Source organism: Dryas octopetala, chromosome 7, assembly GCF_963921425.1.
Source record: "Dryas octopetala chromosome 7, drDryOcto1.1, whole genome shotgun sequence".
NCBI classification, from domain to species: Eukaryota; Viridiplantae; Streptophyta; class Magnoliopsida; order Rosales; family Rosaceae; genus Dryas; species Dryas octopetala.
In genome coordinates this window covers 20,792,412-20,934,016 of record NC_141372.1, presented here as the reverse complement: position 1 = coordinate 20,934,016, position 141,605 = coordinate 20,792,412, and the positions used below count along the sequence as shown (strand labels likewise).

Genomic DNA, 141,605 nt, shown 5'->3' with positions numbered 1-141,605 from the left:
CCTTGCTATTATTTTTTAGCTTCTTTTACATTTTTTGCATACATATTGTACCATTATTTTTTCTTTGAATTTATTTTTCTCTCTAATTAATTTTCTGCTGAGACGTATCTGGTGAATAACTTGATGTTTGTTCAATACCTAGCAGTATGTTATGAATCTTAATCTGATATTATCTCACTTGTATAGACTTGTTCAGATTAATGTCGAATGTTGGCCCAAAATTGCTATTTGTTTTCCACGTGGAAATAATCACATTTGCTTTCCGCTGCGGGAGATGCAAGAAGAGGACAGCAAACAATCGTATGTATTTTTCATTCAACCTAGCAAAGTTCTTTAAAAAGTACATTGGAGCCAATGGCAACTGTTTGATTCTATCCTCCCAACAGGTGGTTTTGCTCATTCTTTTGGTCTTGATCGAGGCTGCAATCCAAGCTCTCATTGTCACTGGTCATGAAGATATCAAAACTTTTGAAAAGAAAAAAGCCATAAGTATAAAGTAGAACCAAAAAGTATTTTAAGCATCAACTGCCTTCCAACTTTTGTTGTTTATACTGCAATCAGTAATACTAAGTTACTAAAATGGTTGAGCAGGTAAAAATGAAAAAAATAAAACAATTATGACTTTGTGGTTGGTCCACAGTTTTGATGTTAGTCAAGAATTGTAATTCAAATGTGCATCCCACATGCATAAGCTTTCTTCCACCAATTGATGACAAAAGAAAACAAAGAAATTGTTTTGATTTAAGGATATGGTGTTTTCCCAATTGATTTAAGGATATGGTGTTTTCCCAATTGAATATGCTCAAAGCTTGATTGCTCATAGTGTATCAGCCAGAATAGTTTCATTCTTCCAATTGAGAATGAGATGGAGTTAAACAAAGAAAACAGGAAGCGTGCTTTGCCAGACTCCCTTTTATAGCAGAGCGAATGGCAACTGCTCAATTCTAACCTCCCAACTGGTGGTTGTGCTCCTATGGATATAAACAAAGAAAATTAAGAAACGTCCTTCATCAGAGTCCTTTTTACAGTGGAGCCAATGGCAACTGCTCGATTCTATTCTCCCAACAGGTGGTTTTGCTCATTCTTTTGGTCTTGAGGCTGCAATCCAAGCTCGCATTATGGTCCTGAAAATCTCAAAACTTTCATAATCCATTTGTTGGAGAATACTGGCAGCATACTCCTTCCTTTTGTGTATTCTACAACAATATCACCTGATTTGGAAACCAGGTGTAAACTTGACAAAATGTTGGATGCAATGTTAACTAATGAAGTGGGCAGAAAGGCATCGATTACACAAGGGTCCGCATTGATGAGGGTGGTTGCAGCTGTCTATTCAGAAATACCATCTCTTAAATCTATAAGGGAAGCTTCTTTAAGTTCTGGGGTGGCTTCTTTTCACCATGCTCCTATATTTGGGTTTATATGTGGACTGCTTGGGTTAGATAGCAGTACTTCTCAAAGAGCCTACATGTTTATTACAATGAGAGACATTATTTCTGCTGCAACAAGACTCAATTTGGTAGGACCCCTTGGTGCAGCTGTACTGCAGCATCGGATTGCTCCTTTTGCTGAAGCTATACTGAATCAATGGAAGGACCGTTCAATTGAGGAAGCATGCCAAACTGTTGCTTTGCTTGACATTGTGCAGGGTTGTCATTGCTACCTGTTTTCTCGACTGTTCTGTTCTTGAAGTCCCAAATAAATGCATCAACTGTTGGAGCCTGCTTGAACTTTTTATTCTTCATAGGAAGCTGAAAACTTCATCTTATAGGAAACACTGGATGAACTATACGGTTGGCTCTGTTGGTACGCTCTATACCTTATGGGTGGTTGCATTTTGTTTTGGAGTCACTGAATGAAATCCTCCGTTTCTTTCAGAGGTTAGTTAAGATGGTCTAGATGGGGAGGAGAAGAAAATATTCCTAGACATTGCATGTTTCTTTAACACAGAGAACAGAGATCTTGTAATAAAAATACTAACTGCTTGTGATCTTTCTGCAATTATTGGAATAAACATCCTCGTCGAGAGATCTCTCTTAACTATTGAAAGGGTACGGATGCATGATTCTCAGCTACAAGAAATTGTTCGGGAATGGCTATGGATGCATGATTCTCTACAAGAAATGGGTCGGGAAATTATCATCCGAGAATCTCCTAATGAGCTAGGCAGGCGCAGTAGGTTGTGGCTTTGTGAAGATGCAAATTATGTCTTAAGCAAAAATACTGTAAGGGAATTTAAGTACAAGAATAAGTTTATAATTGTTAATATATTATGTAACAAGGTACTGTACTAACCATTTTTCTTGAGTTATGAGGTTCACTATTTTGTATTCTTGTTTAATAGGGTATAGAAATACTAGAAGGCATAATTTTGAAGTCAATGGATGGGCCACGAGTAAATGTGGACGCGAGTGCCTTTTCAATGATGAACAAACTGAGATACCTCAAAATTAATAATGTGAGTCTCTATAATGAGCTTGAATATCTTCCCAATAGTTTAAGGATTCTTGATTGGGTCGGATATCCGTTAAAATCTTTCCCATCACATTTCAACCTTGAGAAGCTGTTGGAGCTTAACTTGCCGTGAGTTGCATTAAAAATTTTCAGATGGGAATAAAGGTACGTATCCTATTACTTATTTAATCTTTTGTTACCCATAAGAGTTTTTAAATCATGGAAGCTAATTTTCTATGCTTTTACTTGACAGCCTTTATACAATTTAAAAAGCATTAACCTCATTCACTCTTTGAATCTTGTGAGCACCCCAAACTTTAAAAGTATGCCAAATCTTGAGCTTCTGATTCTTGAAGGATGTATACAACTGCATGAGGTTGACCAGTCAATTGGAGTGCTTGAAAGACTTACTTTGTTGAACTTGAAAGATTGCAAAAACCTTGTGGGCCTTCTCAACAGTGTATGTGGCTTAAAATCTCTCAAAGTTCTTAATATTTCTGGTTGTTCAAAGATTGAGAAAGTGCCGAATGAGTTGGGCCATGTATGAGTGTTTGGAGAAGCTTGATATGAGTGGAACTGCCATAAGTGAAGTGCCCTCCTCCATGTACAGGCAAAGCCAAACGGAAACCCAAACCTGAATTTGGTAGAGTTGATAGATTTGATTTTCTTGCTCCTGGAAATGAAATTCCAGAGTGGTTCAATTATCAAAATGTGGGATCTTCAGTAGGTGTAGAGCTGCATCCAGGTTGGTTAACTGATAAGTGGATGGGATTTGCGATGTGTACTGTTTATGAAATCCACCAGCCTTTGTCAGAAGACTTAGACGTTCGCCTTGATTCCGTATTGTATGCCAATGGAAACATGGCTGCTGGCTTTATTTTTTCAACAAAACAATTCAGGGGCCAAACAGTGCCTCACCTCTGGTTACATTATCTGCCTTATAATGGGTGTTATGGTCTTGAAAGGGAGTGGCAGGATATCTACTATCAGCTTGAATTTGATTTTGGGTTCGTAGAATTGGATGACGTGGTTGGCACTTGTGTTGTGTCCGGAGAAGGGGAAGTAAAGAAGTGTGGGGTCCGTATGGTATATGAGGCAGAGTCGGAGGCAAAGAGCAATGTCAGCATTTCAGAGGAGGCGTTGGAATTCCCTGATGGTAATGTTGTTGTAGAATGTGTCAATGAACAAGGTACACGTGCTTTCGATGACATTTTTGTATTATGAATATATAATTGTATCTGCCTTGAACTCATAGACCATAATTGGATATTGAGTAATTCTTGCAATCAACAGATGTAAATCATGAAGCCAAAGGCAGGAATACAAACTCCCATTCTGAAACAATATCTCATTCTCAAAAGTGTTGTAATGTGAAATCAACAAGAGCCATAAACAACTTTCTTATTAAGTTCATCAAAGATTCCTACCTGTTTTCCACACAAGGAAAAGACCTTGTCGCGTTTTTTCATGAACTTTTACTCACTTTCATCTTTCTTCCCATTGACTAAAAGCAATATTACTGAAACCTACCTTCGGCAAAAAATCCTTCTACCATTGACCAAAAGCAGAATGCAAAGACCTCTGGCTCCCATCATGTCACACACAATTACTCGAGTGGTGCATGTATGTTCCACCATTAATTCTTTTCATCAGTCACAACAATAACTTGAGTGTTATTCTGTATTGATTAGCTGCTGAACCACAAATTTGAAGGCTAGCTATTGAAACTTGCCCAACTTCGAATTCCCAGGTTAGGATTAATTTTTTAGTTCCTTTTACATTCCTGCATATATACTTAATTTGCCATTATTTTCTCTTTCAATTCGTTTAAATTCTTTATTATCCTTTTCTAATTAATATTTTTCTGATGATATATCTGGTAGACAAATGGATGCTTGTATAATAGCTAGCTATATCTTATATATAATCTTCATTAATATTATAAAACTTGTTTAGACTTGTTCAGTTTAATGTTGAATATTATTGGTAGAAAATTGCTATAATTGTTTTGCAGGCGCAAATAATGATCACTTAAGGAGATGATTCAGAAAAGAATTATAAGCTACTTATTAGTTAATTATCTTAATTATCAAAGGACTCCGGCCAATCTAAGAACTTGAGTATTTAATATCCCTTAAGCTACTGATGATAGTTTTGCTTTCTTCTGCTTACAAGTCATCATCTCAATATATAGTTGACCACACAATAAACTTACAGCTGAGCGCTTGGTGCTTGACGGCTGGAAAAAAAAAAAAAGAAAATTACAACGTGCTACAGAAAAATTTATGTATATATATATTTATATATTTATGTACAGTGTATAATATATATATATATATATGAGAAGCACTCAAAAATTAACTAGTTAGTAATATAATACGATGCTAACCATCATTTTCAGCCCACGACACAAAAATTGATCATTTTTTAAGGCTCAGCCAATTCAGCACAATTAACCAAAATTTGTATGCTGCGTAAATAAAGTCCATCTTCTAAATTACAAAAAAAAAAAAAAAAAAAAAAATTGTATGTTGCAAATATATGAACTAAATTTATCGATAAGATTTGAACTTAATTAGCGAAAAGTATGGAGACTAGACAATGACAATATATGACTACACATGAGTTAAATTTGTATCAACCAAAGTTTGAATCCATAAAACAATTTTGATCATTATTTTAAGGCTCAGCCTATTCAACACAACCAAAGAAAATGTCGTCAGAATTTGATCATAATTAAGAAACTTTCAACATTAGTTGATTGAGAGCTTATGACATGCAAGGAAAGAATTACCCTAAATTATAGATGCATTAAACACCACTAAATATAAAGCAAACTTTATATGAGTTGAACCATAAATGAAAGGTCATATGAATATCAAACCAAATATATGCAAGCTTTTTATGAGCCAAACCAAAAATATGTTGTTGCACTAAACAAAATAAAACATATATGTTATTAGAAAACCTTAACATCCTTTATTTTTTGCCTCCAAGTGTCCTCAAATCCCAATACAAATTGCAAACTTCTCTTAAGACGATCCAATAAGAGAAATAAGTGCCAATGACCATTCATTTGAGCATCAACACAGAGATTCAGAGAGAGATCGATAGAGAGAGGGATGGAGGGTTGCAGCGTTTCACACTTGGCAACAACAGTTTTCTTAATCAGTCCTCTATTTCCTTCTGATATGCTTCCATTGCTTTAACAACTTTTATAATTTCAAACATTCTTTCTTCTTCATTCAATTCCTTCCATTTTAATAATATCAATGCATTAAGGATGTCCAAACTGTGCAGGTGTATAGCTCACGTTTCTCACCTTTGCAATTCACAAATTATAGAATGTTTCTAAACAAAGTAAGGAAAAATTATAGGGTATAACTGATATACTGCCACGTGGTATAACCAATCCAACGTGTAAGGGTATTATTGGACAATGTGTTTATATTAGTAGGGTATAATATTGATAACATTCACCCATATTATAACACATAGACTGGTTATACCATGTGTCAGTATATCGGTTATACAGAATAATTTCTCCAAAGTAAGAAACTAATTTTAAATCCATAGCATAGGTATAGTTTGCAGAAGAGATAGGCAATGGAAAATTTTATGATTTATAAGACTGTCAATCAAAGAAAAAGTGAAAATAATAGAAACTGGGATTTCTTCAAAGCGGTTCAGATATTGAGCTTAAGTGAAAAACAAAACTCATACATGCTCTATCTAGGAATTTTTCTTTTCTAGTTCTCTTTCTTCCATGGTTATGTTTTTTTTTTTTTCCTTGGGATTTTTTCATCCTACAATCTGCTTTCTCTTTGGTTTTTCTGAGTTTGATTGCTTGTCCTCATCAGTGTTTTCAGACGCAAAAGCGTCACGCGAGGCGTTTGCAGTCTCGCAAGGCGAGGCGTAAGCCTTGACGCGTATAGCGTAAGCCTTTCGGGCATAAAAAAATATAATAATAAAACAATTATAAAAACAATTATATAGCTAAAAATAGCATTAATTGTCATTCATAATACTCACAAGTCACAACAATGCACAATACACACAATATTCACAGATCACAAATATAATACCAGCAAAAATTCCCAATATTCATTATTCACAACAATTCACAATATGTGAAATGGCATTGGAGTTGAACAGGGTGGGGGGATAGGATTGTTTGTTGGGGTGGACTAAACCTTCAAACTGAATATATATTTTTATTCAAGAATCTGGTTTTTCAATAATCTAAAATCGTGTGTGCTGTCAATCATCCAAGCTATACAACTCTTCCTTGTGAGTTTACCAGTCATCACTCCCTTTGTTGCCCCAAGGAAAATTGCAATTCTAGCTTAAATAGCTTGCACATAGAGCAATATCAGAGAGTAATAATGCAATTAGCATAGCAAACTAGCACATAAATGAGGTAAGAATTTGACGAATATACAAATTACCCACAATTGTAAACCCATCAAAATTAGTCATCACAGAAAAATTTAGATCTAATTAATCATTTTGAAACCGCTATGCTAGACCAGTGGTTAATATTCTGTTCAAACAGCAAAACAATGTATTGGATCCAAACTGCAATGTTTATAGTCTCATTTCCAAATTGTTGAAATTTAGAGCAACAAAACAACAAATACCTTTTCTTTCTCTGGTAGCAAATCAGCAAAACAAGGGTCCGAGATTGGGACTGAGGGAGTGAGAGAGAGTCGGACAGAGTCACAGTGAGAGATGGAAGAACAACTCTTCACATCTTCATGGATGGGCTGCTGTCAGGCCTGGGTGGGTCATACAGGCTCTGTCGCCGGCTGCGCAGAACAGAGATGACCACCGTCCTTGCTGGCTAGCTGCGCAGAACAGAGATGACCACCCTTGCTTGATCGGCCGTCGTCCGAGACCACCCAGCCGCAGCCGCCTTGTCGTCGTGAAGAGAGAACCCAGAGAAGTTGAGAGAATCGCTGATAGGGCAAGGTCTGAAAACACTGAAGGGGTTTATTAAACTCTCAGCCCAAAACGACATCGTTTTGGGACTGAGTTTTTGAAAAAAAAAATGTCGCAGAGGTGGTCGCTGGGCGTCCGCCTTCAACGCCTTCAACGCTTGCCGTCGCGAGGCGTACGCCTTCAACGCCTTGCCGTCGCCTTTCAGTCCTTTTGCAGATTCCGGCGACGTCGTGCGCAATCGGCCGCCGCCTCGCCATGACTCGCGCCTTGAGGCGCGCCTGAAGAACGCCTTTGAAAACACTGGTCCTCATTCATCCTATGTTTGGTTTTTTTATAAAAGGAGGAAATAAAAAGCTGCCAACTCTTCACAAAAGATTGTAAGAAACATATATTTATACACTTTTTTTTAATAGGTTACTGATTCGTCAAATGGGAAATTTGAAGTCAAATAATGTGTAAGCCACCTACACAGTGATTTGCCAAACTCACATAACTTGAAGTTAGAAGTTAGAGGGTGGTAGAGAGAATTAGAAGATTAAAATGATAAGAACATCGTGACTTGAAGTTGTTCTCAAACCTTTTTCCACCTTAAAATAGAGAGATCCTCATCTGCTCAATTAATCATGTCAAGTACCAATTAGCTCAATAAATAATTCAACATTTTATTTTATTTACCCAAAAATCAAATTAATTCAATCCAATTGATTCACTGATTATATGTACAAACAGTCTTGACAATACCAAAGGAAACAAAAGAAACAAAGGAAAATGAAGTGTCATTGTCAGTTAATAGCCAATACCCCTTTCAGTTGACCATGATCAATTATGAGAACATGGAAGTAAAACCATCAATCACTGGAAACACATTCCTTCCATGTTTTGTTGTGTAGAAGGTTTTCAATTCAAAACCCGACATTTATAGATGCATAGAATTAGCTGCTGCTTACCCCAATAACCCACATATTTCAAGTGCTCTTAGTTCATTGACCAATCTTAGTAACTCTCTCTCTCTCTCTCTCTCTTCCCCCTATAAACCCACAGATTCACAATAATTTAATCCCCAACTGTTATTAGTTCTTAAAATTGAAATCATTAACCAATCTTAGTATCTCTCTCTCTCTCTCTCTCTCTCTCCCCCTTCACAAAACTCATAAAATTGCATCATTCCGGGTTAGCAAAATCGTCCAAAATAAACAAAGTGAACTGAAAGTTAATTAGATAGAGATATTACCCAAACAGAGGTCTATAGTTTGATTTGAATTCTCCTTTGAAAGGAGGCCCTGCTTCTTCTTTGTATCTCTTGATTACCAATGGAATACCAACGAAAAGAAATGCTAATTTAAAACTAACGCTAAAAAACAACTTTGTATTGAGTTTTGCAGCAAAAAAGAACATAGAGAATGAGAATGAGATGCACTACCTTTATACTACGCTTTGCTGCAGAAAAGAACATAGACATACCAGACTAAAGACCTCATATTGACAATCATAATCAGGGGTGAAAAACCATGAAACATATCTTCTGAAAATTTGGAGACTTCCATCTATGGGGAGAGAAATCGAGAAGAAAGTAACGTGGAGGAAAAAAAAAAAACGAATGCTTTGGTAATTGGTGGCGACTATAGGAACGTGGGATGTGTTTTATTTTAACATTTTGATTTTGTTTTTTGTTTTCACCTTATTTTACCAATTTGTCCCTCTAAAATGAAGCAGCCTTGCTTTAATAATTTCTTTTAAGCAGGGGTAGTTTTGGGTTAATTGAAAATTTAACCGTACTCAGTTACTCCCACTTCTCCCTTTATTTATGCCAATGAGTCTCTGATGGCATCTTCATCCTCTCGATTTGCCAACATCCTTTGATCTCGAGGGGTGGCCACACTCCTGCAACTATCCGATCATTCAACATCACAGAATCCTCCACTGTGATTGGACGATCCCCTATGATGAAATTCGGAGTCCAAGTGACGCTGTTTTGCCCTTGCTGGCCAGAAGCGAAAGTGTTCAAGTCCAACTCTAAGTTGACTGGAGTTGTCATTTCAAAGAGAAGGGGAAGTGGAAGATCTGCTGCTTGCTTGACCTGAAAAAATGAAAGAGCATAAAAACAAACTTGAATATGGTTAAACTCATAAATGGTTTGATAGCAGTGAGAAGACTCAATATAAGCAGTGTGTTATAAAGGCAGAAAAGTTATCCTGAAGGTCGAGTCTGTCAGCCAACTTATGGCTCAAGACAACCATTTTTGTCAAAACAGGTAGTTGTCATTTCAAAGAGAAGGGGAAGTGGAAGATCTGCTGCTTGCTTGACCTGAAAAAATGAAAGAGCATAAAAACAAACTTGAATATGGTTAAACTCATAAATGGATTGATAGCAGTGAGAAGACTCAATATAAGCAGTGTGTTATAAAGGCAGAAAAGTTATCCTGAAGGTCGAGTCTGTCAGCCAACTTATGGCTCAAGACAACCATTTTTGTCAAAACAGGTCAGCCTTGCGGCTATTCGAGCTGACATACCTAACTCTAGGTTTTGCCCATTGCCTCTCCATATATATATATATGGAGCTTCAAGTGTGAGATCCCACATTTAGTGTTAAATATGGGATGAGGATGATGGGCCCACTCCATGTAGTTTTTCAACAATCCAAACCATCTATTTTTGAGGACTCTATTAATAGATCAACCTTGCAAAATTTAGTTAAATCGAAAATCATTTGCCTATCTAACTTTGATCAAACAAATAGACAATTTTTTATTTGGCTAATTTTTTGCAAAGAGAATCTATGGATAGAGGCCCAAAAAATAGATGGTTCGGATTGTTGAAAAACTACATAGAGTGGGCCCATCATCCTCATCCCATAGTGTGGGTATATATATCTCTACATTTTGTTTCTTTGTGCATCTAATTAATATTTCATACAAATAACATGCTTAATTTTTGTTCTTATCTATTTTATTGTAGGTACGAGTCAAAGCTCATCAAAGATATTGTTGAAGTTATATGGACAAAATTGCAACCTACATTATTTAGTTCTTTGGAGAATTTGGTAGGAATTGAATCAAGATTGAAACCAATAAATTTGCATTTAGGTGCAGGGGAGACTGATGTTCGTTTTATTGGAATATGGGGGATGGGCGGGATTGGCAAGACAACTACTGCCAGAGTTGTGTACGAGAGAATCTCTAGTAAATTTGAATGTAGTTTCCTTATCACCGATGTTAGAAATATGGTTGAGAAAAGTGGTCTAGTTAACCTACAAAAGCAACTTCTTTCTGGGGTATGGAGGAAAAAGGATGACATATCGGACTTTCATCAAGGAGCCACAATAATAAGCAGGATTTTACGTCACAAAAAGGTTCTTCTCATTCTGGATGATATCAACCATCTGGACCATTTAAAATATTTGGCTGGAAATAAAACGTGGTTTGGTCCTGGGAGTAGAGTAGTCATTACAACTAGAAATGAGCATTTGTTAGTCAGACATGGAGTGGAGAGAAGATTGAAGGTTGAGGGACTAAATTGTGATGATGCACTTAAGCTGTTTAGTTGGAATGCCTTTAACAAAGATTACCCAGAACAAAATTATTTTGATCTGACAAATCGTGTTGTGAGTTATGCCCAAGGTCTTCCATTAACTCTTGAAGTCTTGGGATCTTTTTTGCATGGGAGAGGTCTAAGTGAATGGAATTGTGGATTGAGAAAACTAGGAAAAGTTTGTAACTCGGAAATTTTTGACAGACTTAAGATTAGTTATGATGGTCTAGATGGGGAAGAGAAGAAAATATTCCTTGACATTGCATGTTTCTTTAACGGAGAGAACAGAGATCGAGAATAAAAATACTAAGTGCTTGCGATCTTTCTGCAATTATTGGAATAAACGTCCTTATCGAGAGATCTCTCCTAACTGTTTTGGATGAAAGGCTATGGATGCATGATTCTCTACAAGAAATGGGTCGGGAAATTGTCATTCGAGAATCTCCTAATGAGCTAGGCAGGCGCAGTAGGTTGTGGCTTTGTGAAGATGCCAATTATGTCTTAAGCAAAAATACTGTAAGAGATTTAAGTACAAGAATAAGTTGTTATTTGTTAATATATTATGTAACAATTAAGGTACTATACTAACCCTTTTTCTTGAGTTATGACCTTCACTATTCTATATTCTTGTTTAATAGGGTACAGAAATAGTAGAAGGCATAGTTTTGCAATCAACGGATGAGCCAGGAGTAAATGTGGACGCGAGTGCCTTTTCAATGATGAACAAACTGAGATACCTCAAGATTAAGAATGTGAACCTCTCTAATGAGCTTGAATATCTTCCCAATAGTTTAAGGATTTTTGAATGGGTCGGATATTCTTTAAAATCTTTCCCATCACATTATATCATCTTAACTTGCAGTAGGAAATCAACAAAAATTGTTAGTTCTCCATGCCAGTAGCAAGCAATGAAATAAAAAATCATTTCTTATTCTTATAGTCCTTGGACACAATTTTCAATAAATAGTCACAAACAACAAAGTACTTTCAATTGCGATGAGCACACTTGGAATGTCTACATCGATCTTTCCCTTCTTAAACTCGTCAATGGAAATATGATGTGTTTATGAGTTTTAGAGGTGAAGACACCCGAAAGGGTTTTGTAGACCACTTATACACTGCATTGGAACAACAAGGAATAATCGCTTTCAAGGATGACCCTGAACTTCAAAAAGGGAAAGCTATTTATCCAGAACTTTTGACTGCAATTGAAGAATCGAGATTTGCTCTCATTATTCTCTCTCGAAATTATGCATCGTCAACGTGGTGCTTGGAAGAACTTTCAAAGATTCTTGAATGCATTGAAGCAAGAAAAACAATGATGCCAATTTTCTATGATCGATGTCGATCCCTCTGATGTACGAAAACAAACTGGGAGTTTTGCAGAAGCTTTCGCTAAGCATGAAGAAAGGTTTAGCAATGACACAGAGAAGGTGCGGAGGTGGAGATCAGCTTTAAGACAAGTGGCAAATTTCTCTGGGTGGAATTCAAAGGACTGGTATACATTACTTATTTCTTTCTTTCTTTTGTTTGAAAAGTTTTTAGAAAGTCAGAAACAAAATAGATTTCAATGTATGAGGAATATCAAACATTCAACTCCATTTTGTTTCTAACTTTTAATGGAAATAGATCAGCCAATTTTATTTACACAATTTAGTGGAATCAATATGAAGAGTACTTTCAATATTGCATTACTTAACAAAAGTGGACTTTTGTATTTCTGATTATGTTACAATTTCAAAAGACTAATCTAAAGCTAATTGTCATTAGAATAATAGAAATAATTATTTTATACATTGCAAAGATGTTGACTAGATTTCAGGTCCCATGATAAAAACTAGTAGAAGCATATATATATATATATATATAGGCCCCTTCAGGTGTGGGATGTCAAGTGTGAGACCTGAAAACCAATTGGCAATGGGTGGAGAGGCCCAAGACTTATAAGCACATATGCTAAGCTCTAGTTTTCCGATGTGGGACATTGCTCTACATTACTCTTAATACCATGATAGAATTAGAGCATCCAACCCAAAACCAATTGGCAATGGGTGGAGAAGCCCAAGACTTATAAGCACATATGCTAAGCTCTAGTTTTCCGATGTGGGACATTGCTCCACATTACTCTCAACACGCCCCCGCACATGTGGCGATATTTTGAGCCTTACACGTGAACAAATTGTATTGGGTGACGTGGGAGCACGTGTGACCGTTGGGCCTTACACGCGGATAACCAAGCTCTGATACCATGATAGAATTAGAGCATCCAACCCAAAACCAATTGGCAATGGGTGGAGAGGCCCAAGACTTATAAGCACATATGCTAAGCCTTAGTTTTTCGATGTGGGACATTGCTCCACATTACTCTCAACAAGATCATCCTTGCAAAAAATTAACCAAATATATCGAAAATCATTTGCATATCTAACTTTGATCAAACAAATAGACGATTTAGCCTAAAAAATAGACGGTTCAGATTGTTGAAAAACTACATAGAGTGAGCTCATCCGCCACATCCCACATTTAACACTAAATGTGGAATCCCACACTTGAAGCTCCTTATATATATATATATATATATATTTACTGAGCCGATCAAGTGCGGATGTTCGCACCGTCCGAACGCCGCATCTGACTGTTGGATCACGTCGGCTGATCTAATCCAACGGTCAGATGTGGCGTTCGCACGGTGCGAACTTCCGCACCTAAATCAGACCGTATATATATATATATATACACAGGCCCCTTCAGGTGTGGGATCCCGCATTTACGGAGGTGTAGTGTATATAGATTTATAAAGACTTTTGTAGACTTTTTTTAAGTGACAGACTTTGCATAATTTATAGATTTTCACAGAGTTTTACAGAGTTCCACATAATCTATAGAAATCCTTAGAAATCCGAAGGGGAGAGGTCAGATTTATAATGACTTTAAAATACCTATAAAAAGTCTTTAAAAATCCATCATTAAATGAATTCCATAAAACTCAATGACTTTTTAAATACACATAGACTTAAAAAGTCTTAATTGAATACCATATGAATTTTATAGACTTCTTAAAATTCTTATTTGAATACACATAGACTTTTACAGACTTTTTAAAAGTTTTTAAAAGTCTTAATTGAATACCACATGGCTTTTAAACTCCACAAAAGTCTTTTAAAATCTATATACAATACACCTCACTTAGTGTTAAATGTGGGATGAGGCGGATGAGCCCACTCAATGTAGGTTTTCAACAATCCGAACGTCTATTTTTTAGTCATCTATTTATATATAAATCATTCTTACAAAAAATTAGCCAAATTGGAAATCATATTCCTATCTAACTTCGATCAAACAAATAGACGAACCAAATATTTTCGATAAAACCGTCTATTTTTGATAAAACAGTCTATCTTCGATAAAACCGTATATATATATATATACATATATATGAATAGATGACTAAAAAATAGACGGTTATATATATATATATACATAAATGATCACTCGTTCACCATAGAGCGGAGAATTCCCCGCTCACCTAACCACTCAGCAACGAATTTCAATGATCGGAACCGTCTATATTTTAGAGCATCATTCAAAGATCACCTTTTGCAAAAAATCAGCCAAATCGGAAACTGTTTAGCCAGTGTATTACTGTCAACATCATTTCAACATTATCTGATGAATTGTATTTGTCTGCAAAGTTTGGAGGACCAAACAATTATCGATTTGGCTGATTTTTTACAAGGATGACCCTTAAAGATGGATCTAAAAAATAAACGGTCCCGATCATTGAATTCCCCGCTCTGTGGTGAGCGGGTGGTTAAGTGAGCGGGGAATTCCCCACTCTATGGTGAGCGGGTGATCATTACTCTGTATATATATATATATACAGGGAGCTTCAAGTGTGAGATCCCACATTTAGTGTTAAATATGGGATGAGGATGATGGGCCCACTCTATGTAGTTTTTCAACAATCCGAACCATCTATTTTTTAGGCCTCTATCCATAGTTCCTCTTTGCAAAAAATTAACCAAATAAAAAATTGTCTATTTGTTTGATCAAAGTTAGATAGGCAAATGATTTTCGATTTGACTAAATTTTTGCAAGGATGATCTATTAATAGAGTCCTCAAAAATAGATGGTTTGGATTGTTGAAAAACTACATGGAGTGGGCCCATCCGTCTCATCCCACATTTAACACTAAATGTGGGATCTCACACTTGAAGGGGCCTGTATATATATATATATATATATATGTATGTATATATATATATATCTCTACATTTTGTTTCTTTGTGCATTTAATTAATATTTCATACAAATAACATGCTTAATTTTTGTTCTTATCTATTTTATTGTAGGTACGAGTCAAAGCTCATCAAAGATATTGTTGAAGTTATATGGACAAAATTGCAACCTACATTATTTAGTTCTTTGGAGAATTTGGTAGGAATTGAATCAAGATTGAAACCAATAAATTTGCATTTAGGTGCAGGGGAGACTGATGTTCGTTTTATTGGAATATGGGGGATGGGCGGGATTGGCAAGACAACTACTGCCAGATTTGTGTACGAGAGAATCTCTAGTAAATTTGAATGTAGTTTCCTTGTCACCGATGTTAGAAATATGGTTGAGAAAAGTGGTCTAGTTAACCTACAAAAGCAACTTCTTTCTGGGGTATGGAGGAAAAAGGATGACATATCGAACTTTCATCAAGGAGCCACAATAATAAGCAGGATTTTACGTCACAAAAAGGTTCTTCTCATTCTGGATGATATCAACGATCTGGACCATTTAAAATATTTGGCTGGAAATAAAACGTGATTTGGTCCTGGGAGTAGAGTAGTCATTACAACTAGAAATGAGCATTTGTTAGTCAGACATGGAGTGGAGAGAAGATTGAAGGTTGAGGGACTAAATTGTGATGATGCACTTAAGCTGTTTAGTTGGAATGCCTTTAACAAAGATTACCCAGAACAAAATTATTTTGATCTGTCAAATCGTGTTGTGAGTTATGCCCAAGGTCTTCCATTAACTCTTGAAGTCTTGGGATCTTTTTTGCATGGGAGAGGTCTAAGTGAATGGAATTGTGCATTGAGAAAACTAGGAAAAGTTTGTAACTCGGAAATTTTTGACATACTTAAGATTAGTTATGATGGTCTAGATGGGGAAGAGAAGAAAATATTCCTTGACATTGCATGTTTCTTTAACGGAGAGAACAGAGATCGAGTAATAAAAATACTAAGTGCTTGCGATCTTTCTGCAATTATTGGAATAAACATCCTTATCGAGAGATCTCTCCTAACTGTTTTGGATGAAAGGCTATATGGATGCATGATTCTCTACAAGAAATGGGTCGGGAAATTGTCATTTGAGAATCTCCTAATGAGCTAGGCAGGCGCAGTAGGTTGTGGCTTTGTGAAGATGCCAATTATGTCTTAAGCAAAAATACTGTAAGAGATTTAAGTACAAGAATAAGTTGTTATTTGTTAATATATTATGTAACAATTAAGGTACTATACTAACCCTTTTTCTTGAGTTATGACCTTCACTATTCTATATTCTTGTTTAATAGGGTACAGAAATAGTAGAAGGCATAGTTTTGCAATCAACGGATGAGCCAGGAGTAAATGTGGACGCGAGTGCCTTTTCAATGATGAACAAACTGAGATACCTCAAGATTAAGAATGTGAATCTCTCTAATGAGCTTGAATATCTTCCCAATAGTTTAAGGATTTTTGAATGGGTCGGATATCCTTTAAAATCTTTCCCATCACATTTCAACCCAGAGAAGCTGTTCGAGCTTAACTTGTGTAATAGTTGCATTAAAAATTTTCAGATGGGAATAAAGGTACGTATCCTGTTATTTAATCTTTTGTTTCCTATAGAAGTAGTTAAATCATGGAAGCTAATTTTCTATGCTTTTACTTGACAGCCTTTATACAATTTAAAAATCATTAACCTCAGTCACTCTCTGGATCTTGTCAATACCCCAAACTTTAGAAGTATGCCAGATCTTGAGGTTCTTATTCTTGAAGGTTGTACAAGATTGTGTGAGGTTGATGAATCAATTGAAGTGCTTGAAAGACTTACTTTTCTGAACTTGAAAGATTGCAGAAACCTCGTGCGTTTTCCCAACAGTGTATATGGCTTAAGGTCTCTCAATGTTCTTAATCTTTCTGGTTGTTCAAAGCTTAAAAAACAGCCAGAAGAGTTGGGCTATCTAGAGTGTTTGGAGGAGCTGGATGTTAGTGGAATGGTCATAAAAGAACTACCTTCTTCTATTGGAATGCTTGAAGGACTTACTTTGATGAACTTGAAAGATTGCAAAGATCTTGTGTGTCTTCCGACCAGCGTATGCTGCTTAAAATCTCTCAAAGTTCTTAATCTTTCTAATTGCTCAAAGCTTGAAAAACTGCCGAATGGCTTGGGCCATGCAGAGTGTTTGGAGGTACTTGATGTGAGTGGAACTGCTATAAGAGAGCTGCCTTCGTCTATTGGTAGTTTTAGAAACCTTAAAGACCAGTCAGTGAGTCCAGTCAGAGAGCTGCAAGTCCAGTCAGTGAGACAAACTTAAAAACCCATATCCCACCCATGCTCAATATTTTCCCTCCTAATGGTGCCTAGTAGGTTGGAATCACAGTTACCCATGACTGACTTGATAAGGTGTCAACTACTTGTGGCTGCTGACAGGCTTCAAGGGATACTATATACAGTAAGGAAATCCTCCATAAAGTGTTTAAGATATTTAGCAGAGCATTCACAATGCTGCAGCGAAGCAGGTAGACCTACTGCTACACTCAAGAGACTTTGCAGAGAGAATATCATCTGCATCTACTGCTCTACTGCTCTACACATTGGTACTGAGGAGAGCCAGCCATTAAGCGCAGATCCAAGCTAAGCAAGAGATGGAAAAAGCACACTTTGATTTACGGATAGATCAGAAGGGAGATCAAAGCCCGAAAGCACCTAGTGAGCTCAGATTTTGACTGGGAAACCAACTGTATTTGGTTAAACCAGAGAAAAGAGCAGGTAGCGCATAAGTTCTCAATGATCAAGTAATGAAATCTTTCTTTGTCGACCTGAAGCTGAAGTGAAGGAGGGAATGGAGCTGGAAATCATCCTGGCTTTTGTGAATAGGTTGTGAAGCTTTACATTGTAAGGTATGACATATTCCCTGCACTTATGACATATTCTGAAGATTAATTGATTGTATGTCTTCAATAATTTGTCTTCGCTCTAGAATATATTAAGAAGCAACACATTAGAGAACTTTAACTCAAAGATATAAGACGTTTAATTAATCTCCCTAAGCAATAAATATATATATAAGGAGAAAAAGCTTCAGATCACCAAGTTAGGCATATTTGGCTCAAGAAAGGAAAAGAAAAAAAACAGAGAGCCAAAATTATGAAGGAAGAAGGTCCGGACCCTACACTGGAGGACCGGACCTCCAGTGAAGGTAGCAGCAGTGAAATGGAATTTGCACGAAGAGAGGTCCGGACGTTTCTTGGGAGATTCGGACCTCCAGAGACGACGCAGCTTGAAATGGAGATTTCATGCAGGGAGGTCCAGACCTCTCTTTGGAAGACCGGACCTTCAGCAGGAAAAATTACACTTGAGCTCTATTTTCACTAGGGGAGGTTCTGGAGGACCGGACCTCAATGGGGCGGTCCGGTCTTCATTCTTCAAAACCTTTTCTTGTCCTACATCACTTTTTTTCATAATAGAAATCCTATTTGGCAGTGATCTAGAGCAATATCGGGTTGAATTGGAGATGATTGCAATGGTAAACACTCAAGAGATATTGAACATTCAAAGGCAGCAGTCCCACATGGATTTCAACTTGAATGGGAGGCTTACCACAGCTGTAGACAGCTACTTAAGGGGCAACATTGGCACAAGCACCGGCAACACTCCATACTTGGCACCCCCACTGCCCCCAGTTCAGACTGGCACAAATTCCTTCCACCTTCCACAGATGACAGATGTGATTACGCCATTTTCTAGAGTAGGACTGGCTGGTCCCCAACAGTTGGCGCAACAGCATGCTAGGAATGACATGGGAGCAGAGGATGGTGCTGCGGGAGATGCAGGCGCTTCAAGAAGCGGGGTTGGAAGGTCACAACACAACTGATCGACATAGCAAAAGAAATCATGGCTGCCAGTAAGAATACTTTTTGTTGTTTTGAGTAATATACTGCTGGTATTTTGAACAGCTTTTGTGATAGAACTATAAACTTGGTGGGTTATATTATGGTTTAGACTATGATATATATCACCAAGTTTGGAAGTGTGGATATTCTGTTGGGATCATATGACTAAGTGTTACGCAGCTAGTGATTATCCTTTTGTTGTTTTTGGTATCTAAGTTTCATTCTGTTTTAGAAATTGTGAAAAGTATGGGGTAATTAATTAGAATGGTTGTAACTATGCACTTGAACCGCTACTTGAATTAAACATGCAATTTCAATGTATATAGCAAGTCGTATTTGCATCAATGAAGAAAGGCTGTGTGGGTTCAGCTGTGTAACTTGAGTCGTCAATTATTTGGTTTTTTATTTTTCTGATATGGCATTGAGGTTTTGCTACATACCCCTCCTATTAATGGGATTGCTGGACTGAAAGTTAAGCATGCTTGCTCCAATATTAGTGTAGGCTTTCCACATTTTATGAATAATATGGTGTAACAGCAATTGCAAGCATCTAGAACTGAAAAATGCATATTCGGATTGTTGCAAATGAAAGATTAATTGTACACTGCAGTACATTCAATCCCACTGCAGCAATCGTTTTGGTGGGAAAATGCATTCTCAATCTCATATAAATAGTCACCAAAGTTCTTGCATGGTGGAGGATATTTAATTTCTGAAACCAAATCAAAAACTAATACCAATAAGGTGGGAGTGCAGTAAGCAATGGTTGTTATTAGTGAGCATTCATACCCACTGTTAAGAAGATAGTAGAAGAAACCATGGCATGACATTAATTAATAATATCAATCGTCCACCAATTTAGCAACCCCAATAGAGATGGTGAACAAGTGAAACCCACTAACTGCAGCATTGGTGAGGACCGGACCTGTCAGACTGACACTGCAGGTTTTGGCAGAAGCTTCCACCATGCTTACATGTGGGTGGCCTTAGATCCCTTGCCACCCCAACACCAACCTCCAACATGATATATGGTGACTGCAGTGTGGCAAGGGACATTACAAACTAACAAAAGTGGCAGTTGCCTCTATGCCTACCAAAAAAAATTGGTTGCCTTTGCTTGTTATTGTTGTAGTGTATCTAGAGTGTTTGGAGGAGCTGGATGTTAGTGGAATGGTCATAAGAGAACTACCTTCTTCTATTGGAATGCTTGAAGGACTTACTTTGATGAACTTGAAAGATTGCAAAGATCTTGTGTGTCTTCCGACCAGCGTATGCTACTTAAAATCTCTCAAAGTTCTTAATCTTTCTAATTGCTCAAAGCTTGAAAAACTGCCGAATGGCTTGGGCCATGCAGAGTGTTTGGAGGTACTTGATGTGAGTGGAACTGCTATAAGAGAGCTGCCTTCGTCTATTGGTAGTTTTAGAAACCGTAAAAAATTATATTTTCGTGGATGTAAAGGACAATCACCTAAATCTTGGAATATGATCTTCAACCCTTTTCATTTATTTCAAAAAAGAAGTCTGGTTCCGGCACCTTTGTGGTTGGCTTCATTATCTGGTTTTAATTCTTTAACAGACCTGGATCTAAGTGACTGCAATCTCTTGGAAGGAGCAATCCCCGATGATCTCAGCTGCTTGTTCTCATTAAGAAGTTTAAATCTAAGCGGAAACCAATTTGTTAGCCTACCCAGCATGTGTCAACTTTCTAGACTTGAATTTCTTATCTTGGAGTATTGCCCCAGGCTTCAAGCATTGCCAGGCCTTCCATCCAATTGTCTATTTCTTAATGTTTCTAACTGTATATCATTGGAAAACTTGTCCGATCCAATACAACAAAGGAATTTGGCGCGATCAGGCTTTGAGATTATGGCACTTCCATCCCTAATGCATTACCTTCAGGTGCTCTCTCTCTCTCTCTCTCTCTAGGTCTCTTAACATTGTGGTTTTTCGGTACAGGATGACAAACCTGGTTATGGTAAAAGGGGAATATTCAATTTTACTGCTCCTGGAAATGAAATTCCAGAGTGGTTCAATCATCAAAGTGTGGGATCTTCAGTAAGTTTAGAGCTGCATCCAGGTTGGTTAAGTGATAAGTTGATGGGATTTGCGATGTGTGTTGTTTATGAATTCCATGAAATACACCAGCCTTTTTTAGATGTTATCCTTGTGTGCATTCTCAATGACAATGGAGTACGGCTTCGCTTTGGTTTTAAAGTGGAATACTCCATGCGCGCTCATCTCTGGTTATGCTATGTGCCTTATAGATATTTTCATAAAATGTTGCACGATATCTACCATCAGCTTGAATATTCATTTGTGTTCGAGAGCTGGCGGACAGGCAATGTTGTTGTGGGAGTGGGGGAAATAAAGAAGTGTGCGTTCCGTTTGGTATATGAGTCAGAGGTAGAGAGCAATGTTAGCATTTCAGAGGATTTAGGATGCAATTTCATAAAAATCTTAACCGCTAAAGTGAACATGCTTTTCAATCCTTTTCTATATTAGAAAAAAATGAAAAAAAAAAAAAATACAATGACAATTAAGGAATAATGACAGAGTATTTGCATATTTTTGAACAGAAGTTTAGATGGAATGAGCCCGAGCTAATACATTGTAACAAATTTTTAATTCAGGTGATAAATTGACACAATTTTTATTTTAGGCAGTAAAGTGAGATGGACGTCAAAATTCAGAGCCTTATTGTAAAGTTTCATGATAACCCAATGGTTGTCCTTTGTCAAATAATGTTTTTATTTTATTTTTTAGAAATGAAAATTTTATTTTTCTTTTATCAAATGATATTGGGAAGAGGAGTTCAATTTTGAATTAATAAAAGTGAAAGGGAAAAAAATGTTTTTAGTCTGTGTAGTTCAAAACTCTACATTTGGTTCCTATGTTTTATATTATTTGCAATATGAGGACAATTTTAACAAACTCAAATTTTTAATTTTGTTTTAAAAATCAAATTGAAGGTTACATACATGATTTTTTGTCATTTTGAGTAAAACTTGTGAGTTTAAACAAGTTATTAGTTAAAATTTGAGAAAAAATTTCATGTTGGTTATAAAATGTCTTAAAATTGTAAAAAATATAAACCACTAGGGCTAAATGCAGAGTTTTGAAACCACATAGACCAAATCAAGAAAAGGTTTCGATACAGAAAGTTAACAAGATGTTGCGTTATGGAATTCATTGATTTTTAGCAATAATGAAAACATTGGAGCATTACTTCTGTTCAATGAAATGCTGACTAATGGTGTTCTTGGAAATTCATTTACGCTTGCAAGTAAGTGCCATGAGTATCTCAGGCATCCTCAAACACGCCGAACAAATGCACACACATGCCTGCAAAGTTGCTAGTGCTAGTCTTGATGCATACTCCAAGTGTTGAAGTCCTAATGATGCTTGCCTATTATTTAGTGAGCTCAGAGCCTTTGACGTACACAATCTTGCTTAATTCTATGATCACCTTATGCCTTAGTCAAAATGGCTGTCCAATTCAAGCATTAGATCTTTTCAGGCAGATGCATAAGCTGGACTTGAGAATGGACAAGTTGGATATGGCTAGTGTGCTCAGTTCATGTAATCATGTGCTACGATATCCTCGCTTGAATATGGTGAACAGATTTTTGCCAGAGCTACCATCATTGGGTTTGATTATAATGAAATTGTTTGACAGAATGATCAAGTCTAATGAAGTCGTTTGGAATTCTATGTTAATTGGTTATGCAAACAAATGGTCATGGAACCCAATGAAATTACATTTACAGGGATTTGTCTACCTGTGATCATTGTGAGTTGGTTGAAGAAGGAAGCAAATTGTTCTCTAAGAAGAAATATGACTATCATATTTGATTCAGGCATTGAACACTAGCCTTGTATGATTGATCTTTTCTCACAAGCTGGTTGGCTTCGAGGAATTAAGCAATAAATGTAGTTGAAGAGATGCCTTATAAGGCAGACACAAGCATATTGTCATCAATTTTGAGAGGTTGTGTGGCTCATGAACACAGGGATCTTGGGAAGAAAATGACGGCAGAGCGAATCATTGAGCTTGATTCTGAAAACTCAGGTGCTTACGTACAGTTGTCTAACATATTTGCATGTGTGAAGGAGTGGGAAGGATCTTCACAGGTTAGATAAGTGATGAGAGATAAGAGAATACAAAACAATCCTGGTTGCAGCCTGTATGGTTGGTGAACAAGACTCTTATGGCAACATAATTCTTGGAGAAAATACACTTTCTAGGCTTGTGAGGTTCAAGAAAATTTCTTACATTCTCATAGTAAGTATTTGAGCCAGATCTAGATCATATCGAATTCATTGAGCCGCATATCGCCGGAGCTCAAGTAATCAAGTATGAGAAGGAACATTGAGCCTAGGAATCTCTGGAAAGAGTTGCAAAGTATCGGAGCAGGCCAAATATAGCCTTGATAGTTCACTGGTAAGGTTTCTCAAGCAACTCACACAAGGATCGTTAGAGAAAACCCTAACACTCCTAGATACTGATAAAGAAAGCTTTTACAAGGATCGTTAACCTCTGTAGGATTAAATATTTAAATGTTAGGTTCAGGATTCAAGTAATACCGGCCTTTCCTCTCATCTCAGGTGAGACATGGAATTCAATAGGAAATAATTGTTTCTTTTCTTTCTTTTTACAATTTTGCAATTATTAAAAAATAAGACTAATGCATTATTCTGTTACAAACTTACAATGTTATTGTTATGACCAATCACGTTAATAAGATGATGATGACGATTCAACTGCTCCTCTATAATCAGCCCTTTTCATACTTCAAATCAACAATACATTCCGAGTCTGAAGTACCAAAACCTCGACACTTGAAACACAGACATTTGCAAAAAAAAATACATCGCATCTGCAAGAAATTGCATGCTTTTGCTTTTTTACGGAAGGGTTTACCTAGGCAAATGGACATTGCATTTGCCACAAAAATACATTATTGGGCAGGCTTTTGACCTTTCATTGTACAAATCAAGGGACTCAGAAAAAATATCATGAAGAGGCATATGAAGGAACTGGAAGAAAAGGAAATGGTGCAACAGAGGCATATGACACAGGTGGGCGCACTTGTGTGCCAACTGTGGAATGCCTCAAACTGTTCTTCCGGTTGACATTTCCATCTTGTGAGGACGATAAAAGCTCAATACTAGTCTCTGAATTATCTTCAACAAGGCATTGTTGATTATCAGAGAGACGGTGAAGCAGAATTCCTGACATAAATACAGGAAGATAAAGAAGGCTGGCGTGAAACATCCTCCTAGCTTTAAGGGTGGTACGGTCTCGATAGAATGAAAATGCTGTTGCACTTATTGCTAGAGTAAGAGCAGTAGATTCAAGAACAAACCATCCAGAAGTCATGCCCCCTGCAGACAAAGGAGAGATGAAATTGGTCAAATAAGATGTAAAGCCCAACATTGAATTATCCTCAATCAGTTCTTAGTGAACTCAAGATTAACATCCTATGCATCCATGTTCATAAATTTGCCAATTTATTTTAAGATCCTATTACCACAAGGGCTGGTAGACCCAATTTATATTTGGTTCATTTTAGTCATTCTACAACAAAGAAGATTGGCACAAATAATAAAATGGCATCTAATAAATCAACCACTTGTACAAGTACTAGGAAGACAAAGTATTGTCCCAACAGTAACATAATTGGTAACTGGTGCAAGGAACCACAAATTAATAAATCAATCTAGATTCTACAAGTAAAAAAATGACACATCAAATCAACCAAAACCATCAATAACAAATGTAACTAGTAACCTTTGTTACGGCCACCCAAGAGTAAATCTAGGAAACATGCGAATGTAGGTAAACCCTCAAATTCAATCTGGAAAACAAACGATATAGGGCAAAAAAATTTAATAACAATCTATTTTATAACAAAAATAAGATAGCATTTCTTGGTTCTGACAAATTTTAAGTGTGTTTGTACTCACGTGTGCACGCATGTGTCCGTGCCTGTGTTATTTCAGTTTAATGCATACCAATGTTGATACCGAAATGATGGAAAACTGGTTAAAATGAGAAAGGAAAAAAAAACCGCTCAAGTAACTTTACAAGAGGACTAGCAATGATAGAAATAAAAAATACAAATAAAACTTGAAAGGAAACAGGATAAAAAAAACAAGAGTAATATTCTATTTGGGAATCTTTTGACTCACAATCATAGGCCAAGAACCCCAGAGGGATCAGGTATGCGCAATTCCTTAAAGCTACTGAGGCTGTTCTCTTACCAGAAGCATCAGCAAGAGAGAACATCCTAAACCTGAATATACAACAAATTAAAAAAAAAAATTAGAAGGGAAGGCGCTAAACAAACCAAGTGACTACAGACATTCACACACATACAAGCATTCCACCTGCCCCTTAGATTATCTATCTAGACAATCAACTTGATTACGAGTTCTCAAAATCCCATCTTAATCATTTGAAAGGGGGAAAAAGAAGTGGATCACAAAACAGATTACTCATGCCATCACTCTGAAAATGTTAGGAATAGGTAACATTCTTGTATTATGAATATATAATTGTATCTACCTTGAACACATAGGGCATAATGGATATTGAGTAATTCTTGCAATGAACAGATATCAATCATGAAGCCAAAGGCAGGAATACAAACTCCCATTCTGAAACAATTTCCCAATACAATAGGTGGATCCATCCCATTGATGCATAATGGTTAAAGTAAGACCTTGAAAGAACTGATGACATAAAGAGGATCACCAATACTTTCACACATCAGAAATTCAAATAACAGAACATCCATACCCTCCAGCGGCATAGTCATTGCGGCACAAGTATGCAAGGGCCATAAAATGAGGTATTTGCCAAAAATATAGAGCAGCTGGGAGAATCATTGCATTGAGCGAAAGCTGGCCAGAAGCTGCAGCCCAACTGAAAGTCCAAAAAATATAAATCAAGAGCCACCATGCAAAAATAGTCGGTTCTGGATAAAAAGTTAATTCAAGTCAACTGCTTAACATGCTGTTAGATCGACTTCAATCAAAATTACATATTCATTTTATTATGAGGAAAGTATTTCTGACTTCATTTGAGTGAGTTAAGTAGGTCCTTTTTCAAGAAGCTAAGAACTGTATTACTAAATGGTCAATCATCTTCCCGTATTCTTGCAGAGACAAACGGATCAGCAATAATTGTGTTCCATATGGTGCAGTTCTTGACCACAAGAGTGTTATACCAAGCAGATGATGAAGCAAAAAACACCACCTTCGGATTGCATGGTTCAAGGGATTGAACTTGCAAATGGTCCCGTCTAGAGTGGAAATCAGTTGCACAAGGTGTGTGTGTACGCACATGTGTGTGAATAGATATGATAGAGAGAGAGAGGGAGGGAGGGAAGTAGGGAGAGGGAGAGAGAGAGAGAGAGAGAGAGAGAGAGAGAGAGATGTCTAGTTATTGTTGAGCAAGTTGAAGCCACGAGTGGCAAGTTCATTGATAGTGATAAAAATTTCAGACCAGAGAGGGAGGTCATGTGTAGGACATAAAGAAAAATACTTGTGGGATATGCAAAATGTAGAAAATCTATTTCATAAAACACTGGGTATTTTCAATTACATATTGAAAAAAAAAAAAAATTGTTTTATCTTTAAGCTTAATGGGGATTTGAGAAAACCCTGATCAGTTTTGGGCCACCAAATATGTTGCAACAACAAAGATTACAGTTATTATGAGTTAGCTGAAAACATAAATTGTCAATAGCCAAAGCCATAAATAAAGTAACTCCTAGAAGTCCAATGAAAAAAGTATGTAGCTAAAAAAAAAATAAGGGACAAATTACCCTAGAAGTGGTGGAATAGCACCAACAACAGCACCAACCCATGTGTTTACTGGGTGAATCTGCTTCAACGGAGTATATACAAATGCGTAAAGTATTAAATTGGAAGCTGCAAGACCAGCTGCCAACATATTAGCCTGCAAAAACCTTGTCATAAAAGCTGCAACATTAGTCCCCAAACTCACAGCTGATCAAACATTTCATGTGAGAGATATCAGAATCTTAATGTTATATAACATTCATAAAAGGAAGTGTGTGAATTCATTTTGCCACCTCGCTTGCCAACAAAGCAGTGCCAGCTAAACCAGCAGCAGATGCCCAGGTGACCGCATGAGGTATCGTAATGCGTCCTGAAGGTAGTGGTCTTTGCCACGTTCTTTTCATTTTGGCATCATTATCTTTCTCAAACACCTAAAATTGAACAATTTACAGTAATTTAACACATTATCAAGTCAAAAAGTTAACTTTAAGAAACTGAAGATACTGCATGCAATGAGCCATTAAGTACTCAAACCACATAAACCAGCTTAGGATCAACTACTGAAACAAGATTTACTAGTGCAAGGCAAAAAAGTACCACAATTGCTCAACAGAAAAAGGGAACTCTTAAAGTTCCTTTAATGAAGTAAGACAAGGAATATGGAGTAGGTACACTGTACATACATACAGCATTACAAAGATAATGAAGTGAATTGGGAAGTACTTTATCTACAACTGTATCATACATTTTGTGTGCCATGCAAACATTCATCAACATATAATTTCACTAGGTCAATAGACCTTTATCCCTGAAAATTTAACCGGGTGCTTTACTGTAATGTTGTTGCTGGTGCACTTACCTGCTTATCGAAAAAATAGAATAACTTAAGCAAGAGGTAGAACAAAACATTTTCCTAACTCAATGACTGAAATTTTTTATTATTTCAAGTAATAAACCCACTTTTGACTTAAAACAAATAGCTCAATGTGACTAACGTAGCCTACTTATAGGGAACAAAGACTATTAAATAAAGTGAAGAAACAACAATTAATTCTCAGCAGTGGACAAGAAGTCCACCTACAAAGCAAGGAAAAAGGAGTTGTCCTAAACTTTTGAGTGCACTTTTTTTTTTTCTTTCTTTAAGAGACAAACTTTTATTCAAACCAAAATAAAATAGACCAAAAAGTAAACAACTAGTCCACCTGACAATACAAATACAGAACCGAACCTTACAACTACAAACAACCAACACCATCATACTACCAAAAACACTCAAAATATACCTAAACAACAAAGATCAAAGACAACCCTAATTAACTGCTGCTCTCCAATCAGTCCAGATCAGAAGTCCCTAGTCTTGAAAAGGTTCTAATTCATCATTTTATTTTGTTGTTTAGAATTTTCCATGTTGGTCTGTCTATATAGTCAGGATCCATGTCCCAGCTTGTCTTTAAGCTTCATTTCTGTTTGTATCTTACACATCCAAGCTTAATGGTAAAAAATTAAACAAACAATAAACTGCAATATAAAAATAAAACAATAAAAACAAACGTTGATTAAACACAGTGAACACCTGGCATAATATACAAGTTATACATACATGGATTGGGTGCATTCATGGGTACAAAGTACTGTTATCCAAGAGCAAACCTGATTTAAGGAATTAGCAGATGCTGCAACCATCATGGTACCAGCACATGTGCAAAAAAGTCCTGAAAAATCAACGGCACTGCCACTTCCAAGAACAAATCCAGTTCCGGAAGTTGCAACCACTAGCATGCTGGATCAAAAGTGAAAAATCGTAAGTCAAATTCTCAAAATGAGTTTACATGGCAAAAACACCCCATGAATGCTTTTACATTTTTCCAAAGGAGAAATCAAACTGAGTCCTAAGTGTTTGTGCAATTAACCTACTTACTATCATAAATTATTACAGTTAGCGTTATAAATACAATTTTCCCTTTAAATTAGATTAAATAAATAAACATATTAAAGAACTAATGCCACTATAAATCAACTGTACATCTTTTCTCCCGAAGAATTAAACATATTAAACAAGTAACAAAAACCCATAATCACCAAAAATTCTCTACAAATTATAAAAGACAATACGTTTAACAGAATACGATTACCCAAATGTTTTCCTGTACTATTGTATTGCTACATGGAAAAAGGAACTGTAAAATTAACAATTCCAATCTGAACTAACACAAAACAACTTCAATATCAGTCAAAGAATTACAGACAAACCCAACCCAAGAAACGCATTTTTTTCTATATTTACAGAAACAAAAAAAAAAAATCATGCAAATATGTTGTGTACATGTGTACCTGAGGCGAGCTTTAGAGAGCTCCCAATAGCAGCGAGCATAGTGGCGAGCCAAGAGCACAGCTTTTGAGGCCGAAGATGCGAGATCAACAGCAGCAGCAGTAGCCGAAAGGGCTCGGACTCCATCGGGTCGCTGAAACCCTAGCTTGAGAGAATCTGAAGGCGAAGGAGAGGGGGAGTGGAGGTAGGATTTAGAGTGAGAGAGCAACAGCGGCCGAGCGACGTCGTTTGTGGAAGAGTGGTACAGCGAGGGGTTGTTGGATAACAGGAGCTTCGAAGAGAAACTCAGCGAGTTCCTCCACATGGTCTCGTCTCGTCGTTTGAGAAGAGAAGAAGAAGTAAAAGGGAAAGCGAGATCGTGATCATGAACTTGACAAGGTTTTGTACATTTCTTTTTAAAAAATAAGGAAATTTCTATTTACACGCCCCATTTTTTCTCACTACACAATTAGCAAATTTCTCTTCTCACTACACACTCCAATCCTCTTCTTCTTACACCCCTCCATTTTAATGTTAAAAATAAATATAAAAAATATTTTTGTAAATATCATAAGTATGTGGCTATCTATTATCATGTTTAATATTTATCTAAAGCAATTGTATAGATAATTAAGAGAAAGGAGACTTAAAGTCTAGTCCATTTTATAAGTGTTTGTTAGATTAAAATCGGTAGTGATTTAGGGTTTTTAATTAAGTTCTTTTATTTTTCTTCTTTGACGGCTTTATGTTAGGTTTTAACTCCAAGATTTTGGGCTCTACAAAGCCCGCTCTACACCTTAGGAGGGGAAATACTCTTTAAATAGGAGGAAATACCCTTCAAATTAGGGAAATACTTTATTATGAATTAAAATGATTTTCTTCTAAATTAAAAAGATTTTATTATGAATTAAAAAGATTTTTTTATAAATTTTAAAACACCCCCGGTCTCCATTTAAAAACTGTTTTTCTAAAGGACCTAAGTCTAATTATCTCTTAAGAGAATTCCAATTCAACGTAAAATAGGAGACTTTAAGGGCTTATTCCTGATCATCCAAGAGCCTATATTAAATATATGTCTTATGTGAATGAGAATACACTCTGATTTCTCCCTATTTTTTCTTTCTTGTGCTCTTTTATATTCTCTTTTCCTTTTATTTTATAACACGTTATCAGCACGAATATCTCATCACGATGATATGCACAACTTGGCCGATGAAATAGCATCATAAACTACTAGTGTGTGATGTGGACATTAATATATACTTGTGCGATGTGGTCGATGAAATTGCATTGCTATACTATCATATTAATTGATTTGAGATATCTACTATCACTCAATGATCTATATCATTTATTTATATAGAAACATAGTATCTTGGATAAAAAATCAAGGTGCATAGGATATAATTAGATAGAATAAATGGCTAAATTTATGTGTATTCAAGGAAGAAGCTTCTAACTTAAAAGAGTAAGATGTATTAAGATGGACTAATCATAAAAGGAGACTTATTCCTTCCAATCCCCTCCAAAAATAGTGGGATTAAATAATTCATCTTCTTCTTTTTTCAAGTTAGAAGACATCATCCATGTTCTTCCTTGAATACACATGAATTTAGCTATTTATCATATTCAATCATATCCTATGCACCAAACGAGGCCTTATAGTTAATTTTGTATACTATTGAATTATGATTTTATTGTTGTATACTATTGGGCATTGCAACTATTATCACATAAGAGATCAGGCTTTGACTCTTAATCAAATGAGGTCCCCTGAAAACCTCAATCTTATGTATAGACCTTTAAATCTTTATACAATTAAATAAGGATTAGAAGATCTTCCCAAATGAGGACTTGAAGTTCCTCGATATTTATAAGTAAATCAGAATCGAAGTTTCTTGATTGTTTTTATGAGAACTAAAAGTTTTCATATTTTATAAACACCCGAAGTCTTTGATTTATTTTAAGGAGACTTCCATTTAGGTTCTTTAATTTTATAATTTACTGACTAAAGTCTTATGACTTTTAAAATTCTAACTAAAGTCCAACAATATTTTATTGTAATGTTTTACAATTTTTGCTTTAATTGTTATATTTAATTCATTGTTTTAATTCTTAACTTTAAATTACTTCATTTATATGGACCTGCAGTCCTAATTAACATCGAACTTGAAGTTTCGTGTACTCATGTAATTAAATAAGGACCTAAAGTTCCTTGAATCTTGCCATGTGATCAAATCATAAATTTACTGATTTTATTAAAGGACTTGAAGTCCTATGAGGTTTAAATAACTAGATTTTCAAAATTAGAACTATATACATATTTCAGAACCCCGAACCTGACGTTTCGAAAATATGTGGAGTTCATGTTATGGTTTTTGTGGGATCTTAATGTATGAAATTCAAAATATTTAGAACCCAAAGTTCTAATCTAAACCCCAAGCTTGAAGTTTCGAGTACATTATTTTGGCCCAAAGTTCAAAATATGAATCTCGTTAAATACTAGAAGTTTCTAACATCTATGGACATACATATGAAAGTTCCAATAATAATCTTTGATTATTTTCCTTAGCGTTGATATGAAAGTTTATTGAGAGTTAGTATATAAGATCAAATTTAGTCGGCATACTCAAAGGATTTGCGACTAAAGTAAGTATCACGAAAAAAAAAGAGAGTTTTAGTTGTAGTCTCCCACTACTCCAATACCTATCAAAGCCAACTAATATCATAAACTAATGTTTAAGTTAGTTTGTATTATTCTCCAAACAGTGCAATATTTATTGTGGCTGACATGAGCCACCTAATTCCACTAAAACAAAGTTACAACAGTTATAACTAAAGTGAAAAATAGTTTATGTGAGGGTTAAAGTTGTAAATATGTCATTATTTTGGCTATTGATATGTTGGCCCAGCTAATATCTATCCATTGGTGAATTGGTAGCCTTATGTTTTCTGACAACTCTCTCTTTCCTCACCATTGTTTTCAGACCGATCCCCCTTCTGTTTCCCTGTTAAATAACCACATTTCATTCCAATACATGGTTAGTGAGAAGATAAATCCATAGCAACTTATGCTACCACCAATATGAGCCGCCGCACACCTTGTAACTGATGAAGGAACTAATTGCAGGCGTCTGACAGCGTGGGTTTGATTGGAAACTATTTCATGGATAAGGTTTGTTAATAGCATCAACAAATGATTATTGGTTCCTAAACTAGCTGCATACTATGTGTGTAACTCTATCATACCAGAAACTTTATCTTTTTACAACTGATGGAATTAATGGATTGTAAATTGGTTGTTTTCAGCAATTCCTCATACTATCTGGGAGTGTGACTGTGTTCGGTGCAATATAACCAAGGAACACTGCTTTCTTTGACTTGCCCAAGTTCTTTCCCAAACTCTATTGTCATTATGCTTTTATTTAATTATTGACATGTGAAATTTATTTTTGACTGAAATTTGTTTGTGGCTGAAATTTGGGGCTGAAATTTGTTTTTGTGTGAAATGCACATTTGGAGTTATTAACTGGACCCTTCACTCTGCAATTCATGCTTGTAGTTTTCTCCATTTTGAGCACCAGTTTACATGCAAGTGAACTCGTGTTTGTTTTAGTACATTGTGAAAAGGTGGAAGACAGCTATTGTTGTACTTGTAGACAAATTAACTTAGCTGTTGGTTTCTTTAGTGTGGAGGGTTATGCAATAACAGTGGTGGGAGGGAAACTTTTACCCACTTGGCGCCATGTTTGAAAGTTCAAAGTGAGTGTAATCCATTTGTCCAAATGTTGTACCTCCAAATGTTGTAAAAGTGATGAGAATATATTATTACTTTAACAAAAAAAATTGATTTTTAAAATAAAAGAGGAGTGAGATTATTTTGGACCACATCCTTAAGCCATAAGACTGGCCATATACATGGTCTTTATATAAGAGACATGCTGCTTCAGTGAGATACATAACTTTTTTTGCTCATTTACTTTCTTCTCTTAAGAACTGCGCACCTAGTGGCTGTTAAGTGAAGGTGAGAGTTAAAGTTAAAGTTTGTTTGGGAAAGCATCAGGTAATTAAAACACAACTGGTTTTTGTTTTGTTTGGTTGTAGAGTCAAGATTCTCTTTAGTACATTAATGTAATGTCCTAAAAAATATATATATAAAATAAATAATAATAATAATAAATATAATAATAAATAGATAAATAAACTTTGGGCTACATTTCTAATGTTTGGGCTTTAGCCCAATTTTCTACAACATACAAAGCCCAACTTAAAAAAAAAAAAAAAAAAAAAAAAAAAAAAAGGAGTGAGAAGAGATAATAACCAACGCCATCAGCTTTCTCAAAACTAGAACACCTAAAGCCTTGATCAAGGGTGATGATTCCTTTAGGGGATAAATCCTTATCTAAATAATTATTAGATACATCCCTTCTTAACTGAAAATGCATGCCAATTAGACTATAAGGTATGCTTAAGAATAGTCTTGAGTAGCAAAAAGAAAACTGAACAGAGGAGACCAAAGAAGAAACCCGAGAGAAAAAGAAAAGAAAAGAAGAAAGAAAAAGAACAAAAAAAAAAAAAGAGTCCAGCAGCTAGACTAGATTTCCTAGACATAATCGAAACCCAAAGGAAGAAAATAAGAAAGAAAGAAGAAGAAGAGAAAGAGAGGTTGGAAACTCTAGTAAGGTTAGAAATTGAAATTTCATCTTAGAAGTTTTCTTTAAACTTTCCTTAAACTAACCCCTTTTGTCATCTATGGTTTTTCTTTACTGTAGGAACTCACAGCTTTTAGCCTCTATAGAACTCAAGGGGGGTATAAAGAAAGGTGAGTTTAAGGAACCCATGGAAACATGGGTGTCCTTAACAAATTTTTTTTCTAAAACTTGTTGTTTTATAATTTTATTTACACATCTTTCTTTTATGTTGTAAAACTAAAAATTAGGTTGTAGATAGCCTTATTATAGCCTTATAAACATGTTTTGCGGTTTGGAATTGAAGGAAAATGAAAAACAAAGAAATATGAAAAATATGGAAATTTTTCCAAAAAATTCGCATGTTCGTATGGCCTCCTTTCGAGCCTTATAACTTGAGTTTTAACCGTCCGTTTTTCAGGTTCTTTATATGGTTGTAAAGAGGTGATGCAGAGCTTTAAAACAAGTATAAGTTTGCTCAATTTTGTGAAGGTTTGATAGGTCAAAAGTCGAGTCAAAAATGAGATAAAAAAACTGAAAAATCTGGAAAACAGGGACTGTTTAAAGAAGACGATGAACAGTGACCGGCCAGCCACCCCACTCGCACCGCCGGCGCGTGGTGGCGCGTGCGGCTGTTTCCGGCGACCTTTTTCGCCCAATTTTTCACCCTCTTAACTCTATTTTTCGATACGAGTCCAATGGTACAAGTTTCGCGTCAATCTGACACCTATAAGTTAGAGTGTGAGTTACACTCTCCTTAAAAAGAGAGTGAAATAAATTTAAATTTAATTAAGTTATATCTAAACTATATTTTTTTTTAACTTTTTAGACCCGAACACATAGGAACGGACTAAGAAGGAACTCGTGCTCAAGAAATTAAGGTAGGGTCTCTATTTCCCCAATGATTGGACTATATTACAATTAATCCTTGTGTCATATTGTGTGATTTATTTTCTTGTGAAAATTTATCTTTATTACTTGTGATGTTTTTTCTTCATTAAATGTATCAAGTGCATTATATTTGTGAATAAGCTTTTATTATTAATCTTGTGTGTGCACTGTGAAATTCTTAAGTCTGTGATACACTCAAATTGCGTAAGGTTAAATTATTATGCATGTACTATTTAATTTCTCTATACATGCATTAATGTTTGTCTTTACATGCATAATCATAAGTGCATAAGGAAAGTGTGATTGTGAACAAGGTTAAGAAAATGATTAATTGAGACACCAAGAAGAGAGGGAGATGAACTTGGTGGTCTTGTGATTTATTAGAGATACCATGGAGAAAGGGAGATGTACCTGGTGATCTCATGATTTGTGGAAGAATTATTGAAGAAAAAGTGAAATTAATTATATTCAAAATATTTGGGCTTAAGGGACGGACGGGTGTTGGCTCATACTTGGGACATTCGGGGCCACAGTGGAAGGATGCACGGTATGGGACGTGTAGGCCTGTTTGTCTTGGGTATGTGTCAACGGGAATGGTTAAGGAGTGAGTACACACATTCTCATTGCATATAATTGAAATCATTATCTGTATTTATTTTCTTTTACTGAGATATTGATTAAATGTGATAACTGGCCATGAGGGATCAATACACCCTACTGAGCCTTAAAAGCTCACACCCTAATAAATCATGCAGGTGACGGAAATATGACCAATGTTGTGGAATATCCAAGGGAAATTTAGAGAATTTGCTGGAGTACTATGTTTTATTTGTTTATCAATACTTTGTAATATATAAGAAGATGAACATCTAGTATGGTACTCTTGGAATAGTAGTTTGCTAAATAAAGTCTATTTTTCATTTTCACTTTACTTAGTCTCTTCAATTATTTTATATTATTTTCTTTTATTTTCTTCTCACGTCTTAATTGTAGAAAAAAATTTTATTAATTTGCGATTAGGACGTAAGTCACGCTTCACTCCTAGATATTAGATTTTATTCAGGATTGGGGTGTGACAATTAAAGACTCTTGGTGCTGGTAGTGATGTATGTATGCTATTATTTTAGTTCATTCATTACTGTGTTGTAGTCAATCGTCACATGTATCAGTTCATCTTACTGTGTTGTATCAGTATGTTACTTTAAGTCTGCAGGTTAAAGATTCCCAAAGGAATCTTCATATTTCTTGGACATTTGTGTTGTAGCCTTCCTCTAGAAGAGGATCTAGTGAAAGTGTGTCTGCCAAATGCGATTTTTTTTATGTTATAAACCTGCATACACACACACACAAGGCCTAAAGCTATTGCATAAAACCTGGATTTATACTAGGGTTATGAATCTGGATGAAATTATAGGGCCTATTCTAACTGAATAAATTAAAAAATCCTAATAGGGCCTATTCATACATGCTATTGAAATTGATATACAAAAATGACAACAAAAAATTAAAATAGTGAGATTTAATCTTGAGTAGAAGTAATGAAATAATATTATTAGAAATATATGCTAGTGAAAGGGATGTAACAAGTATTTGATGAAATGTTTATTCATGACATGTGGACCAACAATGTTTTAAATTGAAGTTTATGTTGAAATGTTTCTTTAAAAAAGAATTTTAATAATGTCATGTATTTTAGAATTGGACTACTTTTAGAAGACTAAGAGCACATTTCAATAGTCAATTGTAATGCTTTGTAGTCTTTGGCATCTTTACAATTGTACATAGTTGAGAACCGGTTATCTCCTTTGCGGACCGGACCTCCAGTAAACTCGTGTTTGTTTTAAAGGCTTGAGGACCGGACCTCACCAATTGAGGACTGGACCTCCAGTACATCGCTTTGAAATTTCTGGGCTTGAGAACCGGTTCTCTCCTTTGAGGACCGGACCTCCAGTAGACTCGAGTTTGTTTTTTAGGCTTGAGCACCGGACCTCACCAGTTGAGGACCGCACCTCCAGTAACTCGCTTTGAAATTTCTGGGCTTGAGAACCGGACCTCCAGTAAACTCGTGTTTGTTTTAAAGGCTTGAGGACCGGACCTCACCAGTTGAGGACCGGACCTCCAGTAAACTCGGGTTTGTTTTTAAGACTTGAGGACCGGACCTCACCAATTGAGGACTAGACCTCACTAAAGTTATGAATCTTGATGGAAGGACAATTATATATGCTATTATTTTGATGCTATACATAATGTCTAATGGATTGAAATAACCTCAGTAAGCAGTACATAATGTTATACATTATTTGTTTGTTGGTGGCAGTTGAAAGGAATTTACGACTAACATAGTTAAATATCTTTCGATTGTGTAGTTGATTTTCGATTTAGTGTCTGCACTTGGTAGAAATGGCAGGAACAAGGTAAATGTTTAAACCCCATATGGCATCATTGGGATCATTTTTTACATGAAAAATATTTAATACTTGCACGTGGTCCAATTATGGCCCAGAGCACGGGAATCGTGTAAAGGGTTATGGCATTGGGGTCACTCCCTCAGACATACCAGGGTTTGTGTCTGATATGAGAGGTTTGTCGATCAGCAGAATTGCATGCTCTGCGCGCTGAGTATGAGTAAGAAATCGAGAGAGCTTCCAGAGAATCTGAACAACAGAAAGAGGAGATTGAAAGAGGAAGACATGAGATGGATCAATGTTGTTCTGAGTTGGAGCGAGTTCGAAACATGCATGAAGAGGAGATTATGCATCTGCAGAGGTAGCAGTAGTACATGGAGATGCACTTTGAGACTCGTGTAACAAGTGCTCTTGACAATTACTTCAGGAATGTTGTTACGTCTTCTAGAAGCACGCAAGGAAGCTTGGGTGTGTCAATACAAGTCTTAGCAGAGTGTTCCCAACCACAGCTTCAACGACCACTTCCAATTTGTGCTGCTCATAACCCTTATGTTGCAAATATGTCCTATCGTGGTGGTTTTCTGAATGCTTCCTCCTCTCCAAATGAAGGCACAAGTCAGCACAGAAGGCTGTCAGCTGCTAGTGGGGGGAACTTTGCCTCTCGGAAGTGAAATGGTTGGTGATACTGCCAGAGAGGTGTGTGATAGCTAGACTTCAATATATTTGCTGCAACACTTTTGTTTTTTAAACTTATTTTGGATAGTAGCACTTACTAATAAATATTAGCTTGTTGCCCAAATATATAAGCAAGTGTACTTCTTTTGGGTATCCTAGCGTATGGTTGGTCAAGTCTGCTGTGTTGCTTTCATCAGGGATAAAACTTGCATTTTCAGGTTGTAATTAATGGTTGGTGTATGCAGACTTTTTAAGTAGTTGTTCGTATTAGAGAAATGCTTTAGAGATAGCATTTGCAGCATCAATGTTTGTAATTCCTCTGGCACTCATCAATATGAATATATGTTTATCCTTATGTTTGGAAAACAAGTTCCATTTGATTAGCTTCCCATTTGGTCTTTTTGGAATGTATGTTCTATGATGATTTTAATAGCCACAAAATCAATTCAGCAGATACAATAGTTTCAATGCAGCTTATCCAAGTAATGAATCCACTGTTTGTCATTAGTGTAACCATTTAATCAACCAATAATTTTTCATAACAGATAAGGTTGAATTGTATTAGTAATTTTATGTCACCATATGAATATTAGTGGAATATGTTCAAACCATGTATGGAATTAGTTGGTATTATTGGTAGCACATAATCTCCAGATTGCCACCAATTTGAAATAAATTTCAAACCATTTGTGAAATAGTTGACATGTTTAACCAACTACTGTAGCAATGGTGAGAGTCATTGTCAAACCAATCATCTTTGGTTTAATAAGGCATGGCTAATCAGTTTTTTATTATATATTTAGTTTCACTAAACCACAAACAAAAGTTCATATTAGTTGCTTAAGCCCTTGTCTACATCAATGTCAAATTTGATCTTTGCAGCCACGAAAACGTTGAGATTGGCATGTATTGAGTATTAGTCACCTCAATCTGTACAACTAACAGCTTATTAGAGGCTAGTTGGTGGCTAATAGCTTAAACAATTAAACATTAGTTGTTTAATGGAGTGAGGATACCCTTGAAATTGGTTGGCTTTGATAAGTATTGGAGTAGTGTCCTACAAATCAAATAGTCTTTTGCTTAGTAAAATAAATAAATAACAGTTGAATATTTACTTTCAAGGGTGCTGCCACCATGCTAATCCGTTTTGAGCTTCAAATTAATTATTAATGATTCTTATCTACTTTTTGATTTGATGAAGTTTTTTTTGGTTGGTTAGATGTTAGATATCTATGGATACATATATGATATGTGTGCATGACCATTTCAAGGTTTTTAGTGCATCTTTCTTCTTGTTCTATTTGGAGAACTATATTAAAACTAGAGAAACTTAGAGTTTAGTCCATTTTATGAATCTTTTTTAGACTAAGACCGGTAGTGATTTAGGGTTTTTACTTAAGTCCTTTTATTTTTCTTCTTTGACGGCTTTATATTAGGTTTTAACTCCAAAATTTTGGGCTTCGCCCAAAATTTCGGAGTTAAAACCTAACATGCAGTATCTACAAAACCCACTCTACTTCGCCCAAAATTTTGGAGTTAAAACCTAACATGCAGCATCTACAAAACTCACTCTACACCCTAGGAGGGAAAATACCCTTTAAATCGGAAAATGACTTTATTATGAATTAAAATGATTTTCTTATAAATTAAAAGGACTTTATTATGAAAGGTCCATTGATTTTGACTACTAAATTTCAATAACTTTTTAGTTTATGTACCAAAATTAAATAGCATTTTAGATTAGGTACTAGTTGAAAAGTCAAACAAAATAATAAAGTAAAATGTATTAGAATTTCAAATATTACATCACATGCCACTACAATAAAAAAATAAAAATAATATTACATCACAAATATTACATTAATTTATACTATATTGTATTAAAAAAAAAATCAATCCAGTCACAACTTAACTGTGACTGTCTTACAACTTAGATGTGACTGTCGTTTAGTTACAACTAAATTTGAAGTTGTGAGTGTCGTACAGTCACAACTAAATGTGAAGTTGAGACTATATTAACAAATTTTCAAGATAATATAAAAGCCTCAAGGATAATTTTGTCAAAACCTTATAAATTTTAACTAACATCCATCATATGTGGGCCAAAGGATAAAAATGTCAAATGGAAAAAGGCTCAAATCAAAGGGGTCAATATATTTGTGACCTAATCTAAAAAACTACATTTAAATTTGATAGTTCAATTGAAATATTATATAGTCTTCATGCTATACCAAAAAATTATTGAGATTTGGTATTTAATCCTAATTTTCTATATTATGAATTAAAAGGATTTTTTTATAAATTATTATGAATTAAAAAAAATTTCTTATAAATTTGAAAACACTCCCGTCTCCCTCTAAAAACTATTTTTCTAAAAGACCTAAGTCTAATTATCTCTTAAAACTATTGGCTTATTTAATGTCCATAGATTATGTACTCTCTCTTGTTTTATTTACTAGTTCTCTATTAACATGATTTACCTCATAGCAACTATTAATATTTATATAGTCATTGGTACATCTAAATCCATTATGTATCACTTTTGTTGTTGGTGCCGATTATGATGATGTGTGGCCGGTTCATGAACAGGTAGGAATGTTATGTATTACTTCAAATATAATAAATCTGAACTCAAAGTTTTAAAAAACTTATTTTCAAACATGAAGTTTGATTGAGTCTTATGCCAATTATTTGTTTTGTTAAGAACATGAAGTTCTTTATGATTTTATGTTTGTGATTTTAATTATCACACAATAGAATAGGTACATCTAGTTGGAAGTCTGAATTCCAATATATATTTTTGATATGAATATGAACTTATTATCAATGATTAAATCGAAGTTCGAAATTTGAATCCATATGTTTTTCAATATAAGAACCTGAAGTTCAGGTTATACAAGTATAAATCCTCCATCTTTATTCATTATGATGGAATTGAAAGACCAAACTTAGTTTTTAAGAACATCTTCAAAACTTATTCTATTAAATTAATATTGGAACCTGAAGTTCTTTAATTTAAAGCTTGAACCAGAAGTTCATAAAATTCATGTGGATTCGATTTTTCTTATTCTTATTCTTGATTAGAACTTATCATTCTACATTACACAATTAAGTCGGAACCCAAAATTCCTTGATTTAATTAAATGTTTTATGTTGTAAAATTAAATTGAACCAGAAGTTCTTTGATCTATCATTACAATTAGATCTCAAATTTTTCACTAACTTAATATTTGTTCTTATCAACTTGAAGCTCTTGATCAATTTTAGATTACCTTGAAAGTCTTAATTCATATGATTCATTACAACCAGTAGTTTTATGCTTTAACAAAATTTAATAACCTGAAGTTCTGCCTATAATTTTATATAGAAACTTAAAATTTCATGGCTTTTAATGAACTTGAAGTTTCATAACTTCAATTTAAATCATGTTGGCCTATGTTCATATTTGTTCTCTAAATTCTTACATTTTTTTTATTATTCAGTAATTCCTCATTGTATGATTATTTATCTATTTATTTGTTGGTTGTATCAATTTCTTATTTTTTTTCTCATAAATATGTGGCTATTCATTATCATGTTTAATATTTATCTCCTATATTTATTTAGAGCAATTATATAGATAATTGAGAGGACCAATTCAATGTAAAATATAATACCTTGTGGGCTTATCTCTAGTCATCCAAGAGCCTATAAATAGAGACCTTATGTGAATTAGAAAGACACTATAATTTCTTCCTACTTCTCTTTTTCTTGTGCTCTTTTATATTTTCTCTTTTCCATTTATTTTATAACAAATACATCATTTTTAATTTTTAGCAAATTACATTTAAATAAATAAAACATTTCAATATTACCTAATGGTCAATGTAAATTTTTTTTTCCCATCAAGGTCAATGTAAATTTTATTTTTCCATAAAGGTCAATAAGTCTTAAAATAATATCTCATTTTAGTTACTAAGCTCAATCAACTTAATGATGTCATGTATTTTGGTGCATTAAAAAATACTAATTTGTTCATCTATTTTTTTCATTATTTATGGGCGTAAAATTATGACGTTGCCCTTAATTTAGTTTAGATTATAGAAATAAGGTGCAGAGTATATAAATGAGGTTTAGAATTTAGAAATAAGATTTAGGGTTTAGAATTAAGATTTTGAAACTTATGGCTTAGGCTCTGCCCAAACTTTGGGAGCTAAACCTTAAGTCGTTTTGTTGTGTAGTAGTTAAACACAAATCTAATAAAAATTTAAATCTGAATAGTAATCTGAATAAAAATTTAAATCTAAATAAATCTGAATGTATGTTTATTAATCTATTGTAATTTCTTTTTTTTATTTTATTCAATAGTGGCTAAAATAAAATTATAAAAAAAAATATTAATTAAAATGTAATTGTGAAAAGATTTATTGATTTATTTGTAATTAGCCTTTTTATATTTTTACGTGAGGACAAAAAACAAAACAAAAAAAATACCTCCGACGTGTTTGGGCTAACATTAGCGGTTGCAGGTGTTGTCCCAGGGTAAATCTTGTAACATCTCTCACATGAGGTGAGACTCACATGGTTGTGGGTCCCACCTCATGTGAGAAATGCCCCACCGGGTCATGCCCCCATTGAAGACTCTCTTGTTGTCCAACGACTCCACCAGTGACCAGTCCACTGCGTCACCATCAAATTACATCCATCTTTCTCTCCTCAGACCAAAATCACAAGGTTCTTCATCTTCCTTTTCTCTGATACAGTACAATGATTTTGGCTTTGTCTGTTTGTTTGCTGAGAAATCTTCTTTTCTTTTTCCTTTGATTTCTCATTTCTCATGGATGGTGTTGTCTGTTTTGCTGAGAAATGTATGGGAAAGAGGAGTTATGGTTGTTTGTTTGTTCTCTCCTCCATCGATTTCTCTGTTACAAATTTACAATCATGGATCTGATATAAACCCAAGTTAGAAAATGACAACTTTCTTGGGGAAAAAAAAATTTGAAAAGTGGGTATAGTCAGAAATTGGGGGTACCAATAGGATTTCTCTTGATTGTATTGCTAAGAAAGTGTTTCTGACTTCTTCTTGGTCTGGCCCTCAGCTACAACTTTTTCAAAACCATAATATTATAGAGTTGAAAGTTTGAACTCGCAATAATGCAATCAGGTCCTCCTCACATGAATTATACAAGTTTACTACTACAGTAATGGGAACTAACTGATTAAGAAAGCAAAAGCAGATAGCTTGTTGCCAATTGTCAAACATGTTTTTCACTTTTTAGTAAAACAGAAAGCAAAATTCTTTAAAAAGTACTATTTGAAAAGAAAAAGGCCGCAAGTATGAAGTAGAACCAAACAGTATTTTAAGCATCAACTGCCTTCCAACTTTTGTTGTTTATACTGCAATCAGTAATAAAATGGTTGAGCAGGCAAAAATGAAAAAAATAAAACATTTATGACTTTGTGGTCGGTCCACATTTTTAATGTTAGTTAAGAATTGTATTCGAATGTTCATCCCACATGCATAAGCTTTATTCCACCAATTGATTACAAAAGAAAACAAAGAAATTGTTTTGATTTAAGTATGTGGTGTTTTCCCTTACTTACAGGTATTTGAATATGCTCAAAGCTTGATTGCTCATAGTGTATCAGCCAGAATAGTTTCATTCTTCCAATTGAGAATGAGATGGAGTTAAACAAAGAAAACAGGAAGCGTGCTTTGCTAGACTCCCTTTTACAGCAGAGCGAATAGCAACTGCTCAATTCTAACCTCCCAACTGGTGGTTGTGCTCCTATGGATATAAACAAAGAAAACAAGAAACGTCCTTCATCAGTAAATTACTTTAGATGTTGGACATTCTTAATAAAAAGTTGAAGAAACATTTTCAAGATTTAAAATAAGCATATGTATCGCTTAATAGAAAATTTATTTCACAAGTATGGAAAGTAGGCATGACTTGAGCTATCAAAGTAAATTACATTAGATGTTGGACAATGGAGTGGTCACAAATGACGTAGCCCATTTTGGAGGGTTAATTAAGTAGCACAAATCAAGGGGTATTATTAAAGTGTGGACTAATGATTATTCCCCTTAAAATGTAGTTAAGTGCTTGATACGTGGCCATAATTTATTGGAAATTAAATCTAGCAGTTAAGAAACATTCAAAACACTAAATAAAAATTTAGGGAGGAAAGTGAATCATTTTAAAATTTAAAGGGCAAATTGAGGAGACCACAATTGTCGACCATTAATTGACACCATAGGCAACTTGTAACTTTGCCTTTGCCAGGACAGGAGGTGGAAGTTGCCTTGAACTTGATCAGAGGACTGTGGAGGACCCCACTAAACCTTTCTACCATTGACCACAAGCAAAAGCAGTATAGATACATGTCAAAGTCCTCTTGATGATCAGTTACAACAATTACATGAGTGTTATTCTGGAAACCAAGGCTTTTGGTTTGTTCATACATTTTATTGATCAGCTGCTGGCTTGTATCTTTGGAGCATAGTGATAGTGGACTCATCAAAAATATATACTCTTAAAAACAACAAAACTAGCATTCTGGTACTTAATGGGTAATCGTCTAATGATTCGAACCGTTTAACTATTAGATCTTTATTAAAAAAATAATCTTGTAAAAAATGAACTAAGTCAGAACTCATTTGATCATATGATTATGATCATGAACATTTCAGTGTTTATTGAAACACTACCAATACAAATTACCTAAATTTTGTTTTCTTTTTAGTACTGTGGTGGGCCTGTTGAACAAAATTTTTAAATAAATAATAATAATAATATTACCCAACATAATTTCACCCAAATTCATTTATGGAATAAGAGTTTTTATTATTTTGGGTACGACCCATTCAAGATGGAATACATCTCTTAATTATAGTCCCTTGACTCAAGGGAACACCCTTTGATTCCAAATGCAATGAAACCAACGGATCACTTTGTGAGTGTTTAGATTTCCAATAGATAAAAGACCTATTGAAATGAAATTTATTTGTGATTGCGGTTGCACCCGTATTTTAGGTTGCCTACGTACCCACTGCAGGATCAAACCACACGTAGTTCAGAGGTTTTGAGAATTAAATGGGTGGATGACCCATTTAAATGATTTGTGTAATTTGGGTAGGGTTTAGAGCCCTTGGATTTGATTTGAGAAATTAATTCAGGGACTTTTGTGTGTAGAACTAATTTCTGAAGGATTTGGGTGGATTTGATTTGGTGCGAAATTAATTCAAAGAAATTTATATGAATTAATTCCTAAGGGAATTTAGAAAATTTTGTGAATGAGGTTGAGTGTGAATTTTACTCACATTGCCTACGTACCCATGATGGGATCAAACCGGACGTAGTTCGGTGAAAGAATTTGACTTGATTGGCTTTGTGCCATTTTTGGAGTTGAGTTTAGGATTTAGATTTGAGATATTTGGTTTTGTACCAATTTAAGAGAGATGATTTTGTACCATTTGAGAAAGGTGGTTTTGTACCAATTTGAGAGTTTAAATTTGGGGTTTGAATTTGGTTTCGGTTTTGTACCGATTGAGAGAGTTGGTTTTATACCGATTGGAGAATGTTGGTTTTGTACCAATTGAAGAATTTGGGATTTTGAGGAAAATGTGCCCATTAATATTTCTTTTTAATCATTTATTTGTTAAATGATACATTCTTTTATAATGGGCTAACATGAATTTGAGAGAGTTGGATTTGATATGTGCCCGCTAAATATTTTGTATCAATTATTTATTAATTGACACACTTTATTTATTAATGGGCAAAAATGAATTTGGTTATGTGCCCACTATAATTGTTTTGTATCAATTATTTATTAATTGATACATTTTATTTTTTTTAATGGGCAAACATGAATTTGGTTATGTGCCCACTAATACCTTTGTATCAATTATTTATTAATTGACACACTTTATATTTTTAATGGGCGAAAGTTAAATGGAAAGAGCCCATTAAGCTTTATTTAATTTTCTACCAATTAATTTTCTATTGGTACGTAATTTAATTTTGCTAATGGGTATTCTGATTTTGTGGATGCAAGCTCAATTAATTTGTAGACTTGCATTCTTAATTGCAAATTGCAATCCAAATGGGAAGTAGCCTTTAGCTCTCGTGGGCCCAAGCAACCACATGGGTTCACTAGCTTGATGACTTTGATAGCCAAATTGATAGAGAATAGCAGGCCACTTTAGGCCTTTTGTCTTTCCCTCTTATTTGCTGCGCCTCCTTCCAAGTTGGACTTCTTTTGCATGCTAGGTATTACCCAACAAGGCCTCTCTTGCAGAATTTGGCATGAAAGGCCAAGATAATCTTTGAGCTTCCTTGCCGTAACTTGAAGAGGCAAGAGCTCTTTCTTCCTTGCATGCATCAGTATAGCAGCAACACGTCCCTTGTCTGCGTCTCTCTGCAGAGAGCAAGAAGTTGATCCTTATTTCTCTCATTTATTTTTTTCCTGGCTTGCTGCCCATTTGTTGTTTTTCTTGTTTTCGTGCCTTTCTCCTTCTTTGTTTTCCTCGTCTGATGCAAAGGAAATATATCTCAGCCATAAGACTTGTTTTCTTTGTTGAATGATGGCAGAGAAGGTGATTTTTCTGTGGCATTTTGGGGCATGTGGATTCAGCAATATTCCATCTTTTTTTTCTTTGAGGATTTAGCCAAATCCATTTTTTTATGCGGATTCAGCCGAATCCTTTGATATACTTTTGTGGTTTCAGCCGAAACCGAATGGAAGAGAATGGATTCAGTAGAATCCTTTATGGTTTCAGCCGAAACCAATTTGGAGATGGATTCAGTCGAATCCTTTGATGAATTTTTGTGGTTTCAGCCGAAACCGATTGAGAGAAAATGGATTCAGCCGAATCCTTTGGTAAACTTTTTCTTTGGGGGTTTCAGCCGAAACCAACTATTGAAAGGAGCAATGAATAAAAGAAGTGTCATCTACCTAGCGGTGGCAAAGCTTTGGTGATGGCAAATACACGTTCCTCTTCTTCTTGCGGCCTTTCGGTGTCTTCTCTCCTCTTTCTCCCCTCTCCTTTTTTTCTGAATCCCTATGCTCTATTTATAGAGTCCATGGGAAGTCCAAGTGATGAGATCAGATGGAGATGAGATAACTCTCTTCATTTAAATTTAAACTCATCAGATAAGAGATAATTAAGCTTTCAGATAAATCCACATTATCTCACTTTTCAATTTGTTTTCATTTGAAATTAATGTGGCACATGGCATATGGGGATCTTATCTCAACCTCAACCTTTGAATTTTTTTACGGTTCAACAGGGCCTAAGCCCCGAAAAGAAAAGTTATTATACATCAATGCTATATTTTTTAATCAGATTTGTTTTCAATGCAAAAAACCCACTTAAGGTGTGAATTCAGACCCTGTTTAAGTATTTAGGTGGCGGGCCATGCCTAAATATTGTTTGGATGATAACTCACAAGTTGCAATAAGAAGACAGTAAACCAAGTCATACAAGTGGCCTTGAAAGATATTAATTATTGTAAGCTCTTTCCAGGAAGATGCCTGCAACTTGACTTGAGAGAAACCCCTCTGCTTTTTGTACCTTTGACCAAAAAGAATTTAACAATCCTCTGCATCTCGGTTTCTCATCAAGTCCCAAAGAATTAATCCTACTCTTACCCATTTCTTTTAGGCAATCACCAACACGCAACACAATTAAGCTACCTCCTCACACAACACACACCACAACTTCACTTGATCAGCTGCTAGTAATTCACAGATCTCAAGGAAAGCTAAAGGAACTTGCAGCCCAACTTCCAAATTGCCAAGAAACCCAGGTAATTAGCTTAAGCTCCAACTAATTATCTCCCTAATAGCTAACATGCGTAAGCTATTTTTGGTTCTTTAATATACATCTCTGCATGTACATGTTTTGCTAATATGTTCTTTCATTCCCTTCAAACTTAAGCCTTTTCTCTAATTAATATTTACTGTCTAATTAATATACATCGTCAATGATGTATTGTTATCTTGATGTCATACTAGTGAATAATATATGCTTTTTTTCAGCTGTACTTAAATGCTTTACTGTCTTCATTACCTTTCTTTTTCTACCTTTCGTGTGTCATATGTCTTTGGGTCTTGTTGTGTTCTTCTTTTATTTTCATATAAGTTTACTACAAATTTAATTCATAACATTTTCTTACAGTTTGCTGCATCCAAATTTTATGAATCGATTTCCACCATTATAAGTAGCAATTTTAAGTTCCAATCTTTTATTACAGAAATCGGGTGCTTCCAATTTTTTAGTACTTGCAACTCTAAATTCTAATCCCAACACCCGAAGTCTTTTACACGTCTGACGAGTGACAGGTAAGTTCTAAATATTGCTCTAATTTTTTCCAATTTATTTTGTCTTAACTTTTGTGTGTCTTCTGTTTTCGGTTTTGTTGCGGTTTTCTGTTATTTTCATATAAGTTTATTACAAATTTCATAACAACTTTCTTATATTGGCTGCGTCCAATTTTTTGATGTGATCGACCGGATTATGAGTGGACGGCAGATTTACATTTTTAAAATAATGTTAATAAATATACACGTGTTATATAATTAATATATGTGAATTAATAACACTATGTGGTGCTGTTATGGTCACACTAATAAATTACTCATAAACATTTAATTATTAATAATTTTGTTATTTATAGTGTGTTTCTTTTGGTTAATGCAGTTTCACCTTTAATCAATTTTCTTAGTGTTATAATTAAGCTTATAATTTTAGTATATACACATGCATATAACTAAATTATATGCTTATTATATTATGATATCAGTATGTGTGTGTGTGTATATATATATATGTATATCAGGCTCCATCTATTGAGGTATACCTCAATTTATTTATGTTAAGGTATACCTCAATTTATATATGTTGAGGTACGACCTTGTTGGGGCCCACACATATATATATGTATATACTTATTGCAGCAAATACTATGATTCTTTTAGTAAATTCTTTTACGTATGTTATAATTAAACCATATCGTTGCATATGCTCATGACCTTCTATTAGCTCTTGTGGTTATAGGTTCCTTTCTATGAGGTAGAAGCACTAACGTATGAAAAAGTTCAATAAATAGGCTAAAGAATAAACAGAAAGAAGAATTATCAATGTGCTTCAGATAAGTTTTGGTGGACTAGGGGACACAGAAAAATAAATTTTCTTACATATTGCATGTTTTATAAATTTTCTTACATATTACATATTAAAAAATGATTTTTACAAAAAATGAACGAAGTCAGACTATATAATTAAGATCATGATCATGTCAATGTTTATGAAGAAGATTACAAATACAAATTACATCAATTTTATTTTACTTTTGGTACTGTGGTGGGCCTAAGCCCCGAAAGAAAAGTTATTATGCATCAATACTATATTTTTTAATCAGATATGTTTTCAAAGCAAAAAAACCACTTGAGGTTGAATTCAAACCTTGTTTAAGTATTTAGGTGGCGGGCCATGCCTAAATAAGAAGACAGTGAACCTTGGCCAGAGACCAAATCAGTGGGCCTTGAAATTTATTGTAAGTTTTTTCCAGGAAGATGCCTGCAACTTGACTTGAGAATTTAACATTCCTCTGCATCTCGGTCTCTCATCAAGTCCCAAAGAATTAATCCTACTCTTACCCATTTCTTTTAGGCAATCACCAACACACAACACAATTAAGCTACCTCCTCACACAACTTGACTTGATCAGCTGCTAGAAATTCACAGATCTCAAAGAAAGCTAAAGGAACTTGCAGCCCAACTTCCAAATTGCCAAGAAACCCAGGTAATCATCTAGCTAATAGACTGGCCTAAGCTATTTTTGGTTCTTTACTTTACATCTCTGCATATACATGTTTTCCTATTTGCTCTTTCATTCCTTTTAAACTTAAGTCTTTTCTCTAATTAATATTATTGGTTAATGATGTATTGTTAGCTTGATGTCATACTACGTAATAATATATGCATTTTTCAGCTGCTACTAAATGTTATACTGTCTTCTATATATGAATGCACCACCCATCATGTTCTGATCGAGGTATATATAGTCTTTTGAGTTTAGAAGGATGACAATAACCAAAAAGTTAACACACACACACATATGAAGAGTGAGTGTGTGTGTGTTTGTTTGTGTATTAGATTCCGGAGCAAGATGAAGCAGAGCCACAACAACAACCATAGAAACCAAGAAAGCAACTGATGTTCGCAACTTCATAGTACAATTATACAACTGTTTCTAGAATTAATCAATATTTATAGCAAACAGCAAAGTAGTTCCAATGGCGATGAGCACACTTGGAATGTCTACATCTTTCCCTTCTTCAACTCCTCAATGGAAATATGATGTTTTTATGAGTTTTAGAGGTGAGGACACTCGGAAGGGTTTTGCAGACCACTTATACGCTGCATTGGAACAACAAGGAATAATCACTTTCAGGGATGATCCTGAACTTCAAAAAGGGAAAGCTATTTATCCAGAACTTCTGACCGCAATTGAAGAATCGAGATTTGCTCTCATTGTTCTCTCTCGAAATTATGCATCGTCAACGTGGTGCTTGGAAGAGCTTTCAAAGATTCTTGAATGCATCGAAGCAAGAAAAATAGTGATGCCAATTTTCTATGATGTCGATCCCTCTGATGTACGAAAACAAACTGGGAGTTTTGCAGAGGCCTTCAATAAACATGAAGAAAGGTTTAGCAATGACACAGAGAAGGTGCGAAGGTGGAGATCAGCTTTAACACAAGTGGCAAATTTCTCTGGGTGGAATTCAAAGGATTGGTATGTTTTCTTATTTCTTTTATCTTTCTTTCCATTGAAAAGGTTTTGAGAAAGTTAGAAACAAAATGGTTCAATGTATGAGGATTAATGGAAGTAGATCACCAATTGTATTTATAGGGCCGGTTAAATGAGTGGAATCAATATAAGATTTTGAATATTGCATTACTTAACAACATAGTAGATTTTGGTGTTTTTCATTGTGTTACAATTCACATGGGACATTGCTAGGTAGATGACCAATCTGAATTCTGAAGCTAAATATCATTAAACGAATAGGAAAGAAATTGAATACATTGCAAAGATATATGTTGTGTAGTTATTCATTTGATCAGCTACTTTGACCAAATTTCAAGTTCCATGATAAGAACTAGTAAAAGCAGATCTACGTCAATTTGATTAATATTCATATATATGAGAGAAAATTACAGATTTGGTCCACTTATTTTATACCTAGTTCAATTTTGGTCCATAATCTTTTTTAAGTTCTGTTTTGGTCCACTAATTGTTTCATTTGTTCAGTAAAGGTCCAGATTTGTGACTTTAAATCCTTTGGGTTGTGTTTTCTTCAATTATAATTGAACTATAAGTTATATTTCATCATTTCTTAATCATAAAAACAAATTTGGAGTATTATAATCTAAAAGAATTGAGATTGGGTGAAGTTTGAAAAATTGGCAGTTTCGGGTACCCTACTTTGGGGTCAATTATCTTGAGTTTTAGAACTCCAATTTGAATGATTTTTATATGGTTGTAAAGAAGAAATACATAGCTTTAAAACAAGTATATGTTCGCTGAATTTGGGTGAGATTTGATAGGATAAAAAGCATGCCAAATTTGAGAAAACAAATATGGACCTTTACTGAACAAGTGGAACATTTAGTGGACCAAAACAGAACTTAAAAAAGATTGTGGACCAAAATTGAACTAGGTATAAAATAACTGGACTAAATCTGTAATTTCCTCTATATATGAATAACATGCTTTTTTTTTTAATCCATTTTGTTGTAGGTACGAGGCAAAGCTCATTAAAGATATTGTTGAAGTTATATGGACAAAATTGGGCCGTACATTATTTAGTAATATGGAGAACCTTGTTGGAATTGATTCAAGATTGGAACCAATCAATATGCATTTAGGTGCAGGGGAGGATGATGTTCGCTTTATTGGTATATGGGGGATGGGCGGGATTGGCAAGACAACTGTTGCCAAAGTTGTTTATGAGAGAATATCTCACGAATTTGAAGTAAGTTTCCTTCTTACAAATGTTAGAAATTCTGTTGAAAAAAGTGGCCTAGTTAACCTACAAAAGGAACTTCTTTCTGGGATATGGAGGAAAAAGGATGACATATCGGACTTTCATCAAGGAGCCACAATAATACGCAGGGTTTTACGTCACAAAAAGGTTCTTCTCATTCTTGATGACGTGAACCAGCTAGACCATTTAAAATATTTGGCTGGAAATAAAATGTGGTTTGGTCCAGGGAGTAGAGTTATCATTACAACTAGAAATGAGCATTTGTTAGTCAGACATGGAGTGGAAAAAATATTGAAGGTTGAGGGACTAAATTATGATGATGCTCTAAAGCTTTTTAGTTGGAATGCCTTTAATAAAGATTACCCAGAACAAAATTATCTTGATCTGTCAAATCGTGTTTGTTGATGCAAATTCTCGTAAGGTAGATGCAACAACTTAGAATAGCTGATATGGCTGATCAGATGCTTTGCTGGATGATGAAGTGGATGTTGATTGAGATCTTCCTGCAAAAGAAACAAGATCAAAGGAGATGGACCGGTGTGGTACCAGCCAAACACGCTCCGATGATGAAATCAGTGATGGTGTTTGATGGGGGATGAGGAAGAACAGAAGATGAACTTGGGAGAATAGGAAGAACAAGGCAAATGTTCTGGGTTATTCTCAGCAAGTTGGGTAAGCTCTTTGGTGAGTGGGAATTTTTGTATAAGTGTTTTTGGGTGGATGCGTAGATCCTCATTTTGTGCACATATGGTGCCTTATATAGGCAAAGGAAGACTTAATGAATAAGTTACCTGCATGTGAATGAATGGTTGCCAGAGACCCACGCACCTGGTCAGACCTAGTTGCATGCCCAGCTGCTTACTTCCTCAGCATTCAATGCTGCATTGAATGCCCCATTAAATGCAAGGTTGGAAGGTTCAGGCAAACTCCCCCAGTAGTCATGAATGCAGACTGGATATTCTATCTGTCAGAAGATTTGTGTCAGGTGCATTTAAGTGCGGCGGTTCGTCCCAGCATGATCTCCCCGAGAATGGCGGCGGAGAGCCGAGCCGAGCCGATACGAACACATGTTTCTTATGCGTAGACATGAAGTCCATGTGTGGTCGGATCGGAAATGGGATTCCAGACCGAGCCGATCCAAAAGATAGGGGTCCCTCCGAGTTCTGACTGGACGACGCCAGAGCTCGAAAGGAGGTCACTTTGATGCCGAGCCGAGCCGAGCCGGAATGACCGTGGAAAGATGGGCACTCAATCCCTTGGAAGATCATCGGTTCGGCTCGGACCAGACGTGGTGGGCCCGGGGTGGAGATCCGGTCTGAGCTGGCAGAGGAAGTGCTGATCAACGATGATGTGGAGGTCAAAGTTTGACCACAGAGAGTCAACTCCGAGGTGGGTGTTGACCAGCCACGTGTCGAGCCGTGATTGGCTGTTCGGATAGATGTGGATTTTCCCACAAACAGGAGTCCCCCAGCTTACGATCCGAGCGAGCAGTGGTGGATTGGAAGTTGGAGTGTAAGGACAATCCCAAAGATGGCATGTCACTTGATCCGAGCCGAACCCTACAAACCCATGTTCCCGAAGATCCGAACACAAGGCGACTTGTGATTGGTCAAAATATCTCAGGGACAGGTGAAGGGACGCTTGATTTCTGCATGGGGGAACGTAAGGGTCACCTCACTTATGGGTGTTTTTGAATGCTTGACAGGTGTCAAGATCTGGTATTTGAAGCGCCAGAAATGAAGGGCTGAGATCGGTTTGCATGGGGGTATAAGTTGGCAGTTTCTCTCTCTTTTTGGTTTCGCCTTTGCAGTCAGTTGGGGCAAATACAAGCTGAGGGGCGAGCTCAAGGACCAGATCGCCGCGATCAGGGATTCACCGGCAGAATACTTGTCAACTAAGTTTCTGCTCGGGGAAACTCAGATCAGATTAAGCGGGATCTCCTGGTTTGTGCCCAGGTGGAATCCGCGAGCCGAGAGGGGAATGGCGCCCACCGAGCTGGAGGCTCGTCTTAGGAGGAAGGCCGCTCGGAGCGTCCAGAGGAGGGCCGCGGGGCGGGCTCCTGCCGAGCCGGTCCAGGCTCCTGCCGCAGCGGCAGCTCAGCCTGGACCTTCTGCGCCGAGACCGGCTCGGCAATCGGAGAAGAGGAAGGCTCCCCAGAGCGAGGCCCGGGTGGAGAAAAGAGCTCGGGCCGGGCCCAGCGGTTCTGGTGCCGAGGCGTCTGGCTCGGCGCCCTTGAAGGCGGTGGAGGTAGACCCTTGCCTCGAGCCGTTCGTCACGGGCCTCAAGCGCGTGATGACGTCGAAGGCGCGGGAGGGGCTCTGGACCGGTCAAGGCGAGCCGAGCTTCAGCCACCAAGCTCTGAGCACATCCCGCCAGGCCATGTTGGTAAGTCTTTTTTACTTCAGATTTTGTCTATCCACTCGGTTCGGATTAGTAATAGATGTTTTTTGCAGCTTGCCATGAGGCAATTCGAAGCCGCCCACGCCGCCGTCGAGGCCGAGGCGAAAATGGAGAGGTTTCGGGAGCAAATCCTGGAGCTCAAGGAGAAGCTGGCCGAGGCCGAGCGGGCGGTCAAGGTCGAGCGCGACCAGTCAGCGGGTCTTCGGTCCAAGTTGGCTGAGAGGGAGGTAGAGGTCGCTCGGCTCGGGAAGGAGCTTGTGTCCTCAGAGCAGAAGGTGGCCGACCTGGGGCAACTTGCTGACCAGCTCCAGCGGGATGTTGAGGAGGCCGAACGAAGGGCGGCCGAGTCTCGGCGTCGAGCTGGGCTTCCAAGCGTCCAGGCACTGGCAGATGCCCATTTTGAAGGGTATCAGGAGCTCTTGGAGGCGATCAAATCGAAGAGGCCGGACTGGGATGTCTCATTCCTTGGCGAGTCCGATGACGAGGAGGAGGGTACCCAGGAAAGTCAGCAAGATGAGCTTCCTCTTCCCGATCGCCAAGCCCCCGCCGAGGTGGTCATGCCAGCGGCCGAGCCGACTTCGGAGGACCCTGCGCCGCCTGAGTGCGAGCCGACCCCGATCCCCCCAGTCCCCGAATCCGATCCCAATGCTGAGATGCAGATCGGCGGGGTTGAGGTGGTGCAGCTCGGCGAGGAGACACCCGAGGAGTCCAACGAGCCGATCCAAGAGGGCCCTGCTGAGCGATCTGCCTGAATTTAAATTGTATTTTTGTTTTTACTTTTTCTCCCCGAGCCGAGGTGTGGCTCGGGTTTGATTTGATTTTTGAACAATATGTTGTTTGGATTTATCTTGTTTAATTTTATCAGTATTTTCTTTTTATGATATAAGTTGCTGTCAGTTCAGCTCGGAAGTTAAGCTAAAGACATAACCAATAACATACGGACAAGAAAATAATGAAAGTGACAAAAATAATAAAAACTAAGATATCTTGAGATCGGCTCGGCATGCCGATCGCAATGAAAATGGAATGGTAATGATAAATTAGAACTTGTCTTCGGATCAGCTTGATAAGCATAACCAAGATAAGTAAAAATCCCAGATGGGCTCGGCATACCCATTGAGATATTTAGGAATTTTGTTTTTTGAGAAAAATATTCAAACCTACTTTCAGATCGGCTCGGCATGCACGATGAAAGTTTTGGTTGAAGTGTATATTTTTCTTTTAGAAATATCCTGTTGAACGTTAGGACTGTAGGAAGTCACTTCGGCTCGGACAGGGATTTTTATAGACCTGATAAGTCTGTACCACGCCGAGCATTGGGCCGAAAGTGGCGCGCCAGCTCGGCACGGGAGTTTATAGACCTGATGAGTCTGTAATATGCCGAGCATCGGGCCGGAAATGGCGCGCCAGCTCGACACATGAGTTTATAGACCTGATAAGTCTGTAATATGCCGAGCATCGGGCCGGAAATGGCACGCCAGCTCGACACATGAGTTTATAGACCTGATGAGTCTGTAATATGCCGAGCATCGGGCCGGAAATGGCGCGCCAGCTCGACACATGAGTTTATAGACCTGATGAGTCTGTAATATGCCGAGCATCGGGCCGGAAATGGCGCGCCAGCTCGACACATGAGTTTATAGACCTGATGAGTCTGTAATATGCCGAGCATCGGGCTGGAAATGGCGCGCCAGCTCGACACATGAGTTTATAGACCTGATGAGTCTGTAATGTACCGAGCGTCGGGCCGGAAATGGCACTTCGGCTCGGCACATGGGTTTACTATTTTTTCGAAGGAAACACTTAGATCTTTCCTCTTTGTTGAAAGTGTATAGGAGTAGAGTCCCCAGTGTTTGCTTCGAAAAATAAGAAGAAGATGAGTAAAAATGTGTTCATCTTTTCATTGATTGGAATGGGTGTTAGGTCGGACAGTCCCCGATCCTAACTACATTTTTACTGGTAATAAGTCTTCAAGTGTTCAGCGTTCCAGCTATGCTTGAGAGGCTTCCCAGCCAGAGTGGCCAAGTTGTAAGTGCCAGGCTTGACTATGCCTGTGATTCTGTATGGTCCGGTCCAGTTCAGATCGAATGAGCTCTCCTTGACAGCGAGGGGATTCTTTTTCATGACGAGGCTGCCCAATCCGAAGCTTCTGGGTCTGACCCTTTGATTGTAGTATTTGGCTACCCTTTGTTGGTAAGCGGCTCGGCAGAGATTGGCGTCGGTCCGCCTCTCCTCGATCATGTCCAGGCCGAGCCGAAGTCCGGCGTCATTGGTCTCGGGATTGTACGTACCGGTTCGGAATGAGGGAGTCCCCATTTCGACCGGGACGACAGCGTCAGTCCCGAATGCCAATGCATAGGGTGTTTCCTTCGTGGAGTTGCGATAGGAAGTTCGGTAGGACCAAAGCACCTCTGGCAAGAGTTCAGGCCAATTTCCCTTAGCACTATCCAGTTTAGTCTTGAGGGTTTTCTTGATGATCTTGTTGATGGCCTCGACCTGTCCGTTCGACTGCGGATGGTAGGGCGCGGTGAAGCGCAAGTTGATGTTCAGACGTGAACAAAAACTCCTGAACTTCTTGCAGTCGAACTGTTTGCCATTGTCCGCAATGATGGTGTGCGGCATGCCGAATCGGCAAATGATGTTCTTCCAGACGAAGGTCTCCATCCGTTCGGCTGTGGTTGTGGCTAGGGGCTCGGCCTCGGCCCACTTAGTGAAGTAGTCGACTGCTACCACTGCCATGGTGACTTGCCCCTTTGCCTTCGGCATAGGGCCGATCAGATCGAGTCCCCACTGCGCGAACGGCCAGGGACCGGATATGGAGGTCAGCAACTGGGGAGGTTGATGGGGAACCGCGGCAAATTGCTGGCATTTGATACAAGCGCGAGACAGATGATCTGCGTCTTTGTTCAGCGTTGGCCAGAAGTAACCCTGTCGAATCGTCTTGTAGGCAAGGGCTCTTCCTCCAGAATGGTTTCCGCATATCCCCTCGTGGATTTCTCTTAGCACGTCCCGACCTTCTTGGGGAGTGACACATCGCAAGTAGGGCAGGGAGAAACTCCTCTTGTAGAGCTGACCATCGATGATGCTGAACCGAGCCGATCTGGTCTTGATGAGACGTGCCTTGTCCTTCTCCGGGGGAAGGATCCCGGAGACCAAGTAGCCGATGATCGGCGTCATCCAGTTCGGCTCGGCCTCAGTCTGCATAACGGCGGCCTCGGTTTCGACGGTGCTAGGTCTGTCCAGGATTTCAACTGGAACGTGCCTAGCGGACCCAGTATCCGTGGCCGAAGCCAGGCGTGCCAAGGCGTCGGCCCTGCAATTTTCTGCCCTCGGGATTTGGGATATTTTGTATTCGCAGAAGTTCCCGAGCAGCAAACGGGTCTTCTCGAGATAGGCAATCATGCTGGGCTCCCGAGTCTCGTACTCTCCCAATACCTGATTGACGATTAGTTGGGAGTCGCTGAAGATGTTTAATTTGATCGCGCCGAGCTCCTTTGCCAATCTGAGTCCAGCGATGAGTGCCTTATACTCTGCTTCATTGTTGGATGCTTGAAATTTGAAGCGAAGAGCATACTCCATCACAACTTGTTCTGGGGAGATCAGAACAAGCCCGGCTCCGCTTCCCATGGCGTTGGAAGATCCGTCCACATAGAGGGTCCAGGTGAGAAGATCAGCCTGGACATGATTGTCACTTGTGTTCGGATCAGACGCAGTTGGCGTAGCGGCGGCGCGCGGTGGGTTTTCCGCCGAGGTGGTCGACTCACAGATGAAGTCCGACATGGCTTGACCTTTGATGGCCGTCCTGGGACGGTAGATGATGTCAAACTCGCCGAGCTCGATTGACCACTTGATGAGCCGACCCGAAGTCTCGGGTTTTGCCAGGATTTGTCTGAGTGGCTGATCCGTCAAGACGACGATCGAATGAGCCTGGAAGTAGGGTCTCAATTTCCGAGCCGAGCTGACCAGGGCGAGAGCCATCTTCTCGAATTTTGGATACCTGGTCTCGGCATCGGCGAGGGCTCGGCTCGTATAGAAGACGGGGTGTTGTACACCGCCGACCTCTCTCACTAGAACTGAGCTGAGAGCCGAGTCAGAGACAGAGAGGTAGAGAAAAAGTTCTTCACCTTCCTCTGGTTTGGATAAGATGGGAGGTTCCCCCATGTGCCTTTTCAGATCTTGAAAGGCCTGCTCGCATTGGGGGGTCCATTCTATGCTCTTCCCTGCTCCCCTTAAGGCTTTGAAGAAAGGGAGGCACCGGTCAGTGGACTTCGAGATGAACCGGTTCAGGGCGGCGACTCTTCCAGTCAGACTCTGGATTTCCTTGCGTGTCCTTGGAGACTTCATGTTGATCAAGGCCTGGATCTTCTCCGGGTTGGCCTCAATCCCCCGTTGGCTGACCAAGTAGCCAAGGAACTTGCCGGACCGAACTCCAAAGACACATTTGGCTGGGTTCAGCCGCATCTGATACTCTTTTAGGACTCCGAACATGTCTGAGAGGTCCTTGACGTGATCGTCCGCCTTGATGCTTTTGACCAGCATGTCATCCACGTAAACCTCTACGGATTTGCCGATGGAAGATCTGAACATGTGGTTGACCAGCCTTTGATAGGTGGCTCCGGCGTTTTTGAGGCCGAAGGGCATGACCTTGTAGCAGTACATGCCGCGATCAGTTATGAAAGATGTGCCCTCCTGGTCGGATTTGTGCATGAGGATCTGGTTATACCCAGAATAGGCGTCCATGAAGCTGAGGAGCTGATGTCCAGCTGTTGCATCGACGAGCTGATCTATTCTGGGCAAGGGAAAGCTGTCCTTGGGACATGCCCTGTTCAGGTCGGTGAAGTCCACGCACATCCTCCACTTCCCGTTGTTCTTTTTCACCATGACCACGTTGGCAAGCCAGTCGGGATAATTGACCTCCCGGATGAACCCGTTGTTTTGCAACTTGGTTACCTCTTCAGCCATGGCGGCGTATCGGACCGGATCGTAAGACCTTCTCTTCTGACGGACCGGTTTGCATCCCGGGTCGGTGTTCAGCCTGTGGGTGATCACGTCAGACGATATGCCTGGCATGTCATCGTAAGACCAGGCGAACACCTCCGCATTGGCGCGGAGGAAGTCGATTACGGCAGAACGTTGTTCGGGGCTGATCTGAGTCCCCACTCGGACGAGCCGATCCGGTGTCTCGGCCGAGATCGGCACTTCCTCCCAGGCCTCGGCGGGAAGGGGCCGAGTGTCTGGGTTCGGCTCGGAAGTGAAGTCGAATGTTTCCGCCCTCGGCCACCTGCCTGAATCAGCGATGGAGTCGAGTTCCTGTGAGTTCGGCAGCTGACCCTTCTGCTTGATCGAAGCGGCGTAGCAAGACCGAGCTGAGCACTGATCTCCCTGGATGACAATGCAGTCGTCGCCCACCGGACATTTGATGAGGAGGTTGGCATAATGGACGATGCAGTCAAGGTCGACCAGAGCCGGTCTGCCCAGAATGATGTTGTAGGCTGACGGCCGCTTGACGACGATGAAGTACGTCATGCAGGTCTTCTTGATCGGTCCCTTCCCGAGCGAAAGGGGAAGGTAAATGTGTCCGAGGGGCTGAACCACTTCTCCCCCGAATCCGACCAAGGCAGGTGTATCGGTCTCCAGCTTATCCTCGCCGATTCCCATCTGCGCGAACGCAGAGTGGTAGAGGATGTTGACTGAGCTCCCTCCATCGACGAAGGAGCGCGCAATGGTAGTTCCGGCCACCTCAGCCACTATGACGACCGGATCATAGTGGGGAAAGATGATCTCATTTGCTTCGTTAGGCTCGAAGGTGACCGGTGCCCAGTCTTTCCGTTGTCTTTTGGAGGTGCTGGGCTGACCCGCTTGGATCGACAGGGACTCGTGAGCTTGAGCCGCCTGTCTGACATACTCCTTCTGGGATCGGTTAGAGCTTCCCACGAAGGTTGGTCCCCCGCCGATCGATCCGATGGCAGCATCCTGGACCTCGATGGTGTTGGTGGGCTTCTTCGGCGCGGCCTTGGGTACTCTAGGCCCACCGGCCAGGAATTGATTGATCTTACCCGCCCGGGCAAGAGTCTCAATCCCGTCGCGGAGAGCGTAGCAATCACCCGTGACGTGGCCGTGATTGGAGTGGTATTTGCAGAAGACGCCCTCCCTGATTTTGTCCGGGGGTGGTCCCTTGATCTCCCTGGCAGCTGGGAGTTGGTCCTTGATCTTGGAGAAGATCGCCTCCAGACCGGCATTGAGGGGAGTGTACTCCGTGTACTGGACAAACTTGGGTCCTTTGCCCAGAAGTTGGCGTGGCTCCTCGGTCCTGGTCTTCTTGGATTGGACCTGGGGTTTGGGACTTGTAACCTCTCCCTCCTTCCTCTTGGCTGAGGTCGGCCTGGGATTCAGGGCCTCCACCTGAGCATCCCACTCCTCAGCCCGCGCCCACTTAGTGGCTTCGGCAGAAAGCTCATCGTAAGTGGAGGGAGGATTCCTCATTAGGTGGGAGCGGAGTCCCCCGGCGTGTAGACCTTGCATGAGGGCATTCTTTGCTGACCTGTCGTCGCAATCGTCGCACTTCGTATATTCGATGTTGAAGCGGATCAGATAGGCCTTGAGGCTCTCCCCTTCCTGCTGCTTAATGAGCGACATATCGTTCAAGTTGTAGAGTCGTTCGGATACAACCGGATATCTTGCCAGGAAGGCCCTCCGGAGGTCGGAGAAGGAGTCGATGGAATTCGGTTGGAGAGTTCGGAACCATCCCCGAGCCGAGCCCTTCAAGGTCGAAGGGAAGATCCTGCACCTTGTGGCTTCAGACGCCTGGCGGGCCTCCATGGCGTATCTGAAGCTGTCGAGATGGTCGTACGGATCCTTGGCCCCATCGTACTGATCCATCTTAGGGGGCTTGGTGTCGCGGGAGACCTCAGCATCCATGATTCTGCTGGTGTACGGGAGGGGGAGTTCCTCTTCGTGGTCGGCTCTACCGGTGTACCCCCTGGAGACCTCGACGTGGCCGAGCCGATCGTGGACGCTCCGGATTTGGTCCTGGACCAGAGTCCGGACAAGATTTTCCACGTCGGGCGGGGTCGGCTCGGCCGCATTTTCCCCTGAGCGTTCGGCCTGGTTACCGAGTCTCTCACTCACCGGTTGGCGAGTGATCCTCTCGCTCACCGGTCGACGATCCGACATGATCATAGTTGATCCCAGTCGGTCGCTCACCGATCGTCTCCCTGAGTGAGCCCCTGATGGGGAAGGATCCTGGCCGGTGATGGGGCCGAGCCTATCCCCAATCGGGACCCTGGTTTCGGCCGAATCGGCTGGACTGTTGGCCCCCAACTTGGATTGGGCCGGGGGTCGCCGGTTTGTATTCAGGTCGGCACGGTCTCCGCCTGAATTCCTGGGGACACGTTTCCCGAAAGCCGCCTGTTTTTGCTGAAGAAGACGGTGGGCGTTCAGGCACTCGGCCTATTCGGCCGGGGTCATGTCCTCGAAGCCCGGGAAGATGTGATCCATTTCCTGCCGATCGGTCTGGTCGTTCGACTCGGCGGGAGCGCTTTGCCGAGAAGGAGACGGCGAAAGGACTCCTGCTCGGTTCGGGTCCGTCGCGATCGGAAACCCGATCCCCCACTATTCTCAAGCTGAGCACGGTGGCGTGCAAGTTCCCCGGCCAGCTCGGCCTGTTTTGCAAGCAGCTCATTATTCTGCTTGAGGAGCGCATTTTCAGCGGTTAGATGTCGCTGGCTCTCCTTAAGGAGCTTGTGAGCAGCTCGGATTTTTGAGGGACCTTTGGACTTTGATGTCCTGGGGAGTTGTGCTCCCCTTGTCTTTTCAGGTGTTTCAGGCTGATGTTGTTCATCATTCTGAGACGTCCCTGAAGAAGAACTGGTGTCCCGGAAGATGGTAGTCATGATGACTTGCGTGAAGGAAGAGCTTAGCACTTGCGGTGATGAACACAACGGCTGAAGTCACCTTCCCACAGACGGCGCCAATCTGTTGATGCAAATTCTCGTAAGGTAGATGCAACAACTTAGAATAGCTGATCTGGCTGATCAGATGCTTTGCTGGATGATGAAGTGGATGTTGATTGAGATCTTCCTGCAAAAGAAACAAGATCAAAGGAGATGGACCGGTGTGGTACCAGCCAAACACGCTCCGATGATGAAATCAGTGATGGTGTTTGATGGGGGATGAGGAAGAACAGAAGATGAACTTGGGAGAATAGGAAGAACAAGGCAAATGTTCTGGGTTATTCTCAGCAAGTTGGGTAAGCTCTTTGGTGAGTGGGAATTTTTGTATAAGTGTTTTTGGGTGGATGCGTAGATCCTCATTTTGTGCACATATGGTGCCTTATATAGGCAAAGGAAGACTTAATGAATAAGTTACCTGCATGTGAATGAATGGTTGCCAGAGACCCACGCACCTGGTCAGACCTAGTTGCATGCCCAGCTGCTTACTTCCTCAGCATTCAATGCTGCATTGAATGCCCCATTAAATGCAAGGTTGGAAGGTTCAGGCAAACTCCCCCAGTAGTCATGAATGCAGACTGGATATTCTATCTGTCAGAAGATTTGTGTCAGGTGCATTTAAGTGCGGCGGTTCGTCCCAGCATGATCTCCCCGAGAATGGCGGCGGAGAGCCGAGCCGAGCCGATACGAACACATGTTTCTTATGCGTAGACATGAAGTCCATGTGTGGTCGGATCGAAAATGGGATTCCAGACCGAGCCGATCCAAAAGATAGGGGTCCCTCCGAGTTCTGACTGGACGACGCCAGAGCTCGAAAGGAGGTCACTTTGATGCCGAGCCGAGCCGAGCCGGAATGACCGTGGAAAGATGGGCACTCAATCCCTTGGAAGATCATCGGTTCGGCTCGGACCAGACGTGGTGGGCCCGGCGTGGAGATCCGGTCTGAGCTGGCAGAGGAAGTGCTAATCAACGATGATGTGGAGGTCAAAGTTTGACCACAGAGAGTCAACTCCGAGGTGGGTGTTGACCAGCCACGTGTCGAGCCGTGATTGGCTGTTCGGATAGATGTGGATTTTCCCACAAACAGTGTTGTGAGTTATGCCCAAGGTCTTCCATTAGCTCTTGAAGTCTTGGGATCTTTTTTGCATGGGAGAGGTCTAAGTGAATGGAATTGTGCATTGAGAAAACTAGGAAAAGTTTGTAACTCGAAAATTTTTGACATACTTAAGATTAGTTATGATGGTCTAGATGGGGAGGAGAAGAAAATATTCCTAGACATTGCATGTTTCTTTAACACTGAGAGCAGAGATCGAGTAATAAAAATACTAACTGCTTGCGATCTTTCTGCAATTATTGGAATAAATGTTCTCATCGAGAGATCTCTCCTAACTGTTTTGGATGAAAGGCTGTGGATGCATGATTCTCTACAAGAAATGGGTCGGGAAATTGTCATCCGAGAATCTCCTAATGAGCTAGGCAGGCGCAGTAGGTTGTGGCTTTGTGAAGATGCCAATTATGTCTTAAGCAAAAATACTGTAAGGGATTTAAGTACAAGAATAAGTTTATAATTGTTAATATATTATGTAACAAGGTACTGTACTAACCATTTTTCTTGAGTTATGAGGTTCACTATTTTGTATTCTTGTTTAATAGGGTACAGAAATACTAGAAGGCATAATTTTGAAGTCAACGGATGGGCCAAGAGTAAATGTGGACGCGAGTGCCTTTTCAATGATGAACAAACTGAGATACCTCAAAATTAATAATGCGAGTCTCTCTAATGAGCTTGAATATCTTCCCAATAGTTTAAGGATTCTTGATTGGGTCGGATATCCGTTAAAATCTTTCCCATCACATTTCAACCTAGAGAAGCTGTTCGAGCTTAACTTGTGTAATAGTAGCATTAAAAATTTTCAGATGGGAATAAAGGTACGTATCCTGTTACTTGTTTAATCTTTTGTTACCTATAGGAGTTGTTAAATCATGGAAACTAATTTTCTATGCTTTTACTTGACAGCCTTTGTACAATTTGAAAACCATTAATCTCAGCCATTCTCTGAATCTTGTGAACACCCCAAACTTTAGAGGTATGCCATATGTTGAGATTCTAATACTTAGAGGTTGTACCCGACTGTATGAGGTCGACCTATCAATTGAAGTGCTCGAAGGACTTACAAAGATGGACTTGAAGGATTGCAAAAACCTTGTGCGTCTTCCAATAAGCATATACGGCTTAAAGTCTCTGGAAGTTCTTGATATTTCTGGTTGCTCAAAGATCAAACTACCTTCCTCTTTTGGTTTTTTTGAAAAACTTAAAGATACAATTTCTCATGGATGTGAAGTGGTTCGGGGATCTTTGAATAAGTTCTTGCCTTCCGGATTTATGCAAAGAGTGAATACAGAGCCAATGAGTTTCCAATTGCCGTTATCTGCTCTATGTAATTTAACGGATCTAAGACTAAGTAACTGCAATCTTGGGGAAAGAGCATTTCCCAACGGTATTCGTTGCTTACCCTCTTTAGTACATCTAGATCTGAGTGGAAATAATTTTGTTCTTCTTCCTTCATTCGTCCGATCATGTTTTAGGCTTGAGGCCATTAACTTGGCGAAGTGCAAGAGACTTCAAGAGTTGTCGGGCCTTCCAGCAAATAGGGAATTGAATGTATGGGCAGATGGATGTATGGGCAGATGGTTGTATGATGCATTCAATTTCAATAAATTGGAGAATTGCAAGAGACTTCAAGATGATGTTTGTTCATTGAGTGAAATTAGAGCAAATGGTTGTTCTTCACTGGAAATGATGTTTACTGCTGAAGACTATTTCAATAAATGGGAGAGATCGTCTTTCTTTTTCACCAATTGCTTCAAAATAAATGACAACATAGCATTTGAAATGCTGAAGACGTTCCTTCGTCAGGTGCGTGCTCCTTAGATATCTGTTTTGTGAGTGTGTGTGTTTTTGTACAAACACAGACATTAACACCCTAATTTTTATGTCATAGGGAATCACTAACTCAAGGGAGGATTTTCACATTGTAATTCCTGGAAGTGAAATTCCTGAGTGGTTCAGTCATCGAAGTGTTGGGGATTCAGTAAGTGTAAAGGTACCTCGAGGTTGGAATAATAGTGGGTTTATGGGATATGCTTTGTGTGCTGTTTTTGTACTCCCTAACGTTAACGCCAGACATAATCTTGGATGCTACCTGAAAGCCAATGGAATAAACCAGACATATTTTAATCCTGGTTTTCTCTTTAGAGACAAATTTTGCCAGGTTGGGTCAGATTGCCTTTGGCTATTCTACATATCCCGTGATAGTGAATACTTAGGAACAGAGTGGCATACCAGTTGCAGTGAGATTGAGTTCTTCTTTCCAACCGAGGGGCTATTCTACGACAGAAGTGGCAGAGCAACAACGTTAGCATTTCAGAGAAGACTCTGGAAATATTTTCTGATTGTACTGATTTTGAGAACGCAGCTGCTTCTGCTGCTGTACCAGTATCGGCATCTGGTGCCATTACTACCACCAAGCGAAGCCTTGAACAGGTTGATGATGAAGATGATGATGGTGGGGCAGCACTAGCAGGACCTAGTAAGCGGACGAAGTGCTTGTATTGAATTTGATGGGTGGAGACTGGATGTTGTTTCCAGCTGCTGTTGGATTTTAAAATCCACAAGCTTTATGCTATGTTATGTGTTCATGGACTATTTAGTAATTTTTCAATTCTTTTATTTCATATATTTTTGGTCCAAACTGCTTAGTCGCTACTCCTTATAGAGTTGAAGGTGGAATTTTCAACTCTTTAATTTCATACACCACTGTAATTAGCTATTAGTTAGTGGATTTTTCTTCCACTTCGTTGAAATAGGTTCCAAGTTTCTAAGTGAATATGAATGGGAATATGAAAGGGTCAAGTGGGTTTCATCCGTCCTAACATGAAATTTGTTTATTTATTTTTTGCTGTCTGGTATGGTTTCTTCAAATTGACAGGTGTTGCAAAATGACTTGTTCACATCAGATACGGACGATATGGGAGGACCAGAACATTTCCCTTCCCTGTTTCGCATTGCCATGGCTTTTCCTAGCCACATGTTTTAGAGAAATATCCAAGGATTTTTTCTAGTATATTTTGACATGGGGTAGTAAATTTTCTAGACTTTTGTCTACTATTATTATAGAGTTGTGTAAACTTTTCTACAAAAGTGCATTAACTTTTGACAACTACTATTCACAAAAGAGAAGTTGTCATTAGTTTCGTTTTATTATTGTGGACTCTGGAGGCAAACTTCATGCTTTGCCTTTGTTCGGAATTGGAAGGTGCCTGGAACTTGATCAGAGGACTGAGGAGGCCCCCTCACCATTAAACCCTTCTACCATTGACCAAAAGCAATATAGATATCTATCTAAGCTCTCTGCCTCACATAAAGTCCCGTTGAGTCCTACGTAATGTAAGTGTTACCCATATCTTATAATTAGCACTACTCAGTAGTCAATCACACACAGTTACTATTTACTTGAGTGGTGTTCCTTCTGATGATCAAGCTCGATCATCAATCATCACAATTAGAATATCAATGCATTTGTTTGTTCAGTCATTTACTGATGAGCTGCTGAATCACATATTTGAAGGATAGATGTGAAAACTTGCCCAACTTCAAATTCCCAAGAAACCCAGGTAATTAAGCCCCAACCCGTTTCTCTAATTGCTAGCTGTCCTTGCTATTATTTTTTAGCTTCTTTTACATTTTTTGCATGCATATTGTACCATTATTTTTCTCTCTAATTAATTTTCTGCTGAGATGTATCTGGTGAATAACTTGATGTTTGTTCAATAGCTAGCAGTATGTTATGAATCTTAATCTGATATTATCTCACTTGTGTAGACTTGTTCAGATTAATGTCGAATGTTGGCCCAAAATTGCTATTTGTTTTCCACGCGGAAACAATCACATTTGCTTTCCGCTGCGGGAGATGCAAGAAGAGGACAGCAAACAATCGAATTTATTTTTCATTCAACCTAGCAATATTCTTTAAAAAGTACTATTTGAAAAGAAGAAGGCCATGAGTATAAAGTAGAACCAAACAGTATTTTAAGCATCAACTGCCTTCCAACTTTTGTTTTTTATACTGCAATCAGTAATACTAAGTTACTAAAATGGTTGAGCAGGCAAAAATGAAAAAAATAAAACATTTATGACTTTGTGGTTGGTCGACAGTTTTAATGTTAGTCAAGAATTGTAATTCGAATGTGCATCCCACGTGCATAAGCTTTCTTCCACCAATTGATGACAGAAGAAAACAAATAAATTGTTTTGATTTAAGTATATGGTGTTTTCCCTTGCAGGTATTTGAATATGGTCAAAGCTTGATTGCTCATAGTGTATTAGCCAGAGTAGTTTCATTCTTCCAATTGAGAATGAGATGGACTTTAACAAAGAATACAGGAAACCTGCTTCATCAGACTCCCTTTTACAGCAGAGCAAATGGCAACTGCTCTATTCTAACCTCCCAACTGGTGGTTTTGCTCCTATGGATATAAACAAGAAACGTCATTCATCAGAGTCCTTTTTACAGTGGAGCCAATGGCAACTGTTCGATTCTATCCTCCCAACAGGTGGTTTTGCTCATTCTTTTGGTCTTGATCGAGGCTGCAATCCAAGCTCTCATTGTCACTGGTCATGAAGATATCAAAACTTTTGTAATCCATCTGTTGGAGAATACTGGCAGCTTACTCCTTCCTTTTGTGTATTCTATAACAATATCACCTGATTTGGAAACCAGGCGTAAACTTGACAAAATGTTGGATGCAATGCTAACTAATGAAGTGGGTAGAAAGGCATCGATTGCACAAGGGTCTGCATTGATGAGGGTGGCTGCAGCTGTGTATTCAGAAATACCATCTCTTAAGTCTTTGAGGGAAGCTTCTTTAAGTTCTGGGGTGGCTTCTTTTCACCATGCTCCTATATTTGGGTTTATATGTGAACTTCTTGGGTTAGATAGCAGTACTTCTCGAAGAGCCTACATGTTTATTTGCAACAAGGCTCAATTTGGTAGGACCCCTTGTTGCAGCTGTACTGCAGCATCAGATTGCTCCTGTTGCAGAAGCTATACAGAATCAATGGAAGGACCATTCAGTTGAGGAAGCATGCCAAACCGTTGCTTTGCTTGACATTGTGCAGGGTTGTCATGGCTACCTGTTTTCTAGACTGTTCTGTTCTTGAAGTCCCAAATATATGCATGAACTGGTGGAGCCTGCTTGAACTTTTTATTCTTCAAAGCAACCTGAAAACTTCATCTTATAGGAAACACTGGATGAACTATACAGTTGGCTCTATTGGTATGCTCTGTACCTTATGGGTGATTGCATTTTCTTTTTGAGGAAATACTTAATCCAAAACTTTTATTTTCAGGATGTGGTGATTTATTGATTTCCATGGCTTGCTATATATTTAAAGAAGAGACAACATAAATTTTACATCAATAAACATATTTTAGATTTAATGAGAGAAAAAGGATTCATGAGGAAAGCCGGCTTATCAAGGAACTACTTTTGATATTTGAAATGATGGTTCATACAACTGTAAGTCCATATTGGAAGGTTGTGTTCATGTTTTATATCCAAAAGTATAAGGATGTAGTACATAGCCTTCTATGCACAAAACATAATCAAATAATCTACTTTGGAAAATATCAGTAAAAAGGACATTCCTTAAACCCAGAAGTTACAAATAGTATTACATTCTCTAATTAAGGGCATGTCTACTTACTCGTAATCAGAACATAAATTGAATTCAAAGTGAGCTAGGTTGAATCGGAGTGAGGAGTAATCAGAGTGAGCATGAATTTGAGTCAGACATTTCCATTAACGTATTTACTAACTGTCAGAAATCGGAATAAGAAACAACATGATTTCCATACACGTGTTTGTTTATTTGCAGGAATTGGAATCCAAACCAGTTTGATTACTAAATGCCCTTATACAAAATTAAATATGTTTTATGATGCTCACAATTTTTAAAATGCCTAAAAATAAAGTTTACCTCAAATATTTTGCAAAAAATTAAAATTTATTTTTCATACTTTTATTTATGGTGAAGAAAAAAAATTAAAATTATCTTAAATTATCCCCTTAAATAGGAGCAACCAGTTATATATATATGTGTGTGTGTGTGTGTGTGTGTGTGTGTATGTGTGTGTGTGTGTGTGTAATAGCAAAGACTTAGAGAGGGAGAGATCGAAAAATAACTAAATCATTTCTTGTCCACTTCATGAAGTAGTTATGGGATTTTATTTGGTTAAGGGCAATTTTGTGTTTTTTAAAAAAGGGTGAGGGTAGTTTTGGCATAAAAAATTATATTATCATTCCCTCTTCTCTAATCCGGACCCCTATGGAATTCAATTCCTCCAAAATAAGGAATTCAATTCCTTATTTCATATGGGCCACACTCGTTCCTATTCCAATATGGTGATTGTGCCTTGCTCTCGGCAGCACTATGCATTTGGTCTTCTGCAACCAACAGCCTTTATCGATATCAAATTTGGTCAAATGACCCCTACGATACTTGATATGGCCACAATTTTCGGCCTTCACCCTCACGGCATACCCGTCGACTTTAGAACGGGCAACTATGAATACGACGTGGAACTGGAGTACATCCTTGACAAAACACTCAACTAAATTAGACTAGACTCTACAACCACGAAGCTGACCCAATCATTGAATATCTCTAAAGCATAGTAACACCAAAGGACGATGAAAATTCTGTGTCCCAATGTTTAAACCCAATCAGAGAATTACCATAATGAATGTGCTAACCAAACAAAATTAGTAAATGATAAAACAAACCTAGCTACAGAGTGAGCTACATCTTAAGAGTTTAGCCTCCATTTCAAGAACAATCTTAATATGAATAGCATCTTTGGCAGCTAAAACACAATTTGTATGGTGAATAACGTACTGTTGGCTTTTGATTAAGCCTCCTGCACTTTGTCAATCACTACCTCACAGCAACAACCACAAATATGCAGAAAAAAGGGAAGAAAAATAGAGAAGAATGAGAGAGAAAAATAGTTATTGAAACTTGCCCAACTTCAATTTCCCAAGAAACCGAGGTTAGACCCTAACTACTTTCTCTTTCGGTTTTAAAATTCTATCTTTTCTTCTTAATAATTTGCTGATGATATATATGGCAAATAACTGGATGCTTGTACAATAGCTAGCTATGTCCAATGGTTGTCCTATGTCAAATAAGGTTATTTTTTTAATTTTTTAGAAATTAAAATTTTATTTATATTTTATCAAATGATATTGAGAAGAGGAATTCAAATTTGAATTAACAAAAGGAAATGCTGACTAATGGTGTTCATGGGGATTCATTAACGCTTGCAAGTGTTTAAGTGGCATTACATGCCTGCAAAGTTGATAGCTAGTGGTATTCTTGATGCATACTCCAAGTGTGGAAGTCCTAATGATGCTTGCCTATTATTTAGTGAGCTCAAAGCCTTTGACACAATATTGCCTGATTCTATGATCACCGTGTATTCAAATTATGGAATAGTCGTCTCAAAGATGCAAAACATATGTTCAACGCAATGCCAAGTAAAAGCTTGATATCATGGAACTCAATGACGGTAGGCCTTAAGTCAAAATGGCTGTCCAATTGAAGCATTAAGTCTTTTCAGGCAGATGAATAAGCTGGACTTGAAAATGCACAAGTTTAGCCTGGCTAGTTTGCTCAGTTCATGTACATAATCATGTGCTAGTATATCCTGGCTTGAATATGGTGAACAGATTTTTGCCAGAGCTACCATCATTGGGCTTGATTATGATGAAATTGTTTGACAGAATGATCAAGTCTAATGAAGTCGTTTAGAATTCAATGTTAAGTGGTTATGCTACAAATTTTTACAATAAGGGATAAGGGATCCCTCAATGGAAATGGTCTATATACATATATATAGGGCCTTCCAATAAGGGATCCCTTTGTGGGGCTCACACGGGTCGTTTTGTGTCAAGTCGAACCTTCTATTTTTTACATCTTCATTGATAAATCATCTCTGTAAAAAATCAGCCAATTCAAAAATCATTTACCCGTTTGATAAGCGAACAAAGTTTAGGTGTTTATAGACGAACTTGTTGTTCGTCCATTTGTTTGATCCAAATTAGATATCTTAACAGTCTCTGATTTGGCTGATTTTTTATAAGGATGATCTATCAATGAATCCGGAAAACGGGGAAAGCTGTCTCCCGCTTTCCGTGAATGACCCCTATGCTCTTAATTCTACATTTGTTATTTTCTGGGGCTCTCTTGTCTCAACTTTTGCACTTTTGTTTTTATCACAAGTTCGTTATTATATAAAATAGCTTGTATCTTTGGAGCACAGTGATAGTGGACTCATAAAAAACATATACTCTTAAAAACAACAAAACTAGCATTCTGGTACTTAATGGGTAATCGTCCAATGATTCAAACCGTTTAACTATTAGATCTTTATTAAAAAAATAATCTTGTAAAAAATGAACTAAGTCAGAACTCGTTTAACTATATAATTATGATCATAAACATTTCAGTGTTTATTGAAACACTACCAATACAAATTACCTAAATTTTATTTTATTTTTGGTACTGTTGTGGTGGGCCTAAGCCCCGAAAAGAAAAGTTATTATACATCAATGCTATATTTTTTAATCAGATTTGTTTTCTATGCAAAAAACCCACTTGAGGTGTGAATTCAGACCCTGTTTAAGTATTTAGGTGGCGGGCCATGCCTAAATATTGTTCGGATGATAGCTCACAAGTTGCAATAAGAAGACAGTAAACCAAGTCATACAAGTGGCCTTGAAAGATATTAATTATTGTAAAGCTCTTTCCACGAAGATGCCTGCAACTTGACTTGAGAGAAACCCCTCTGCTTTTTGTACCTTTGACCAAAAAGAATTTAACATTCCTCTGCATCTCGGTTTCTCATTAAGTCCCAAAGAATTAATCCTACTCTTACCCATTTCTTTTAGGCAATCACCAACACGCAACACAATTAAGCTACCTCCTCACACAACACACAACACACACCACAACTTCACTTGATCAGCTGCTAGTAATTCACAGATCTCCAGGAAAGCTAAAGGAACTTGCAGCCAGCTTCCAAATTGCCAAGAAACCCAGTTTAGCTTAAGCTCCAACTAATTATCTCCCTAATAGCTAACATGCCTAAGCTATTTTTGGTTCTTTAATATACATCTCTGCATATACATGTTTTGCTAATTTGCTCTTTCATTCCTTTCAAACTTAAGCCTTTTCTCTAATTAATATACATCGTCAATGATGTATTGTTAGCTTGATGTCATACTAGTGAATAATATATGCTTTTTTTCAGCTGTACTTAAATGCTTTACTGTCTTCATTACGTTTCTTGTTTCTACCTTTCGTGTGTCATATGTCTTTGGGTCTTGTTGTGTTCTTCTTTTATTTTCATATAAGTTTACTACAAATTTAATTCATAACATTTTCTTACAGTTTGCTGCATCCAAATTTTATGAATCGATTTCCACCATTATAAGTAGCAATTTTAAGTTCCAATCTTTTATTACAGAAATCGGGTGCTTCCAATGTTTTAGGACTTGCAACTCTAAATTCTAATCCCAACGTCCGAAGTCTCTTACACGTCTGACGAGTGACAGGTAAGTTCTAAATATTGCTCTAATTTTTTTCCAATTTATTTTGTCTTACTTTTGTGTGTCTTCTGTTTTCGGTTTTGTTGCGGTTGTCTGTTATTTTCATATAAGTTTATTACAAATTTCATAACAACTTTCTTATATTGGCTGCGACCAATTTTTTGATGTGATCGACCGGATTAGAGTGCTGCTATTTGCACACTTTTTTTTTTTTTTTGCACACCCTTTTCTCCTACACATCCTTTATCCTCTTTTAAAATTGAAATTTCTCTTTAACACACACCTCTCACTACTAAAATATCCCTATCTCACCAAATTTCTCATTGCACACCCGGCACACTCATCAAACACCACACACCCCACCAAACAATCAAACAATACACACCTCTCACCAAAAACCAGCAAACACACCCACCACCGTGTGCAGCGCCCCAACCCCACTTCGATCTCTCTCCTACCTCCCTTTCTCTCTCTGGCTTATCAACCCAGCCACTTTCTCTCTTTCCTCACTTTCTTTCTCTCTCCCGAACCTACACTCTCTCTCGCAACTCCACCTCCCAGCAACACCACCTTTCCTGTAAGCTCTGCGAAGCCCAACTGCTTGCTCCAACTCCTTCCAGCCATCGCGTGCAGCACTGAGCTCAAACACTCGCTCGCTCAACTGCTTGGTTGCACCGTCGAAGCTGCTCGCGCTGTTCGGCACTGGTATGTCGAAACTAACAGTTTCGTTCGACAGTCATCCGCCGAAGAATGTGAGTTTCGTTCGGCAGGTACCCACCAAACATTCACGACCCGTTCGGTAGGTGCCCACTGAACCAGCTGCAATTTTTTCGAGGTGGAAGCTCGACGGTGCGCGCTGATGGAGGAGCTGTCGCTGATGTCGGCGGCTCGAGGGAAGCTGGGAACTTCTCCGATGTGGAAGAACAGCTGGAGGCACTTCTGATGTTGATGGAGCAGCTAGGCACTTCTCTGGGGTGGAAGCTCGAACGGTGCGACGAGGGAGTGGCGCTGGTGGCAGCTTGGCTTTGTTAGAGACAAGACAGAGAAAATAAGGAGGTGACCGGTGGTGGTCTCACCACCTAGTTCACCGGTATTCGCCGTCGGGCAGAGGAAATCCTAGAGAAAGAGAGAGAGAGAGAGGTGATCAGTGGGTTGTCGAACATTGGGAGGTAGATGAGGTAGGGTGGTCTTGATGTTGTTGACGGGAGAGTTGCAGACAAAAGAAAATAAAAAGGAGGAAAAAGTTGCAGACTGCCAAATGAAGAAGGAGAAGAAAGAAGGAAAAAAAAAAAAAAAGTTGCAGTCTGCAGACACGAAGGAGAGGAAATAAGGGAAAAAAAATAAAAAGGAAGAAGAGAGGGGTGTGTTGGGAAGGGCTTTAGGGTATTTTTACAAGAGGGCTGCTATTTGCACACCTTTTTTTTCTTTTTGCACACCCTTTCTTAAAATAAAAAAAAATAAAAAAACTCAAGGGAAAAGACCTTATACCCCATCCATTTTTCTTTTTGCACACCCTTCCTAAACAGAGAAAAAAAAACACACACACACACCCAAAAATCACACACCCCATCCCCATCTCTCCCCCCCTACACACCCCCTCACCCAAACACCCCATCCCCACCTCTCCTCTCTCCAGCACACACCTCACCCCCGTGAGTAACCACCCGTCGACCACCCCAGCCCCGGCCCGCCCCACTCTCTCTCCTTCCCTCTTACCCCGCCGACCACCGCACCCCCATCCCCTCATCTTTCTCTCTCCTCGAAACCCAACCCCAGCCCCAGCCGGCCCCACTCTCTCTCTTTCCCTCTCCCTCCTCCGGCCACCACCAGTCACCCCACCGGTCGGAAAATACTCCCCAGATGCCGACCATCACTCTCTAGAACACCCCTTACCGGCCAGCCACCCACACCCACACCCACACCCACAAAAAAATTGCAGCGGGTTCGGCGAACCAGTGCCAAACCCGGTGGTTTCGTTCGGTAGGTACCTACCGAACAATCCTATTCTATTCGGCGGGTACCTGTCGAATGAAACCACCGGGTTCGGCATTGCTGTCTGCTTGGGCGGTGGTGCATGCAGGGAGGAGAGGGAGGAGGGATTGGGAGGTGGCAAGAGGGAAGGGGGTGCAATGGTCGGCGGGGTAAGAGTGAAGGAGAGAGAGTGGGTGGTGCATGCAGGGAGGAGGGGGAGGTGGCAAGAGGGAAGGGAGTGCGGTGGTTGGCGGGGTAAGAGGGAAGGAGAGAGAGTGGGGCGGACCGAATAGAAAGGGTGGGGGGTGGGCTTCGACGGTGGGGTGTGTGCCGGAGAGATGGGGATGGATGAGATGTGTACGGGGGGGGGGGGGGGAGATGGGGATGGGGTGTGTGGGTGAGGGGAGGGCCAAATGGTCTTTTTTCTTGAATTTTTTTTTTTTTTTTTTTTCAGAAAGGGTGTGCAAAAAGAAATTTAGGGGTGTGCAAATAGCCGCCCTCTTTTATAATAGGGTAAATTTGTAAATTCATTAATTAAGTGATAGGGGTGTGCAAAAAGAAAAAAAAGGGTGTGTAAATAGCAGCACTCCCGGATTATGAGTGGACAGCAGATTTACATGTTTAAAATAATGTTAATAAATATACATGTGTTATATAATTAATATATGTAAATTAATAACACTATGTGGTACTGTTACGGTCACACTAATAAATTACTCATAAACATTTAATTATTAATAATTTCGTTATTTATAGTGTGTTTCTTTTGGTTAATGCAGTTTCGCCTTTAATCAATTTTCTTAGTGTTATAATTAAGCTTATAATTTTAGTATATACACATGCGTATAGCTAAATTATATGCTTATTATATTATTATATCAGTATGTGTGTGTATATATATATATATATCAGGCTCCATCTATTGAGGTATACTTCAATTTATTTATGTTGAGGTATGACCTTGTTGGAGCCCACATATATATATGTATATACTTATTGCAGCAAATACTATGGTTCTTTTAGTAAATTCTTTTACATATGTTATAATTAAACCATATCGTTGCATATGTTCATGACCTTCTATTAGCTCTTGTGGTTATAGGTTCCTTGTGGTTATAGGTTCCTTTCTATGAGGTAGAAGCACTAACGTATGAAAAAGTTCAATAAATAGGCTAAAGAATAAACATAAAGAAGAATTATCAATGCGCTTCAGATAAGTTTTGATGGACTAGGGGACACAGAAAAATAAATTTTCTTACATATTGCATGTTTTTATAAATTTTCTTACATATTACATATTAAAAAATAATTTTTACAAAAAATGAACGAAGTCAGACTATATAATTAAGATCATGATCATGTCAATGTTTATGAAGAAGATTACAAATACAAATTACATCAATTTTATTTTACTTTTGGTACTGTGGTGGGCCTAAGCCCCGAAAGAAAAGTTATTATGCATCAATGCTATATTTTTTAATCAGATATGTTTTCAAAGCAAAAGAAACCACTTGAGGTTGAATTCAGACCTTGTTTAAGTATTTAGGTGGCGGGCCATGCCTAAATAAGAAGACATTGAACCTTGGCCAGAGACCAAATCAGTGGGCCTTGAAATTTATTGTAAGCTTTTTCCAGGAAGATGCCTGCAACTTGACTTGAGAGTAACCCCCAATGAAGTTTTGACCAAAAGAATTTAACATTCCTCTGCATCTCGGTCTCTCATCAAGTCCCAAAGAATTAATCCTACTCTTACCCATTTCTTTTAGGCAATCACCAACACACAACACAATTAAGCTACCTCCTCACACAACTTGACTTGATCAGCTGCTAGTAATTCACAGATCTCAAAGAAAGCTAAAGGAACTTGCAGCCCAACTTCCAAATTGCCAAGAAACCCAGGTAATCATCTAGCTAATAGCTAACTGACCTAAGCTATTTTTGGTTATTTACTTTAGATCTCTGCATATACATGTTTTCCTAATTTGCTCTTTCATTCCTTTTAAACTTAAGTCTTTTCTCTAATTAATATTATTGGTCAATGATGTATTGTTAACTTGATGTCATACTACGGAATAATATATGCATTTTTCAGCTGCTACTAAATGTTATACTGTCTTCTATATATGAATGCACCACCCATCATGTTCTGATCGAGGTATATATAGTCTTTTGAGTTTAGAAGGATGACAATAACCAAAAAGTTAACACACACACATATGAAGAGTGAGTGTGTGTGTGTGTGTGTGTTTGTTTGTGTATTAGATTCCGGAGCAAGATGAAGCAGAGCCACAACAACAACCATAGAAACCAAGAAAGCAACTGATGTTCGCAACTTCATAGTACAATTATACAACTGTTTCTAGAATTAATCAATATTTAAAGCAAACAGCAAAGTAGTTCCAATGGCGATGAGCACACTTGGAATGTCTACATCTTTCCCTTCTTCAACTCCTCAATGGAAATATGATGTTTTTATGAGTTTTAGAGGTGAGGACACTCGGAAGGGTTTTGCAGACCACTTATACGCTGCATTGGAACAACAAGGAATAATCACTTTCAGGGATGATCCTGAACTTCAAAAAGGGAAAGCTATTTATCCAGAACTTCTGACCGCAATTGAAGAATCGAGATTTGCTCTCATTGTTCTCTCAAGAAATTATGCATCGTCAATGTGGTGCTTGGAAGAGCTTTCAAAGATTCTTGAATGCATGGAAGCAAGAAAAACAGTGATGCCAATTTTCTATGATGTCGATCCCTCTGATGTACGAAAACAAACTGGGAGTTTTGCAGAGGCCTTCAATAAACATGAAGAAAGGTTTAGCAATGACACAGAGAAGGTGCAAAGGTGGAGATCAGCTTTAACACAAGTGGCAAATTTCTCTGGGTGGAATTCAAAGGATTGGTATGTTTTCTTATTTCTTTTATCTTTCTTTCCATTGAAAAGGTTTTGAGAAAGTTAGAAACAAAATGGTTCAATGTATGAGGATTAATGGAATCAATATAAGATTTTGAATATTGCATTCCTTAACAACATAGTAGATTTCGGTGTTTTTCATTGTGTTACAATTCACATGGGACATAGCTAGGTAGATGACCAATCTGAATTCTGAAGCTAAATATCATTAAACGAATAGGAAAGAAATTGAATACATTGCAAAGATATATGTTGTGTAGTTATTCATTTGATCAGCTACTTTGACCAAATTTCAAGTTCCATGACAAGAAGTAGTAAAAGCAGATCTACGTCAATTTGATTAATATTCATATATATGAATAACATGCTTTTTTTTTATCTATTTTGTTGTAGGTACGAGTCAAAGCTCATTAAAGATATTGTTGAAGTTATATGGACAAAATTGGGCCGTACATTATTTAGTAATATGGAAAACCTTGTTGGAATTGATTCAAGATTGGAACCAATCAATATGCATTTAGGTGCAGGGGAGGATGATGTTCGCTTTATTGGTATATGGGGGATGGGCGGGATTGGCAAGACAACTGTTGCCAAAGTTGTTTATGAGAGAATATCCCACGAATTTGAAGTAAGTTTCCTTCTTACAAATGTTAGAAATTCTGTTGAAAAAAGTGGCCTAGTTAACCTACAGAAGCAACTTCTTTCTGGGATATGGATTAAAAAGGATGCCATATTGGACCTTGACCAAGGAGCAACGATAATGAGCAGGTTTTTCTGTCACAAAAAGGTTCTTCTCATTCTTGATGACGTGAACCATCTGGACCATTTAAAATATTTGGCTGGAAATAAAACGTGGTTTGGCCCTGGGAGTAGAGTTATCATTACAACTAGAAATGAGCATTTGTTAGTCAGACATGGAGTGGAGAGAAGATTGAAGGTTGAGGGACTAAATTGTGATGATGCTCTTAAGCTTTTTAGTTGGAATGCCTTTAAAAAAGATTACCCAGAACAAAATTATCTTGATCTGTCAAATCGTGTTGTGAATTATGCCCAAGGTCTTCCATTAGCTCTTGAAGTCCTGGGATCTTTTTTGCATGGGAGAGGTCTAAGTGAATGGAATTGTGCGATGAGAAAACTAGGAAAAGTTTGCAACTTGGAAATTTTTTACATACTTAAGATTAGTTATGATGGTCTAGATGATGAGGAGAAGAAAATATTTCTAGACATTGCATGTTTCTTTAACGCAGAGAGCAAAGATCATGTAATAAAAATACTAACTGCTTGTGATCTTTCTGCAATTATTGGAATAAACGTCCTCATCGAGAGATCTCTCCTAACTATTAAAAGCGTACGGGTGCATGATTCTCAGCTACAAGAAATTGTACAGGAATGGCTATGGATGCATGATTCTCTACAAGAAATGGGTCGGGAAATTATCATCCGAGAATCTCCTAATGAGCTAGGCAGGCGCAGTAGGTTGTGGCTTTGTGAAGATGCCAATTATGTCTTAAGCAAAAATACTGTAAGGGAATTTAAGTACAAGAATAAGTTTATAATTGTTAATATATTATGTAACAAGGTACTGTACTAACCATTTTTCTTGAGTTATGAGGTTCACTATTTTGTATTCTTGTTTAATAGGGTACAGAAATACTAGAAGGCATAATTTTGAAGTCAACGGATGGGCCAAGAGTAAATGTGGATGCGAGTGCCTTTTCAATGATGAACAAACTGAGATACCTCAAAATTAATAATGCGAGTCTCTCTAATGAGCTTGAATATCTTCCCAATAGTTTAAGGATTCTTGATTGGGTCGGATATCCGTTAAAATCTTTCCCATCACATTTCAACCCAGAGAAGTTGTTCGAGCTGAACTTGTGTAATAGTTGCATTAAAAATTTTCAGATGGGAATAAAGGTACGTATCCTGTTACTTGTTTAATCTTTTGTTACCTATAGGAGTTGTTAAATCATGGAAACTAATTTTCTATGCTTTTACTTGACAGCCTTTATACAATTTAAAAACCATTAACCTCAGTCACTCCCGGAATCTTGTGAGCACCCCAAACTTTGAAAGTATGCCAAATCTTGAGCTTCTGATTCTTGAAGGATGTATACAACTGCATGAGGTTGACCAGTCAATTGGAGTGCTTGAAAGACTTACTTTGTTGAACTTGAAAGATTGCAAAAACCTTGTGGGCCTTCCCAACAGTGTATGTGGCTTAAAATCTCTCAAAGTTCTTAATATTTCTGGTTGCTCAAAGGTTGATAAATTACCAAATGGCTTGGGCGATCTAGATTGTTTGGAGGAGCTTGATGTGAGTGGAACTGCCATTAGAGAACTACCTTCCTCTATTGGAATGCTTCAACAACTTACTTTGATGAAATTGATAGGTTGTAAACATCTTGTGCGTCTTCCAATAAGCATATACGGCTTAAAGTCTCTGGAAGTTCTTGATATTTCTGGTTGCTCAAAGATCAAACTTCCGGTAGAGTGTTTGGAGGAGCTTGACGTGGGCAATACTACAAAAAGAGAACTACCTTCCTCTTTTGGTGTTTTTGAAAAATTTAAAGATACAATTTCTCATGGATGTGAAGTGGTTTGGGGATCTATGAATAAGTTCTTGCCTTCCGGATTTATGCAAAGAGTGAATACAGAGCCAATGAGTTTCCAATTGCCGTTATCTGGTCTGTGTAGTTTAACATTTTTAAGCCTAAGTAACTGCAATCTTGGGGAAGGAGCATTTCCCAATGATGTTATTTGTTTACGCTCTTTAGTGGCATTAAATCTGAGTGGAAATAATTTTGTTAGTCTTCCTTCAATGGTCCGATCATGTTTTAGGCTTGAGATCATTAACTTGGTGAATTGCAAGAGACTTCAAGAGTTGTCGGGCCTTCCATCAAATAGGAAATTGAATGTATGGGCAGATGGTTGTTCTTCACTGGAAATGATGTTTGATGCATCCAATTTCAATAAATTGGAGAAATCGTCTTTCTTTTTCACCAATTGCTTCAAAATAAATGACAGTATAGCATTTGAAATGCTGAAGACGTTCCTTCGTCAGGTGCGTGCTCCTTAGATATCTGTTTTGTGAGTGTGTGTGTTTTTGTACAAACACAGACATTAACACCCTAATTTTTATGGCACAGGGAATCACTAACTCAAGGGAGGATTTTCGCATTGTAATTCCTGGAAGTGAAATTCCTGAGTGGTTCAGTCATCGAAGTGTTGGGGATTCAGTAAGTGTAAAGGTACCTCCAGGTTGGAATAATAGTGGGTTTATGGGATATGCTCTGTGTGCTGTTTTTGTACTCCATGAGTATCATCCGTCTGATCAGCTACATGATCTTCAATTGCTTAACTTTAACGCCACACATGATCTTCAATGCTGCTTGAAAGCCAATGGAATAAACCAGAAATTTTGCCAGGGTTTTTTATTTAGTAACAAATTTTGCCAGGTTGGGTCAGATCACCTTTGGCTATTCTACATACCCCGTGATAGTAAATACTTTGGAACAGAGTGGCATACCTGTTGCAGTGAGATTGAGTTCTTCTTTGAAACCAGGGGGCCAGGTCTGAAGGTAAAGGAGTGTGGGGTCCATTTGATATATGAGCAAGATGTGCAAGAGCTGAACCAAATAATGACGCAATCCAGCAGTAGCATTTCTCCGGAAACATTCAGGCAGAGGCAGAGCAACAACGTTAGCATTTCAGAGAAGACTGTGGAAATATTTTCTGATTGTACTGATTTTGAGAACGCAGCTGCTTCTGCTGCTGTACCAGTGTCGGCATCTGGTGCCATTACTACCACCAAGCGAGGCCTTGAAAAGGTTGACGATGAAGATGATGATGGTGGGGCAGCACTAGCAGGTCCTAGTAAGCGGATGAAGTGCTTGTATTGAATTTGATGGGTGGACTATTTAGTAATTTTTCAATTCTTTTACTTCATATATATATTTTGGTTCAAACTGCTTAGTCGCTACTCCTTATAGAGTTGAAAGTGGATTTTGCAACTCTTTAATTTCATACAACACTGTAATTAGCTATTGGTTAGTGGATTTTTCTTCCGCTTCGTTCAAATGGGTTCCGTTCAAATAGGTTCCGAGTTTCTTTAGGTCCCGTTTAGCATTATTTTTAAAATTGATAAAAGTGTTTTCAGATTAGTAAAAATATTTTTAATTGTATTTGATAAAAATAAATAAAAGTATTTCTGAATTATAAAAGTATTTTTAAGTAGATTTTTGAAAAACACTTAAAAATATTTCTGAATTATAAAAGTACTTTTAAGTATTTCTTAAGAAGCACTTTTAAGTGTTTTTGCATAAAATACTTGAATTTTTTATAAAAATTTATATATATTTATGAGCAGAAGCGTTTTCAATAAAAATGTTACTAATTATAATCACTTCTAGAAGCAATATTAAACGGATCTTTAGTGAATATGAATGGAAATATGAAAGGGACATCGGTCCTAACATGAAATTTGTTTATTTATTTTTTTGCCGTCTGGTATGGTTTCTTCAAATTGACAGGTTTTGCAAAATGACTTGTTCACATCAGATACAGACGATATGGGAGGACCAAAACATTTCCCTTCCCTGCTTCGCATTGCCATGGCTTTTCCTAGCCACATGTTTTAGAGAAATATCAAGGATATTTTCTAGTATATTTTGACATGGGGTAGTAAATTTTCTAGACTTTTGTCTACTATTATTATAGAGTTGTGTAAACTTTTCTACAAAGGTGCATTAACTTTTGACAACTACTATTCACAAAAGAGAAGTTGTCATCAGTTACCATTATTTTTTCTTTGAATTTATTTTTCTCTCTAATTAATTTTCTGCTGAGATGTATCTGGTGAATAACTTGATGTTTGTTCAATAGCTAGCAGTATGTTATCAATCTTAATCTGATATTATCTCACTTGTATAGACCTATTCATATTAATGTCGAATGTTGGCCCAAAATTGCTATTTGTTTTCCACGCGGAAACAATCACATTTGCTTTCCGCTGCGGGGGATGCAAGAAGAGGACAGCAAACAATCGTATTTATTTTTCATTCAAGCTAGCAATATTCTTTAAAAAGTACTATTTGAAAAGAAGAAGGCCATAAGTATAAAGTAGAACCAAACAGTATTTTAAGCATCAACTGCCTTCCAACTTTTGTTTTTTATACTGTAATCAGTAATACTAAGTTACTAAAATGTTGAGCAGGCAAAAATGAAAAAAATAAAACATTTATGACTTTGTGGTTGGTCCACAGTTTTAATGTTAGTCAAGAATTGTAATTCGAATGTGCATCCCACATGCATAAGCTTTCTTCCACCAATTGATGACAAAAGAAAACAAAGAAATTGTTTTGATTTAAGTATATGGTGTTTTCCCTTGCAGGTATTTGAATATGGTGTATCAGCCAGAGTAGTTTCATTCTTCCAATTGAGAATGAGATGGACTTTAACAAAGAATACAGGAAACCTGCTTCATCAGACTCCCTTTTACAGCAGAGCAAATGGCAACTTCTGTATTCTAACCTCCCAACTGGTGGTTTTGCTCCTATGGATATAAACAAGAATCGTCCTTCATCAGAGTCCTTTTTACAGTGGAGCCAATGGCAACTGTTCGATTCTATCCTCCCAACAGGTGGTTTTGCTCATTCTTTTGGTCTTGATCGAGGCTGCAATCCAAGCTCTCATTGTCACTGGTCATGAAGATATCAAAACTTTTGTAATCCATCTGTTGGAGAATACTGGCAGCATACTCCTTCCTTTGGTGTATTCCTCTACAACAATATCACCTGATTTGGAAACCAGGCATAAACTTGACAAAATGTTGGATGCAATGCTAACTAATGAAGTGGGTAGAAAGGCATCGACAAAAGTGTCTGCATTGATGAGGGTGGCTGCAGCTGTGTATTCAGAAATACCATCTCTAAGTCTCTGAGGGAAGCTTCTTTAAGTTCTGGGGTGGCTTCTTTTCACCATGCTCCTATATTTGGGTTTATATGTGGACTGCTTGGGTTAGATAGCAGTACTTCTCAAAGAGCCTACATGTTTATTACAATGAGAGACATTATCAGTGGGCCTTGAAATTTATTGTAAGCTTTTTCCAGGAAGATGCCTGCAACTTGACTTGAGAGTAACCCCCAATGAAGTTTTGACCAAAAGAATCTAACATTCCTCTGCATCTCGGTCTCTCATCAAGTCCCAAAGAATTAATCCTACTCTTACCCATTTCTTTTAGGCAATCACCAACACGCAACACAATTAAGCTACCTCCTCACACAACTTGACTTGATCAGCTGCTAGTAATTCACAGATCTCAAAGAAAGCTAAAGGAACTTGCAGCCCAACTTTCAAATTGCCAAGAAACCCAGGTAATCATCTAGCTAATAGACTGGCCTAAGCTATTTTTGGTTCTTTACTTTACATCTCTGCACATACATGTTTTCCTAATTTGCTCTTTCATTCCTTTTAAACTTAAGTCTTTTCTCTTGTTGAAAATTAATGCACATTATTGGAAAATACTACAAAATTCTAGAGACTTCCTCAAAGCCCATACAAATTAAAGCTAGAATATTCCAAAAAGTTCTACATAATTCTAAAAGTCTATAAGATAGCTTGAGAAATAGAAAGAGTATTCTAGATAATTCTATTAGTAACTATCTTAACTAGAGAAGTCTAAGAATTTGTGGAATTATCTAGAATATATGATAAACATGTGGCTAATAGATGTTCTAGAGAAGTCAAGAGGATTCATCTACTCTCTATATATATAGCATGTACCCATATCTAAGTGCAAGCAAGAGGCAATACTAAAAGCCACTAGTCCTAAAGTCCTATTGTCCTAGACATCTACATCTCCACTTGTATCCTCCTTTGTTCATCAATAAAAGATACTTTGTTTTATAGTTCAAACACTTCTCATATCAAGCATAGATAGCTAATAGAAGCTTACACAAGCCATTAGCTACAAGTGTCCTAAACACCCTCTAAATTTCTAACAGTGGTATCAGAGCTTTCTTATTGGGCGTAGGGTCATCCTAATTTACCACCATGTCTAATAACTCTAGCCAAAACTCTGTCCCTCTTCCAATATTCTCTGGTGAAAACTATGATTTTTGGAGCATCAAGATGAGAACCTATTTTATGTCTCAAGACTTATGGGACATTGTTACTTGTGGGTTCTCTGTTCCAGAAAGACCCACCGCTGAGCAACGAAAGCAGGCGAAGAAGGACGAGCAGAGAGACGCAAAGGCTCTTTACGCTCTACAACAAGCTTTGGATGACACCATATTTCCAAGGATCATGGGAGCTACAACCTCAAAGGAGGCTTGGGATACTTTGAAAGAAGAGTTTCAAGGAAATGAAAAGGTACGTAGTGTCAAACTACAAACTCTAAGGAGAGATTTAGAAAATCTTAAAATGAAAGATTCTGAGACCGCTAAAGATTACTATTCCAAAGTAAATGAAATAGTAAATCAATTGAGAGCTTATGGTGAAAAGATAACTGATACAAAAATTGTAGAAAAAATACTTATTAGTCTTACTGATAAGTATGACCCTATAGTCACTGCCATTGAAGAGTCAAAAGATATAACGGCTCTTTCAGTAACAGAACTAATGGGTTCTCTAGAAGCATACGAACAAAGACTGAGTAGGCGAAATGAAAGTTCACTAGAAAGTGCCTTCCAGTCAAAAGTCAATTTAAGGTCTCAGAAATCTAGAGGAAACTGGAAATCAAAAGAAAATTCTAGAGGAGGAGATAAACCCAATAACTGGGAAAATAAAAATGAAAACAAGGAGAAGAAAAACTTCCCTCCATGTGGAACATGTAAAAAGACAAGTCACCTAGAAAAAGATTGTTGGTTTCGAGGAAAACCAAAATGCCGAAATTGCAAAAAATTTGGACATATGGAAAAAGACTGTCGGCTTAAGAAGAATTATCAAGCCAATTATACAGAAGAAAAGGAGCAGGATGAAGAGTTTTTCTATGCTTGTCAAGCAGCAACTGAAGTGAACAACAGGAAATGGTACATCGACAGTGGCTGCAGCAACCACATGACAGGAGACGAAAGCATCTTCTCTGAAATAGATACATCCATAAAATCCCAAGTTAAATTGGGAAATGGCGCACTGGTGGAGACGAAAGGAAAAGGTACGATCTCTATCCATACAAACAAAGGAACTAAATTAATTCATGATGTTCTTTTAGTTCCTAGCTTGAAGCATAATCTATTGAGTGTTGGCCAAATGATTGAAAATGGATATTCTCTACACTTTTCTAGAGACTCCTGCATAATATATGATAAAAAAGATAAAAATCATATTATAGCTAAAGTAAGGATGGAAAATAGAAATTTTCCCATCCATTGGCAATATGTCAAAAATATGGCCATGAAAGTAGAACTAGAAGATTCATGGCTTTGGCATAAAAGATTTGGCCACTTCAACTTTCATGGACTACAATTACTTCACCAGAAAAATATGATGAGAGATTTGCCAAGCATAAAGGAGAGTGGTGATGTCTGCAAAGGCTGTCAACTTGGCAAACAACATCGACAAGCATTTCCATCCGGAAAGGCTTGGAGAGCAAAAGCCTTGTTGGAGCTCGTGCATACAGACGTCTGTGGACCAATGAGGACCTCATCTCTCGATCAAAGCAGGTACTTCATTCTTTTCATTGATGACTATTCTAGAATGACATGGGTTTATTTTCTACGTGAAAGATCAGAAGTCTTCAAAGTCTTTAAGAAGTTCAAGGCTCATGTCGAAAAACAAAGTGGCCAATACATCAAAGCTCTTAGAAGCGATAGAGGTAAAGAGTACACCTCAAAAGAATTCAACAAGTTTTGTGAAGATGAAGGAGTAGAGCACCAATTGACAGTGGGCTATGCTCCTGAACAAAATGGAGTCTCGGAAAGGAAAAATAGAACTATAATGGAGATGGCTAGATCAATGCTATTTGAAAGAGGACTACCAAAGATATTTTGGGCAGAAGCAGTATACACAGCAGTATACTTGCTAAATAGATGTCCAACAAAAGCTCTACAAGACAAGACTCCTATTGAGGCGTGGAGTAACCAGAAGCCATCAGCAAAGCATCTCAAAGTCTTTGGATGTGTATGCTATGTGAACATTCCAGCTCCAAAAAGACATAAGCTAGAAGAAAAATCAGAAATTGGCATATTTATGGGATATAGTTCTCAATCTAAAGGCTATCGAGTCTACAATCCAAGAACTAAGAAGCTCGTGATCAGCCGAGATGTCGAGTTTGATGAATCTGCATCTTGGAATTGGGATGAAGGAAAAATAGAGAAGAAAGGTGTTGTCCTGTCAGGAGAACCAGAGACAACCCCAACACAACAGCCTGAAGAAGACGCACATGAAAGAGAAATTTCAGAAACGCCAGGTACGCCTCCTGCATCTTCTTTAACTCCTCCATCAATAGAAGATGAATCTTCCTTTGAGTCATCACCTAGAAGAGTAAAATCACTCAGAGATATATATGAAACATGCAATTTCATAACTTTAGAACCTGAAAGTTTTGAAGTTGCAGTAAAACAAGAAGTATGGAGGAAGGCTATGGAAGAAGAAATTAAAACAATTAAGAAAAATGAAACATGGGAGCTTGTAGAATGCCCACCAAATAAAGAAATCATTGGCGTGAAATGGGTCTATAAGACCAAAATTAATCCTGATGGCTCAATACAAAAACATAAAGCAAGATTAGTAGCTAAAGGCTACTCACAACAGCCAGGAATAGACTATAATGAAACTTTTGCGCCAGTGGCAAGACTTGATACAATAAGAGCACTTATAGCTCTTGCAGCTCAAAAGAAGTGGAAACTCTACCAACTGGATGTAAAATCAGCATTTCTAAATGGAGAGCTCGAAGAAGAAATCTATGTGGAGCAACCACAAGGATTCATCGAGGAAGGAGGAGAAGACAAAGTCCTAAGACTAAAGAAAGCCTTATATGGACTTAAACAAGCACCAAGAGCGTGGAACAGCCGCATCGACAAATACTTCATCAATGCTGGATTTAAGAGAAGCAAAAGCGAGCCAACACTCTATACCAAAACTCAAGGTAACTCCATTCTTATTGTCTCTCTATATGTTGATGATCTTATCTATACAGGAGACAATGAAAAATTAATTCAAAAATTTAAAGAAGATATGATGAAGACATTTGAGATGAGTGACCTCGGTAAATTGCACTATTTTCTTGGCATTGAGATAAGCCAAGAAGAAAATGGAATCTTCGTATGTCAAAAGAAGTATACTGAAAATCTCTTGAAGAAGTTCAAGATGTCTGGGTGCAAGACCGTGGCTACACCGCTCATCACCAATGAAAAGCTAAGAAATGACGATGGATCCGGAAAAGCGGAGGCATCAACGTACAGAAGTCTCATTGGAAGCCTACTTTATCTAACAACAACTCGACCAGACATTATGTACGCGACCAGCCTACTTTCAAGGTTTATGCAAACTCCAAGTCAGATACACTATGGAGCAGCAAAAAGAATATTAAGGTACTTGCAAGGAACTATTGACTATGGCATATGGTATAGACCTTCTACAGAAACAAGCCTCTTCGGATTCACAGATAGCGACTGGGCTGGAGCGGACGACTTCAAAAGTACATCAGGCTATGCATTCACAATTGGGTCTGGCATATTCTCATGGTCTTCAAGAAAACAAGAGACAGTGGCACAATCATCAGCAGAAGCGGAATATGTGTCAGCGTCAAGTTCAGCATGCCAAGCTATATGGCTGAGAAGAATATTTGAAGACATGGGAGAACAACAAAATGAAGCTACTAAAATATTTTGTGACAACAAGTCTGCTATAGCGATGGCAAAAAATCCAGTGTTTCATGGTAGGACAAAACACATTGCCATCAAGCATCACTTTCTACGTGAAGTCTCAGCAAACAAGGAGATAGAACTCAAGTATTGCAAGACGGAGGAGCAAATAGCAGACATATTCACCAAGGCACTTCCAAGACCAAGATTTGAAATGCTACGAAGCATGCTTGGAGTATCCCAAATGTGCATTAAGGAGGAGTGTTGAAAATTAATGCACATTATTGGAAAATACTACAAAATTCTAGAGACTTCCTCAAAGCCCATACAAATTAAAGCTAGAATATTCCAAAAAGTTCTACATAATTCTAAAAGTCTATAAGATAGCTTGAGAAGTAGAAAGAGTATTCTAGATACACTACTAGGAAATACCCCATTAGATATCACTACATAGATATCAGTTTTAACAAAATTGATATAGTAGAAGTTTTTTATATCAGTTAGATTTTTAGTTTTTTAAAACTGATCTCTAAACACATTTATATATCGCCACATTTTTAAATCTGATATCTAATTTTTCGGTATAAGTTATTATTCTGTAAAAATCGATATCTAAATTCTTACTGATATCTTTGTTTCAGCTAAAAAAAATAAAATAAAAATTTGAAGACTATTACTTAAATTTTTGGACTAATTTCCCAATACTTGAACCCGATACCCTCCTCTCTCTAACACAAACATTCTCAAACTTTACTCACCCCAAGCTCTCTCTCTCTCTCACCTTCACTGATCGAGACCACACTCACCACCCTCGTTCTCTTCAACCTCCGAATCCAATCGCAGAGACAGAGATCGACATAGACAGATGGAGAGAGAGAAGAATAGCCATAGACGATAGCTGTGCGGTGTGCGGTCTGCTCCCCCTGCGTCGCTCGCCTTCGCTTCATCTGCCAAGACCGCCGATGCTGCATCTTCAAGTCCGAGCCAGCGAAAGAGAAAGAGAGAGCGCGCGGGAGGGAGGGAGAGAGAGTGAGAGAGCGCGCGCGACAAGGAAGGTCAGGTTAGGGTTTTGAAAATCTCAGAAATTGATGGATCTCAAGGACTCCTCCCCCCTTCTCCTTCCGCCGCCACTCCCACACTTCCTAGTGAGTTCGTCTGTCTCTGTCACTCTCTCTCTCTCTCTCTCTCTCTCTCTCTCTCTCACCTTGTGACTCTCTGCCTTTCCATTCGCAGACGCATTTCTCACTTGACCAGTAGCAACCCCAGCCTCTCTCTTGTCGTCGTCGCCGCTGCTTCAAGATCCTCTCGACAGGTTATGGTAAGTGTTTATTAGTTTTTTAATTTTTTCCCCAATTCATTTTGTTGGTTTCTGAATTTTTTTATTAAGTTTGATTGAGCATTTGGTTTGTGATTTAGTTTTATTTGTGCTAGTTTATGGTTTATGAATTTCTGGGTAAATTAGTTTGCTCACAAGGGGGTTTCAACCTATTTGAGGAAATTGGCTAATATGTGAGCCACAATATTGGCTTCCCTGTTAACATGACAAAAGGTTGAACTAGGACAAGAAGAGAGCAATACATCCTCAATAATAGGACCCAACCAAGATAGATCATCACCAAAGAGCTATTGGCTGCTTGTATAATCTGCAGGGAGTCAACTGCACTATGTTCATGAACATAGGGGACAAAATCAGTGCGCCGACGCCAACTGTTGGAACTGCAGTGCCGCGGCTGAAACGGCGCCATTTCTGATGTGCTCGTCCTGTCGGTGTATTCAACCCGTGGATCAGTCAGTGGATTACTTTCAGATTTTCGGAATGTAAGTTATTAAGGTTCTAACAATCAGATGCTCATGCTCATCTGTGTTTCGTATACGCAATTGTGGTTTATATTCTCTTTCTTTTAAATGTGTGGTTTATGCTTGTTTGGTAGCTGAGAAAGCTGAGAGAAAAGTAGAAAGAAAGTGAAAATTTGAAACTCAGTTAGTCAGCACTCACCATGTGTGTGGTTATAAGAAAACAAAGCTAATGAATAATTGGTTTCAAAATTGTTAGTTTCTGTTATTCTTAAATAAAAAAGAATGAAACTTTTGAAGTTTCAGTCCTTACAGTGATTTTATTATATTTTATTATGTTTTATTTAACGTTAACAGGGAGAGAAAGTATGATAGTGTGGTGGACAGTCTGGAGGGAAAGTATAAAGCCTGGCAGAAAAAGTTGCACCCTGATCTTGTTCATACAAAATCAGAGGTATTTCTTTTACATTTCATTTAAAAATATTGGAAAGATATAAAACGATAATAATTTTCACGTATAGAAAAGAGAAAATTTTGCTTTGACTTTAATGTTTGTTATGTTAGGAGGAAAGAGAGTATGTTGCAGGACAGTCTGCTCGGGTGATTGATGCATACCGCACACTTAGCAATCCCTTGGCGAGGGCAATCTACATTGTAAGTGTACTTTTAGCCTATGAGATTTGTATATGATGTGCTCAGAGTTGATGAGTTTTATGGGTACTTTATTGTGTTCACACCATTGTTCTGGAAATATTGTAAAAAAATCCAGCCTTTTCTATTAGTATCCACCGAAATCGACAATCTCACCAATATGTCACAGAAATTCCGAAATTTTGGCGATTTCAGGGGAAGAAATGAACTTCCCACCATGTCTTTGTTGGACTTTGAAAATAACAAAATATCGCCCCAATATTTTGATATTTTCATCACTGGATGTCACATTCTTTGTTTGCTAAATTGCAAATGATGAAGAATCTTATTATTCAGTAGTTGGTTTTGAATCTATGTATATTTCATATATCTTCGTGGTTAGGTTTTTGCCTGCATTTTGGTTTCTGGGTCCCATGGTTTAAGAAATCAAAGCGAGAAAATCATCTAGGCAAAGTTTCTTGATGATGCTTATTATGAATGTCTGCTATTCAATATTTCTGCAAGTTTGTGAAATTAAATTGTGCTATTTCGTTTACAGCTGAAGCTTGAAGGTGTGGACATTGATGAAGAAGAGACACTTTCAGAACCAGAGTTGTTATCTGAGGTAATTTCAAATGTTGAATTTCCCGTATTTATGCAATCCATTTTCTGTCTATGCATAACAACTATATCTGTTTTGAAACTGGAGCCTTTTCCCATAATTAAAAAGTCTAGTTAAACAGTGGCTAAAAACTGGAGCCTTCCACACTTGCTTGTCTACAAGACTCTACAAGACTACAAGCATGACCTGTGTATCCTGCTTATACTCTATGCCAGGTGGAATCTTTGACATATTTGGAATTGGAGTGCACATGTTTTAGATGAATATCATCTATGAGGGTCTCTCCCCATCCTGGCAAATCTTTTATGGTGAAAATATTTTGTAAACTTCTAGATGGTTGAAGGCTGAAGCATGTTCATAGAGTTATTTACAGGGTATTTGAGGTTAAAGTGTTGCAAGTGAAATGACAGTATTGTGGTGAAAATGGAGGTAAATGTGGAGGTGATCTGTTATTACAGGATTGTAAATTTAAAAAATGAGCTTGTGTTATTAATATTGGAGAAAGCATAGTTCCTATAGAGGTTTTGGTGTCACTGAGTTTTTCTTTTGTTTGCATGGATATGCTGAAGTTGATGAAATTCAGTGAGTGAATAATTGAGTTTCTCATATTTGGTCTCCATTAAAGACACTGATTTTCTTATACCTTCTGACTCTGAAATTTCAGATTATGGAAATCAGGGAAGCTGTTGAAGAGGCTGCTGACTCTGATGCTTTAAATCAGATTCAGTCTCTAGTATGACCCATTACCTTTTCAAATATAACAGTTCTGTTATCCCATCACATACATGTCTTGCACTCTAGATTGTAGAGCAATTTCCTAGAGTTTTCCCTAAACCTAGTCTTAGTTCTTAGAACTATCACACGGTTTCAAACTGCTGAAAGAAAAAAAGGTAAGTGATGGACTAAGGTTCTTCAATGGGATTCTTTAGATTCAAAAAAGGATTACTTATAGCATTTTGTTGATCTACTGGTCAGGAATGCTATTGTAATGGTTTTGTGTTTACTCCAGTTCCCAGAGCTTGCATGTTTACCTTTTTAAATCAATGTTTAGTTAATCATAATATGCTGATGATGACTATAATGTCCTTTATTCTATTTATTTATTTTTTAAATACCTATGTTTTTGTTCATCCAGATGCAAGAGAAACTGGAGCACTGGTCTAACTCTTTTGCAAATGCATTTCAAAGCCGGAACTTTGAAGAAGCTGTAAAAGCTATCCGGAGAATGACTTACTATGAGCTTGTATAATCATCACCAAAGTGTTTTTTGTTTTAATTTTTTTTTTTCCCCTATGTTCATCAACCTCTTTACTGATTAGGCCTTTACATGGTAGGGTGTCAAGTGCACTTGACAGCTACCTTAGAGGACAGGTTGGCGCCACCAGCAGCAATACTCCATTTCCATGAGCCAGCTGATATGATCATAGTAAGAAGCTATTTCTAGTATTTTGATTGGTATTTTAGTTCAGTGAACATCCCCTTGAGGTGAAATTGAGTGAACTTGCTGCTTTATATTTAGGTGATGGTCTTGATATATAACATCAAGTTTGGTTAAAGGTGATGTGTTCACTGTTTTGATCTGTCTACTTGGTTCCGTTTGGACCTTTTGTTTAGGGGAATGATTTTTAATATGTGATGTAATGGAGATGGCAGGCTGATAGGTCTAGTATGTTTTGGTCAACAAGTTTGGAACACTTGAGTATTTTATGGTATGTAATGGTTGACTTACAATATATAAATATGCAATTGGTTGTGGTTAGAAATTTTTTTAGTGTTGCTAGCTGCTTTGGTCCTATGACAATTTTCAACTATGTGTAGATAATGTGCCTATGTGATGAGTTCTTTTAATAATTGCAGGCTTTTGAGGAAGTTGAGCTCCCTAGGCTAAAGAAAGAGACCCCAAGTATTACACTCTCAATAAAAGGACATGATATGGAAACTGTGGAAGTAATCTTCAGAATTTTTTGGACTAAGGAATATTACTGTATAGTTAGGTAACTTTTATCTATGTAAATGAATCCTTTTAATTTTGCTTATATTAAATCTGTATTGGTTTTGGATAATAATTATCAATTAGTCATAGACTCATAGGTGTGCATAATTTAGAACTAGTCATATATGTCTTATATTTTGTGTAGATTTTTGAAGTTGCTTAGGGGGTTATATATGGATTATGGTTATTCCTACTTGTAGAGGGATTTGTAATTCTTTTTTGTTAACTTGAATATGGGTTGAAATTGGAAGTTGGAAATGTATGAGAATGTTGGATGAAATTTATGGAAGCATTTAAATTGCACAAATTGGCAGAAAAAATTAATATCTAACAACCCATTTTATTTTATTTTTTTTAATTCAAAAACATTTACAATATCAGTTAAACACTGATATCTAATGTGTATTAAATTTGATATTTATACAGGCATATACATCGAAATAACAAATAATACCGATATATAATGTTATTTTTATTTCACATTCTAACTCAAACATGATGTTTAAGAGACTTATAATATCTAAAACAACGAACAAACAGATATCTAATGTGTATATATATATCGGTTTTAGTTACAAATTCGATGTGTTAAAAATATTATATATCGCTTTGATAAAAAAAGTGATGTAACAACTTACCAAATATAGCTTTGGATGAGTTTATAATATCGAAAAATAGAATCAAACAGATATTTAATATACCTTTTAATGTCAGTTCTTGAAAAAATAATGATATTGAAAGTATATTACATATCGAAATCTGTTTATTTAGATATCGGAAACTTGAAAAATCGATATATATTATTTATTAACAATATCGGATATTTAACAAATAGGATGTCTAATTTGATATAGACATCGGCCCAAAACTGATATTGAAAATAGGGTACATTAGATATCACGTCTGCCCTTATCGGTCGCAAACCTAATAGACATCGGTGTTCCACTGATATCTAATGGGGTATTTCCTAGTAGTGATAATTCTATTAGTAACTATCTTAACTAGAGAAGTCTAAGAATTTGTGGAATTATCTAGAATATATGATAAACATGTGGCTAATAGATGTTCTAGAGAAGTCAAGAGGATTCATCTACTCTCTATATATATAGCATGTACCCATATCTAAGTGCAAGCAAGAGGCAATACTAAAAGCCACTAGTCCTAAAGTCCTATTGTCCTAGACATCTACATCTCCACTTGTATCCTCCTTTGTTCATCAATAAAAGATACTTTGTTTTATAGTTCAAACACTTCTCATATCAAGCATAGATAGCTAATAGAAGCTTACACAAGCCATTAGCTACAAGTGTCCTAAACACCCTCTAAATTTCTAACATCTCTAATTAATATTATTGGTTAATGATGTATTGTTAGCTTGATGTCATACTACGGAATAATATATGCATTTTTCAGCTGCTACTAAATGTTATACTGTCTTCTATATATGAATGCACCACCCATCATGTTCTGATCGAGGTGTATATAGTCTTTTTAGTTTAGCAGGATGACAATAACCAAAAAGTTTACACACACACACATATGAAGAGTGAGTGTGTGTGTGTGTGTGTGTTTGTTTGTGTATTAGATTCCGGAGCAAGATGAAGCAGAGCCACAACAACAACCATAGAAACTAAGAAAGCAACTGATGTTCGCAACTTCATAGTACAATTATACAACTGTTTCTAGAATTAATCAATATTTATAGCAAACAGAAAAGTAGTTCCAATGGCGATGAGCACACTTGGAATGTCTACATCTTTCCCTTCTTCAACTCCTCAATGGAAATATGATGTTTTTATGAGTTTTAGAGGTGAGGACACTCGGAAGGGTTTTGCAGACCACTTATACGCTGCATTGGAACAACAAGGAATAATCACTTTCAGGGATGATCCTGAACTTCAGAAAGGGAAAGCTATTTATCCAGAACTTCTGACTGCAATTGAAGAATCGAGATTTGCTCTCATTGTTCTCTCTCGAAATTATGCATCGTCAACGTGGTGCTTGGAAGAGCTTTCAAAGATTCTTGAATCCATCGAAGCAAGAAAAATAGTGATGCCAATTTTCTATGATGTCGATCCCTCTGATGTACGAAAACAAACTGGGAGTTTTGCAGAGGCCTACAATAAACATGAAGAAAGGTTTAGCAATGACACAGAGAAGGTGCGAAGGTGGAGATCAGCTTTAACACAAGTGGCAAATTTCTCTGGGTGGAATTCAAAGGATTGGTATACGTACATTACTTATTTCTTTCTTTCTTTCTTTCTTTCATTTGAAAAGCTTTAAGACAAGTTGGAAATAGATCAGCCAATTTTATTTGCTCGATTAATTTAGTGGAATCAATATGAATAGTACTTTCAATATTGCATTACTTCACAAAAGTGGACTTTGTATTTCTGATTATGTTACAATTTCAAAGGACTAATCTAAAGTTAAATGCCATTAGAAGAATAGAAAAGAATTATTGAATACCGTGCAAAGATGTTGACTAGATTTCAGGCCCCATGATAAAAACTAGAAAAAGCATATATATCTCTACATTTTGTTTCTTTGTGCATTTATTTAATATTTCATACAAATAACATGCTTAATTTTTTTTTCTTATCTATTTTATTGTAGCTACGAGTCAAAGCTCATCAAAGATATTGTTGAAGATATATGGACAAAATTGCAACCTACATTATGTAGTTCTCTGGAGAATTTGGTAGGAATTGATTCAAGATTTAAACCAATCAATTTGCATTTAGGTGCAGGGGAGGATGACGTTCGCTTTATTGGAATATGGGGAATGGGCGGGATTGGCAAGACAACTACTGCAAGAGTTGTTTACGAGAGAATATCTCGTGAATTTGATTGTAGTTTCCTTGTCACCGTTGTTAGAGATATGGTTGAGAAAAGTGGTATACTTAACCTACAAAAGCAACTTCTTTCTGGGATATGGAAAAAAAAGGATGACATATCGGACATCCATCAAGGAGCCACAATAATACGTAGGTTTTTATGTTACAAAAAGGTTCTTCTCATTCTTGATGACGTGAACCATCTGGACCACTTAAAATATTTGGCTGGAAATAAAATGTGGTTTGGTCCTGGGAGTAGAGTTATCATTACAACTAGAAATGAGCATTTGTTAGTCAGACATGGAGTGGAGAGAAGATTGAAGGTTGAGGGACTAAATTGTGATGATGCTCTTAAGCTTTTTAGTTGGAATGCCTTTAAAAAAAATTACCCAGAACAAAATTATCTTGATTTGTCAAATCGTGTTGTGAATTATGCCCAGGGTCTTCCATTAGCTCTTGAAGTCCTGGGATCTTTTTTGCATGGGATTGTGCGATGAGAAAACTAGGAAAAGTTTGCAACTTGGAAATTTTTGACATACTTAAGATTAGTTATGATGGTCTAGATGATGAGGAGAAGAAAATATTTCTAGACATTGCATGTTTCTTTAACTCATAGAGCAAAGATCATGTAATAAAAATACTAATTGCTTGTGATCTTTCTGCAATTATTGGAATAAACGTCCTCATCGAGAGATCTCTCATAACTATTAAAAGCGTATGGGTGCATGATTCTCAGCTACAAGGAATTGTTCAGGAATGGCTATGGATGCATGATTCTCTACAAGAAATGGGTCGGGAAATTATCATCCGAGAATCTCCTAATGAGCTAGGCAGGCGCAGTAGGTTGTGGCTTTGTGAAGATGCCAATTATGTCTTAAGCAAGAATACTGTAAGGGAATTTAAGTACAAGAATAAGTTTATAATTGTTAATATATTATGTAACAAGGTGCTGTACTAACCATTTTTCTTGAGTTATGAGGTTCACTATTTTGTATTCTTGTTTAATAGGGTACAGAAATACTAGAAGGCATAGTTTTGCAGTCAACGGATGGGCCAGGAGTAAATGTGGGCGTGAGTGCTTTTTCAATGATGAACAAACTGAGCTACCTCAAGATTAATAATGTGAGCCTCTCTAATGAGCTTGAATATCTTCCCAATAGTTTAAGGATTCTAGAATGGGTCGGATATCCGTTAAATTCTTTCCCATCACATTTCAACCTAGAGAAGCTGTTCGAGCTTAACTTGTGTAATAGTTGCATTAAAACTTTTCAGATAGGAATAAAGGTACATATCCTGTTACTTATTTAATCTTTTGTTACTGTAGACATTGTTAAATCATGAAGCTAATTTTCTATGCTTTTACTTGACAGCCTTTATACAGTTTAAAAACCATTAACCTCAGTCACTCTCTGAATCTTGGGAACACCCCAAACTTTAGAAGTATGCCAAATCTTGAGTTTCTGATCCTTGAAGGATGTATACAACTGCATGAGGTTGACCAGTCAATTGAAGTGCTTGAAAGACTTACTTTGTTGAACTTGAAAGATTGCAAAAACCTTGTGGGCCTTCCCAACAGTGTATGTGGCTTAAAATCTCTCAAAGTTCTTAATATTTCTGGTTGTTCAAAGATTGAGAAAGTGCCGAATGAGTTGGGCCATGTAGAGTGTTTGGAGGAGCTTGATATGAGTGGAACTGCCATAAGTGAAGTGCCCTCCTCCATTCGTCTCTTAAAAAACCTTAAAGTATTATCTTGTCATGGATGTAGACAATCACCTAAATGGTGGAATATGGTCTCCAACCCTTTTCAGTTATTGCTAAAAAGAAGTCTGGTTCCGACACCTTTGTCATTGCCTTCGTTATCTGGTTTTAATTTTTTAACAGACCTGGATCTAAGCTGCTTGTCCTCATTAAGAAAATTAATCTAAGCAGAAACCAATTTGTTAGCCTACCCAGCATGTGTCAACTTTCTAGACTCAAATCTCTTATCTTGAAGTATTGCCCCAGGATTCAAGCATTGCCAGGCCTTCCATCTTGTATAGTGACTGTTGACGTTTCTTGCTGTGAATCATTGGAAACTTTGTTCGATTCACAATGGAGTTCGGCCAGATTCATAGAATGTCATAACTGTTTCAAACTGGTGGAGAAGCAAGGCTTTGAGAGTGTGGCACTTCCATCCCTAACCAAATACCTTCAGGTGCTCTCTCTCTCTCTCTCTCTCTCTCTCTCTCTCTCTGTAGTTCTCTTAACAGAATTTCCGCACTTGGGACCCTCTACTTAACATTGTGGTTTTTCGGTACAGCATAACAACCCCAAACGGAAACCCAACCCTGAATTTGTTGAGATATTTAATTTTGTTGGTCCTGGAAATGAAATTCCAGAGTGGTTCAATCATCAAAGTGTGGGATCTTCAGTAAGTGTAGAGCTGCATCCAGGTTGGTTAACTGATAAGTGGATGGGATTTGCGATGTGTACTGTTTATGAAATCCACCAGCCTTTGTCAGAAGACTTACACGTTCGCCTTTATTCCCGTTTGTATGCCAATGGAAACCTGTCTGCTGGCTTTGTTTCTACAACAGAACAATTCAGGGGCCAAATAGACGGGAGTGGCAGGATATCTACTATCAGCTTGAATTTTCATTTGTGTTCCAGGACAGGACAGGCAAGGATCTTGTGGGAGTGGGGGAAGTAAAGAAGTGTGGGGTCCGTATGGTATATGAGGCAGAGGCAGAGAGCAATTTTGGCATTTCAGAGTAGGCTTTGGAATTCCCTGATGGTAATGTTGTTGTAGAATTATTTTCCCCGGCCAAAAAAAAAATGTTGTTGTAGAATGTGTCAGTGAACAAGGTACACGTGCTTTGGATAACAACTAATGCATATGGATAATAGTGTTGTGATATTAGATAGCAAAAGTATGTTTCCATTATTATATCATTGTGAATTCATGTGTATAATTGATCGTGCTTTGAGTACTTTAAGGACTTTGTGCATATGAGAAAGGTTATGTAATATCCACAGATTGAAGATTTATGTGGTGCATCCATAAAAATCTTAACTACTCAAGTGAACATGCTTTTTAATTTATTTCTGTATTGGAAGAAAAATGGTAATAATAAAAAATACTATGACAGAGTATTTGCATATTTCTTTCCATTATTGTAAAGTTTCATAATAACTCAATGGTACACACTACAAGAAAAAACACTTTGGGCGACGAACCTAGTTCCTCTCTCAAAGTTGATTTTCGTCGCCCAAAACTTTGGGCGACGGAATGTGTTCGTCGAGTATTTGGTCGCCCAAAACTTGACGCCCAAGAGTTTGGGCGACGAACTTATCAATTTGGTCGCCCAAAGCTACCTAAGGGAGACAAATTTAGTTCGTCTCCTAAGGCATTTGGTTGAACTAATAATTCGTCGCCTAAACATACTTTGGGCGACGAATTAGTAGTTCCTCTCCCAAAGTATATTTAAGCGACGGAATTATTCGTCGCCTAAACATTCTTTGGGCGACGAATTAGTAGTTCTTCTCCCAAAGTATATTTAGGCGACGGAATTATTCGTCACCTAAATATGCTTTGGGCGACGAATTAGTAGTTCCTCTCCCAAAGTATATTTAGGCGACGAAATTATTCCGTCGCCTAAACCTATTTTATTTAAAAAAAATTAATTTTTTTTTAATTTAATATTTTATATATCCAAAATATATATAACACAAAATTAATAAATTTGTACAAAACCTATTTTATTTAAATTTTTTTTAATTTAATATTTTTTATATCCAAAATGTATATAACACAAAAATTAATAAATTTATACAAAATGTATTAATAAATTTATTCACCCGCTTCGACTTCAGTCCTCCGAATTGCGTAGATACGAAAGCCACACCGGATGACGCAGGAGCCGAGGTGCCTATAACTTGACTGTAGTGGTGAGCTGAAGAGGGTTGGACTATAGCATCGGGAGCCGAAAAAGGAGTAGCCTAGACTGCTGCATCAGGAACGGGTGAGGGAGTGGCTTGGACTGCGGCATCAAGAGCGGGTGAGGTATCAGGATCGGGAGTGCATGCCAGCTCGGTGGTCCTAGATGCATGCATTCGCCTTCCACCTTATAATCAAAAAAATTAAATATAACAATTTAACAATTAAACTAAATTCAACAATTTAACAAATTAACTAAATTTTATAATTACTCTAAATCACATATTTTACACACGGTGTTGTGCTGCCATCTAAGAGTACATTTTCAAGCTTAAGGTCTCTATGGCAGATTTGCTGCCACAAATGAATTAATTCCTTACTACAATCAACACTACCAAAGATCATAAGGAAAAATAGCAGTATAACAACACATTAACAGAAGAGTTCCAATTTACAGTGGTTCTACAACCAATTAACAGCAAAAGAAAAGGTTGGTTAGTTCTACATTAGTAATCTACATAGAAGAGTAGCATTTATGGATATACACATAATTCATTAGTAACCTCTTTGAATTGAATAATATTTGGATGCTTCAATGACCTGTGGTTCATGATCTCCCTTTGCACATGTTCGACTATCTGCAACACCAAAGAAATGAAAAACAAAGAAACCCAATTCCCAGAAAAATTCAAACATCAAAAACAAAGGAAAAACAAAGTGAGAGAATTGACACAAAAAAAAAAAAAAACGAAGATAAGAGGTGAAGGAGATGAAACAGTCGTTCTGGCCTCTCTGGTCCACTTGTCTCCGACCAGCCTTGCAACCCCAAAATTTCCAGACCCAATATCCTTCACAATCTCATAAATAAAACCATAAATAAAAAAAAAAAACAGAAAAACCCACAATTTAAAAAAACAAATTAGAAAACCCACAATCGGGTGGGTTTGCTGCAGGTGGGTTCCGGTTGGGTTGCTGGCCAGGGTGGGGTGGGGGTTGATGATGGGGATAAGTTGCTGGTGGGGAATCAAGGGAGGCGGAAGGGAAAGGGGAGAGAGAAAGAGGAGGCCGAGGAAGGTTCGATAGGGGTGGGGATTGGTTTCGTGGAGAGAGAAAGAGGAGGGGTGGGGATGGGTTTCGGGGAGAGAGAAAGAGGAGGGGGTGGGTATGGGTTTCGGGGAGAGAGAAAGAGGAGGGGGTGGGTTGGGTTTCGGTGGGGAGGGCGGCGGTCACGGAGGGAGAGGGGAGAGAGAAAGAGGAGGCCGAGGAATGTGAGGATTGGTTTAGTGAAGAGAGAGAAAGAGGAGGGGGTGGGTATGGGTTTCGGGGAGGAGAAAGAGGAGGGGGTGGGTATGGGTTTCGGGGAGAGAGAAAGAGGAGGGGGTGGGTTGGGTTTCGGTGGGGAGGGCGGCGGTCACGGAGGGAGAGGGGAGAGAGAAAGAGGAGGCCGAGGAATGTGAGGATTGGTTTAGTGAAGAGAGAGAAAGAGGAGGGGGTGGGTATGGGTTTCGGGGAGGAGAAAGAGGAGGGGGTGGGTATGGGTTTCGGGGAGAGAGAAAGAGGAGGGGCGGGGATGGGTTTCTGGGAGAGAGAAATAGGAGGAGCTGGGTTGGGTTTCGGTGGGTCGGGTGGGTTTCGGTGGGGAGGGCGGCGGTCACGGAGGGAGATGAGTGGTCGGGGAGGGAGAGAATGAGAGGTGGTCTACGTTGAAGCAGGGGAGAGGAAGAAGACATTAGCAGGGGAGAGAAGGACAAAAATAAATAAAGAAGAAGAAATACCAGATCTGGGGAGGGTTAATCGAAAAGACTTTAAGCGAGGAAACTAATTTTGTCGCCCAAAGAGAGTTTGGGCGACGGAATGTTCTATTTCGTCGCCTAAACTCTCTTTAGGCGACAAAATTAGTTTCCTCGCCTCAGTTTGTGAAATTTTTTGCGCGAGTTGACCCCGCCAATTTTTTAAGTAAAATTCAGAAAAAATGAATGAACTGGACTTTGGGCGAGGAATATATATATTCGTCGCCCAAAGTATGGCCCTAATGACATTTTTTACAAATTTATAATTTATATTTAGTATTTAAAATTTATATATAATAAATCATTATAATAAAATTGTATACTTAATTATATACAATACGATTCTAAATTTTAACTTAATCACTAAATTATATTTATAATTTTACATATTACAAATATAAAAAAATTTCATCGTTATTTAACTTCTACATCTCTGATTAAGCTAATTTTTTGCATGTATGATCTTTGAGTGTGAAACTAAAAATGAACGTTTCAGGTCATTGAAAACACATCGAGATGTGATCATCTACGTATAAATGAACGGTTTCGACAATTGAAGAGTATAATTTTATCAATTCTTTCATTGAAACCTTGTCATTTCAATAATTGTGAAGAACAATCAGAGCTGTTCATTTTCTATGTTCATACTCAAAGATCATCTCTGCAAAAAATCAGCCAAATCGAAATTCAGCTAGTTGTTGAATTATCATTATAAAACTCACGATCGTTCTTTAATTTGACCACTGTTACCTCATTTCTACATCTTCAATTGACCTAAATTTTTGCAGGGATGATCTTTGAGTAGGGTACTAAAAAATGAACGGTTCTGATCGTTGTAAACACGATCAAGATATGTCCATCTACATATAAATGAACGGTTTCAACACTTGATTAGTATAATTCTATTAATTATTACGTTGAAACCTTGTCGTTTCAATAATTGTGAAGACCACAATGTGATTTCAATGATCAGAGCTGTTCATTTTCTATGTTCATACTCAAAGATCATCTCTGCAAAAAAATCAGCCAAATCAGAATTCAGCTAGTCGTTGAATTATCATTATAAAACCCACGATCGTTCTTTAATTTGACCACTGTTACCTCATTTCTATATCTTCAATTGAGCTAAATTTTTGCAGGAATGATCTTTGAGTAGGGAACTAAAAAATGAACGGTTCTGATCGTTGTAAACACGATCAAGATATGCCCATCTACATATAAATAAACGGTTTCAACACTTGATTAGTATAATTCTATTAATTCTTTCGTTGAAACCTTGTCGTTTCAATAATTTTGAAGACCACAATGTGATTTCAATGATCAGAGCCGTTTCATTTTCTATGTTCATACTCAAAGATCATCCCTGCAAAAAATCAGCCAAATCGGAATTCAGCTAGTTGTTGAATTATTATTATTAAACCCACGATCGTTCATTAATTTGAGCACCGATACCTAACTTCTACATCTTCAATTGAGCTAAATTTTTATAAGGATGATCATTGAGTAGAGAACAAAAAAATGAACGGTTCAGATCGTTGAAAATACGATCACATCGTATTCTTATACCTAAATTAAATGCACATAAAAAATAAATTGGACTTTGGGCGAGGAATCTATAAATTCGTCTCCCAAAGTGACTTTGGGCGAGGAATACATGAATTCGTCTCCCAAAGTCACTTTGGGCGACGAATCCAAATATTCGTCGCCCAAAGTCGCTTTGGGCGAGGAAATATAGATTCGTTCTCCCAAAGTGACTTTGGGCGACGAATTCATGTATTCCTCACCCAAAGTCACTTTGGGGGACGAATATATCTTCGTCGCCCAAAGTATAGGCCTAATTAATACCATTTTTTGCTAATTTATAATTTATATTTTAGTATTTAAATATATATAATAAATTATTATAATAAGATTGTATACTTAACAATATATAATAGGATTCTAAATTTTAACTTAATTACTAAATAATATTTATAATTTTAAATATATACAAATATAAAATAATTTCACCATTACTTAACTTTTACATCTCCGATTAAGCTAAATTTTTGCATGAATGATCTTTGAGTAGTGAACTAAAAAATGAACGGTTCGGATCGTTGAAAACACGATCAAGATATGTTCATCTACATATAAATGAACGGTTTCAATACTTAAAGAATATAATTTTATTAACTCTTTCGTTGAAACTTTGTCGTTTCAATAATTGTGAAAACCACAATGTGATTTCAACAATCAGAGCTGTTCATTTTCTATGTTCATACTCAAAGATCATCTCTGCAAAAAATCAGCTAAATCAGAATTCAGCTAGCCATTGAATTATCATTAGAACACCCACGATCGTTCATCAATTCGACCACCGTTACCTAACTTCTACATCTTTGATTGAGCTAAATTTTTGCAGGGATGATCTTTGAGTAGGGAACTCAAAAATAAACGGTTCAGATAGTTGAAAACACGTTCGCATTGTATTTTTATACCTAAATATAAATGCACATAAAAAATGAACTGGACTTTGGGCGAGGAATCTATAGATTCGTCTCCCAAAGTGACTTTGGGCGAGGAATTAATATATTCGTCACCCAAAGTCACTTTAGGCGAGGAATATATATTCGTCGCCCAAAGTCACTTTAGGCGAGGAATAATTTCGTCGCCCAAACTCTATTTGGACGACGAATAACATATCCGTCGCCCAAAGTAACTTTGGGCGAGGAATATATAGATTCCTCGCCCAAAGTATGGTCTAAGAGTATTTTGGGGCGTAATTTGAGGCGACGAATACAATATTCGTCTCTCAAAAGTGCTTTAAGCGACGAACACTGTAATCGTCGCCCAAAGTGACTGTGGGCAACGAAATTATTCCTCGCCCAAACCTTTATTGGTTTCGGCGACAAATGTTTGAATTCGTCGCCCAAAACCTCTTTGGGTGACCAATTTGAGTTCGTCGCCCAAAGTTTCGTCGCCCAAATATTTTTTTCTAGTGGGTTGTCCTTTGTCAAATAAGGTTATTTCTTTATTTTTTGGAAAATAAAATGCTTTACTGTCTTCATTACGTTTCTTGTTTCTACCTTTCGTGTGTCATATGTCTTTGGGTCTTGTTGTGTTGTTCTTTTATTTTCATGTAAGTTTACTACAAATTTAATTCATAACATTTTCTTACAGTTTGCTGCATCCAAATTTTATGAATCGATTTCCACTATTATAAGTAGCAATTTTAAGTTCCAATCTTTTATTACAGAAATCGGGTGCTTCCAATTTTTTAGTACTTGCAACTCTAAATTCTAATCCCAACGCCCGAAGTCTCTTACACGTCTGACGAGTGACAGGTAAGTTCTAAATATTGCTCTAATTTTTTCCAATTTATTTTGCCTTACTTTTGTGTGTCTTCTGTTTTCAGTTTTGTTGCGGTTTTCTGTTATTTTCATATAAGTTTATTACAAATTTCATAACAACTTTCTTATATTGGCTGCATCCAATTTTTTGATGTGATCGACCGGATTATGAGTGGACGGCAGAATTATATTTTTAAAATAATGTTAATAAATATTCACGTGTTATATAATTAATATATGTGAATTAATAACACTATGTGGTGCCGTTACGGTCACACTAATAAATTACTCATAAACATTTAATTATTAATAATTTCGTTATTTATAGTGTGTTTCTTTTGGTTAATGCAGTTTCGTCTTTAATCAATTTTCTTAGTGTTATAATTAAGCTTATAATTTTAGTATATACACATGCGTATAACTAAATTATATGCTTATTATATTATGATATCAGTATGTGTGTATATATATATATATATATGTATATCAGACTCCATCTATTGAGGTATACCTCAATTTATTTATGTTGAGGTATGACCTTGTTGGGGCCCACATATATATATATATGCATATACTTATTGCAGCAAATACTATGGTTCTTTTAGTAAATTCTTTTACATATGTTATAATTAAACCATATCGTTGCATATGCTCATGACCTTCTATTAGCTCTTGTGGTTATAGGTTCCTTTCTATGAGGTAGAAGCCCTAACGTATGAAAAAGTTTAATAAATAGGCTAAAGAATAAACAGAAAGAAGAATTATCAATGCGCTTCAGATAAGTTTTGATGGACTAGGGGCCGGACATAGAAACATAAATTTTCTTACATATTACATATTAAAAAGGGTTTTTTTTCATATTTAGTACCTAAACTTTGACTCTTGTTTTAATGTGATACCTAAACTTTCATTTGTCCCAATTGAGTACCTAAACTTTTATTTTGTGTCTAATAGGTACCAAAATAAATTTCTGTTAAAATTGTCAACAAAAGTTAGGGGCAATATAGTCACTAAAAAAAATTATATTTTAATTATTTTCTTTATATGTTTAAAATTATTAAAAAAAAACAAAAAAAAAAACACAACAAACAAAAAAAACAAAAAATTATAATTAAAATATAATTTTTTTGAAGTGACCATATTGTCCCTAACTTCTGTAAACAATTTTAACAGAAATTCACATGAGTATCTATTAGACACAAAATAAAAGTTTAGGTACTTAATTGAGACAAATAAAAGTTTAAGTACCACATTAAGACAAGTGTCAAAGTTTAGGTACTAAATATAAAAAAAAAAAAAACCCTATTAAAAAATAATTTTTACAAAAAATGAACGAAGTCGGACTATATAATTAAGATCATGATCATGTCAATGTTTATGAAGAAGATTACAAATACAAATTACATCAATTTTATTTTACTTTTGGTACTGTGGTGGGCCTAAGCCCCGAAAGAAAAGTTATTATGCATCAATGCTATATTTTTTAATCAGATATGTTTTCAAAGCAAAAAAACCACTTGAGGTTGAATTCAGACCTTGTTTAAGTATTTAGGTGGCGGGCCATGCCTAAATAAGAAGACAGTGAACCTTGGCCAGAGACCAAATTAGTAGGCCTTGAAATTTATTGTAAGCTTTTTCCAGGAAGATGTTATTAATGTGGAGACAAAGCTGTATGGCAGAGTTGGAATTGTTGAAATTCCTAACCATTTCTAGGAGTAGGCCGGTGCATGCTTTCAACCCAATATTAAATGTGATGGACAGTTGTGGTTGGAGCCTTGACTAAATAGCCTTGTAGGCAGTTTAGCCGAACCACTATAAATCTCTGTGTCTATTTTGTGTGTGTGATTGTGTTTGCAGTGTGAGTTTAACAGCTATAAATTCCTAACAGAAGATGCCTGCAACTTGACTTGAGAGGAACCCCCAATGAAGTTTTGACCAAAAAGAATTTAACATTCCTCTGCATCTCGGTCTCTCATCAAGTCCCAAAGAATTAATCCTACTCTTATCCATTTCTTTTAGGCAATCACCAACACACAACTAACTTGTGTATAGACACAACACAATTAAGCTACCTCCTCACACAACTTGACTTGACCAGCTGCTAGTAATTCACAGATCTCAAAGAAAGCTAAAGGAACTTGCAGCCCAACTTCCAAATTGCCAAGAAACCCAGGTAATCATCTAGCTAATAGACTGGCCTAAGCTATTTTTGGTTCTTTACTTTACATCTCTGCATATACATGTTTTCCTATTTGCTCTTTCATTCCTTTTAAACTTAAGTCTTTTCTCTAATTAATATTATTGGTTAATGATGTATTGTTAGCTTGATGTCATACTACGGAATAATATATGCATTTTTCAGCTGCTACTAAATGTTATACTGTCTTCTATATATGAATGCACCACCCATCATGTTCTGATCGAGGTATATATAGTCTTTTGAGTTTAGAAGGATGACAATAACCAAAAAGTTAACACACACACACATATGAAGAGTGAGTGTGTGTGTGTGTGTGTTTGTTTGTGTATTAGATTCCGGAGCAAGATGAAGCAGAGCCACAACAACAAACATAGAAACCAAGAAAGCAACTGATGTTCGCAACTTCATAGTACAATTATACAACTGTTTCTAGAATTAATCAATATTTATAGTAGTTCCAATGGCGATGAGCACACTTGGAATGTCTACATCTTTCCCTTCTTCAACTCCTCAATGGAAATATGATGTTTTTCTGAGTTTTAGAGGTGAGGACACCCGAAAAGGTTTTACAGACCACTTATACACTGCATTAGAGCAACAAGGAATTATAACTTTCAAAGATGACCCTGAACTTCCAAAAGGGAGATCTATTGCTCCAGAACTTTTGACTGCAATTGAAGAATCAAGGTTTGCTCTCATTATTCTCTCAAGAAATTATGCTTCATCAACGTGGTGCTTGGACGAACTTTTAAAGATTCTTGAATGCATGGAAGCAAGAAAAACAGTGATGCCAGTTTTCTATGATGTCGATCCCTCAAATGTACGAAAACAAACCGGGAGTTCGGCAGAAGCCTTCACTGAACATGAAGAAAGGTTTAGGGATGACACAGAGAAGGTGAAAAGGTGGAGATCAGCTTTAACTAAAGTGGCAAATTTCTCTGGGTGGAATTCAAATGATTGGTATGTTTTCTTATTTCTTTTATCTTTCTTTCCATTGAAAAGGTTTTGAGAAAGTTAGAAACAAAATGGTTCAATGTATGAGGATTAATGGAAGTAGATCACCAATTGTATTTACAGGGCCGGTTAAATGAGTGGAATCAATATAAGATTTTGAATATTGCATTACTTAACAACATAGTAGATTTCGGTGTTTTTCATTGTGTTACAATTCACATGGGACGTAGCTAGGTAGATGACCAATCTGAATTCTGAAGCTAAATATCATTAAACGAATAGGAAAGAAATTGAATACATTGCAAAGATATATGTTGTGTAGATATTCATTTGATCAGCTATTTTGACCAAATTTCAAGTTCCATGACAAGAACTAGTAAAAGCAGATCTACGTCAATTTGATTAATATTCATATATATATGAATAACATGCTTTTTTTTTTTATCCATTTTGTTGTAGGTACGAGTCAAAGCTCATTAAAGATATTGTTGAAGTTATATGGACAAAATTGGGCCGTATATTATTTTGTAATATGGAGAACCTTGTTGGAATTGATTCAAGATTGGAACCAATCAATATGCATTTAGGTGCAGGGGAGGATGATGTTCGCTTTATTGGTATATGGGGGATGGGCGGGATTGGCAAGACAACTGTTGCCAAAGTTGTTTATGAGAGAATATCTCACGAATTTGAAGTAAGTTTCCTTCTTACAAATGTTAGAAATTCTGTTGAAAAAAGTGGCCTAGTTAACCTACAGAAGCAACTTCTTACTGGGATATGGATTAATAAGGATGCCATATTGGACCTTGACCAAGGAGCAACGATAATGAGCAGGTTTTTACGTCACAAAAAGGTTCTTCTCATTCTTGATGACGTGAACCATTTGGACCAATTAAAATATTTGGCTGGAAATCAAGGGTGGTTTGGTCTTGGGAGTAGAGTTCTCATTACAACTAGAAATGAGCATTTGTTAATCGGACATGGAGTAGAGAGAAGAGTAAAGATCGAGGGGCTAGATCATGATGAAGCTCTTCAGATTTTTAGTTGGAATGCCTTTAAAAAACATTACCCAGAACAAAATTATCTTGTTCTGTCTAATCGTGTTGTGAACTATGCTAGTGGTCTTCCATTAGCTCTTAAAATCTTGGGATCCTTTTTGTGTGGAAGAAGCCTAAGTGAATGGAACAACATGCTGAGTAAACTAGGAAAAGTTTGTAACTCGGAAATTTTTAACATACTTAAAATAAGTTATGATTGCCTAGAAGAAGACGAGAAGAAAATGTTCCTGGATATAGCATGTTTCTTTAATGGGGAGGACGAAGATCGAGTAGTAAAAACACTAACCGCCTGTGATCTTCATGCAATTATTGGAATAAAAGTCCTCATTGAGAGATCTCTCCTAACTATTTTGCATGGAAGACTATGGATGCATGATTTGCTCCAAGAAATGGGTAAGGAAATTGTGTGCCGAGAATCTACTAATGGGCTAAGCAAGCGCAGTAGATTGTGGCTTCGTGAAGATGTCAATTATATCTTAAGCACAAATATGGTAAGAGATTTATTTAGTACAAGGATAATTTTAGTTAACAAGATACTCTAAGAGCCGTTTTTCTTAAGGTATGTGTATGAGCTTTCACTATTGCATGTTTGTATTCATGTTTATTAGGGAAAAGAAGCAATAGAAGGGATAGTTGTGTACTCAACGGACGATCCAGGAGAAAAGGTGGTTGCCAATGCTAAATCCTTTTTAACCATGGACAACTTGAGATACCTCGTGATTGATAATGTGGACCTCCCTAATGGCCTTGAATATCTTCCCAATAGTTTACGGGTTCTTAAATGGACTGGATATCCATTAACTTATTTCCCACCACATTTCAACCCAGAGAATCTATTGGAGCTTGACATGTGTCACAGTTGCATTAAATATATTCAGATTGGAATAAAGGTATCATTTTATTTATTTTATCTTTTATTACCTACAGAAATTGTTGAATCATGGCGTAAAGGTTTCATTTTCAGCTCATTTCACTATGCTTTTACTTGACAGCCTTTGTACAATTTGAAAACCATTAATTTCAGCCATTCTCTGAATCTTGTGAACACCCCAAACTTTAGAGGTTTGCCATATGTTGAGATTCTAATACTTAGAGGTTGTACCCGACTGTATGAGTATTAGAGTTAATTAAGGCTTATGCCTGATAAGCAAGTTGGTTAGTTTAGTTAGTTAATTAAATGTGTCCCTGCTTAGTTGGCATTGCCTCATAGGGTGATGCATTTACTGCTGTAAGAGCTCATAGGCTCATGTGTGTGTTAACAGCTTTGTGGCTGCAACGATGTCGTTTTGTATAACTGAATTGCAAATGGAATATATGATATGCTGGTGTGTGCATTGCTCAGAGAGCATGCCTTTATCGTGACTTCATTCTCTCTTTCCCATCTCATCACTCTGCAAATTCTCTCTGCCATTCTAGCACCATTTTACATGTTTGCATTCCTGGTCACATTCCAGGTATATGCATTGTCTCATTAAAATCAACATGGTATCAGAGCCCAGGTTGGTTCTGTAAACTGGGCGTGTACTGTGTGTGTGAGCTAGAGTGAAAACAGAGAATCAATTCCATCTAGATCTAGGCATGGCTGGGTCTGGAAGTGGTGAGCTACGAGCTCCCATTTTCGATGGCACTGAGTATGAGTTCTGGAAGGTGCGCATGGTGACTATCTTCAAGTCACATGGCATCTGGAAGCTAGTAGAGAAAGGGATAACAATCCCAGAAGCAAAGAAGAAGAAGGAGAAGGCTAAGAAGGAAGGAGACTCCAGCATTGATGAGGAAGATGAGCTGGAAGCTTACATGGAGGAGCAGAATATGAAAGATGCAAAGGCACTAGGCATCATTCAAGGGGCTGTATCCAAAGAGATTTTCTCTCGGATTATCAATCAAGACACTGCCAAAGGAGCTTGGGATCTTCTACAAACAGAATACCATGGTGATGAACAATCCAGGTCTGTAAAATTACAAAGTCTGAGGAAAGAATTTGAATACATGAGAATGAGGGAGTGTGAAGCATTATCTGAATATTCAACTCGTTTTTTTGATTTAACTAACCAAATGGAAAAATATGGTGAATGCTTGTCCCAACAAAGAATGGTGCAGAAGGTATTAATCAGTGTAACTAAAGTATATGATCCTATGTGTGTGGTGCTTGAAAGAACTAGTGATTTGAATTCTGTATCTGTAAATGAAGTGTTTGCCTCTCTGAAAAGTTATGAGTTAAGGCTAAGCAGGCATGAGGAAGACAATGAGAAGGTGGAAAGGGCCTTTGCTAGTATGAATGTTGGCTCCAAAGGACAGAACAATCAATCAAAGCCTCACAACTATGATGGGGGAAAAAGAAATTTCAAAAGCTGGAAAGGAAAACCAAAGAAATGGGACAACAAGGTTCAATCGAATTTGAGACCAGGTGGTGACTCTGGAAAGGGAAAATGCAAAGTTTGTGATAAGGTTCACTATGGAGAATGCTGGTTCAAAGGAAAGGTGAAATGCTACAACTGTGACAGGTTTGGGCATGTAATGAAGGACTGCCACCAACCACACAAGAAGGGACAGATTGCTAACTATGCAAATCAAGTCCATGAACATGCCACAATGTTCTATGCATGCCACAAAGCCTCAGTGGAGAAAGAGCAAGGTGTTTGGTATCTTGATAGTGGCTGCAGCAACCATATGACTAGTCATGAGTCATTTCTGATCAATATTGACAGAAGCATGAAATGCAAAATAAAAATGGGGACTGGGGACATTGTAGAGTCAACTGGGAAGGGAGTCTTGCCTGTGCAAACCAAGGGAGGAACCAGGTATATCACAGAAGTCATGATTGTGCCAGGATTAGATGAAAACCTTCTCAGTGTTGGACAAATGGTGGAACATGGTTACTGGCTTGTATTTGGTGAGTACATGGTGCAAATTTATGAAGATAAGAGCATGAAAATTCCTGTGGCAGCAGTTCAAATGAAAGGGAATAGGTGCTTCCCACTTGTACTCGAGGACATAAGTCCAATGATGGCAAAGAAGGCCACAGTGACTGGTTCCAACTGGAAATGGCATAAGAGACTTGGCCATTTGAATTTCGAAAGCATGCTGCAATTGCAGGACAAAGCAATGGTGATTGGCTTACCAAAACTCACAAAAGGAGAGCATGTCTGTGAGGGATGTGCATTGAGCAAAAGTCACAGGGAAGCATTTGACAAAGGGAAGATTGTTAGAGCTACTGATCTGCTAGAATTGGTTCACACAGATGTCTGTGGACCAATGTCAGAAACCTTGGGAGGAAACAAGTATTTCCTCACATTCATTGATGACAAATCAAGAATGTGCTGGGTATACTTTCTGAGACAAAAGTCAGATGCATTTACTGTATTCAAAAAGTTTAAGGCAATGGTGGAACTTCAATGTGGTTACAAAATAAAGAAGATTAGAAGTGACAGAGGGGGAGAGTATACCTCAATGGAATTTGAGAGGTTCTGTGAAGACTTGGGAATAGAAAAGCAACTCACTGTTGCTTATTCCCCTCAGCAGAATGGAGTGGCTGAGAGGAAGAATAGGACAATCATGGAAATGGCAAGGGTTATGTTGCAGGAGAAGAATCTACCTACTTATTTTTGGGGGGAAGCAGTTAACACTGCAGTGTATCTCTTAAATAGATGTCCTACTCGAGCCTTGACTGGTCAAACTCCATTTGAAGTTTTCAGTGGGAGGAAGCCAGGAGTGAAGCATTTGAGAATCTTTGGTTCAATGTGTTATACACATATTCCTAATCAACTAAGACACAAGCTGGATGATACAAGTCAAAAAGGGGTGTTTGTTGGATATGGAACCAGAGAGAAAGGGTATAGAGTGTTTGATCTCAAGAGCAATAAGGTGATAGTCTCGAGAAGTGTGATCTTTGAAGAGTCTGCAATGTGGAATTGGGATTCAAAGTCCACTGAATACATATCTGTGCCTTGGAGTGATGAAGATGACTCACATACTGCAGAAACTGAATCTGAGCATGATGTCTTGTGTCCAACTTCACAGAGCCCCTTCAATCCAATTGCAACTCCTACTGCTAATCCAAGTCCTAGACCCTCACCTACATCACATGCTGCAGAAACTGAAATTGACCCTGCAAGCACTTATGACTCAACACCAAAGAAATGGAAAAGCCTAGATGAGGTATTTGCTCACTGTAAAATGAGCATTGTGGAACCAGAAAGCTATACTGAAGCAGCTAAAGACAAGGCATGGCAGAAGGCTATGGAAAATGAAATTGAAATGATTGAGAAGAATCAAACTTGGCAGCTGGTTGATAGGCCAGGGAACAAACCAATTGTTGGTGTAAAGTGGATATTCAAGACTAAACTCAACCTTGATGGATCAATACAGAAGCACAAGGCTAGGTTAGTAGCCAAAGGCTATACACAAAAGCCAGGGATTGACTTCAATGAGACATTTGCCCCTGTGGCAAGGCTTGACACCATTAGGACCCTAATTGCTTTATCAGCTCAAAAGGGTTGGAAGCTCTACCAATTGGATGTCAAATCTGCCTTTCTAAATGGAGAATTAGAAGAGGAAGTGTATGTAGATCAACCTGATGGCTTCACTGTTAAAGGCCAGGAAGACAAGGTATACAGGCTGCATAAGGCTCTCTATGGTCTAAAGCAAGCACCAAGGGCCTGGTACAGCAACATTGACACATACCTGGTGCAGTGTGGATTCGAGAAGAGTCCTAGTGAAGCTACCCTTTATGTTAAGAACAAAGAAAATCAGGGAACACTCATTGTCTCACTCTATGTGGATGATATTGTCTACACTGGCAGCAGCATGAACATGCTTGAAGAATTCAAGGCAGAAATGATGAATAGGTATGAGATGACTGATTTGGGACTGCTACACCATTTTCTAGGAATTGGTGTAATCCAATTAGAAGGGAGCATCTTCATTCATCAAAAGAAGTATGCTCAAAGTCTATTAGAAAAGTTTGGTTTGAAAGATTGCAAGGCTGTCTCTACACCCCTAGCAACATCTGATAAGCTTAAGAAGGATGATGGAAGCAAGGCAGCTAATGAAGAACAATACAGAAAAATGGTGGGAAGTTTGCTTTATTTGACAGCTACAAGACCAGACATCATGTTTGCTGCAAGCCTCTTAGCTCGATTCATGCATTGTGCATCAATGAAGCACATTGGTACTGCAAAGAGAGTGCTGAGATATATACAGGGAACCTTGGATTTTGGCATCCAGTACAAGAAAGACACTGCTGCAGTCCTAATAGGGTATTGTGACAGTGATTGGGGAGGAGATGAGGATGACATGAAGTCCACCTCAGGTTATGCATTCTCATTTGGAAGTGGAGCTTTCTCATGGGCATCTGTGAAGCAACACAGTGTTGCTCTATCAACAGCAGAGGCTGAGTATGTCAGTGCTGCAGAAGCAACAACTCAAGCCATATGGTTGAGATTTGTGCTACATGATTTTGGTGAGGAACAAATGGAAGCAACCCCACTCATGTGTGACAATACATCTGCTATAGCTATGACTAGGAACCCTGTCTTTCATCAGAGATCAAAGCATATTAAGAGGAAGTATCATTTCATTCGAGATGCCATTAATGAAGGTGAAATTGAATTACTGTATTGCAAGAGTGAGGAGCAATTGGCTGACATTTTCACCAAGGCTCTTCCTAGAGAAAGATTTTGTGAATTAAGGAATCAACTTGGAGTGCTATCAGTCAAAGCCTTAGAAGGGAGTATTAGAGTTAATTAAGGCTTATGCCTGATAAGCAAGTTGGTTAGTTTAGTTAGTTAATTAAATGTGTCCCTGCTTAGTTGGCATTGCCTCATAGGGTGATGCATTTACTGCTGTAAGAGCTCATAGGCTCATGTGTGTGTTAACAGCTTTGTGGCTGCAACGATGTCGTTTTGTATAACTGAATTGCAAATGGAATATATGATATGCTGGTGTGTGCATTGCTCAGAGAGCATGCCTTTATCGTGACTTCATTCTCTCTTTCCCATCTCATCACTCTGCAAATTCTCTCTGCCATTCTAGCACCATTTTACATGTTTGCATTCCTGGTCACATTCCAGGTATATGCATTGTCTCATTAAAATCAACAATGAGGTCGACCCATCAATTGGAGTGCTCAAAAGACTTACAAAGATGGACTTGGGAGATTGCAAAAACCTTGTGCGTCTTCCAAGCAGTGTACATGGCTTAAAATCTCTCAAAGTTCTTAATATTTCTTGTTGCTCAAAGCTTGATAAATTACCAAATGACTTGGGCGATCTAGAGTGTTTGGAGGAGCTTGATGTGAGTGGAACTGCCATAAGAAAACTACCTTCCTCTATTGGAATGCTTCAACGACTTACTAAGATGAAATTGAAAGATTGTAAACATCTTGTTTGTCTTCCAAGAAGCTTATACGGCTTAAAATCTCTCAAAATTCTTGATCTTTCTAGTTGTTCAATGGTCAAACATCGGAAAGAGTTGGGCCCTGTAGAGTGTTTGGAGGAGCTTGATGTGAGTGAGACTACTAAACGAGAACTACCTTCTTCTATTGGGTTTTTTCAAAAATTTAAAGATTCAATTTCTCATGGATGTGAAGTGGTTCGAGGATCTTTGAATAAGTTATTGCCTTTCGGATCTATGCAAAGAGTGAATACAGAGCCAATGAATTTCCAGTTGCCTTTATCTGGTCTGTGTAGTTTAACATTTTTAAGCCTAAGTAACTGCAATCTTGGGGAAGGAGCATTTCCCAATGATGTTATTTGTTTACGCTCTTTAGTGGCATTAAATCTGAGTGGAAATAATTTTGTTAGTCTTCCTTCAAGCATCCAATCGCTTTTTAGGCTTAAGTGGCTTAAGTTGGAGAATTGCACGAGACTTCAAGAGTTGTCAGGCCTTCCTACAAATAGTTCATTGAATGTAAATGACAGGCTTATGGTATGGGCAAATGGTTGTTCTTCACTGGAAATGATGTTTGACGCATCCAATTTCAATAAATGGGAGAAATCGTCTTTCTATTTCACCAATTGCTTCAAAATAAATGACAACATAGCATTGGAAATGCTGAAGACGTTCCTTGGTCAGGTGCGTGCTCCTTAGATATCAGTTTTGTGAGTGTGTGCGTTTTTGTACAAACACAGACATTAACACCCTAATTTTTATGGCACAGGGAATCACTGACGCAAAGGAGGATTTGGACTTTGTAATTCCTGGAAGTGAAATTCCTGAGTGGTTCAGTCATCGAAGTGTTGGGGATTCAGTAAGTGTAAAGGTACCTCCAGGTTGGAATAATAGTGGGTTTATAGGATATGTTTTGTGTGTTGTTTTTGCACTCCATGAGCATCATCAGTTTGATATCTCTAGCGCCACACATCATCTTGAATGTTTCCTGAACTCCAATGGAATAAACCAGAAATATGGTTCACAGCCTACTTTTGGCTTTAGTGAAGAATTATGCCAGGTTGGGTCAGATCACCTTTGGCTAGTCTACATACCCCGTGATAGTAAATACTTTGGAACAGAGTGGCATACCAGTTGCAGTGAGATTGAGTTCTTCATTGAAACCAGGGGGCCAGGTCTAAAGGTAAAGAAGTGCGGGGTCCATTTGATATATGAGCAAGATGTGCCAGAGCTGAACCAAATAATGACGCAATCCAGCATTTCTCCAGAATCATTCAGGCAGAGGCAGAGCAACAACGTTAGCATTTCAGAGAAGACTGTGGTAATATTTTCTGATTGTACTGATTTTGAGAACGCAGCTGCTGCTGCTGCTGTACCAGTATCGGCATCTGGTGCCATTACTACCACCAAGCGAGGCCTTGAACAGGTTGATGATGAAGATGATGATGGTGGGGCAGCACTAGCAGGACCTAGTAAGCGGAAGAAGTGCTTGTATTGAATTTGATGGGTGGAGACTGGATGTTGTTTCCAGCTGCTGTTGGATTTTAAAATCCACAAGCTTTATGCTATGTTATGTGTTCATGGACTGTTTAGTAATTTTTCAATTCTTTTACTTCATATATTTTTGGTCCAAACTGCTTAGTCGCTACTCCTTATAGAGTTGAAGGTGGAATTTTCAACTCTTTAATTTCATACACCACTGTAATTAGCTATTAGTTAGTGGATTTTTCTTCCACTTCGTTGAAATAGGTTCCAAGTTTTTTTAGGGAATATGAATGGGAATATGAAAGGGTCAAGTGGGTTTCATCCGTCCTAACATGAAATGTGTTTATTTATTTTTTGCTGTCTGGTATGGTTTCTTCAAATTGACAGGTGTTGCAAAATGACTTGTTCACATCACTTCCCTTCCCTGCTTCGCATTGCCATGGCTTTTCCTAGCCACATGTTTTAGAGAAATATCAAGGATATTTTCTAGTATATTTTGACATGAGGTAGTAAATTTTATAGACTTTTGTCTACTATTATTATAGAATTGTGTAAACTTTTCTACAGAAGTGCATTAAATTTTAACAACTACTATTCACAAAAGAGAAATTGTCGTTAGTTTCGTTTTATTATTGTGGAGGCAACTTCATGCTTTGACTTTTGTTCGGAATTGGAAGGTGCCTGGAAGTTGATCAGAGGACTGAGGAGGCCCCCTCACCATTAAACCCTTCTACCATTGACCAAAAGCAATATAGATATCTATCTAAGCTCTCTGCCTCACATAAAGTCCCGTTGAGTCCTACGTAATGTTAGTGTTACCCATATCTTATAATTAGCACTACTCAGTAGTCGATCACACACAGTTACTATTTACTATTTACAATTAGAATATCAATGCATTTGTTTGTTCAGTCATTTACTGATGAGCTGCTGAATCACATATTTGAAGGATAGATGTGAAACTTGCCCAACTTCAAATTCCCAAGAAACCCAGGTAATTAAGCCCCAACCCGTTTCTCTAATTGCTAGCTGTCCTTGCTATTATTTTTTAGCTTCTTTTACATTTTTTGCCATTATTGTACCATTATTTTTTCTTTGAATTTATTTTTCTCTCTAATTAATTTTCTGCTGAGATGTATCTGGTGAATAACTTGATGTTTGTTCAATAGCTAGCAGTATGTTATGAATCTTAATCTGATATTATCTCACTTGTATAGACTTGTTCAGATTAATGTCGAATTTTGGCCCAAAATTGCTATTTGTTTTCCACGCGGAAACAATCACATTTGCTTTCCACTGCGGGAGATGCAAGAAGAGGACAGCAAACAATTGTATGTATTTTTCATTCAACCTAGCAAAATTCTTTAAAAAGTACTATTTGAAAAGAAGAAGGCCATAAGTATAAAGTAGAACCAAACAGTATTTTAAGCATCAACTGCCTTCCAACTTTTGTTTTTCATACTGCAATCAGTAATACTAAGTTACTGAAATGGTTGAGCAGGTAAAAATGAAAAAAATAAAACATTTATGACTTTGTGGTTGGTCCACAGTTTTGATGTTAGTCAAGAATTGTAATCAGTGTTTTCAGACGCAAAAGTGTCACGCGAGGCGTTTGCAGTCTCGCAAGGCGAGGCGTAAGCCTTTCGGGCATAAAAAAATATAATAATAAAAAAATTATAAAAGCAATTATATAGCTAAAAAATAGCATTAATTGTCATTCATAAATAAAAATCATCCATATTACATATCAAATTCAATAATATTGTCCAAATTAAATAGGAATCCAAACAAGCATATTGATCTAACAAGATCGTTCACAAAAACATAGTAAAAACAACCACTTCATTCATCCCACTCATTATCATCAATATCATTCAAACTAATATCACTATCATCCTTGTCCAAAGAATCGATGTGGGAAGGAGGAAGTGCACTATCAAATTGAAGAGGAGCTTCTAGTTCTACTTCATCCTCTTCATCCAAAAGCATTGGGCCTTAATCTGACCAAAAGACTGAAAAGCCCATTAATATTTCTAAAAGGCCCAAGCCCAGACCAACATAACTAGTCACTTCACTAGTCTTTCACTGAACCAAATTTCCAACTATTCAGCTATGCTCCCATGGCGGACTATCTGACTCGGTTCCCCATGGCCCCCCATCACCACCATCCAATAGCACTCACTCACTCGCAACCCACACTCTGATTCAAGGTCACTCATGGCCCTTTTTTTCTTCATCTCAAACTGATCCTCTTACTCTCTCTTGCTTTTCGGCCCAATCATCTCGTCCAAAGCTGCCTTGGGATCACCGGTCGCCGACGAAGACTTCTCAGAGAAGTTGCTGCTGAGACCGTTGCCGGATCGGAAAGTTTTGGGATTGAGAGTTTTTGAAAAAAAAAAATCACGCAGAGCGTCGCCATTCACGCCTTCAACGCCTTGCCGTCGCGAGGCGTACGACTATTTGCGCCTTGCCGTCGCATTTCAGTCATTTTACACAGTCCGGCGACGTCGTGCGCAATCGGCCGCCGCCTCGCCATGACTCGCGCCTCCTGAAGTGCGCTTTTGAAAACACTGATTGTAATTCAAATGTGCATCCCACATGCATAAGCTTTCTTCCACCAATTGATGACAAAAGAAAACAAAGAAATTGTTTTGATTTAAGTATATGGTGTTTTCCCTTACTTACAGGTATTTGAATATGCTCAAAGCTTGATTGCTCATAGTGTATCAGCCAGAATAGTTTCATTCTTCCAATTGAGAATGAGATGGAGTTAAACAAAGAAAACAGGAAGCGTGCTTTGCCAGACTCCCTTTTACAGCAGAGCGAATGGCAACTGCTCAATTCTAACCTCCCAACTGGTGGTTGTGCTCCTATGGATATAAACAAAGAAAATTAAGAAATTAACGTCCTTCATCAGAGTCCTTTTTACAGTGGAGCCAATGGCAACTGCTCGATTCTATTCTCCCAAAAGGTGGTTTTGCTCATTCTTTTGGTCTTGAGGCTGCAATCCAAGCTCGCATTATGGTCCTGAAAATCTCAAAACTTTCATAATCCATTTGTTGGAGAATACTGGCAGCATACTCCTTCCTTTTGTGTATTCTACAACAATATCACCTGATTTGGAAACCAAGTGTAAACTTGACAAAATGTTGGATGCAATGTTAACTAATGAAGTGGGCAGAAAGGCATCGATTACACAAGGGTCCGCATTGATGAGGGTGGTTGCAGCTGTCTATTCAGAAATACCATTTCTTAAATCTATAAGGGAAGCTTCTTTAAGTTCTGGGGTGGCTTCTTTTCACCATGCTCCTAGATTTGGGTTTATATGTGGACTGCTTGGGTTAGATAGCAGTACTTCTCGAAGAGCCTACATGTTATTACAATGAGAGACATTATTTCTGCTGCAACAAGGCTCAATTTGGTAGGACCCCTTGGTGCAGCTGTACTGCAGCATCGGATTGCTCCTGTTGCTGAAGCTATACTGAATCAATGGAAGGACCGTTCAATTGAGGAAGCATGCCAAACTGTTGCTTTGCTTGACATTGTGCAGGGTTGTCATTGCTACCTGTTTTCTCGACTGTTCTGTTCTTGAAGTCCCAAATAAATGTATCAACTGTTGGAGCCTGCTTGAACTTTTTATTCTTCATAGGAAGCTGAAAACTTCATCTTATAGGAAACACTGGATGAACTATACGGTTGGCTCTGTTGGTACGCTCTATACCTTATGGGTGGTTGCATTTTGTTTTGGAGTCACTGAATGAAATCCTCCGTTTCTTTCAGAGGTTATTTAAGATTAGTTAAGATTAGTTAAGATGGTCTAGATGGGGAGGAAAAGAAAATATTCCTAGACATTGCATGTTTCTTTAACACAGAGAACAGAGATCATGTAATAAAAATACTAACTGCTTGTGATCTTTCTGCAATTATTGGAATAAACATCCTTGTCGAGAGATCTCTCTTAACTATTGAAAGGGTATGGATGCATGATTCTCAGCTACAAGAAATTGTTCGGGAATGGCTATGGATGCATGATTCTCTACAAGAAATGGGTCGGGAAATTATCATCCGAGAATCTCCTAATGAGCTAGGCAGGCGCAGTAGGTTGTGGCTTTGTGAAGATGCAAATTATTTCTTAAGCAAAAATATTGTAAGGGAATTTAAGTACAAGAATAAGTTTATAGTTGTTAATATATTATGTAACAAGGTACTGTACTAACCATTTTTCTTGAGTTATGAGGTTCACTATTTTGTATTCTTGTTTAATAGGGTACAGAAATACTAGAAGGCTTAATTTTGAAGTCAATGGATGGGCCACGAGTAAATGTGGACGCGAGTGCCTTTTCAATGATGAACAAACTGAGATACCTCAAAATTAATAATGCGAGTCTCTATCACTACAAGAAAAACATATTTGGGCGACCAAACTTTGGGCGACGAACATATATTCGTCGCCCAAAGCAATTTAGGGCGACGAACAAGAAAATTTGTCGCTCAAAGTCATAAAGTTTTGGGCGACGAACATGTTCGTCGCTCAAAGAAGGTTTGGGCGACGAATCACACATTCCTCGCCCAAAGTTACTTTGGGCGACGAAAATATGTTCGTCGCCTAAACATTAACAACAAACAATTAATTGAGAAATATATTGGGCGAGGAATATACATGTTCGTCGCCCAAAGACAATTTGGGCGACGAACATGTATATTCCTCGCCCAAACTTACTTTGGGCGACGAACATATTTCGTCGCCCAAAGTATATGTTCGTCGCCCAAAGATACTTTGGGCGAGGAATATACATTTCCTCGCCCAAAGATACTTTGGGTGACGAAATTATGTTCGTCGCCCAAAGTATCTTTGGGCGACGAAATATGTTCGTCGCCCAAAGGATTATCCTGTTTTGTAATAATGGTTTGGGCGAGGAAGCTCACAATTCGTCGCCCAAAGTTTGTTTGGGCGACGAAATGTTAGGTTCCTCGCCCAAGATCAGTTTGGGCGACGAAATTTGTAGTTCCTCGCCCAAAGTAAGAATATTTTTTTGTTTACAATTTTATATATGTAATAGCATACTATACGATTGTATTTCCAAAGATCATAACCATTCATTTTTTAATTCCCCACTTAAGGATCATCCATGCAAAAAATTAGCTCAATCAGAGATGTAGAAGTTAGGTAACGGTGGTTGAACTTATGAACGATTGTAAATTTTCTAATACGAATCGAAGTATGAGATGAATTCCGATTTAGCCGATTTTTTGCAGGGATGATCTTCCAGTATAAACGAATAGAATGAACGGTTCCGATCGTTAAAATCACATTGTAGTCTTCACAAATTGTTGAATCACCAAAATTTCTACCCAAAAGTTAATATAATTATACTCTTTAAGTGTATTTGTATGTAGAAGATCACTTTTGTATTGTGTTTTTAACGATCCGAACCGATCATTCCTTAGTGCCTCACTCAAAGATCATCCATGCAAATTAAAAATTAACTCAACTGGAGATGTAGAAGTTAGGTTTAGCATTTAGGATGTATGAACGATCTTGATTCTTATAATAATAATCGAACGGGTAGATGAACTCCGATTGAGCCGATTTTTTCCAGGGTTGATCTTTGAGTATGAACATATATGAAGAATGGCTCTGATTGTGATAATCACGTTGTGGTCTTCACAATTATTGAAGCTACAAGGTTTTAACGAAAGAGTTGATATAATTTTAGTCTTCAAATGCAAAAATCACTTATTTATATGTAGAACCTTATATGTCGATTGTGTTTTTAACAATCTGAACCGTTCATTTATTAGTTTGTCACTCAAAGATCATTCCTCTAAAATATTAGGTCAATTGGAGATCTAGAAGTTTGGTATTGGAGCTCGAACGTATGAACGACCATGGTTCATAAAAAAATTCAACTTTGGGCGACGAAATGTATCTTTAGGCGACGAACAGTGCGTCGCCCAAAGTCTGAAATTATGGCGGGATAAAACGGTGCCCTAAAGTCAACAACTTTGGGCGACGAACATGAATTCGTCGCCCAAAGTGACTTTAGGCGAGGAATTAACACATTCGTCGCCCAAAGTAACTTTGGGCGACGAATGTGTTAATTCCTCGCCTAAAGTCACTTTGGGCGACGAATTCATGTTCGTCGCCCAAAGTCTTTCGATTTATACCCATTTCTGGGTTCACTTCAGTCAGCTCGATCACTCACTCACCTCACCCTCGCAGCGCCGCGCAGCCCCTCACCCTCGCAGCGCCTCCTCTTTCCCTCAGCTCTCACTCCCTCCTCCTCCTCCTCCTCCTCCCTCCGCCTCCTCCTCCTCCTCCCTCGTTCCCCGAAACCCAAAACCGCCCCCCCCCATCAGCAACCCACCCCCCGCGAAAACCCACCCCCCCTACCGAAACCCACCCCCCCCATCAGCAACCCACCCCCCCTACCGAAACCCACCCCCCCCATCGGAGACCCACCCGCCCCTCCCCTGAAAATCCACCCTCGCCGAAACCCACCCCCGAAAATACCCACCCCCGCCGAAACCCACCCCCGCAAATACCCACCCCCGCCGAAACCCACCCCCCACCCGAAACCCACCCACCCCCACCGAAACCCATCCCCCCCCCAGCCGAAACCACTCACCCAAAACCCCCCCCCCTGGAAGCCGAAAGCAGCTCACCCCCCCCCCCAGCCGAAACCACCCACCCAAAACCCCCTGGAAGCCGAAAGCAGCTCACAGGTATTTGTTTTTTTTTTTTTTTTTTTTTAATTTATGGTATTTTCTGGTATTTTCTGGTATTTTCTGTTTTTTATGGTATTTTCTGTTTTTTATTGGTATTTTCTGTTTTTTATTGTATTTTCTGTTTTTTATGTTTTCTAATATTGTGGATTTTGTACTTGTTGTGGATTTTGCATAAATTGATTGTGAAATTTCTGATTTTAGTGGTAATTAGTTAATGTTGTGGGTTTTTTTAATTTAGTGGTTTGGTTGTGAAATCTGAATTTAGATTGATGTTGGGCCCATATTTGACAATGATTTATTTTTTTGGTGAAGGAAGGATAGTGTTGCATTTGTTGTGAAGGATAATTGCATTTTTGGTGAGGTATGTGTTTAATTTATCTTTTAGTTAAGTTTTTGTATGATTTAGTATTTAATGTTTCATATATAATTGTATTAAATTTTTGAGTGAATTAGTTTGTATGTTAAAATTAATTATAAAATTCATTAATTAATTTGTATGTTTTTATATGCTAAAATTTAATAGTTTGTTTGTATGCTTATATGTATATTGTTAAATTAATTATAATTTAGTTTGTATGTTACATTTAGTTTAGTTGTAATTGCAAAATTTTCGATGACGTAGTCCAGCACTCCTCGAGTACTGGGTGAGGTCATGTGGCACGAAGCGCTTGTGCGAAGTTATCAATCGATAACTTTGTACATTTAACTAGTCGTGCGAAGTTATCAGTGGATAACTTTGTACACTAAATTTAAATTCACCTTAGACCCGTTCGAGAGTCTATTGGAGCGCGCATGGGCGCTTGGCGTGACTGCGCTCCAATATGATTCTTGAATTGTCCAAATTACCCATGGACAGTTTGGGAGTGCACAATTATGTGTTGTGGTTAGCGGTTCATGTGATGTGGTTTTGATCTGAGAAAATTTCGGCAACATCTCCTTATGTGTTCTTCGAGTGCATACTAGATATTTGTTTTAAATATCTACGTCGTGCACTTGGAGAACCATAGGGAGATGCTGCCGAAATTTTCCCAGATCGAAACTACGTCGTGTGAGCCAACAACCACGACACATATGTGCATTCTCGAATGGGATAGGGCCCTTACCGGAGGCATAAGGAGACGAAGAATGGTGACGCATCGTTTTCTAATTGTCGTGTAATATGGAAACAGGCATCATGGACCGACAGTGGATACGTAATACGAATCGTGTTAGTGATGAATATTTGTATGGGATCGAGTCATTTATCCAAGTTGCACAGGAACATGTCAATGCTCAGAATAATATAAGGTGTTCGTGCCGGAATTGTAACAACTCTTTATGGAAGACAGTGCGTGAAGTCAGAATTCATTTGGTGAGATTTGGGATGTCACACAACTATACGACATGGTATTATCATGGTGAACCGAGAGTTTATGCTTCGACGTCCTCGGAGACCCGAACAATTCTGCAGCCTACTGAATCTGTTGCTGATGATAATGACCAAGTGATGGGCATAATAAACGATGCTTATCCATATGCATCGCTAGATCACGAAGTCAGTCAGCATGATACAGAGAGCGATAATATGGATCAAGATGATGGGTTGCCCGAAGTCCAAAGAGAAGAGTTTGATAAGTACGAGAGATTGTTGAAACAAGCTCAGCGGGAATTGTACTCTGGTTGTGAAGAGTTCTCAGTGCTAACTGCTGTTGTGGAGTTAATGCATTGGAAAGTACTTAATCAACATTCGAATCGAAGTTATGATCAGTTGATGGGGATTTTGAAACGAATGCTTCCAAAGAACAATCATATACCTGAAACCCATTATCTTGCGAATAAGGTGTTGAAAGATCTCGGTTTGGGATATGAAAAGATTCATGCATGCAAGAATGATTGTGTACTGTTTTACAAAGAACACCAAGGGAAGGATAAATGCCCTGTGTGCAATGAACCGAGATATAAGAACAAGTCTGTAGAGAGAAAGAAACAGATTCCGCAAAAGGTGTTGCGTTATTTCCCACTTAAGCCAAGGTTGCAACGATTGTACATGTCGACACATACTGCAAGTGACATGAGGTGGCACAAAGATAAGCGGGTTGAGGATGATGTGATGAGACATCCTGCAGACGGAAGCGCATGGAAAGAATTTGACAAGATATATCCGGATTTTGCAGCAGATGCACGAAATGTCAGATTAGGACTTGCTACTGATGGATTTAATCCATTCGGAAATATGAGCACATCTCACAGCACTTGGCCAGTGGTCGTGGTTCCTTATAATTTGCCTCCCTGGAAATGCATGAAAAAAGAATTCACAATTATGACGCTATTAATTCCAGGACCGCAATCCCCTGGCAAGGAGATCGATGTATATTTGCGGCCGTTGATTGATGAGCTGAAAGAATTGTGGCAAAATGGTGTGCCGACATATGATAAGTCCACCGAAACAATGTTTTCCTTGCGTGCGGCAGTCATGTGGACAATAAATGATTTCCCAGCTTATGGAAATTTATCAGGCTGGAGCACCAAGGGTTATATGGCATGTCCTACTTGTAATAAAGATATAACTTCCGCTTGGCACGGTGGTAAAGTATGTTATATGGGCCACCGAAGATGGTTGTCGGGGGATCATAAATGGCGTCACAGTAAGGAGGCCTTTGACGGAAAAAAGGAGATGGGCGTGAAACCTAAAGAATTATCTGGTGATGACATCTTGAGGCAGTTGAATAACTTAGAATTTGGCCGGATTGGTAAACATCCCTCTAACAAAGAATGAAATATGCCAAGGTCACCTGCACATCTAAATTGGACAAACAAGTCGATATTCTTCGAGTTGGAGTATTGGTCCAAGTTGAAAATCAGGCACAATCTCGATGTAATGCATATTGAGAAGAACGTGTGCGAAAGTTTGGTGGGGACAATCTTGGGCATTGAGGGAAAATCAAAGGACACAATTAAGGCTTGACAAGATTTGCAAGAAATGGGCATCAGGAAACATTTGTGGTTAACGAAGAAGGGTGATAAAATGATAAAGAAACATCCATTTTATACCATGAAGCCTGTGGACAAGAAAGAATTCTTAAAGTTTCTTGCATCGGTCAAATTTCCTGGAAAAATTTTGGGCTTGAAAAGTCATGATTGTCATGTTTTATTGCAACGTCTGCTTCCGGTGGGTATTCGAAAGTTTTTGCCCGAAGATGTGGTTGAACCGATTGTTGGGTTGTCGAGGTTCTTTCAGCATATCTGCGCTAAGACGTTGCGCGTGTCGGACATGTCAAAATTGAAAGATGAGATTGTGTACATCTTATGCAAATTTGAATAAATATTTCCACCGGCCTTTTTTGATATAATGATTCATTTAATGATACATTTACCGCAAGAGGCAATTCTTGCTGGGCCGGTCAGTTATCGGTGGATGTACCCAATAGAAAGGTAACAATTTCTAAACTATTTCATTACTATTCTTCAAGTTCAGCTCTATGTTATTCATAAAAGTTTTCTCACTATGTAATTACATTTGCAGAATGTTGGGTAATTACAAAAGGTACGTCCGAAACCGGGCACGCCCCAAAGGCTCCATAGCAGAGGCATACATTGCAAATGAATCCATCACGTACTGTGCAATGTACCTCAGCAGTGTTGAGACGTCATTCAATCGCCCCCAACGCAACGACGACGGCGGTGAAAAAAATGAGACACTTTCTGTCTTTTCTCAAATTACACGACCATTTGGCGAAGCCCCTAAATCAGCTGTTGAATTCTCGAAACACGATATGGAGGTGGCTCATTGGTTCATACTCAACAATTGCGAAGAAGTTGACTCTTTACGCATTGAGCATGAGGAACTAATGAAGCGCGACTATCCAAGATGGGACATGGAACGTGTACAGAAAAAGCATCGGGAATTGTTTCCTAAATGGTTTAAGGAACATGTAAGTAATTACTGACAATAATGATCAGTTCGTTCATGTGTTTGTAAATTTTTTGTAATATATTAATTCCATTGTCTTTTAACAGATGGAAAAGCTGACTGATGATAATTCGCCGTTATACAAGGAGTTAATGAGTTTGGCGAGTGGTATTCAATGGGTTGAAACGTTTTCCGGATGTAATGTGAATGGAGTCAAGTTTTTAACTGTAGAACGAGATGCCATCTTGAGCACTCAAAATAGCGGGGTTTGTGTAGAGAACTTGGACACTGGCACGGTTGATTTCTACGGCAAGCTGACGAGTGTACATCAAGTCTTGTACTCGCATCGCTTTCAAGTTGTGTTATTTAAGTGTGATTGGTTTAATACAGACCCGAATAGGAACAACAGTATTAAACTCGATTACGACTTAATATCTGTGAATACAAACACTCGATGGTATGAGAATGATCCATTTATTCTTGCCACAATGGCAAAACCAGTATGTTATCTGGATGACCCTAAGGCGGGTGTGGGTTGGAAAGTAGCTCAGATGATTCAGAATCGAAATATATGGGATATTCCAGAAAAAGAAAATCAGGATGACGTGGCCTATCAAGAGGATTCATCTTCGACCATACCTAATCCATACAACAATGATGTTATCATACAACAAGTCGAGATACATGACGTTCCTCCAATTGAGATCGATGCCTTATCAATTGATCTTGGGCCACTTCCCCGAATTGATGTTAATGATTTCATCGATGATGATGATGATGATGATGATGATGAAGATGAAGATGAAGATGAAGATGAAGATGAAGATGAATATGAAGATGATGATGTTGATGGTATCGATGATGATGATGATGAAATGAGTATTTCTAGTGGTGATTCAGATTAGTAATTGATAATGGTGATTCATATTAGTAAGTGATAATGATGATTCAGATTAGTAAGTTATTACTTTAGTTTTCTTTTTTACTAACATAAATATTTATTGAATTGTGCAGATGAGTTTGATCTCGAACAGGGGTGGATCTCGGAGGTCCACTTTAGCATCTATGTCCGCCCCTGCAGCCCAGCCCGCCCCTGCAGCCCAGCCCGACCTCATAGCCCAGGGCGACTCGACCCCGGCGATATCCCCAGATCTCTCATCTAGTACTGGGTCTGGGATTCAGTCGGCACGGAGGGCCCGACGGGGTCACCGTTATGGTGCATATGATAATGTTGCATCATCCACTCGTACTGCCTCATCATCAGAGAGTAAGAAAAATGTTTTCACATCACTTGTGTTAAATGTTTTCACATCACTTGTATTTATGTTTAATTTTATTTAGATGTTATAAGATTACTGTGAAATTAATATGTTATATTTGCTTTTCTAGGTACCAAAACCACGAGGGGGATAAGTAGAGGGTTGAAGGCGTCGCGAATCACTCGCACGACGAACGAGAGGATTCGAATCGTTATTGAGCAAGGTCACCTACGACCGAGCAAGGAGGTCCATAGTACATTCGCTTCCTTTGTCGGATCGATTATCCGTGGTGAATGCCCCATGCTTTTCCCCAGTTGGGAAAAGGTTGATGACGCCATCAAGAGGAGCATTATGGGCTCCATTTCTGTGAGTATATTTCGATTAATATAAAATAATTAATTTGATCATTCCTAACAATTTGATAATTGCATTTTTTTCAGGTAAACTATGACATTCGGATGGAGGATCCGGATGTAGCTAGGTATATGGAGAAGTTATTGAGAAAAGTGTACGCACAATGGAAGCACGAGCTGCACAAAGAATATAACATGTTTGGATCGGCAGATGAGGCATTGGTCAGCCCTTCTCCGGAGATGGCAGCTCGGCTTGATCAGTGGCAGTGGTTGTGCACTCATTTTCAGAGTCCGGAATTTTTGGTATGTTATATCATTTTAGGACTTCAAAATTATTTTTTCTTATGTTATTCCTTTATTGTGTATACACTAATATGTGCATTTCCAATTTGCTTCATATTTAACAGAGGAAGTCGAATGCCAATCTTCAGAACCGGAAAGCGCCCGCAAGGATTGATCATCATGGTGGTTCCATGCCCTTCTCATACCGGGTGGAGTCATATCGTCAGGTGCGCTATTATTTAATTTAATATATATATTCCTTAGTATTGTTTGAGTTTTTGTCAACATTACATTCTTTTTCAGGCTGGTTCGCAATTTCCGGAGGTCGACAACTACGGAGATGTTTATGCCCGACCCGGCAACGACAAGGGCAAGGCGAAACACGTTAGTTTTTTATATTTTAGTTTTATTTCACAAATTTAAATTTTTGTATTTGATTTCTTAATTCCTAACTTGTGTATAATATTTTGAAGGCTGAGATGCTCGCCAAGAAGCTAGGCGAGTTATTTGGAGGAGGTGGCCAGCCAGTACCCTCCGGACACTCCGTTGGAGACGATCTCAGTCCCCGATCCCGATGCCGGTCTTCGTATTATGACGGAGACACTGGGTGTTAGGCGTGGTAGGGAGATACGCGGAATGGGAGCGGGTCGGGTTCGTGATCTCAGTGCCGGGTCTTCATCTCAGCCATCTGCAGATATAGTCAACCTGACCACTGAAGTGCAATTGTTGAAGGGTCAGCTAGAAGAATCGAGAGCGGCATATGCGGAGCAGACGAGTAAGGTGCAGCAGATGCAGCAGATGTTTGGCCAGTTGGCCAGGATTGTACCTGGGTTTGTGCTGCCGCCCAACATTGACCAGTGCATGCCAGACTCCTCCACCGGTGTCGATGATGCTACTGACCTAGGGGGCCATTAGTTATTTGTATGTATGTATTAATTAAATTGTTTCTACTTTGTATGGATATTTTGGATATATAAATTTATTAATTTTGTTTTATATAATTTTTGAATAAAGAATTTTTTTTTTAATATTAAATTCATATATATAATTTAAATAAAAATTTTTTTTTTAAATAAAATACGTTTGGGCGACGGACAAATTTCGTCGCCCAAAGCATGTTTAGGCGACGAACAAATTTCGTCGCCCAAAACCTCTTTGGGCGACGAACACCCTTATTCGTCCCCCAAAGATGGTTTGGGTGACGACATTTGTCCGTCGCCTAAACACTTTTTGGGCGACGAATAAGGGTGTTCGTCGCCCAAAGAGGTTTTGGGCGACGAAATTTGTCCGTCGCCCAAAGCACGTTCCAGCGAGGAAATTAGCTATTCCTCTCCCAAATCTTGTTTAGGCGACGGATAATTTCGTCGCCCAAAGAGGGTTTGGGCGACGAATATGTGTGTTCGTCGCCCAAAGATGGTTTGGGCGACGAAATTTTTCCGTCGCCTAAACATGCTTTGGGCGACGAATTTTATGTTTTGGGAGACAAAAAAAATTCGTCGCCCCAGGTGTCTTTGGGCGACGAAATTTATGGGTTCGTCGCCCAAACTCTTGGGCGACACATTTTGGGCGAATAATTGCTCGACGAACCAATTTCGTCGCCCAAAAGTTTGGGCGACGAAACTCTACTTTGGGCGACGAATTCCGTTCCTCTCCCAAACCCTTTTTTCTTGTAGTGTATAATGAGCTTGAATATCTTCCCAATAGTTTAAGGATTCTTGATTGGGTCGGATATCCGTTAAAATCTTTCCCATCACATTTCAACCTTGAGAAGCTGTTGGAGCTTAACTTGCCGTGAGTTGCATTAAAAATTTTCAGATGGGAATAAAGGTACGTATCCTATTACTTATTTAATCTTTTGTTACCCATAAGAGTTTTTAAATCATGGAAGCTAATTTTCTATGCTTTTACTTGACAGCCTTTATACAATTTAAAAAGTATTAACCTCATTCACTCTTTGAATCTTGTGAGCACCCCAAACTTTAAAAGTATGCCAAATCTTGAGCTTCTGATTCTTGAAGGATGTATACAACTGCATGAGGTTGACCAGTCAATTGGAGTGCTTGAAAGACTTACTTTGTTGAACTTGAAAGATTGCAAAAACCTTGTGGGCCTTCTCAACAGTGTATGTGGCTTAAAATCTCTCAAAGTTCTTAATATTTCTGGTTGTTCAAAGATTGAGAAAGTGCCGAATGAGTTGGGCCATGTAGAGTGTTTGGAGAAGCTTGATATGAGTGGAACTGCCATAAGTGAAGTGCCCTCCTCCATGTACAGGCAAAGCCAAACGGAAACCCAAACCTGAATTTGGTAGAGTTGATAGATTTGATTTTCTTGCTCCTGGAAATGAAATTCCAGAGTGGTTCAATTATCAAAATGTGGGATCTTCAGTAGGTGTAGAGCTGCATCCAGGTTGGTTAACTGATAAGTGGATGGGATTTGCGATGTGTACTGTTTATGAAATCCACCAGCCTTTGTCAGAAGACTTAGACGTTCGCCTTGATTCCGTATTGTATGCCAATGGAAACATGGCTGCTGGCTTTATTTTTTCAACAAAACAATTCAGGGAAATAAAGAAGTGTGCGGTCAGAGGTAGAGAGCAATGTTAGCATTTCAGAGGAGGCGTTGGAATTCTCTAATTGTAAATTTGTAATATATGATTTCGTAGAGTGAAGAAGGTACACGTGCTTTGGATGACAATCAATGCATGTAATGGACCTGGACTTGGATTTCCAAAGTGATAGATGGCAAAAGTACGTGTCCAAATTATATTATATTATATTTTTTATTTAATTTCCAAAGTTATAGATGCATGTAATGTTTTTATTTTATTTTTTAGAAATGAAAATTTTATTTTTCTTTTATCAAATGATATTGAGAAGAGGAGTTCAATTTTGAATTAATAAAAGTGAAAGGGAAAAAAATGTTTTAGTCTGTGTAGTTTCAAAACTCTACATTTGGTTTCTATGTTTTATATTATTTGTAATATGAAGACAATTTTAACAAACTCAAATTTTCAATTTTGTTTTAAAAATCAAATTGAAGGTAACATACATGATTTTTTGTCATTTTGAGTAAAACTTGTGAGTTTAAACAAGTTATTAGTTAAAATTTGAGAAAAAATTTCATATTGGTTATAAAATGTCCTAAAATTGCAAATAATAGAAACCACTAGGGCTAAATGCGGAGTTTTTGAAACCACAGAGACCAAATCAAGAAAAGGTTTCGATACAGAAAATTAACAAGATGTTGCGTTATGGAATTCATTGATTTTTAGCAATAATGAAAACATTGGAGCATTAGTTCTGTTCAATGAAATGCTGACTAATGGTGTTCTTGGAAATTCATTTACGCTTGCAAGTAAGTGCTATGAGTATCTCAGGCATCCTCAAACACGCCGAACAAATGCACACACATGCCTGCAAAGTTGCTAGTGCTAGTCTTGATGCATGCTCCAAGTGTTGAAGTCCTAATGATGCTTGCCTATTATTAATTTAGTGAGCTCAGACCCTTTGACGTACACAATCTTGCTTAATTCTATGCTCACCTTGTATTCAAATTGTGGAAGAGTTGGCTCGAAGATGCAAAACATATTTTCAAGGCAATGCCAAGTATAAGCTTGATATTATGGAACTCAATGATCGTAGGCCTTAGTCAAAATGGCTGTCCAATTCAAGCATTAGATCTTTTCAGGCAGATGAATAAGCTGGACTTGAGAATGGACAAGTTGGATATGGCTAGTGTGCTCAGTTCATGTAATCATGTGCTACTATATCCTCGCTTGAATATGGTGAACAGATTTTTGCCACAGCTACCATCATTGGGTTTGATTATAATGAAATTGTTTGACAGAATGATCAAGTCTAATGAAGTCGTTTGGAATTCTATGTTAATTGGTTATGCAAACAAATGGTCATGGAACCCAATGAAATTACATTTACAGGGATTTGTCTACCTGTGATCATTGTGAGTTGGTTGAAGAAGGAAGCAAATGGTTCTCTAAGAAGAAATATGACTATCATATTTGATTCAGGCATTGAACACTAGCCTTGTATGATTGATCTTTTCTCCCAAGCTGGTTGCCTTCGAGGAATTAAGCAATAAATGTTGAAGAGATGCCTAATAAGGCAGACACAAGCATATTGTCATCAATCTTGAGAGGTTGTGTGGCTCATGAACACAGGGATCTTGGGAAGAAAATGACGGCAGAGCGAATCATTGAGCTTGATTCTGAAAACTTAGGTGCTTACGTACAGTTGTCTAACATATTTGCATGTGTGAAGGAGTGGGAAGGATCTTCACAGGTTGAGATAAGTGATGAGAGATAAGAGAATACAAAACAATCCTGGTTGCAGCCTGTATGGTTGGTGAACAAGACTCTTATGGCACCATAATTCTTGGAGAAAATACACTTTCTAGGCTTGTGAGGTTCAAGAAAATTTCTTACATTCTCATAGTAAGTATTTGAGCCAGATCTAGATCATATCGAATTCATTGAGCCGCATATCGCCGGAGCTCAAGTACTTGATCATATTGGATTCATTGAGCCGCATATCGCCGGAGCTCAAGTAATCAAGTATGAGAAGGAACATTGAGCCTAGGAATCTCTGGAAAGAGTTGCAAAGTATCGGAGCAGGCCAAATATAGCCTTGATAGTTCACTGGTAAGGTTTCTCAAGCAACTCACACAAGGATCATTAGAGAAAACCCTAACACTCCTAGATACTGATAAAGAAAGCTTTTACAAGATAGCATTACAGTTAACCTCTGTAGGATTAAATGTTAGGTTCAGGATTCAAGTAACATCGGCCTTTCCTCTCATCTCAGGTGAGACATGGAATTCAATAGGAAATATTTGTTTCTTTTCTTTCTTTTTACAATTTTGCAATTATTAACAAATAAGACTAATGCATTATTCTGTTACAAACTTACAATGTTATTGTTATGACCAATCACGTTAATAAGATGACGATTCAATCGCTCCTCTATAATCAGCCCTTTTCATACTTCAAATCAACAATACATTCCGAGTTTGAAGTACCAAAACCTCGACACTTGAAACAGACATTTGCAAGAAAAATACATCACATCTGCAACAAATTGCATGCTTTTGCTTTTTTATGGAAGGGTTTACCTAGGCAAATGGACATTGCATTTGCCACAAAAATACATTATTGGGCAGGCTTTTGACCTTTCATTGTACAAATCAAGGGACTCAGAAAAAATATCATGAAGAGGCATATGAAGGAACTGGAAGAAAAGGAAATGGTGCAACAGAGGCATATGATACAGGTGGGCGCACTTGTGTGCCAACTGTGGAGTGCCTCAAACTGTTCTTCCGGTTGACATTTCCATCTTGTGAGGACGATAAAAGCTCAATACTAGTCTCTGAATTATCTTCAGCAAGGCATTGTTGATTATCAGAGAGACGGTGAAGCAGAATTCCTGACATAAATACAGGAAGATAAAGAAGGCTGGCGTGAAACATCCTCCTAGCTTTAAGTGTGGTACGGTCTCGATAGAATGAAAATGCTGTTGCACTTATTGCTAGAGTAAGAGCAGTAGATTCAAGAACAAACCATCCAGAAGTCATGCCCCCTGCAGACAAAGGAGAGATGAAATTGGTCAAATAAGATGTAAAGCCCAACATTGAATTATCCTCAATCAGTTCTTAGTGGACTCAAGATTAACATCCTATGCATCCATGTTCATAAATTTGCCAATTTATTTTAAGATCCTATTACCACAAGGGCTGGTAGACCCAATTTATATTTGGTTCATTTTAGTCATTCTACGACAAAGAAGATTGGCACAAATAATAAAATGGCATCCAATAAATCAACCACTTGTACAAGTACTAGGAAGACAAAGTATTGTCCCAACAGAAACATAATTGGTAACTGGTGCAAGGAACCACAAATTAATAAATCAATCTAGATTCTACAAGGAAAAAAATGACACATCAAATCAACCAAAACCATCAATAACAAATGTAACTAGTAACCTTTGTTACAGCCACCCAAGAGTAAATCTAGGAAACATGTGAATGTAGGTAAACCCTCAAATTCAATCTGGAAAACAAACAATATGGGGCAAAAAATTTTAATAACAATCTATTTTATAACAAAATAAGATAGCATTTCTTGGTTCTGACAAATTTTAAGTGTGTTTGTACTCACGTGTGCACGCATGTGTCCGTGCCTGTGTTATTTCAGTTTAATGCATACCAATGTTGACACCGAAATGATGGAAAACTGGTTAAAATGAGAAAGGAAAAAAAAAACCGCTCAAGTAACTTTACAAGAGGACTAGCAATGATAGAAATAAAAAATACAAATAAAACTTGAAAGGAAACAGGATAAAAAAACAAGAGTAATATTCTGTTTGGGAATCTTTTGACTCACAATCATAGGCCAAGAACCCCAAAGGGATCAGGTATGCGCAATTCCTTAAAGCTACTGAGGCTGTTCTCTTACCAGAAGCATCAGCAAGAGAGAACATCCTAAACCTGAATATACAACAAATTAAAAATAAAAATAAAAAATTAGGAGGGAAGGCGCTAAAGAAACCAAGTGACTACAGACATTCACACACATACAAGCATTCCACCTGCCCCTTAGATTATCTATCTAGACAATCAACTTGATTACGAGTTCTCAAAATCCCATCTTAATCATTTGAAAGGGGGAAAAGGAAGTGGATCACAAAACAGATTACTCATGCCATCACTCTGAAAATGTTAGGGATAGGTAACATTCTTGTATTATGAATATATAATTGTATCTACCTTGAACACATAGGGCATAATGGATATTGAGTAATTCTTGCAATGAACAGATATCAATCATGAAGCCAAAGGCAGGAATACAAACTCCCATTCTGAAACAATTTCCCAATACAATAGGTGGATCCATCCCATTGATGCATAATGGTTAAAGTAAGACCTTGAAAGAACTGATGACATAAAGAGGATCACCAATACTTTCACACATCAGAAATTCAAATAACAGAACATCCATACCCTCCAGCGGCATAGTCATTGCGGCACAAGTATGCAAGGGCCATAAAATGAGGTATTTGCCAAAAATATAGAGCAGCTGGGAGAATCATTGCATTGAGCGAAAGCTGGCCAGAAGCTGCAGCCCAACTGAAAGTCCAAAAGATATAAATCATGAGCCACCATGCAAAAATAGTCGGTTCTGGATAAAAAGTTAATTCAAGTCAACTGCTTAACATGCTGTTAGATCGACTTCAATCAAAATTACATATTCATTTTATTATGAGGAAAGTATTTCTGACTTCATTTGAGTGAGTTAAGTAGGTCCTTTTTCAAGAAGCTAAGAACTGTATTACTAAATGGTCAATCATCTTCCCCTATTCTTGCACAGACAAACGGATCAGCAATAATTGTGTTCCATATGGTGCAGTTCTTGACCACAAGAGTGTTATACCAAGCAGATGATGAAACAAAAAAAACACCACCTTCGGATTGCATGGTTCAAGGGATTGAACTTGCAAATGGTCCAGTCTAGAGTGGAAATCAGTTGCACAAGGTGTGTGTGTGTGTGTGTATGCACATGCGTGTGAATAGATATGATAGAGAGAGAAAGAGGGAGGGAGGGAAGTAGAGAGAGAGAGAGAGAGACTTAGAGATATGTCTAGGTATTGTTGAGCAAGTTGAAGCCACGAGTGGCAAGTTCATTGATAGTGATAAAAATTTCAGACCAGAGAGGGAGGTCATGTGTAGGACATAAAGAAAAATACTTGAGGGAACGTAAAATGTAGAAATCTAATTCATAAAACACTGGGTATTTTCAATTAGATATTGAAAAAAAAAAAAAAAATTGTTTTATCTTTAAGCTTAATGGGCATTTGAGAAAACCCTGATCAGTTTTGGGCCACCAAATATGTTGCAACAACAAAGATTACAGTTATTATGAGTTAGCTGAAAACATAAATTGTCAATAGCCAAAGCCATAAATAAAGTAACTCCTAGAAGTCCAATGAAAAAAGCATGTAACTAAAAAAAAATAAAGGACAAATTACCCTAGAAGTGGTGGAATAGCACCAACAACAGCACCAACCCATGTGTTTACTGGGTGAATCTGCTTCAACGAAGTATATACAAATGCGTAAAGTATTAAATTGGAAGCTGCAAGACCAGCTGCCAACATATTAGCCTGCAAAAACCTTGTCATAAAAGCTGCAACATTAGTCCCCAAACTCACAGCTGATCAAACATTTCATGTGAGAGATATCAGAATCTTAATGTTATATAACTTTCATAAAAGGAAGTGTGTGAATTCATTTTGCCACCTCGCTTGCCAACAAAGCAGTGCCAGCTAAACCAGCAGCAGATGCCCAGGTGATCGCATGAGGTATCGTAATGCGTCCTGAAGGTAGTGGTCTTTGGCACGTTCTTTTCATTTTGGCATCATTATCTTTCTCAAACACCTAAAATTGAACAATTTACAGTAATTTAACACATTATCAAGTCAAAAAGTTAATTTTAAGAAATTGAAGATACTGCATGCAATGAGCCATTAAGTACTCAAACCACATAAACCAGCATAGGATCAACTACTGAAACAAGATTTACTAGTGCAAGGCAAAAAAGTACCACAATTGCTCAACAGAAAAAGGGAACTCTTAAAGTTCCTTTAATAAAGTAAGACAAAGAATATAGAGTAGTACACTGTACATACATACAGCATTACAAAGATAATGAAGTGAATTGGGAAGTGCTTTATCTACAACTGTATCATACATTTTGTGTGCCATGCAAACATTCATCAACATATAATTTCACTAGGTCAATAGACCTTTATCCCTGAAAATTTAACTGGGTGCTTTACTGTAATGTTGTTGCTGGTGCACTTACCTGCTTATCGAAAAAATAGAATAACTTAAGCAAGAGGTAGAACACAACATTTTCCTGGCTCAATGACTGAAATTTTTTATTATTTCAAGTAATAAACCCAATTTTGACTTAAAACAAATAGCTCAATGTGACTAACGTAGCCTACTTATAGGGAACAAAGACTATTAAATAAAGTGAAGAAACAATAATTAATTCTCAGCAGTGGACAAGAAGTCCACCTACAAAGCAAGGAAAAAGGAGTTGTCCTAAACTTTTGAGTGCACTCTCTTTTTTTTTTTTTTTTTTTCTTTTTTTAAGAGACAAACTTTTATTCAAACCAAAATAAAATAGACCAAGCAGTAAACAACTAGTCCACCTGACAATACAAATACAGAACCGAACCTTACAACTACAAACAACCAACATACTACCAAAAACACTCAAAATATACCTAAACAACAAAGATCAAAGACAGCCCTAATTAACTGCTGCTCTCCAATCAGTCCAGATCAGAAGTCCCTAGTCTTGAAAAGGTTCTAATTCATCATTTTATTTTGTTGTTCAGAATTTTCCATGTTGGTCTGTCTATATAGTCAGGATCCATGTCCCAGCTTGTCTTTAAGCTTCATTTCTGTTTGTATCTTACACATCCAAGCTTAATGGTAAAAAATTAAACAAACAATAAACTGCAATATAAAAAAAAAATTAATAAAAACAAACGTTGATTAAACACAGTGAACACCTGGCATAATATAGAAGTTATACATACATAGATTGGGTGCATTCATGGGTACAAAATAATGTTATCCAAGAGCAAACCTGATTTAAGGAATTAGCAGATGCTGCGACCATCATGGTACCGGCACATGTGCAAAAGAGTCCAGAAAAATCAACGGCACTGCCACTTCCAAGAACAAATCCAGTTCCGGAAGTTGCAACCACTAGCATGCTGGATCAAAAGTGAAAAAATCGTAAGTCAAATTCTCAAAATGAGTTTACATGGCAAAAACACCCCATGAATGCTTTTACATTTTTCCAATAGAGAAATCAAACTGAGTCCTAAGTGTTTGTGCAATTAACCTACTTACTATCATAAATTATTACAGCTAGCGTTATAAAAACAATTTGCCCTTTAAATTAGATTAAATAAATAAACATATTGAGGAACTAATGCCACTATAAATCAACTGTAGATCTTTTCTCCCGAAGAATTGAACATATTAAGCAAGTAACAAAACCCATAATCACCAAAAATTCTGTACAAATTATCAAAGACAATACGTTTAACAGAATACGATTACCCAAATGTTTTCCTGTACTATTCTATTGCTACATGGAAAAAGGAACTGTAAAATTAACAATTCCAATCTGAACTAACACAAAACAACTTCAATATCAGTCAAAGAATTACAGAAAAACCCAACCCAGGAAACGCATTTTTTTCTATATTTACAGAAATAAAAATAAAAATCATGAAAATATGTTGTGTACATGTGTACCTGAGGCGAGCTTTAGAGAGCTCCCAATAGCAGCGAGCATAGTGGCGAGCCAAGAGCGCAGCTTTTGAGGCCGAAGACGCTAGATCAACAGCAGCAGCAGTAGCCGAAAGGGCTCGGACTCCATCGGGTCGCTGAAACCCTAGCTTGAGAGAATCTGAAGGCGAAGGAGAGGGGGAGTGGAGGTAGGATTTAGAGTGAGAGAGCAACAGCGGCCGAGCGACGTCGTTTGTGGAAGAGTGGTACAGCGAGGGGTTGTTGGATAACAGGAGCTTCGAAGAGAAACTCAGCGAGTTCCTCCACATGGTCTCGTCTCGTCGTTTGAGAAGAGAAGAAGAAGTAAAAGAGAGATCGAGATCGTGATCATGAACTTGACAAGGTTTTGTACATTTCTTTTTAAAAAATTAAGGAAATTTCTATTTACACACCCCGTTTTTTCTCACTACACACTCGGCAAATTTCTCTTCTCACTACACACCCCAATCCTCTTCTTCTTACTACACACCCCTCCATTTTAATATTAAAAAATAATTATAAAAAATATTTTTGTAAATATCATAAATATGTGACTATCTATTATCATATTTAATATTTATCTAGAGCAATTATATAGATAATTAAGAAGATTCTAATTCAATGTAAAATAGGAAACCTTGAGGGCTTATCTCTCATCATCCAAGAGCCTATATTAAATAGATGTCTTATGTGAATGAGAAATACACTATGATTTCTCCCTACTTCTTTCTTTCTTGTGCTCTTTTATATTCTCTTTTTCTTTTATTTTATAACACGTTATCAGCACAAATATCTCGCCACGATGATATGCATAACTTGGCCGATGAAATAGCATCATAAACTACCAGTGTGCGATGTGGACATTAATATATACTAGTGTGCGATGTGGTCAATGAAATTGCATTGCTATACTATCATATTAATTGATTCGATATATCTACTATCACTCAATGATCTAGATCATTTATTTATATAGAAACATGGTATCTTGGATACAAAATCAAGATGCATAGGATATGATTGGATATGATAAATGACTAAATTCATGTATATTCAAGGAAGAAGTTTCTAACTTAAAGGAATAAGATATATTAAGATGAACTAATCATAAGGGGAGACTTATTCCTTCCAATCCC

The 141,605-nt window shown here is 37.9% G+C and overlaps 11 protein-coding genes, 1 long non-coding RNA gene and 9 pseudogenes across 19 annotated transcripts in view; 19 read left to right on the top strand and 2 right to left on the bottom strand.

The window, feature by feature from the left end:
- Positions 1-621, top strand: part of LOC147280472 (uncharacterized) — a 1,099-nt gene extending 478 nt beyond the window's left edge. The window contains exons 2-3 of the long non-coding RNA XR_015123272.1: positions 187-300; positions 387-621. This is a non-coding gene — a long non-coding RNA (uncharacterized LOC147280472). The remainder of the gene's footprint in view (positions 1-186; positions 301-386) is intronic.
- Positions 622-958: 337 nt separating this feature from the next.
- Positions 959-1,839, top strand: LOC147280471 (urease accessory protein F-like). Its single transcript, XM_086249966.1, is given in 3 exon segments — positions 959-994; positions 996-1,116; positions 1,119-1,839. Coding segments are annotated over 3 exon segments (714 nt in total). The 5' UTR covers positions 959-973; the 3' UTR covers positions 1,691-1,839.
- Positions 1,840-1,887: 48 nt separating this feature from the next.
- LOC147280470 (TMV resistance protein N-like) lies at positions 1,888-3,112 on the top strand (annotated as a pseudogene). The gene is made up of 3 exons (XR_015123263.1): positions 1,888-2,225; positions 2,345-2,619; positions 2,708-3,112. The product of XR_015123263.1 is annotated as a TMV resistance protein N-like (transcript).
- On the top strand, positions 3,112-6,537 carry LOC147280469 (uncharacterized). The gene is made up of 2 exons (XM_086249964.1): positions 3,112-3,643; positions 3,748-6,537. The coding sequence occupies exons 1-2, from the start codon at positions 3,220-3,222 to the stop codon at positions 3,960-3,962; spliced, it is 639 nt and encodes a 212-aa protein (XP_086106090.1). The 5' UTR covers positions 3,112-3,219; the 3' UTR covers positions 3,963-6,537.
- A 3,304-nt stretch (positions 6,538-9,841) lies between these two features.
- LOC147280468 (TMV resistance protein N-like) lies at positions 9,842-21,571 on the top strand (annotated as a pseudogene).
- Positions 21,572-21,615: 44 nt separating this feature from the next.
- LOC147280467 (putative pentatricopeptide repeat-containing protein At1g77010, mitochondrial pseudogene) lies at positions 21,616-23,266 on the top strand (annotated as a pseudogene).
- A 560-nt stretch (positions 23,267-23,826) lies between these two features.
- Positions 23,827-29,545, bottom strand: LOC147280466 (protoheme IX farnesyltransferase, mitochondrial-like). The gene is made up of 7 exons (XM_086251128.1): positions 29,210-29,545; positions 28,529-28,658; positions 27,172-27,309; positions 26,902-27,035; positions 25,872-25,997; positions 25,262-25,365; positions 23,827-24,454 (listed from the first exon to the last, which is right to left on the bottom strand). Exons 1-7 carry the CDS (start codon positions 29,509-29,511, stop codon positions 24,084-24,086), a joined length of 1,305 nt encoding a protein of 434 aa, XP_086107254.1. The 5' UTR covers positions 29,512-29,545; the 3' UTR covers positions 23,827-24,083.
- A 17,789-nt stretch (positions 29,546-47,334) lies between these two features.
- LOC147280464 (TMV resistance protein N-like) lies at positions 47,335-65,378 on the top strand. The gene is made up of 8 exons (XM_086249948.1): positions 47,335-47,639; positions 48,087-48,174; positions 49,315-49,637; positions 49,959-50,630; positions 51,639-52,284; positions 63,326-63,769; positions 63,888-64,163; positions 64,252-65,378. The coding sequence occupies exons 4-8, from the start codon at positions 50,131-50,133 to the stop codon at positions 65,164-65,166; spliced, it is 2,781 nt and encodes a 926-aa protein (XP_086106074.1). The 5' UTR covers positions 47,335-47,639; positions 48,087-48,174; positions 49,315-49,637; positions 49,959-50,130; the 3' UTR covers positions 65,167-65,378.
- Positions 52,300-55,740, top strand: LOC147280465 (uncharacterized). Its single transcript, XM_086249959.1, has 2 exons — positions 52,300-54,270; positions 54,339-55,740. The coding sequence occupies exons 1-2, from the start codon at positions 53,866-53,868 to the stop codon at positions 55,035-55,037; spliced, it is 1,104 nt and encodes a 367-aa protein (XP_086106085.1). The 5' UTR covers positions 52,300-53,865; the 3' UTR covers positions 55,038-55,740.
- A 441-nt stretch (positions 65,379-65,819) lies between the features above and the next one.
- Positions 65,820-68,577, top strand: LOC147280463 (urease accessory protein F pseudogene; annotated as a pseudogene). The gene is made up of 3 exons (XR_015123267.1): positions 65,820-66,908; positions 67,117-67,231; positions 67,579-68,577. The product of XR_015123267.1 is annotated as an urease accessory protein F pseudogene (transcript).
- A 3,620-nt stretch (positions 68,578-72,197) lies between these two features.
- On the top strand, positions 72,198-81,853 carry LOC147280462 (TMV resistance protein N-like). Of its 4 annotated transcripts, none has more exons than XM_086249934.1 (6): positions 72,198-72,911; positions 76,643-77,778; positions 78,184-79,312; positions 79,432-79,707; positions 79,796-80,854; positions 80,940-81,853. In XM_086249934.1, exons 2-6 carry the CDS (start codon positions 77,279-77,281, stop codon positions 81,690-81,692), a joined length of 3,717 nt encoding a protein of 1,238 aa, XP_086106060.1. In that variant the 5' UTR covers positions 72,198-72,911; positions 76,643-77,278; the 3' UTR covers positions 81,693-81,853. The 4 variants fall into 4 exon arrangements, with proteins under 4 accessions (XP_086106060.1, XP_086106062.1, XP_086106061.1 ...); XM_086249936.1 differs by lacking the exon at positions 72,198-72,911 and having other exon boundaries at positions 75,735-76,775; positions 77,139-77,778; XM_086249935.1 differs by lacking the exon at positions 72,198-72,911 and having other exon boundaries at positions 75,735-76,775; positions 77,099-77,778.
- An 821-nt stretch (positions 81,854-82,674) lies between these two features.
- LOC147280461 (urease accessory protein F pseudogene) lies at positions 82,675-84,218 on the top strand (annotated as a pseudogene).
- Positions 84,219-90,134: 5,916 nt separating this feature from the next.
- Positions 90,135-93,712, top strand: LOC147280460 (iron-sulfur cluster co-chaperone protein HscB homolog). The gene is made up of 9 exons (XM_086252215.1): positions 90,135-90,144; positions 90,245-90,413; positions 90,747-90,843; positions 90,954-91,043; positions 91,579-91,644; positions 92,306-92,374; positions 92,777-92,884; positions 92,976-93,067; positions 93,499-93,712. Exons 1-8 carry the CDS (start codon positions 90,135-90,137, stop codon positions 92,991-92,993), a joined length of 627 nt encoding a protein of 208 aa, XP_086108341.1. The 3' UTR covers positions 92,994-93,067; positions 93,499-93,712.
- Positions 93,713-95,000: 1,288 nt separating this feature from the next.
- LOC147280459 (TMV resistance protein N-like) lies at positions 95,001-99,160 on the top strand (annotated as a pseudogene). The gene is made up of 6 exons (XR_015123514.1): positions 95,001-95,859; positions 96,251-97,186; positions 97,226-97,360; positions 97,480-97,755; positions 97,842-98,665; positions 98,771-99,160. The product of XR_015123514.1 is annotated as a TMV resistance protein N-like (transcript).
- An 8,615-nt stretch (positions 99,161-107,775) lies between these two features.
- Positions 107,776-118,928, top strand: LOC147280458 (TMV resistance protein N-like). The gene is made up of 8 exons (XM_086249967.1): positions 107,776-108,669; positions 109,123-110,212; positions 110,330-110,611; positions 110,714-110,835; position 110,932; positions 115,824-116,792; positions 116,878-118,587; positions 118,811-118,928. Exons 1-7 carry the CDS (start codon positions 108,170-108,172, stop codon positions 117,604-117,606), a joined length of 3,693 nt encoding a protein of 1,230 aa, XP_086106093.1. The 5' UTR covers positions 107,776-108,169; the 3' UTR covers positions 117,607-118,587; positions 118,811-118,928.
- Positions 118,929-120,357: 1,429 nt separating this feature from the next.
- Positions 120,358-121,621, top strand: LOC147280457 (urease accessory protein F pseudogene; annotated as a pseudogene).
- LOC147280454 (TMV resistance protein N-like) lies at positions 121,573-132,633 on the top strand (annotated as a pseudogene). Its single transcript, XR_015123268.1, has 5 exons — positions 121,573-121,740; positions 121,860-121,977; positions 125,946-125,948; positions 131,779-131,932; positions 132,021-132,633. The product of XR_015123268.1 is annotated as a TMV resistance protein N-like (transcript).
- Positions 124,640-130,719, top strand: LOC147280455 (uncharacterized). The gene is made up of 7 exons (XM_086250088.1): positions 124,640-124,683; positions 129,226-129,478; positions 129,601-129,836; positions 129,911-130,126; positions 130,231-130,332; positions 130,409-130,489; positions 130,579-130,719. Exons 2-7 carry the CDS (start codon positions 129,226-129,228, stop codon positions 130,717-130,719), a joined length of 1,029 nt encoding a protein of 342 aa, XP_086106214.1. The 5' UTR covers positions 124,640-124,683.
- On the top strand, positions 127,747-129,230 carry LOC147280456 (uncharacterized). The gene is made up of 2 exons (XM_086249951.1): positions 127,747-128,233; positions 128,319-129,230. The coding sequence occupies exons 1-2, from the start codon at positions 127,781-127,783 to the stop codon at positions 129,114-129,116; spliced, it is 1,251 nt and encodes a 416-aa protein (XP_086106077.1). The 5' UTR covers positions 127,747-127,780; the 3' UTR covers positions 129,117-129,230.
- LOC147280453 (putative pentatricopeptide repeat-containing protein At1g77010, mitochondrial) lies at positions 132,544-134,470 on the top strand (annotated as a pseudogene).
- Positions 134,471-134,983: 513 nt separating this feature from the next.
- Positions 134,984-140,817, bottom strand: LOC147280452 (protoheme IX farnesyltransferase, mitochondrial-like). The gene is made up of 7 exons (XM_086251432.1): positions 140,458-140,817; positions 139,778-139,907; positions 138,415-138,552; positions 138,145-138,278; positions 137,120-137,245; positions 136,503-136,606; positions 134,984-135,696 (listed from the first exon to the last, which is right to left on the bottom strand). Exons 1-7 carry the CDS (start codon positions 140,757-140,759, stop codon positions 135,326-135,328), a joined length of 1,305 nt encoding a protein of 434 aa, XP_086107558.1. The 5' UTR covers positions 140,760-140,817; the 3' UTR covers positions 134,984-135,325.
- Positions 140,818-141,605: the final 788 nt, after the last annotated feature.

What these genes read in the sequence shown, in the direction of transcription:
- LOC147280469 (XM_086249964.1), top strand. Translation starts at nt 3,220, where the DNA reads ATGGGATTTGCGATGTGTACTGTTTATGAAATCCACCAGCCTTTGTCA. An exon ending in AGAATGTGTCAATGAACAAG is followed by an intron (nt 3,644 to 3,747) that starts GTACACGTGCTT and finishes TGCAATCAACAG; the next exon opens with ATGTAAATCATGAAGCCAAA.
- LOC147280465 (XM_086249959.1), top strand. Translation starts at nt 53,866, where the DNA reads ATGGCGCCCACCGAGCTGGAGGCTCGTCTTAGGAGGAAGGCCGCTCGG. An exon ending in CATCCCGCCAGGCCATGTTG is followed by an intron (nt 54,271 to 54,338) that starts GTAAGTCTTTTT and finishes TGTTTTTTGCAG; the next exon opens with CTTGCCATGAGGCAATTCGA.
- LOC147280462 (XM_086249934.1), top strand. Translation starts at nt 77,279, where the DNA reads ATGGCGATGAGCACACTTGGAATGTCTACATCTTTCCCTTCTTCAACT. An exon ending in ATTTTCAGATGGGAATAAAG is followed by an intron (nt 79,708 to 79,795) that starts GTACGTATCCTG and finishes TTTACTTGACAG; the next exon opens with CCTTTATACAATTTAAAAAC. An exon ending in TGAAGACGTTCCTTCGTCAG is followed by an intron (nt 80,855 to 80,939) that starts GTGCGTGCTCCT and finishes TTTATGGCACAG; the next exon opens with GGAATCACTAACTCAAGGGA.
- LOC147280458 (XM_086249967.1), top strand. Translation starts at nt 108,170, where the DNA reads ATGGCGATGAGCACACTTGGAATGTCTACATCTTTCCCTTCTTCAACT. An exon ending in GGGTGGAATTCAAATGATTG is followed by an intron (nt 108,670 to 109,122) that starts GTATGTTTTCTT and finishes ATTTTGTTGTAG; the next exon opens with GTACGAGTCAAAGCTCATTA. An exon ending in ATATTCAGATTGGAATAAAG is followed by an intron (nt 110,612 to 110,713) that starts GTATCATTTTAT and finishes TTTACTTGACAG; the next exon opens with CCTTTGTACAATTTGAAAAC.
- LOC147280456 (XM_086249951.1), top strand. Translation starts at nt 127,781, where the DNA reads ATGTTATTCATAAAAGTTTTCTCACTATGTAATTACATTTGCAGAATG. An exon ending in CTAAATGGTTTAAGGAACAT is followed by an intron (nt 128,234 to 128,318) that starts GTAAGTAATTAC and finishes GTCTTTTAACAG; the next exon opens with ATGGAAAAGCTGACTGATGA.
- LOC147280464 (XM_086249948.1), top strand. Translation starts at nt 50,131, where the DNA reads ATGGCGATGAGCACACTTGGAATGTCTACATCTTTCCCTTCTTCAACT. An exon ending in TTGATCTGTCAAATCGTGTT is followed by an intron (nt 52,285 to 63,325) that starts TGTTGATGCAAA and finishes ACAAACAGTGTT; the next exon opens with GTGAGTTATGCCCAAGGTCT. An exon ending in ATTTTCAGATGGGAATAAAG is followed by an intron (nt 64,164 to 64,251) that starts GTACGTATCCTG and finishes TTTACTTGACAG; the next exon opens with CCTTTGTACAATTTGAAAAC.
- LOC147280466 (XM_086251128.1), bottom strand. Translation starts at nt 29,511, where the DNA reads ATGTGGAGGAACTCGCTGAGTTTCTCTTCGAAGCTCCTGTTATCCAAC. An exon ending in CTGCTTTGTTGGCAAGCGAG is followed by an intron (nt 27,036 to 27,171) that starts GTGGCAAAATGA and finishes AGGTTTTTGCAG; the next exon opens with GCTAATATGTTGGCAGCTGG. An exon ending in AATGACTATGCCGCTGGAGG is followed by an intron (nt 25,366 to 25,871) that starts GTATGGATGTTC and finishes TTGTATATTCAG; the next exon opens with GTTTAGGATGTTCTCTCTTG.
- LOC147280452 (XM_086251432.1), bottom strand. Translation starts at nt 140,759, where the DNA reads ATGTGGAGGAACTCGCTGAGTTTCTCTTCGAAGCTCCTGTTATCCAAC. An exon ending in AATGACTATGCCGCTGGAGG is followed by an intron (nt 136,607 to 137,119) that starts GTATGGATGTTC and finishes TTGTATATTCAG; the next exon opens with GTTTAGGATGTTCTCTCTTG. An exon ending in GGGGTTCTTGGCCTATGATT is followed by an intron (nt 135,697 to 136,502) that starts GTGAGTCAAAAG and finishes CTTTGTCTGCAG; the next exon opens with GGGGCATGACTTCTGGATGG.
- LOC147280460 (XM_086252215.1), top strand. An exon ending in TACTTTCAGATTTTCGGAAT is followed by an intron (nt 90,414 to 90,746) that starts GTAAGTTATTAA and finishes TAACGTTAACAG; the next exon opens with GGAGAGAAAGTATGATAGTG. An exon ending in TTGTTCATACAAAATCAGAG is followed by an intron (nt 90,844 to 90,953) that starts GTATTTCTTTTA and finishes TTGTTATGTTAG; the next exon opens with GAGGAAAGAGAGTATGTTGC.
- LOC147280455 (XM_086250088.1), top strand. Translation starts at nt 129,226, where the DNA reads ATGAGTTTGATCTCGAACAGGGGTGGATCTCGGAGGTCCACTTTAGCA. An exon ending in TACTGCCTCATCATCAGAGA is followed by an intron (nt 129,479 to 129,600) that starts GTAAGAAAAATG and finishes TTGCTTTTCTAG; the next exon opens with GTACCAAAACCACGAGGGGG. An exon ending in ACAAGGGCAAGGCGAAACAC is followed by an intron (nt 130,490 to 130,578) that starts GTTAGTTTTTTA and finishes AATATTTTGAAG; the next exon opens with GCTGAGATGCTCGCCAAGAA.